Source organism: Haliotis asinina, chromosome 5, assembly GCF_037392515.1.
Source record: "Haliotis asinina isolate JCU_RB_2024 chromosome 5, JCU_Hal_asi_v2, whole genome shotgun sequence".
NCBI lineage: Eukaryota > Metazoa > Mollusca > Gastropoda > Lepetellida > Haliotidae > Haliotis > Haliotis asinina.
The window spans coordinates 59,637,811-59,781,989 of NC_090284.1; the positions used below are offsets into that span (position 1 = coordinate 59,637,811).

The following is a 144,179-nucleotide window of genomic DNA, read 5'->3' on the forward strand; positions in this document are numbered from 1 at the left end:
TTGGCAATAGGACTTTTTCACCTCATAATCTACTAAACTTACCCAGTTTGTGGAAGATCGTGTTTGTGGTAAAATAAAGGTACCGATACTGTTGTGATATTTTAACTCATGTCACCAAAGCTAGTGAGTCTCACCACCCGATCCTGTAAATTACACATGCCGCCTTACTCCTGGAAAAATGCAACGCCACTCCTGGTCCATCCAATCCTCTTTTCCAACATGTTTTTCTTATCCTTGACACAAGGCAATTCAATCTTTATAGGACCATTTCACTCCGCGTTTTTCACAATTCGCTTTACTCCTGGCACAACGAAACCTGACTTCGTACAGCCACTCAACCCCTTTTCGGAGACTACAATTTAGATCCTTGAACAACGCAAACCTACTCTTTGCACAATCATCCAATCCCGTTCTTGTACAACCACTGAAGCACTCTCTTTCACCACGACTCAACCTCGCCTTTAGCACATACCTTGCTCTCCCCTCTTCCATTCTCCGCAGTTTACCGTACAACTCACGCACCTGTCTGATCTTTGCACAGCTCGACCACGGGCCCTGAGCCCCGTTCCACAAAGCGCGCTAAGATTATCCCATACTTTAGCATAGGGGAACGGGGCCCAGAAGTCAACATTCTTGAAGAAGATCGCTCGTTCTTGCCGTCTTTTGATCCGGACCCGTCGTCTCTGCTTTTCGCAGGCCATCCATCTCCTCTAGTCGAGTTCCCTTTCCCAACTCAACGGTTTGGCTAACATATTTTGTCAACGTTAGATATACGGTAGAGAACTTCACATCCGCACATTTTTAGTAGAGTTTTCTCCTTTTCTTTTCTGAGAACACAAAATCGTAGCTGTGCATTACCGGATATGATCCATCCCTGACCGTTTCACAAGCTTGACATTGACAAAAAATGCTCCGCCATTAATTTTATGACACGGAAGCGAGAGTTTGGTCTGGTCTTTCACATAGCAAAATCTTCGCTCTGCGTTGTTTCGTTATATCCTCATATGACTATTGATTTCCAGAGCTAAGAGGTTATTGAGGAATGGCATATGTGACTGGTGTGATTCCAAATCGGTTAGTTAGAAATACTTCAGCCACGAAGCGAGTAAAGAGATCGGGTGGCGAGGCTTACTGCCTTGGTTGACATATGTCAGCATATCACATTTGCGTAGACCGATGCTCATGATGTTGATCAGTGGATTGTCTGGTCCACCCTCGACTTTTTTACAGACCGCCGCCTTATAGCTGGAATATTGGTGTGTGTGACGTTAATCAACAAACCAACCAACCCATGCCAAACATTACGCTGCTCTTCGTAAACAATGATCTAACGATCCAATCCACACAAGAAAAAAATATCTACACGCTACACGTGTCATCATGTTACATAGTTTATTCAAACGTCATTGACGAACTCTTCCTGCCAACCACTCTTGATTGATTACCGCTAAAATGAAAACAAAGAATCTGGACTAGACAACCCAGTGATTAACAGCATGAGCATCGATCTGTGCAATGGGGAACCGATGTCATGTGTCAACCAAGTCAGTGAGCCTGACCACCCGATCCCGTTAGTCGCCTCGTACGACAAGCATAGTCGCCTTTTATGGCAAGCATGGGTTGGTTGCTGAAGGCGTATTTATGTTCCATCCCGGGATCTTCACGGGTCTCGTGACTGTCGAAGACAAAAGTACTCGTTGAATGATATTACAGTATATACGCTGTGTCTCCTTTACAATTTCTTTGACAAAGTCTGAAATATCTGGTTTTCATGTGACATGCTTTAATTTTGTTATCAGTTTTGAGTTTTTTCTGCATATATTGAGACATTAGGTGTTTATAACCTGTAACAAATAAATGATATGTTGTAATCGTTTTCTTTGTGATCTTGTGAAGTCATGCATCGCAGTTTAAACAAGACACAGTGGATCATAGATCATCAAGGAGCTTTAATATTTTGAAACAACTAACAAAACTATCAGTTTTGCATCAACTGATCATTACTGTTGAATCTTTGTCTGTGGAAATGTCGAACGTGAAAATTATATTACTACCATCACCGCGTTACAAAATCTCAATGTCTCTGACATTTGCTAATTACGACAATTACCGGAATATATCCCTGTGCAGCATCTGACAACCTCACGTATATGTAGACCAGCTGATGATTTAAGGGAGGCTTGTTTTCCAAACTCTAATATCATGATATCATATTGTAATTCCTCAAGTAAACTTTGAACCTTTATTATCTGGTTATCTGGTGTAATATGACACAGTCAATAGATGTGTCAATTTTGGTGGCGGTTGTGTATGTGTGTGTGTGTGTGTGTGTGTGTGTGACTGTGTTTCTGTGTGAGAGAGAGAGGGAGGGAGGGAGGGAGGGAGAGAGATGTGATGTGTGACTAGTGTTTTGGGCATATGTATGTGAGAGTCCGTGTTTAGTGTGTTCTGTGTTGTGAGTGTTGTGTCGTGTGGTGTCGTGTGGTGTGAACGCACACAAAACTATTTTAATCATTTATTTAAAACTGACAGTGTCTTAGAAAAACGGGAAATTATTATATTCAATACGCAGGACCAACCTCTTCGTTTGATCTGGAGACTGTTTTTTTCAGTCAGTAGTTAGGTACGCACTACTACCCTGCTTAGTCAATAACTCCGTTGCATCATTGTATGGCATCTTCATTGCATCAGAAGGTGTACCGCCATCTAAGCATTCTCCAGAATATTCCTCATGTCACGTGCACAGAACATTCTCGTCAAGGTGAGGAATCACGGCCTGTCACGCTGATGTCCATATGATCGGTCAAACGAGTGACACACAGGTTCGCTGCAGCATTAACCAGCGGCCATGTCGTGTAGTAGTAGTGATTAAACCATCTCGGCGGAATCGGATAACGAATATGTCCTTTGTCAGCCTTGAGTACACATCAGGATTAGACAGAACGTCGACTTGCACGATAGCTGGAGGTTCACCTGTAAGCCATTTATATATAATTATCTCTTTGTATCATTGCGCATGTGATCCTGCAGGCAATGGGATGGCACTGGGGTACTGTTAATGAAAAGGCAATTAGCTGTCGTGATAGACCCTTCTCCCCCTTATCTCGATACCCAGTCCCCCCTCCCCTCCCCCAATGCTTTCTCCATTACGGCTCTCGGTTTGCTGCTTGACATAATCTGTGAGACAGTTCAACATAATCCACTGACCAGATTGATGCTTGTGTTTCAGTTACTAGTTTCCTGGTTCAAACTCGAACATGGATATGTCGCCGGTTGAACAATGTGTTCACTTTACTCTCTAACAGAAAACATACTTATTTTATATTCCAAATCATTTGTGAGGTCATATACTCAGAATAAAAAGTAAGGCGCCAGGCAGTAGTACATACTACTCTAGACTATTTCAAAATTAAGATGTGATGATGTGGAAATGTTAGGCTAAAATTATTGGGATGACCAATCTATATTTAGAGAAGTTTCATCTCGTAACGTTTTAACGATATCATAAGTGAATTTACAATTAAAGGAAATACTGTGAAACATATGATGGAACTGCTTTTCAAAGCAAAATAATTATTCCTCTCCTACTTATACAAGATTATCAAACTACCCCGGAAAATGCCACTTGCCAAAAATGACAACCATGTGACATAAAATTTCTGATTTCTGTTTTTCACGTTTCGAAAAAGGTATCTTGTCTGAGGAAAACAAAATGAATGTTTTCCAAAATCGGATACATCCTGTTTAAAGTAAAAGATAATTTCAATAATTTTAAATTATTAAATTATTTTTGAACTGAGAAGTACTAAACCAAATTATGATAGTTGTTTTTTTATTGTTTTTATTTATTTTTTATTTTTTAATTTTTTTTTTAAAGAAACAACCTGTAGTGGCAAAAACTTCTGGATGGCGCTTAACGTTTTATTTGAAGCATATACTTTGTTTACTCTCTCTACATTGCAACTTTCAAAGTATGAATCTGGTCATTATAATTACGACTGAATGGAGGGCATGACAGAATGTCCGCATGAATTGTAGAAACACAAACGAGTTTACTGAAAGTGTAGAGCCAGAGAATATATCCAAAAGCATTTGTCAAATGGAGTGGCATGTGTTGCCTTCTTTCGCTCCCTACGAAGACGGAAAAGGGTGACCTGTGACAATCATTGTTAGAATCGGTCTCCAGTAACCCATCCTTGACGTAAGAGGCGACTAACGGGATCGCGTGGTCAAGCTCGCTGACTTGGCTGACGTCGTATCCCAATCGCGTAGATCGATATTCATTTTGTTGATCACTGGATTGTCTGGTCCAGACTCGATTACTTACAGGCCGCCCCCATATAGCTGGAATATTGCTGAGTGCGGCGTAAACTAAACTCACTCATACATTCACTAAAATGCGTAGCCAGACACTGAAATTGTCGATCACGCAGTCAACCACTTTTTACCTAACTCAAGCACGTATATCTACCTTTCCCTGGGTGTAACTGAAATATCCTCACCATGACATTAATAGTGCTGCTCATGATATAAATTCACTGGGTTGCAGAGCACAAATACGAATATTTACCGGTCGCTGGGATAGAGTTGGAATATCGTATACTGTATCATTAAATAGCATTCACCCATCGAAAGTGACCGAAAGAAGCTATAACGATATGCGTGGAACATGGTTGCCCCGGAAGGCAAACGCTGACCTTCACCTGATGCCTGACAGCCATTGTTAGTTGCCTACACTGTCCGGGGCAGATTTCTCTGCCTGATCACATAACGCTCGTAATTTTCCTTGGCGGTTTGGATTCTTTTTCTGGATGGTTGTCTTAAACACACCTGCATACTGCACTTGTATTGGCTTTGATGGATCCGATAGCAGTATAATGAAATAAGTCTCGCTCGACCGCCCAAGACGGGGTTCATTTCTGACGGACAGTCTAAATTTACACATAGCCAGACCTATGGTCTGATCAAAATGCTAGAAAACATGTTCCAGTAATATTCTTTGGATTGTCTGGTCTGGTTAAATCCTTATGTCTGGCTGGGTTTTGGACTTACGTCATACAATGCGATGCTCAGTCACTGGATTGTCAGTTCAGGATGAAATGGATGCTTTCAGTTGACCAAGATATGATGACTTTTTCACGAATACCTGGTATCACCTCTGATTTCCACTGATTCATATATCCACTTTACGTAACTATTTTGTCTTTTACAGCTTGTAGAATCTGCTACGACTGTTCCCATCTGATGAGCTGATGATGATTAAAAAATCCCACAAGTTTAGTGTGAAAAACTAAATTACTATTTCATCTTGTAAACGTGACTAGACGCGTATCCTTCATTAGCCCCAATCAACGAAAGAGTAACAATTAACAATGAAATATTTATTTTGCTCCAATATATTCTCTCAAAACACGCAGTTTACCATTTCAGACTAACGCTGGGTACACCTGGGCAGGCTGCAATGTTAGCATGACCTTGGGACAGAAAGACAGTTTGCTTCACAATGACTATCTAGGTACGCAGAATATATTGTAGATCCTGTGACACCAACAGCAGGTGTTGCATTGGAGCGTTTTCGTCTGATTATTTTATGATAGTTTGTCTTAATTAATTTCGTTTTTACATATAACACGTGCATTTACTGCACCTTGAGTATGATGTGTCCGTCTTTACAGGCGGTCTTTTGATGTTTGTTGTTTATTGGGCAGATGACGTGTGAAGTGCCTATGTAAGATGAAATAGAGTTCGTGCAAGGCTTTGTTGTTTAACTCCGCGCTCAGCAATATTCCAGCTAAACAGGGGCAATCTGTAAATACTCGACTGTGGACCAGAGAATCCTGTGATCAACAACATGAGTATCGATCTACGCAGTTGTGATAAGATGACGTGTGCCAACCATATCAGTGAGCCTGATCACTCGATCCCACCTAGCTCTTAAGACAGGCAAGGGATTTTAATGGCCAATTCTAACCCGGGTCTTCAGGGCCTGTGTAGTATGTTTTAAGCATTATACATCTACATGATCGTGTTATGTGTCGTGGTTTTAAATCTGCATAATAGGCGTCTGTTTGGTTTGTGCATTTTACACTTGCATGTCCGTAATATTTCTGTGAACCTTACCTGTGCTTGTATTTGTTTTGTGAATCATAGTCCATTGCGACAGTATTATGTAATTACAGTAAGGTATTGTTGTTAATCCCTGGATGTATGTAGCATGTTCTGTGCATGTTGTGTATGCATCATCCTTGATTATTAGAGTATACGTTCCGTTATATCTCCATTATACCCTGGATGCATCTACAGCCCGATGATGTTATTACCTCCCTTGGTTGGCTTTTTTCATCCAATCAGGTGTCTACGCTGGGAAGTTGAACGTACCAGTCACGACTCACTTTCGCTTCTTAAATTATGCAACCGTTTCAACGTTTCAGTTCCAGGCCTGTCAATTTGTCTGTATTATTTCCCCCCAAATTTCAATCGCATTGCGAACCGCTTGGACCGTTATTGATTGTTGTGAAATGGGGATTACGGTCACCTAAGCGCTAAGATCGCACTCCGAGACTCCTTTCACAAAGCACTAAGCTGATTGTAAGTCACTACGGTAAACATGGTGCAATGTTAACGAATGGGAGTCGAGGTTAACCTCAGTAAAGGCTGCATCGTTAAATGAGCATCAGGAAAGGGATAAAACAGTTGGCCCTGGGCCGTGTTTGATAAAGAGTTGCCACCGATGGCCAACGTTTCCATTGGGGCGAAGGGTCTAATGCAAGTAAGATGAAACATGGCTTGTGCAAGGGCTATAACTGTATGCATGGAGTATGATCTGTGTGTGGTGCCTGTATGAGTGAGGGAGTATGTTTTTTCGCCGCTTTTAGCAACATTCGAGCAATATCACGGCGGGGACACCAGAATTGACACACGTGGAGAATCGAACACGGGTCTTCAGCGTGACGAACGAAGGCGTTAACCATTACACTACACAACCGCCCCTCTACATGTATGACTGATGTTTGATTTGTGGTATATCATTAAGTATCTACTAATGTTTCTTTAGTTATGGGTGCATGCATCCTCGATATCTCCAGGGTATACGTTCCAGTAAGTCTCCACTATACCCTGCCAGAGAACCTCTGCCAGAGAACCTCTGCATGGTTTCTGTAGCCAAGTATAATCGGTTAGATAATTCAAAAAACGAAAGTGAGTTGTGATTGGTTCGCTCAACTTCCCAGCGTAGACACCTGACTGGATCAAAACACAGTCGAGGGAGGTAATACATTTATCTGACAGAGCCGTAGATGCGTCCAGGGTATAGTGGAGACTTATCGGAACGTATACCCTGGAGATATCGAGGATAGGGTGCATGTGGATCCCACTGTAACTGGATATATCTTTTGAAACGCCATCACCGGAGTGATTGTTTCATAACGACAAACACATTTATTAAATACGATGGAAACATTCTCTTCTGGGTAACGAGTGTTCAGACGAATGTTCATCGGATAACGTGTGCGGGCGAATGTTGTTTCATTACCACAAAAACATCAATTTTTTCTCATGTCAGTGAAGGCTCTGTGCATGGTGAAGAGGAAAGAGAGCGAACCCTGAAATAGAGTGTCGTGGTTCAGTAACCGTAACATTCAAACCCCGAGACGTTAGAAAAATGACATCTGTTGTATTCCTGTAGTTGGAACTATGGCCGTTGGATGGCTCGGGTTGTGTGTGTTGTGTATCAATACCAGGTTGCGGCCTGGTGTCACTTTGGGTGGGTACGCATTAATTAAAAGCCATGTTATTACTGACAAAATACTTCATACTGTGTTATAACGCATCTATGCGTTCCAAAACGAGCATAGTTTCCGAAATATTTTCTCATCTACAATGAAGTCTTTATGGGTCAGATTCATTTTTGTACTTTCAGATAATGATGTTTCTTTCACAGCTGCGTCTAAATGAAAGTGTCTTCCAGATACATAAAAACTGCAACCACTGTCTCTTCTTTCAGAACACAGACAAAACATACCTGTTTTATCAACACTACAGGTTCCATCGATAAATTCTGTGATAACGCGCAGAGCCCAACATAATTATGGTTTGGTGTATTTGATAAATGCATACTTTACGTTATATGCTCCAGCATCTTTCTGAAGAGTAATTAAGTTGACTGTGCAAAGAGGTCCGTATTCTGTATTAGAAATAGCTGAAGCTTGTAAAGTAATGCTTTCCTCCATGCAAATGTTGGAGGTTGTGTTAGACAGAGAACACTAGAAGTAATTCAGATAATATCTTTTTTGTAATGTTTAAACCCGACCGCTATTTCCACACACCTATCGACTCCGCCAGATGTCGTGAAAAGCTGAGGTGTCTCATACATGCCTCACTTAGGCAGATGATCACCATGGAGTAATTGGAGATTAGAGATGGCATCGACCAGATATTAATGCCGTGAACCATGTTAATACATATGTGGCATTTCCACGTTAGCGGAAGTACATCTGGAGATATCCAGCCTGGCGAATCACGATGGAGAGATGAGAGGAATTAGACAGAACCCACAGTATATAGCGTGACAGTCATCAATAGTCGCGCTGCCAGTTGACCCAGCTTGGAGAGGAAGGTCGCGCAGACGACAGAGGGTGAGCAGACGACACTTGCAAGCAGACGTGAGTAGACAAGTAGCCGCAACAATGGTCACCGGTGAATTCTCCCGCTTTGAGCACTCGGTTGTCGGGATTCTTTACATGGTCTTCGGTAAGTCTTGTGACCAGTCTGTTTGTCTGATGATAATGCATTTGTGTTGTCATGATGTATGTATGTCTCGAAGGCTATATCGTTCGTCGTTTGTGTCTCTTGCGCAAATTGCATCGCGCATTCATAACTGTTTGTATTGATATACACTGACATGATGTGGCTGGTTTAGACCTAATGACAATACTTATTTCGAAGTCGAATTATGATATAGTATCATACATTTATATACTGCGCTTACCAGACCTCTACGCCCAAATTCGGTTTATTTCTACTTCCATGGAGAAACCTATGCTGTCTGCAGATGGTTTTAAAGATGTTTACTTCCACCTCAAATGCATCATTTTAACACCCATCAACATCACATCATGCACGATCGCTGGAGCCATTCCAAGTGTTTTAACGGGTTCTGTCGGTTAGGAGCATTTGGTAATTCAATTTGCGCAACTAAAATTTCCCATGTCAAACGCATGGGTTACACAAACAATGCATACATACTATTCATCCATTTGTCTTACCACCTTTATCATATTCATTTATTCAGGTCAACATGGTGATCTGCTTGTTTATAGCCTTAAAATGAGGAAGAGATTTTTAAAATTTTCATATCACCCTGTTTCGAATTTGGCAGATGTTATGATAATTAACGGGGTCCCTGGGAAGGGAATCCAATTTAACATTAACACATCACTTGGTGTAGTATGGCAGTTCGGCTTTATATTCTGTTGTATATCACTCTGACCGTAAAGACAGACCAGTGTATTTAATGTAAATGGCATATATCTATTTACACATGGATTCAGATTCGACCTTACGGTTACTGATAGTGATTCATGGTTGTGGGCTGAAAAATATTGTACTCATCTAACAGTTGAACTGGACAAAAAAAGAGATTATTAATACGACCAAGGCTCTGCAGTCGCCTAAACACTCACAGATAAGTTCTAAAACACCAACAGGATACCCTTATCTAATTAATATTAGCCACTATTGGACATGGGTGCATGTATTCTTTGTCCAGCAGTATATAAGAACAGCATCGTTCTTAGGTATCTTTAAATCCTTCCAGCTGTAAATGCTTACATATATCTTATACGAATGAGTGAGGAGTGAACCGTGGTTAGCACTGAACAGGATTCCTTGTGTATCAAGTGCTCTCAGTGTCATATAGAATGAATGAGTTTGGTCGTACCTCGCTTTTGGCAATATTCCAGCAATATCGCAGTGGCTACACCAGAAATGGGCTTCACATATTGTACCCAAGTCGGAAATCGAACCGGTGTCTTCAGCTTGATGAGCGAACGCTTTAACCACTAGGCCTACCCAACCGTCCTGTGATGTGGAAGGGACATTTGCAGTGATGTAGGTCCAACACGCTGATCGCGTGGTTGAAACCCTGCTTTGTTCTATAGTGCTGACTACCCAAGAAACGTATGAATCTGGGATTCGAACTCACGATAATAGCTGCATCACGGCTAGGAATGATACATCGAGCTACAGTCCCTTTGGTGACTATCCCACTTTTCTTCCCATGTTCTAACTAAACAGTTCTCCGTCGTGACACTGAAGGACATTATTTAAGTCGACACAAACCTAAACATACTCACACTCTCTAACTATCACCCATGGTTCCAAAGACTGCATACTGCACGCGTTACATATTGTCTCGGATGTAGGTTTATGTAAACACGCCAGGAAATTATTGGTATTCATAAAAGCGTCTTTCTGTAACTCAACTGATCGCTCATTGATACCCCCCAAGGAGAGACCCCATGTGTAAATTAGGCCTATTTTAGGCGTCTCAGCCCATGATAATAGCTTAGTGTTGCTAAAAGCGGCTTAAAACCAGTTTCACTCATACACTCTACGGTTTCATTCTAAACTGAATTCGCAGTCCAAACTGTTTTGCTGCTTGTGGAACGCGGACATTATATATTTTGCATTGTTATATCTATTAACTGTAACACATCATGAGATATGACAATCAACGCTTTAAGGACAGACCGACTGCTTGCCAAGGCGATTCGAAAAGATGCGACATTGGTAGCAGTGATACCCCCTTCAAACGGTCTGACAAAGTCTGTCTCACAGACCCTGAACCATATTACTGCCAGTGCCTCTGCTGAAGTCCTAGATGAAGCAAGTGTAGATTTCCTCGCTCTGGTCACCCTGGGGATCCTTTTTAGTAAATGGACTTGATTGTTACTGTAAAAATTATATAATATTGCTAAGCGTAAGTCTAGTTTTGACACTGCTTTTATAATAATGGGTCAGTAAGTGCTTATCGCATTAGTCTGATGTTCTCAGTTTAGTATATAATAACATGTAGTCTCAATTGCATGCGACATAATACGCCACATGTCTAAATATAGAGTAAACTTGTGTCATTCCTAATACAACTAACGAGGAGGAATATGTCAAGCACAGAACACCGTGTATTTATTTCCGTACCCTCATTTGGTTTTCTTCACGCTGGACAACTGTGAAATGTCACTCGTCAGACCACCAGTCGTTCTTTGTCAATTAGTACGTTGCTTAGACGACACGTTTCAACTGTTGTTAACAAGCTTCCATGTCACAGTTTGTGCTGGTCGCTGACCGAGCATCCGTCATGGACAACCCTGTCGAGGTTAAATTAACTCAGAATGATTCATAGCAATGTATAAACGCAAATCAAGTTCACATTTTCATTCTCAAATGGCTTATTTGGAACCACAGGATCAATACCGGTACTTCAAAACATTGTCACCCTCGGCGAAATCAACTTGCACAGCTATGTAACCTCACAATGATCAGAGTGATACAAAGACTATGACGTCATAGATATTTCAAACACATCTGTCAAACACAAAACAGCTCACATTTATTTCAGTACCTTTATCTGACTTTGTCACATTGACCTACAGTGACACATCACTCGCTACCACCGCAATCCTTCCTTGTCAATTAGTACTTGTCGCTGACGATACATGTGCATTAATAAGTGCACAACGCGGGCATCAGTCACGGACAACCCTTTCCACATTAAATAATTGACTATTACTTGGCTAGATCATGCTTCGTTTGTATTTTACAATGCTAACCTATTTATTTAAAAAGATTATAGAAGTAATTGTGTCGTTTGCCATTCATAAACATCCATTTGATACTATAATGGCTCAATGGTTTATTAGCTTTTACGATTTTAAGGCCTCCTGCTTCCTGCCCCGGCTTCCTAAGCGCAGGTAGTGATTAAAGTGTCAGTGCTGTTCCAAGTTCCATATTAATCTACATGGTTTAACATACACATCTGCTCTTCTTTAGCGCTAAGTTACTTCATGGCTTAACTTCTGCTCCGTTCTGTTCTAATCTCTCTATCTTACATAACATTCCGTTAAGGGGCAGTGGGGTGGTCTTGTGGTTAAAGCGTTTCCTCGTCACGCCGAAGACCCGGGTTCTATTCCCCACACATCCCAATTTGTGGTGTCCCCGCCGTGATATTTATTGCTGGAATATTGCTAAAAGCGACGTAAAACTAAGTTCTCTCTGTCCCATGAACAACCAGATTTCCACTTTCCTACATGTACCCACTCCTCCGACTCACACACAGAAAGACACACATACACACAAGCGCATACAGAGAGTCGCACACGCACTGAAACATACACGTGACCTCATATAACACGCCGTCACACACACACGCAGACAGACACACAATGAGATATTACTACGTTTTGAGCAACGTTAATCCTACTCACCACTGCTTGGTGTATTCCATGGTTTACATTAGATCGCAAAAAATAAAATAATAAAAAATAAAAAAATTTAAATAAAATAAAATAAAATAAAATAAAATAAAATAAAATAAAATAAAATAAAATAAAATAAAATGGACCAAAAGCTTATTCCAACTGGATCAATAAGAATAATCACTGGACAGATTGTGTACTTTCTTTGAAGCAGACTACTTAATGACTATGAGTGTAGTGTTCTCACTCTGTGTTGCCATGGTAATAAATGTCAGAGTTCTTCAACGATGATCAGAGCAAAGATGGTCGTTTCAGTCAACCGTTAATACGATTTTGCTGAACATAATCAGAGATATATGTTCCTGGAAGCTGAAGGATTTAGAGAAAGAACTCATTAGCATTATGTGATCTGTTTTTAATGAATTTTACCACCTGTCATTGTGACTGTTTAAACGCTGAAAATATCATCCTCCGATCCCTCCTTATGGCAATCCAGTACTGGGTGAGTGAGGTAAAACTGAACGTCGAATGTGTTACCGAATCCGTAGCATCAGACGTAGCTACTTGCTTTGAATGTCAGTGTCTGCAGTTCTATATCTGTTCACCCACACAACCCTCACATGACATGACAGAGGAAATTAACAATTCCATTGCCTGTATGCCCAACATTTCCACCTCTTTTAGCTAAATGAAACAAACATAATTTATGATGTGAAATTTAAAATGTGAAAACATACAGCAGAAGTCTACGGTTTACTTACAGACAAATGATTTGTTCTCTGAGCCACGAAAGTTAGTGCTTTTAAATCATCAGAACCCAATAACATTATTGTGAACTGTACCATTATTGTGAACCTGTAGCATTATTGTAGCAATATTGTGAACTGTAACATTATTGTGAACCTGTAGTGTTATCGTAGCAATATTATGAACGGTAACCTTACTGTGAACCTGTGGCATTATTGTAACAGTATTGTGAACCTGTAGCACTATTTTGAACCTGTACCATTATTGTGAGACGAAAGAGTGATCAGGCTTACTGATTTTGTTACATTTCATAGGTGATTATTTTCACGTTGGGATGTTATAACCTAGATGTGAAAAGCATTATGGTGCAAGCTTCGCGGTGTCTGCAGTACGGGGCCAGCTGTGGAAGAGTTCACGCCCTCGACTAGGTTTATGGTTGATTTGAGTTGTAGAACTGCTGTGTGTGTCATTAGGCTTGTGACCTTGTTCCAGGTAACACGAGGCAGACAGAGATTGTAAAATAGATGCAAAAATACGTACGCCAAACAGGAAGCTGACTTAATACACTGATCTGGGAATGGAAACTGACCTTTCACCTTTTTGAAGGGTTTTTTGGGGGGCTTGTGCTTTGATGATGCTTTATAGAGAAATATCACCATCGTTATGATATTAATGGCAGGTTAATACCTAACGTGAAATGAAACAAATGCAGAGCAAATGGCTTCTATATTAGATCGTCGATCTACATCGGCGGTGAATATAGTTAACTATTAAACAGTTCTTCTGTCGACAACGTGATTATCAGGATGTCAGATACCACGGGAACACGCCGATTTGTATTACAGGGAGTAGTCGTTCAAAGTTGTAACAATGCAACATCCTCGCGTTTCAAAACCAATTATCTTTCATTGACAGGCATTGTCGGGGTGATCTCAAACTTGATGGTCATTTTGACGTTCCTTAGAGAGAAAGCGTTACTGAAATCGTCGAGAGCATGGCTACACATCAGTCTTGCTCTTTCTAACATCGGCGTCGTTGGTCCCTCGCCTTTTCCGGCATCATCAGCGTTCAGTGGCAAGTAAGTCATACCAACATGTTTGTTCTTTACATTAGCAGCTTACAGTGACAAGTAGGTCATACCACAATATCTGTGGCTTACATTAGCAGAGACAAGTAGGCTATACCAGCTGGTATGTGACCGACATATCAGAAACTTACATTGACAGATAAATAATACCAGTATGTCTGTGTTTTACATTAGTAACTTACAGTTGCAAGTACAAATGTAAGTCATACATGTGTTTTCTGTAGCTACTTATGATTGCAAATAAATCATACTTACAGGTCTGTGGCCGATATATTTAGAACTTTAGTGGCAAGTAAGTGAAACCAGCATGTAGGTTGCTACATTAGCAAATTACAGTAGCAGGTAAATCATACCTACAAGTATGTGGTTTACATTAGCAACTTCCACTTAACGTTGTTTCGTTGAATTAAAGTGGAATACATCGGTTGCCAGACAAAATATCCTTGATATTGAAGTAATGGGTTAATATGTTGACATGTCATCAGGTTGACGTATAAAATATTCGTTTGCATAGGTATCTGACCGGCTTCGATGAAATAATTCTTCATAGGAAAATGCAACAACAGCGCTATATTAGACGATATTTAAACGTCTGTTTGGGCAGAAACGTGTTTATTTGTATAAGGGAAATTATATTTGTGAAATGCTGTATGATGTTTATAGCTATATACATTACATTTTAAGTATATTAGAGTAAATGAATATGTTTCACTTTTATTAGTGTGGTTTTGCGTTTAACGTCACATTTAATTCTTTGATGCTTTTATAGCAACATGCTTTAACATTTGAAACAAGAGTATATTTGCAACACTAGTAGATGAATCTTTGGGAAAACTCACGGCTGAGTATTGATTTTAGGCTTCATGTCTGGCTAACCACTGTCTCCATACTTTATGTTAACAATCAAAAACATTAATGATTTTGAATTTAGTCTGGCTGCGCAGAGTTAAGCACGGTATGTTGGAAATCTCGTGGTTGTGGATTAGATTTTGTCACCACTGTCACCTTACTTCTGATAAAAGGCTTCCCAGCAACATTTGCCGATCTCACATAATATGCATGATTGGAATACTGCTGAAAGCAACATTAAACCACATCCCGTCCCTTCCTCCAATCGATAATTGTGTAAAATATGTATTCTTAGTAATGTCTTGTCAACGTACAGGAATTATATCACTAAGCTCATAGTTTAGTGTGTCAGAAAATCTTTATGATTGTCGTAGACGCTCTATCCTTCCTAGATATTAATATACACTTACTTCATAATATGGTTTCAACAAATGTTTGCATCCCAAAATAGCCACTGCATGTATTATCACTGCGAAATATGCATTCTTAGGATTTAAATTACGACCACGTTTTATACATTCACACGTACAATATATATTTCAGGCGCTTTATTATGATGTACGCTGTATCTTTCATTTGCAAAATGGACCAGTGACCCGCTATGTTAGCAATAAACTCATTTCAACTAAGCTCATAATTTGTTTCAATCTCAAAACGAAACCGTTAAGATGTTATGTGTCATATGTGTCAGTGCGTCCTTTCTGTGTAGCAGCACTCTCTCTGTTACGTGTTAAGCGCTAATCTTATGTCCTAAAGATTGGTGGTGATTGACACTGGATTTATCCTTAACGTATCATGTTTCTTCTGGGCACTAAACCGTTCTGTGGCAAGATCAAATTTGCTTCACAAACAAATTTCACGTTGTTTGCTGTATGTTTTAGCTGACATCAAGAAGCAATATATGCACTTTTAACGTCATCCAAACCTAGATAATAATGGGACATGGGGTCCACTTGGATATTTGAGTAAGGTTCCATCTTTCAGATCATACTTTAAATATGTTTCAGACATGCATATACATTTAACACAAAATCTCAGAATTGAAAAAAAGATACCTTATATTTAAAAGATCATAGACTTTTAGGATCAATACGAAAGACAGACGTTTTAGAAATAAGAGATTCTGCGATGTCAGACAACGCATAAAATATGGCTGACATATAAAGGATGCTTGACTGGGTACACCTGATGTGGCGGTAAATGTCTAGACAGTCACCATGCATGCTATTGACGATTAATGTCGCGTATAAGAGAGATCACTGGTGCACGTATGTTCAAGTATCTTTTCGTCAATATCATATACATGTACGTGTAGATCACTGCTGAGGGCATTTTGTTGGAGTGTTGATTCTCTGTGTTTTGGAACCTCCCAGAGCAAACTGATCATGATTAAAAGTACCATCGTATTGAAAATGACGATAAGGGTGATGACGGCGACGTGGTGACTTGAAGACTCCCGCTCATTGCTAATGAAATGTAACGCTTGCATTCCAAGTTCCAAGTTGTTTGTCCACGTTGTACTGTTTGCGTTTGGTTTCGTACTTCCTAATACCGATATTGAGGGAACACCCGAGTTAGCTGCCAGGAATTCAGTCCTTCTCTGGGTTCCACGGGAAGGGAGCAAGGGAGCAAGAGCCCTGATGGTGGGTCTCAGGAACTTTCAGTGATGCATTCATTTACCTAAATCTCTAAACAGTAATGACAAAAGATAATTTTCAACAGAACTGACTCAGTGTCAGCGCAAACACGTAAGATTATCCTGTGACACTCGTTACAAAACCGTAAAGGATAATCTGAACCCTCTTTCCAGTTTTCACTTATTTTAATCAGTTCTGTAATAAAAATTATAATAATACTGATAACTAGGAGAAGTCTCATTTGCTGTCTGGGGTGCGAAGGGGCAAGGACTGATGAGCATTACCAGCCTGACTGTGCCAGGATCACCCGAACCCTCTCTGCAGCATCCTTATCAGTAAAAAAACAATCTGTAAAACATAATGATAAGTCACAGCTCATAGTGCTACAGTATTGTTCCGGGTGTGGTCTCACATAAAAATGTTAGCTAAACAAATGCGACGTAAAGTTCTACTCATTCACTCACGTAACCGTTAATCTGGAAAGGTGAAAGTGTTACTGTGTGCCTGCGTATCTCGTGCTCGGTATTAGGAGACATCACGCCGAATTACTCATCTCGTGCTTAGTAAGAATATTTTACTGATTGATTGACCTGCAAGATGAGGCACGTTCCCGGAACATGTGATTTGTGCTTCCGGCGCTGATTAAATCTGTGTACATGACAAGTCACTGTGGCGTATGAATGTATAGTGTGAATTTGTAGATGTTTTCATTGGATTATTATTTCCATAACCAATACATTCTTCTCGTTGCTATACCCCGCACAATGACTAGAACCAAAAGGTCTTTAAATGGCTGGTTTGTTGTTCATATGATAATGGAGTAGATGGTATATTTCAGACTTCCTATACTCCGAATTCCAGAATGAAGAAGTTGATGTCAAGAAAACTCTTTTCCTTATGTATCCCGTCATTCAAGTGTTATCACATAACATGGGTGCCAGATCTACCCTTACAGCAAGTACCCGTGAAGATGCAAGTTAAAATTGATCTACAGAATCCTATGCATATCGTAAGAGGCGATCAACGGGATCGGGTGGTCAGGGTTATTGACTTGGTTATTGATCAAGAAGTTGATGTCAAGAAAACTCTTTTCCTTATGTATCCCGTCATTCAAGTGTTATCACATAACATGGGTGCCAGATCTACCCTTACAGCAAGTACCCGTGAAGATGCAAGTTAAAATTGATCTACAGAATCCTATGCATATCGTAAGAGGCGATCAACGGGATCGGGTGGTCAGGGTTATTGACTTGGTTGAAACACACGTCATCGTATCCCAATTTCGTAGAGAGATTCCCGTGGTGTTGATAAATGAATTGTCTGTTCAGACTACATACTGCCGCAGTGTACAGACATATTGCTGAATGCGGAGTTACACAAGAACCAAACCAAACATAAAGCAACTGTGAAACGTTTATCATCTCATGCTCCTTTTTCTCCCCAGATGGCTGTACGGGGAGACTGGATGTCAGCTCTACGCCTTCGAGGGGATGATGATGGGCATTGCTGCCATTGGCAATGTCATCGCTCTGTGCGTGGAACGCTACCTCGTCTCTACTCGGAAAGAAGCCAGTGAGTTGACATTATTGATTGGAATGTAAACAAAACCTCTCGTCCTTGAACATGTATTGAATTTCACTCGCCCACACGAGTTATCTGAAGGACTTGCGTGCTTACATTGAATACTAAGAGGCGCAAATTAGGAAGATATTTCAGTCGTAATGAAACACCTCAGTGCGATGATGGCTTCACTGCAGCTGTATCAGCTAACTGTGGATTTTATATCTAACTACGACAATGACGAGTGGAAAAGGTAAACTCTTGCTTGCCATTTGAATCTGAAAAAGCAACGGCTGAAATAGTTTCAGTGACTCTTATTAACTTTTTTGAAGGAAAGTTCAGCTTCGTCTTGTGTGGGAAATCAATAAAATTGTAAACTAAAAATAGCCTCTCTCATTCTGGCAACCCGGATTTATTTGTGATAAGTTGCAACTCTTATCTGTGGCAGGATCCGTTGATTGTAGTATCAAAAACATGGAAGGTAAGCTTCATGGCGGTATTCATGAGTATCACCCAGCTTAGTGATGCATCACTTACGGTTTGTGTTGTATGTGTGTCTGTGTGTGTTTGAAAGTAATACTCAGCATTACTACAGCTGTATAAAGGCCTTCTTTTGATGTCAGAACAAAATAACTTAATGACTGATACAATGAGCAACTATCCACGTCGGCGGGGTACGACAAACACAACCACTCAATCAACTAAGTAAGCTGTCTCGACATAGGATGCCTTGCGCCATTTTAACATGGAAGCACCGGAAGGTTTAAACATATGTCTTATTTTGCAGTGGAGACAAACCCTAGTGGGTTCTACTGGCTGTCGATAGCTGCTGTGTGGCTCAACGCTTTCTTCTGGGCCATCATGCCAGTCCTTGGTTGGAGCAAGTATGTAACAGTTACCCGCTTGAACCCCCTTAATCAGGACACGGCTAATCCAAACGCCCTCATCACAGACTCTTTACCACCACAAGGAACAAGACTCCATTATCTAGTTTTCATGTTTGCTTGAAATGTCTGAACAGGGTCAATTTAATGTCAGGATTATTTGGGTTTCTCGCTTGATGCATGGTGGTTCCGTCCATTGTATTGTTATACTGTTAATTTGATGACCAAACCAGAAAACAACACACATTCTAAAGACATGTACTTTAATCGTTCGATTATCAGACTGTAGACACGGGCACGAATCCCTGATCTCGTCTAGTATGTGCTATTTCAATTTCAAGCGTTCTTCGCTTTGTTGGAATAATGCAATGAGCTGTTTACACAATCTTCATTAAATCCATGCATTATTACACGGATTTAATGGCTTGATTACATGCCGGGGACTTGTCACGACGTTTAATGCTAATAATCGGAGGAGGGTTGTAAATTGTAAATTGTCCAGTAGCGATACATCCTACGGATTACTTGCATAATAATGCTTTGCTCACTGTAATGCCCATGTCATTTACGCTTCAACGGATTTCGCGGCTGAAGTGTTATTGAATGATATTTTGAATCAATGCTAAAATATGATTTTATTCAACATTTATAGATCCCAATAACATATGCATTTCCTATTACCCAATTCCGATGAAATAGATTGCTTTCCCGGGTTGTGATTCCAGATCAGTGCTGAGTCCGAGTTCAACATGTGACTCTACCACTCACACTTGTTTTATTTTAAAAAAATAGGAAAAAAGACATGACGTTTTAATCACTTCGTCTAAACGGGAATATACATTTTTATAAGCAGCTTAAATGACCTCTCTACAAATACTCCCCACTGATTAAGAACTTGATTACGTCCATCGAAACACATCGTGATAGTCAAAACGCCATCAGTGAAAACATTGAAGCTTTCGTAAAATCTTATGAACCCGTCCACTGACATGCCATACTGAATTTCTGTCCCAGGGTAACGTATAAGCCATGTCCTTGTATTGGATAACTGAATATCATTATTGTTGTGTCCAATATGTACTTCAGTAATGATTAATATAGGTGTCCTTGTTTCTGTCATGGCGTATTTCACTTATTGCTCAGTCATTTCAGCATCTTCAGTCCCGTTGTATCCCTAAGTCTTACTACGATCGTGGGTTCAAACCCGATCATGATCCCGAATAAGTCTGTCCCTTGGTCATGTTCGTGGATTTCCCCGTCATTAGATAAAACTGTGACATTCCATACCAATGGATTTCTTTACTCGTATGAGTGAAACTGAAAATAGTGTTCAAAGCTGCCCTAAGTCTTAAAGTAATTCCTTCGCTCATACCCTGTGCCAAACGCTGTAGTTCCTTCTGTCGTCATCACAGGTTATACTGTTCACGTACCGTGCATGACCGGTGATGATCTGGATTTGGAATTGATCTTTAGCAACCCATGCATGTCGTAAGAGTCGACTAACGGGATTGGGTGGTCAGACTCACTGACTTGGTTGACATGTCCCCGTACCCCTGCATCGCGGATCGATGCACTTGCTGTTTATCTATGGTCCAAACTCGATTATTACAGACAACCGTCATAAAGCCGGAATAGTGTAGCGTTAACAAACAAATTTTTAAATATAAATACACTGCTTTGATTGCAGGTACGTCCACGAGCCTACTGGCTCGTCCTGTGCCATCAACTGGAGGGATGCTGACGAGGGCTATCCATCCTACATGATAATGCTGTGCATATTCAGTTTCGGACTGCCCCTGTTCATGGCCCTCTCCAGTCTGTGGGCCACCGGGGATAGTAGTACGAATATTCAGGTCTCCTCTGCATCTGCATCGTCCAGCCAGGTTGACGCGTTCACTGGATTCAGGGAGGACCAGTTGAAATGGGTAAGTGGTTACGTGAATGGCATTCTGGTGATATACATGTATATATTTGTTCATCACTAATTGGTGAGGTTGTGTGCACAGAGGGTGTAAGGTGGGTCACGAGAGTGTCAGTGGTCATTTAATAAACGTTCAGGACAAAAGGTGGTCACACTTGCAAAATACGGCTGATATCTTGTTTTTGATGGAGCAATTCCATAACGTATGTGACTGTATATAGGTAGCCTTTGTATACAATTATTGTTTTGGTTCCAGCTGTGCTACTCGCACCTGCTCTTCACCGTCATTGGCTGGGGACCATTTGCCTTCCTATGTCTGTGGGCGTTGTTCAGCGCCCCAGTCCAAGTCTCCATGATCGCTGCTTGTATTCCTCCCCTCGCCTGCAAGTCCATGGTACTTATGTATCCTTTCTCCTACATCGTGGCCAACGAACGTTTCCGCAACTCCTTCTTCAGCATCTTCTCTCTCGCCAGCTCCACTGCTCCGAAGAAGGATTAGCCTTTGGTACATCAACAACTTCCCCATGGAGCGACCAAAGATAACTCTAAGACCCTTTGCGCGAACGCTTGGTGTTATCACTGATTTCAGTGATCAGTTCATTAAATTTCTTCACTGTTTTGCCTTATACGCCAAATGGAATCTGACAGAAAGTCGGGACTGGTTGCCCTCTGGGGGGAAAGTGTTGGACTTGAAGAGCTAGAGAGGAATATTTAGAGAGAGGGAAAGTGTACCATTACCAGGCGATCCTGAAATATGGCATTGCGGAGCCAAAGGTTACCGATCGAGATTACATATTTGGTTAATGCAGGGTGTGTGGGCATTTGATGCCATTGAGATCGAATATAAGGAAACGTGTCACGTGATGGGCATTGTAATGTTTCATCCACATAGGAGAACACAGAGTTTATTACCATGAAAATGCGAGTGGTACAATATTGCACTGTTCAAACATCATTCAGTTCATATATGTATCAATACATCGATGCGTCAAATATGAAAGGTGCTTCCTTTACCATCTGAGAAGAGATTTATGTATCATTACATCGATGTGTCCAAGATGATTTTCAGAGGTGCTTCGTTTAAAATCTGAGAAGAGATCGTTTTTACCCTCACATTGTCATCTGGTCAGGTCGGCCAGTGTGTTTCAAAACATCATGTTGAAGATCTGTTTTGGGTATTAGAGGTTATACATATAAAGAGATATCTCTGGTCGAGCTCACCGATGTCATACGTTTGTCTGTGAAAGCTGTACTCCTATGTTTAACGTTAGGGCTTTGCATGTTTTACAGTACTAGCTATGTTTTCACGATGTCTTCGTAATGCATGCGTTTGTTCACTATAATGTATCAATGATCCAGTGGGAAATTCAGCACTGGGATACGTCTGTCAGTTTCTCTCAGGTGGTCTTTCAAAGTAAACACGCATTTAGTGAAGGCGTTTATGTATAGCGCTGATATATCTCCTTGTGCAATACAGCTGCTTGACATAGCTGTATATAGTGGCAGCACCATTTTCTCATTCTGTACGTTCCTATCCGTAATACTTATAAAAGTAGGACTGCTTGTGTTTTAATGAAGAAGATGGATATATAAATATCCAATGTACCTGATGTTTTATGGATGTTTGTCGATTGACCGGCTCTGTATCAAATATTAAGCTGTGATTTGTGTTGTATAATTATGTGTTTGTGGTGTGTGATGGATGTGGGAGTGTTGTCGTGGCTTTTGTTGACAGTTCTGCAATAAAAAATATGAGAATAAGACGTATTGTTGTGTTTAGGCATTTTGATGAATTTGTTTATGAAAAGCGGAGAGTCGTGTGGAAAATAAACCAGTCGACAAAAACTAATTATGGATACTATGATTATATTGATAAAGAAGTATGGTTAATCACGGTGACAATAGCTATTTTCCATTTACTGGCAGTGCAAATAATTCACTACCATAACGTCTTTCAAAGGCATTTTTAAAGTTGTATAGAAGAAGGAAAACCAAGTTCTATGGATAGTCAACTTCTTTATTGCAATGGGTGCGGCGTTTCGGTGTACGTACTAACACCCTTATCAAGCACCGTTATCCAGAAACGTCTCATCCATTGCAATAAAGGACTTGGTTTTCCTTCAATTCACTACCACACGCATATCCCAATCACAGCGTGAGAGGATTGTAATAAAGTCATGACACAAGAATATATCGGTTCATTGAAGGTATGCATGTAATTGTAGCATATATGTTCGTATGTGTTAAGACGTGTAAATGTTCAGTAAAACTACCAGTGGCGTTCATTAGTCACGGAAACCAGTGAAACTAGAAAGCCAATGTGGATCCCCCAAATGGTGGATGGCAGGACTAATATCGACAGGAACGACTTTTTATGGATAGGCAACCTACTTATTGCCATTGATTTGACGTTACCGTGTGGATGCTCACACTTGCTTGCTAACTGTTAGCATGAGCACCGAAATGTCGCAAAAACGTCGTTTCTCTACATCGTAACAGCTTCTAAATGCCACTCAAAGAGGGACTCGACAAGATCGAGAAGATATCTCTTCTGTGATATTTAGTAAATTCCATGTATTCACGCCTTACACAAACTGTCAGCTTTTTCATTCAGTTTTACTTTTAAACATACTGTTAACCACGAAACAGCAATGGGTAATTCATAATTTGAATCTTTGAGAAGAAGAAACAATACTTTCTGCTTTTATGACTTTCAACGCAGAAGAAATGATATCTTCATATGTTAATATGGTATGTCATCATATCATTAGTTTAGTTAATTTTCCCCCACAGTCAGAGGGAAAATATCCTGGAGTGAGTGAGTGAATTTAGTTTTACGCCACACTCAACAATATTCCAGCTGTATGACGTCGGTCTGTAAATAGTCGAGTGTGGACCAGACAATCCAGTGATGAACAGCATGATACATTTGGGATACGATAAAATGACCATCCGTCCCCTTTAGTTGGCTTTTGTGACAAGCATACGTGACTCAAGGTCAATTCTTCACCGGTCTGGAATATAAAGGCTTACTTTTGATATTCAAGTGGAGTTTAGTCAAACAAAGAGCCAGCAGTATGATGGAATTTGCATTCCGTCTTTGTACGATGACATGGATCAATATGAGTAGCACTGACCACCCAGTAGTTACTGCAATCCATTCTGACGTCACACATGAAGATACATATTCGCACCCTGAATCAAACCTACAACATAGTCAAATCTACAATATAGTGAACTTATTCTATTTAATCTATAACACAAATGTATTATCAGTAATATAAAGTACACGTTGCGAAATGCGTGGCGTCAGACACCTGACTCGTAGATTCTGTTATCGGCCAATGAGTAAACAGCTCTGTCAGTTGCACTTGCGGCCTATTCTATTAAGGTTGTCGAAATGTCGAAAATGGTTTGGTTTACCAATAATTAAACTACAGAATTCTGTCCATTCATTCATTCATTCATTCATTCATTCATTCATTCATTCATTCACAGTCCAACCAGTGGTTAAATTTCTCTACCATTCTTTCAAACTAATCGGTCGTGCAGAGTGACTGACCTGCACATTCCTTACGTGTAAGTTTTGCTTGTAAACGAGTGACTATTGACTACAGGAGCAATGATGACATCTGTAAGAGCCTTACACTTAACGTTGTGAGACGAGTAAGCTGTTTATCGTCCCAGCGATACTTATGTTATACAATACGTCGTAATCCTGCCATAACTCAGTCTTGCGTTCGACCGCAAACGGAACCATTTGACCTTCATTGGTGCCACGTGGTAGAATGATGAGAGAGCGTGAGCAGATTGTGTAAGGATGCAAGGACAAGCGATACAATTAATACTGACCGTTGAAGGTCTCCAGGGACATATAATAAATAAAATTAACATTAGAACAGTGAGGAGTGGGCGGATATTTATGAACGCCGTAGCAAATCGTCTGAAGCATGGAATGGCGCTATATCGCACAAAACTCGTCTTTATCAGTTACCATGAAATAGTGACGATACAGGTGTTCCCGCTCCATCGGCGTGCATCATGTTTCAGTGTCTATTTTCTGAAAATAATTCAAGTCATTGAAAATGTTGTAAATCTAGTGAAAATTTACTAATAAACTATGACATTATAATAAAAGTTTCTTCCTGCGACACCCGAATACTATCAGCAGAACACTGAAAATGTTGTGTCATGATAAAATTAGGAAAGAACTAAAATAATACTTCATCATAATTTATCTCATTATCAAAACACAAAAGAACATTACATGGGGGCAATTGTAACACAGTCTTACTATTGCCCCCGATGGTAGGAGCCATGTTTCGTGCCATGTTGACAGCTTTGGGCTTCTCAAATATTTCTACTTCAAATTATGTCGTAATGCCTCAGTTTTGCTCTTGTAAAGTTAATTTCATGCCATGGAACATTTGCTGCCATAAGAGCGTTTTATTACGTTTTGGAAATTTACTTACCTTGGTGAAAAGAGATTTTTCGTCAACTGCATCTCGCCATGAGCGAGCAGCTGAAAAACGCCTTGAAATGTATCGTAGGAAAGCAAAGGGAAATAACTCTACTCACCTACACTGTGTACACTGAAACTGTTTGAGTAATCGCCCCTGTTGCAATTGATCCCGGTCTTCCCTACATTGAGACGCATTCTTAAATATTAGTACTGTATGTTTTAACTTGGAGATGTCTATAGATATACGTGACCGGACGTAAATGAAACGGTGCAGAATTGTGTTGTTGAGTTCTTTCAATACGCGGTGGAATGTAGGTCAAATGGTTCCGTTTGCAGTAGAAAGAATGATTTTGTGGCAGGAGTCAATCATATAACACTAGTAGCTCTGGGGCGATAACCAGCCCACTCATCTTACAACATGAAGTGTAAGGCTCTTACAGCTGCCATCACTGTTCCTTTACTCAAACAGTCCAGTACCAGTTTCACAAAAGCCAAAATGTGTGTTTTCATTGCAGCAGCTGTTCCAGTGCAAGTGTGCAAATATGTACATGTAATTGGCCGCCTAATTCTTAATGAAAACGTATAGCGTAAACATAGTAGCCTGTGGAAAACAGATTGATTTGTGTAACTTATAGTGCTACATACATGCTTTAGCGTGTAGAAATTATTTTTGGATAAAAATCAATGTTTTCAACACCTTCGAGTAAGTGGACGTGTGTAAGATCCGTTGCTGGAAAATACATTATGGGTCTTCACAGTGAAAGATCAAACAAAGAGCAACCTTGGCTATGATGCCAATAAATATTTAACGTATGTATGTACCTATTTCGCCAAACAAACCCACCACCTTAGGTCACCGATGAATAGGTCTTTTGGTGGCGCTGCTGCAAAGTGATCAGAAGAGCCACATTTCACACAAAAGAGTTATGTACCTTGAATGAACGAGAATCCTAGAAATTATGTCCTAAGGGTTCATGGAGAGTGATCATCGCTATTCTCATTGAGCTACAGCGACTAAAGCAGAAATGCTATTCAAACTAACTTACGGAATAAAAAAACTTCTTACCCTGTTTCAAAGGCACCGTTTGTGGTCTGTGAGCTTTAACATGTCTCAGTGGATTAGCCACTCCAATTGTGCCTGGTCTCGGATGTCAAGAAATGAGTATATTTGCAGTAATTTGCGTGCAACCCTTTTGATTATGACAGGTTTGGCTGTTGCGAGTATAAAAGGTGTTTACATGTCTGTCATGTTATTACGGGTTAAATTCAGGGAATGCAGAAATCTGCCAAATGCCTAAAAACATGCAGTTAGACTCGAGAGCTAACTATAGAAAGTCGTGTCTATATGAAGTCGACAAGGATCACGCTGTTCCAAGTTATCCGATTTAGCTACTTCCAAGTAATGTCACAGAGTTGATGAAATTTAAGATTTTGGAAAAAAATATGCATTTTTACTCGAAAATAACCAGACTATACGCAGACTGACATTCGGAACAAGGATATTAAATGGTATGTATAATCAGTTTTCGTTGTCAACTTGAGATCGTTGATCCAAGAATTGCTGTAGGTTTGGGGTGGTGTGATGCCGCCATTTATAGAAGTGGCAGTAAAAGGGTTAAATTTGAGTCACTTAGGACACAACTTGTGTGGAAAGTCAGTCACCTGCTGCTTCTGGTAGTTTGACTTCAAACACATCGTCAACCAGCTGCCTCTCGGTGAGTAAATGAGTTTTATTTTATGCCGCTAAATTAGCAACATTGCAGCAATATCACGGTAGGGACGCAAGAAAGTGGCGTCACAAATTGTACTCATGTGGGGAATCGGACCCAGGTGTTCGCCGTGAGCGAACTCTTTAACCATAAGGTGACCCACAGGCAAACTGTAGCACAAATAGGATTAGGCAGCAGAGAGAAAATTACCAATCTTCTTGTATGTAGGAGAAGCTCTCCCACTGAACAAGTGTGGGACGATTAAACCCATATCTTGATGTCATATAGTGTAATAATGGTGAGTGAGTAAATTAACATCATATTTTAACATCCAACGCCTACTACTACAACCCTCAACCGACGCGGAACGAACTGGTGACTGAACGCATGAGCAACGGCCTATGTCGTCAACCCACGCCATTGTATGTTTGGTATCTGAGTTCCCACACTCAACAACCTTCCAGCTATGTTGAGGCGGTATGTAAATATTCGAGTCTGGACCAGAAACTTCTGTGATCAACAGCATGAGCATCGATCTATACAACTGGGATACGATGAGTGTGACCAACCGATCCCGTTAGAGGCCTCTTACGACAGGTACAGGTTACTGAATTTGTGCCATGATGGCATTTCGCCACAGGAATGGCAGTAACCAGCGTATTGCCCATCTTGTTTTCCGTTGACGACACTCAGATCATGGATAACTTCACCCAGACCCCCAGAGTCAGAGTGAGTCAGGATGGAGTCATGTGTGAAGTATGTTAAATGCTGGATGTCTAGAAACATGCTTCAACTATATAGAGCAGAAAATGAACTTATTGTTGTCCCCGCAAACCCAGACTTCAGACATGAGGTATCGATCGTCTCCAGTTTGAGTACGTGGTAATTCGTGTTTCGAATAGTGTTAAAAATCAAGGCGTGTTTTCAAACGGATCATTGGTTCTATCCGTCTGTACCTCCTCGCTGGAAACTTCACCGGTACACCAGTGGGATCCGTTGTGTTCTCGCGGCAAACTGATGCAGTCTCTTGACTGGGATTACCAACGACCAATCTCACAAACTGCAGACGCTGCAGAACAACAGGAATATCAACACCACAAACAAAGCAAGTCATATCCAGCCTGCTTTGAAGTCCCTCCATTGGTTGAGAATAAGAGAAAGCATAGAATTCAATATTGTAACTGTAACGTACCCAGCACTAAATGAAACTGCTCCACTCTAGGCCCTTGTCTCACCCAACGTCCCACAGAGGAATCTCAGATCTGCCGACCAGACAACTGAAGCATTTTGAGCTGAAGGTGTTTACAATCATAATAGACGACATTGTTGAAAGAAAGAGTGACATATCACTTATGCGGTTCTTTTTTGAGAGTATATAACATGGAATCCTACACTTTATTATTGATTCGTCATGATTATTTGTTATGCATTTGTTGCGTATATAGCCAATAAACATACTGAAACTGCTGGCCGACACAGATCCTTGAGCATACATTGATTGAAAGTAACAGTCTATCCAGCAACCATCCATCTAAATATGTTTGAAAAGCCTTTGTTCCATGGGATGACATGAGTCTAACATGATGCCATGGAACGTTGCCATAAAGTGTTTTCGTCTCAGCAAACACACTTCAATGCGCAGATTCGAAGTCAAACTTGTTTCAATATAAACAGGAGCAATTAAAATGCAAAACATCAGTCTGTTCGATAACGATTTTTTTTGAAAGAACAGTTTTTGAGTTGTGCTCCAGAAACGAAAATCGACCCCAACATGTGACGAAATTGCAAATTGCTTCAAAGGATACCGAGAAAAAGAAAGACTCCCGAAATCCATAACGGCGCCTCTTCAGGAACTGTTTGATATTTCTGCCAATTGAAAAATTGGTAAACGAAAAGATTACAGACGGAAAGACGGACGGACGATCGAGAGACAAGGCGTCGACTATATACCGTCGAATAAAAGCGGGCCGTACGTTCATTTATGTAGGTCACGTACGAACAGTTATATATCTGATGTCAATTACTTCATGGCTGAAGTGACTGATATTCTAATACGAGAACCGAGGAAGGGAACAGAACAATTTATGAAGACAAAACTTTACAGGTCCGTACTCAGAATGACGTATTCTTCCTGCTCAAAAAAAAAGAGAAAATGGTTAAGTAAGGGGTTCAGAATGTCACTTGCATCACTTTACTGACGTGGCACATTCCACAGACACCAGTGATGCGAATTTGGTCTCATATAGGCCCTGACATTTACGAGAAACGTCTTGCTGTGGAGGAAATATCCTCGTAACTCTTCATTTCCTTTACATTAATGGAACTGGGTTGTCAACAGAGCCGAGACCTATTATTTTGTTTCAGGAATGGAGATTTACGAGGACATTCCCCTACTGAAAATGCATTCCTATTTTCACACTTTGACAATGCATTGAGAAATACATCAGAACACACGGCCTCCTGTGTCTACTTGTCGACCTTGCTGGATGCACGGGGAACACGATCACTTCCGCTATTGCATGTGCACCAACCATCGTCGCAAGCTAATACTGACAGCGGATGGTGTACTGCTCTTCATAATTTCGTAGGATAGTGAAACCGAAGGTATATCATTCCCTGCCACTTAGTAAATGCATGAAAGGAATCAATACTGAGCACTGAGCAAGGATGTATGGGTTTGTCTGGATGTTCTTGTCAAAGGTTTCTTTGAGCGAGTTCGAACCTCCATCTTCACACATGGTTTCTGGCACAATGTGCAATCATTTTTATAAATAATTTAATACGTTCTTTCATCTACTCGAAATGTAAAGTTATCGAAATATTGCTCCAGGATGTGTACAACTGACAAACAACCAACACTCTTCTGATATAATAGAACGGCGTCACAGAAAGCGACAAATGGGCATACGGCAGATGATTTCGTGCCACAAGCTAATTTCTTTCTCGAGTAATCGGAGGATGACGCCATTCTCTAAGCGGGGAAAGTCTGTGTCCTCGCGCGAGCTGTGCCATAACAGACAGGAAGTGAAATGCCGGAAAAGACATTAGCAAAGCATACAAGTTGTGGACATGAAGGCAGCAGGAGCTGTCCTTGATCACTGTAGACTCTTTCAAGGATAATAACAACTGCTGACGGTGACTTAAGTCAGTCTCACTTAGAGCATTTAGTTTCTAAAAGATGGGTATGAGGTGAACAAGTTCGTTGCAGATATATTTAGGTTCGTGAGATGTCACCGCCGAAAACGAAAAGCGTCGTGTTGTAAGGCGTCATAATATTAGAGAGCCATTACAGAGTCCCAACCTCTATTTTCTCACGATTCCTTGCTTCCCACTTTGCAATTAGACCACAGACAAGTTAGTATTAGCGGTTGCTGTTCTGGTTAATTTGAGACCTATCTGCTGGTTTGAAAGCGATGCGCTGCATTTATGTCTGATTACTACTTGTGCATCAGAACTGAAGCCGGAGATGGTCTTGTCTTAAAGCGTTTTGAAGGATATGATGTTCTTGTATCATCAAGAACCGCTTGAAGAAAAATCAGTGTCGTGTCAAATTTAAATGTGGTCTGACCTGTCAGTTTTGCTTCTTCATGAGCTCCGACGACGACGTCTGTCGCTGTAGCGGGGAAGCCTATTGGTTAAAGCGTTGCCAGACGGGCTGAAAACCCGAGTTCGATACCCAACCATAGGTACAATATGTGAAGCCATTTATGGTGTCACCCATCGTCTACCCTAAGTGCAGGGTAGACCATACTCACTTACTCAACCCAACGCATGCGAGTGACCAACGCTGTGATAGGTATAATTTCGGATCAGGGGTTTGGAACAGGACTCCATCTGATTGTGTGAAACTGACGAACCCAAACCACGTATGAAATTTTAACGTACTTCAAATGAAGATCTCAGATTGATGGTTCCATTATGTTGGAGAATCATTACTTCCCGGTGCTGTGTCAAGATTTTATGCGTCACCAGCTTTATCCATCACTAACTTGAAAATACTATCGGATGCCTTACCCTGTTTTAGGACCACTTGTAACTAGAATTAACTGAAACCTGCTAAATAAGATACGTCGGTTGGTTGATAATCAGTTGTTTAACACCGCACTCAGCAATATTCTAGTTATGTGGACGCGGTCTGTACGTAATCAAGTCTGAACCAGACAATCCAGTGATTAGCAGAATGAGTCATCGATGTAGGCAATTAGGAACCGATGACATGTGTCAACCACGTCAGCGAACCTGACCTCCCGATCCCGTTATTTGCCTCTTACGGCAAAGGCACCAAAAATTAGGTTTCACACTTTGTATCCATGTGGAGATTCAAACTCGAGTGTTTTGTCTACCGAGCTTTAATCATTAGGCATCGCACACATGATTTGGTCTGTTTGAATCTATCTTATTCGATGACGTCATGATACACGATACTGGTTTTCGATACACATCTGTGTTTCATAGGTTACATTCTCTTGCTTGTCGCATCAAGCATTCGTGATTGCAAAGATGTTCATTGAAATGTCAATGTATGGAAATATGTAACTTTACAGTTTGTGGTTGATTTGGCGAGCTAAGTTACAGAATTATTACAGAAACATATTACAACTTACGCTATTTGATTGTTGTCAGATTGGAACTGATATGTTCTCTGAGTTATCTGATCCGCCGGAAAGTGGATTTATGATAAAAACAATTTCATAATTAATCCATACATTTGATGGACAGTGCTTAGGTCTGATTTGTGCGGAAAAGTATTATTTTTTATTTTCGGAAGCAACAAAGCCAGTTATAAATCGAGATTTCAATGGACCAGTTATAATCAACGATAAATCTTGTCATGTAAAAGATTTTCAAGAAGGTATCAATAATAGATCTGATAGGTTTCTGTGTGCATGATTTGAGGTTTGTATGCAGACTGACAACAAAATCCTTCAGAACATGGATTCAGGGATGCGCTTCGTACCGTGCTTAACGGAGTGATTGTGGGTCTGTGATGTACATCAAACCATATTTCACTGTCACTGGCAAGCAGGAAGTTGACTAGACATGTTACATGTTTAAGGACTAGAAATGTTCGTTCTGAAATGCATATACTTGTTACAGGAGCAGCTTTGTTCCAAAACATCAATAATATCAGCGGATGTTTGGTGTCCGAAGGCTTGTATCCTGTTACGGGGCTTAAATGTACAGATCTCAAATGCTGCTAAGTGCATCTCTAGTTATCAAGAACAAGCTTATGGTCACAATGAGCTTACACAATTGATCGTGTGGTATTTAAACACTATCTTAGATAGTAGTATTTTATCAGCGTATATCACGCTGTGTGAATAGAAGTAGAAACCATATGTGACCGTTTTTTAATTGTGAAAGAGCCGCACTTACCAATGTTCCAGCTATGTGGCGTTTGTTTTAGTGGTGATGTAACCGGCGATACGCACAACTAAACATGTATCGTTTGTTGACGAACATGTCCATGAAATAGATCAACTGAGTTAAATGGTTTGGGTATGGCCTTCATGATGGCTTATCAAGCAGTGTCATCCCCGTTTGGAAAGTGGAAACGGGAGCAGAACATTTTCCATTGTGAAAACTAATATGGGATTCGATAAACATGGATTGACAACAACCACATTTTGTGGAGACAAGTTCTTGGAAATGTCGACTAAGCAGACAGACGTGTTACAGAAACACATTTATTCAAAATTACTTGACTGGATTTTCCAGACTATCGATCACCTTATTGTCTTTTTATAGAAACGTCCCGTGGCAGGATTGCGGCGTCAGACAAAAATGCGTCCATTTCTATACAGACGTGGTGAATGTCTGTACTATCCTATGGAAGTATTTCAGAATACGTCTAGGAAGCTGTCTATAATCGGCTGGGTCAACTGCATCTGACAGGACGTCAATGGACAGTAGTCATTGCAAGATCCAAATATGAGCCACAATTGACAATTTTTTTCAAAAGGGTCGTCGCCTCAGGGTCGGCGTTAACGAGAGATTGTCTCTTGTAATGTAATTGTGAAAGTAGAGGCCAAGCTGACACTCCACTTACTGTGCCCCCACGGAATTTCGATATAGAGTAGGGTTCCCAGTGGTCATATGTTTGTGTAAAGCCTACCCAGAGGGAACGGATGGCCATGGTTTGTGACAGGGCTAAGTGCATGCCTCATTCAATGGCCTGTGATAAATGGTAGGCTAGTGATATATTGCGATGGGTGTTGCAATATATTACAGGAAGCTTTTTTTTCAAATAATAACGATCTTTAACAGCTTGGCCATGAGGTCTCTGAGGACTTTCCTTTTCTTACCTTTTGAGCAGATTCCAGAACAGAAATCCAGAAGAACAATTGAACCCAGCTCTAAATTATGATGAAGTGCCATTTTCATTTTATGAAGCCTCACCTGCATACATAAGTCAATACAAAACCATGAATAATTTAGTGCGGAGACCCAAACAGACAGATGTTTTAACACACACCCCGCACAAAGAATCGATCAAACATAACCATAGTGTAGCTCTACACCTGCAACATAACGTTTCATGCTTGTCACATAGTCTTCAAATTGGAAAAGGTAGTCATGGCCACCTCGTATACTGAACAGAATTAGAGACGTGTTGCCTCCATTATTGGTAATCATTATAAGGGAGGGTGTAGGTAATCCGTTTTCTAAACTCCTGTGTCATGGACATGATGAAGGTCTTGGCGCCCGACGTCAAAAATGAAGTGTTAATAAAGCGGGGAACAGAACAATCACGCATAACAATCACATTTGGCATGATGTGGGAAGTCGAGGGCGATAGTAGATGAATCTCCTCAGACACTGCAAGAACCTAGGTGGCGAGGACGTCGAGCTTCAGTGTTCCCACGGGTGTTTCTGGCCATGTCGAGACGCTGTGTTGTCATCAAGCGTGAAATCACCCTTGAAGGTCGTTCTTGACGTCTTCAGTTTTGTCGGTGTGAAGTTTATTTATTGAGGTCATGGAGCGTCAGGTGCTATACCATAATTCCCCAGTCCACCCCTTGTCGTTATTAGTTGCCTAGATGAAGGCTGTATGATAAACATCAACATTCTTAATAATGCAAACGCAACTTCCATAGTCGAGTTCAAATAAAGTTTTTAATTACTTAACTATATATTTTTTTCATGAGGACTTTCTGAAATTGTACATTACAGTATTATTAAACTTAGTGAGTGCTGGTTGCAGCATCATGACTTTAATCACTTAAATGGCATGTAAGACTTGAGTGGATGGACAGCTGCAAGAAAGGCATTCTGCTCCATGTTTGTAAGCTTGTTTTCTTTTTAGGACAGACTTTGTCTCTTGAGTTCTAGAGACTTTTCAAGAATGAGAAAGATTTTTACAATTCTAGATCTGACACACCTTCGTTTTCATTTAAGCTCGGAATAACAAGTTTAGCAGAACATCTCCCGTCATAACGGTAAACTTATAATTCGTCAGCTATATGGCTTGGAAGTTTATTCTGTCGGATATATGACTGAGTATGAAGTACTACGACTATGAATACTCCTGTCACTATATTCTATTATGAACGAAGACAAAAACGACTTAAATGGCACATATTACTCTCCATCTTCACATGTACGTTCTTCATTAAACCATTGTTTAATCCTGGAATTTCATAATCATAAGAAATATCAGCATTTACATCATGTCCAACATCAGGTACAAAAGCAGCAAGCGTATGAAAGGTTTTAAATCCTTTGAGAGAACTCAGCTGACAATTTGAGTTAAATGCTTCTAGTGAAATGCAGGCAACGTTGATGCAACCCACTAACAACATCATCCCTCGACAATATCTTCCCATTACCAACTGGAGATTATCAGCAAATACTAGTATAGCCAAATTTAAAATAACAAGAATTCTGGGGATTCTAGCGACGATAAACACACTCTTAATGATGAGGTTTTACGCATCCTTACAATGCAAAATGGAGGATTCTCGCCTTTCAATAAATATTCGTGAGAATATCTTACATCGCAATGCGACATCGTCGTAGAATTTCCTTTTCAAATCTGGACTTACATCCCAAGTAAGTACAACCGATAGTTGGTTAATTTCGCGTCGATTATTGATTCCTCTTCTTTTGTATTAAATCCCGAATGTAATATCTAATAACAGTTTTGTAACAGCGGTATTGCATCACAAGGGATGTCACAGATCTGTTGAGCGCTTGTTCACCGTCACCCACTGTGTTCCCAGTAACTGCGATATGATAGGGTAACCAACATAAGGCGGAGTCATGATGAGCAATAGGCAACTTTATCACCGTCTTTGGATCCATCCGTAAAATATATATGTACGTATCAGATGTGTTTCCTAAGTGATAATACTCTTATTGATTTTGACTTTGGTAAAGTATGATTCACCTCTGGATGTTCTCACTAACAAGGTGGAAAAGAAAGAGCTATATTTTCTAGATCTGCGTAAAAAGCAGAAATGTCAGAATGTTTACCGAGTGGTGGTATAAGAGAAGAACTATGAGAGTAGAGCTCTTTATGCGAAAATGATAAATCATTTGCTGGATGAACTGGGGATGTTATTGAATGGTTTTAACAAGCTCCACCATAAATGATTGGACCGTAGTCAATTACTAAACGGATCGGTGTTTAATTAGCTGGATGAGGATCCTTAGTTTTTGGCAACTTTCAATATGTCCACTGCCTTCAAGCATTCATTTTTTTTAATATTTTGAATTAGGCAGAAAGGTCAATTTAGTGATAAAAAAGAATGAAAGAATTTGACGTCCCTGAAAACTTTAAGGGGCACCGTCCGACATTAGGTCTGGTTAATATGTTTTACAAGTGTGTTCCCAATCTGATTTAGATTTTAAAGAATTGGAATGCGTTTGTAAAGATTGTTTTTCGATTTTAAACATAACTGATGTTGCCTTCCGATAGTATTCGGACAGTGGTCGACAATGTTACTTGAAAAGTCTCTGGTAAATGTTTGGAACTAGCTCATGTTACTGCCCAAAAAAAAACTGATGAATAAAGGATACTAAACGATCCATATTGGTTAAACGTATTAACGATTTGGATCAAACGAACAATGACATGTTTGGTAATGTTTAAAAAAAACTTGTTCCAGAGCAGTGCTGAACTCAGACATAGAACATGACAGCTTTCTTTTCTTGACCTTTTAACACACTCATACACATAATTGCAAGAGTTTCACCACGTTCTGTATCGTTTAACAATTTAGCTCCATTATTAAGGTGGTGATGATAGAATTATACCCTTACCTTTTAATTTTCAGTATTATGTTCCATACGTTGGTCATGAACGTGTTTTGGAAACATAATATTGCCAAGACTGGAACATATTTTGTTTAAATGTGCTTTGACATTTAAAATTTTAGGTTTTATTCAAATTATGCAATTTGTGGGGGCGTCAGAAATAGTGATTGTCCTTTTCTCCAAACTTTCCTTGCATGTTTGCAGTCATTAGTAGTGGAATGGTTGAAAAATGATCATTGACACACAGACCGCTGTGGACTGACCATTCGAACCCATTTAACAGATGTGTGCGAGTGAGTTATAAACCTGGAAAAAATATGACCCCGTACCAGGATGTAAGTATGTTCTCGAATTATCATTTAATGTGCACAGATCGTTCTTTGAAATACAGTCGTCTAGTATTTCCCATTTCTGTTTGCATGAGAACGAACCCAAAGAGCATTATGGCCTTTAAACGCATCCATAATAATACACGTATCAAACAGCTGGCCGTAAAGAACCTGAAGATCAGCTGGTTGAGGATGAAGAGGATTTCCAAAGTCAAGGTTTCACAGCAAGGTTTGAAGTGATATATTCAGGGAAACGAGGCTACATGTAAGTATAACACCCTGTCTCACCCAAATCGGAAACCTGCAGTATCTCTAAAGTAGCGCATGCATTGTTGTATGTTAAGAAAAGCTTGTCCTTTAAACGAAAATATTCCATTTATCATTCCAAGATACATATGCGTTATATCCTTTCACGACAGAGCTTTCACAGCTTGTCATTTTTCTTTAGTCATATCTGATCTGCATTATCTCACCATGTTTTCTAATAGACATCGTGACAGCAAGCTGTTATTTATTGCTGAATGATCACATTTGTTCCATTTAAGTACTCTATTGTGTTATGAGGTGTTTTTTTCGGCTTGCTCTAAAATTATTAGACATGAAGTTTAATGTTGATGTCAGTAGAAACGTGTAGTAACACATCGACCTTGTTCAAAAACAGGGCTGGACGATTGTAGTGGATCTAAGATGACATAAGGAGAAAAAGTTCTTACCCGACGTCACGAGCATTGCATTTGTATTTTGACATGCTTGTATTCACCTGTTTGTATGGGTAAGAAGTTTTGCCGGGATTTTAGTCCTGTCCCGTTCAGACACCATGCTACAGTATTTACCTGTCCTATTTTGATAAGAGATGACTGTCCTATTCATGCACAGTGAACACCGAGTCAACCATTCCTTGCTGGTTCTCTGACAGATATTTTAAAACTTACGTACCGTTGTTTTAGTGCCCTTGGGTCGAGTCCTCGAACTTTAACTGTTCATGCTGACACGTTATCTACTCGGCAGCGGGGTCCGTTGCAGTGGGTGAGTAATATTACTCCGTTGCAGTGGGTGAGAACACAAAATCATCAACAACACAAAACAAATGAAAAAAAAAAATCAAGCACACAAAACACGTTTCATGTGGAACAGTCCCATACCGTGTTATGCGCATACTAATACCGAGATATATTTCAAGCAGAAATTTTCAAGTTTTTCCTGTTTCCGTAATTGTGTAAATATCCCTACACATGTAAACTCGAATTTCTATGTATATATACGAGTTGAACATCACCACGCATATGAGACAAATCTTAATCCCGTTGTGATGTAACACTACACTCTATATACTTTGGCCGCTGTAATCATGAATTATCCGTGTTTCCTTTTGTCTGTGACATTTTATGATGATTGATGATCTCTGAAATACATACTGTATAAATAACTTGCTGTAGTGTCCAATTGCGTGATCAGTGAAAATGCACAAAAGCCTCGCGATGCAATATTCCAGTTATTTGACGGCGATCTCTACAGATATTTCAGTCTCGAGCAGTCAGTTCAGTGATTGACACCATAAGCATCGATTGGGATGTGAAGGGATGATATCAAACATTTACACGTTATTACTAGATTGGCACTTCGTAATCGGTCTATTTCAGACAATCAGATATAAGTATGTACACTCATGGATCCTTTGCATGGATCCTTCAAGCTGCAGTGCCTGGAAAACATTGCGGGTGTTTCTCATCCATTGGTTGCATTTTGATCCGTGTATAATGTTCTTATGAGTTGTGAAAAGTTTACTTTGCTTTATGAAATTATATTTCTTTTGTGTTTACTTTTTCTATCCAATTATTTAAATTTGCCTTCAATCAACAAATAATTTGATTATAATTGCTCTTGTGAGATATGTAATTTGGACCTTGTACCTTTTGTCATTGATTGCCGCAAGGATCACAAGTTCAAGCAAAAATGTTATTTTCTGTTTTCCTTCAGCTAGTCTAAACACGTTTCTCTGACCATTTTTCAATTGTTTGGTCTCTGTCTTTTGAACTGTATAGAGTCCACTTTAAGAATGGTAGTAAGGACATGCCACCTATTTTATGCATTATATTATATTACACCTTGCCTCTGTTTCGCCATGGGGGCATAATATATTTGATTATACAATCCGATTCCGTGTCTGGGGCAGTAGAGACGAATGTTGCCTGCCAGCTGGCCTGGTAAAATACAAATATAGCTGACAACGGATGCACTGCATACAGGACCCTGCTTTTTTGACACACTCACGAAGTGAAGACTTCAGCTGTATCTCCCACTGAGACCCCAATCCCAGTTTGCACAGCATTTGTGTACAGGAATGAGGCTGACAGGACAACGAAGTAAGGGGAAAGATAGTGTTTGCTGTGTGTCTGCAACACGGTATTGAACCATTTTCAGTGGGTTAGCTTTAACTGGGTGATGTATGTTTAAGTCTGTAAATAACTCATCCCTATCTCAACCCACCACGCTGACCTCTGTTTTTATGGCCAGTACTCTTAGTCCTTTAAGGGGTTATCTGGTTTGGTATTAGGATACACGTCATATACATTCTGGAGTTTCTTTGCATTCCACTTTTCACCTTGATTTAAAGATTGCACTCAAACGTCCCATGACTATTATTCATTCAATCTGTCCTCTTTATATCGTTCTGGAAAGACCACACTGATCTATTTTTCCGTGATAGAGTATTTCTCTGAAACATTGTGTCTAAAACGTAGCTCACCAATAATGCCATTTCATTAAGAGGTTCGAATCCAAATTTGCAATTGGCCGTCGAACAACTCATTTGAAACATATATTTATAGCCTTCTAGAGTGAACAGAATTCTATATATTTTCGTAAAATGATTTTGTAAGTAAGCTTCTTTTTGCGTGTAAATGGTAGGAGCCTATTTCTGCTGAAATATTTGACGTTCACAAATGAATCATGTATGTATTATGCCTTCCATTGTGGATACTGTGTTGTGGTCTGCCACATTCATTAAACCCTTTGAAACCTGTCCACGCTATGCCTCAAGAAGGGGCGGTGGGGTAGTCCAGTGGTTAAAAATCAATGTTCGTCGTCACGCTAGAAACCAGGGTTTGATTCCCAACGTGGGTTCAATTTTGGAAGCCCATTTGTAGTGTCCTAGGCTTGATATAGCTTGAATAGTGTCAACGGCGGCGGAAAACTCACTCAGTATGCTTCAGTAAAGTAAGTCATAATAAAGTATGTAGAAATGTATGCAGAGTTCAACCATATTCTCCAAGGCATAGTGAGTACATGTATGTAGCATGTATATATCATTCACATTGTGCAATCATTATGACGTGTTTACTCTTCCATGTTATCCCTCAGCGGTATTCGCATAAACATGTGCTTGTTTACCAACCCAGTTCCTTTCATTGGAAAATAAATATGTTCAAATCATATTGAGCTATGTACACTGAAGGGCAAACCTCCAAACCTCAAACGACTACCTGTTTGTGAATACACTAGCCATTGTGCATTGCATCGCTATAAAAGGTATGTATAATTCATGAGATGCATCAGGGGTCTTGCGTATTTACAAGTCGCCGGGTTGTCCAATCCTACGTTATGTGCCATCAATGCCAAGCCTCCTGTCATTACATCCGCATGGGAAATGGTCTGATGTCCCTCAGATAAGGTAAATGTCTGACATCAGAATTTCCGTTTTCATAAAAATGTCCGATTCCTAATTCGGTGATTGTTATCAATCTGGACCGTTTAGAGAAGAGCTATTGTACCCCAGGTCATTTGTGGTATTTATGTCTGAGGACGCACATTCCGATGAGACCCACCGACTGAAGCCATCACGGTGATTGTTTTCTGATTTGGTTTTGAGAACATGGCCACATGAACTACTTAGTGATGTTGCATGACTCACATTCACTTGCCCACAGATCAGATTAAAGTCACATATTTTTTGGTATGTGGGATGTGTTCTCAAAGGTATCGATGTTTTGGTACATTCATCTTGATTATGTAAACGTTTTCCTCTGAACAAGACAGTCTTGATGAATTTTCTCCTTTGTCGCCCCATGCGATGTCATTCCGCGCCATGTGGCTTACTTCTTACAGGATCGTGCTCAATTAGGTTCAGAGCTGATCATCTACGATGCGTGCGCCGAGCAAAATTAAACACGAAAATATGACTGTAAGTGTTACAGCCGTTATGCCTAACGTAATTAAGATATCGCTTTTTAGAAGACAATACCATTAATCATTTTAACAAAATAGACGAATTGTCAATTTGAAGCGAGGGACAAGAAAGATATCGAGATGGATAATTACATCGGAAATGTTTTTGATCACTAATGACCTGTCAACTCAAAAGCATATCACTAAGGACACTCACGTCACACTGAAACTTTAGCACCTTCACATAACTATGCAAATACACAACACAAGGCAATCGCCAATCACGACTATCGAGGAACATGGGTTCCTTAAAAGGAAAGTTTGCATTGAAAGTTCGTGAAATTAAAATTATTTGAAGTCAGCGAGAACACCCGGTGTTCACGGAAAGGGCAGGCATGTGTACTGAAGACACCTGACATACTGCATACTCATTGAGTGAGTGAGTAGTGTTTTACGGCCCTTTTAGTAATAGTCCAGCAACAACACCTCGCTGGACGAGAGAAATGGACTCGACACATGTGGGAATTCGAACCCGGGTCTTCGGGGTGAAGAGTCAATGCTTTAACCACTTGGCTATCCCAACTGTATATAGACAACAGACGAATATGTCACTTTAGTTTTGAAAATATTTTAAATATTTTCTGTTCGCTGCATTCGTCGTGTGACTGAAATATTACAGGTAGAATTCACTCAATCGTCCACACTTTGCACCCTGACGCGTAAGCGAGTACTTTATCTTTGTAAAAAGGAGTGTGTGAGTCATCGCTTGAGAAATATCGTTTGTCCCAATGCCCTACATTTTCTTGGCAACCAATAGCACACATTTTTCTTAATTAATCTTAGCTGGTGTAATATTTTCCAAACAAAAAGGTATTTAGGTGACGTTGGTTTCTGTGACACAGTCCCCTCTATCGCCTTGGCATTTTAATTAAGGACGCAAGGATCCCACATCTCCTTCTCGAAACCTTGAACACTGTCAACAAAACCAGATGCCCTTATTCCAGGGCAGATGACCCATTTCAAGACTAGGTCAGACGTCATGGGTCCTGACAGTGAGTACAAGCACGATAGTTGGCCTCTTGTCCTCTCATAAGGCTTCTCTGATGGTGCACATGTAGAGCACGTGAGCGCGAGCACCTTGAGAGGCGTTCCTGCTTCTCGGCGGCCGAAAGTAGTTCAAACACGTGTCTCAACTCGTGCTTCGAGTATAGTGACAGACTTTTCATATTGATAATCAATACCTCACTTACAAGGCTTCATGTTGAAACTGTGCAAGAGCAGCATGTTATAAATGAGTTAAGGGGAGCTCTGTTTTGATGCAAGGAAAAGTCCATTGGCATAAAAACGCTTCAATAATGGTGGATTAACTAGAAAAGATTGCTGATAGAGAGCTTCAAATAATCACATGCCATCACCGTATTATCAAAGCAGTTTGGTACACAATCATTTGTTTCAGATCCTAGTTTTTGTGTATGCTTGAAGGATAAGATGATAATAGGTAATTCTTCCAACTTTCCTACTTCAGTTTCCAATTCACACAAAAACTGCATATAAGAGTCAAGGATTTGTTATAGTTTCTTTGAATGTATGCAAATGAAACTAGCCAATTATCCCCTAAATCAGGACTGGTTCATTTCATAAACAAGGTAACCGCAAATAGCCCAACTCGTCAGTCAACGGAGACCAAGCTTTTTGTTGCATTCATACGGCTTACCATCATCTAATCAAGGCCAATCAAGATTAAGCTGCCGCAACCCACCCCCTACCCCCACTACATTTTGTTCATATGGCTTCATAGCCGTTATCTGTTATGACAACTGTTAGCAGTGTCATCAAACTGTACATCAACCTCGTTAATTGTCTATCCGTCATGGATACATTCTTCTTGTCTATACTGTAGAAAATCACTTTCGTGATACTGGCGCAAGCATCTATCTCGAAACGCCGTATCCACACCAATGAAGAAGTTGTCTATCCTTAACAAATCGTAGCTGTTCATCATGCCACTCACAGATGTTAGATGCCACTACTTAAAGAAGGTCAAGTCCATGCATAAATACTGAGATGAAAGGAGACTTAATGTTTCAATTATATCATGTGCGTGCATTCATGAAAAAGGCTTGTGCGTGAGTGCGTGCGTGGTGTGGATGGATGTGTATGTTGGCGGGTGTGTCCGGACCTATAACCTTAAGAACTGATATGGCCCGTGAAAATCCGTATTAGAATTAGTCTCCAACAACCCATGCTTGTCGTAAGAGGCGTCTAACGGGATATCTGATCACGTCCCAGTAGCGCAGATCGATGATCATTGTGTCAGTCAGTGAACTATCTGGTAAAGCCTCAATTAGTCCGGACCGCTATCGTACAGCTCGAATAAAGTGGCGTTAAACAAACAAACAAGAACACAAACAAACAGCCACTGAGATGCAACAATTTAACGCCCCACACTCACTGTATGCATAGTTTACAGACTATTGTGCGGACCACTCCTTATTTCATCGCCTAAGACAAGCAACAGGCGCGATAGCACCAAGTAGCTTGGTATGGCATACCTTCGGTTTGATAGAATACAGGAATGCCGTTTCTAAAGTGAGATCAATTTTTATCTTATTACGTGTTTCGTACGATATGGACGGAGACAGAGTCCTGTACATTGTCTCTCCGTAGATACTAACACATGCATTATTATTATTGTCTTAGACAAGTTCGGCTTCCCTTAACAATTAGCACAAATTTGTTCAAGTTCAAAGGGATCAAGGGCCGTTTCACATAGTATTTCATATAGTTGTAATATACGTACATGTACGATTTAAGATCAATAGCGCTATAAGTACCAGGACCTAGTTTTCGAACTTCTCTTAGTGCTAAGATAGGCGTAACTTAACATTAATGTACAGCAGTCGCGACCACTTAACGCTAAGAGTGTTTCGCAAATTTAGGCCCAGGGCCTAGATTTTGGAAGTTCTCTTAACGCTAAGATCGTCGTAAGTTAATGTTAATGTATGGCGCTTACGACTATCTTACCGCTGAGAGAGCTTAAAAAATCTAGGCCCTGGTTTGTTTCTTGGCGAAATGATCATTGTGAAGCCATCCTATCGTCGTACAGTCTAGCCACATTTAGTTATAACATGCTATAAGATCTAGAAAAGAATAACATGCTATAGATCTAAAGTTTCTTTTCGACAAATTATGGGATAACTCCGATTTTCACTTTCAGATCAGGTGGTCTGGAAGCCATGGGGCTGTTGACGTAAATAGTCCTAGTTAGTGTCAACGGTTGTTTGTTTATTTTTAGAAACAAAGGAACCACATAAGTTAGTTCGTCCATTAGTAACAGTTTCTACATCTTATCGTAATCTCTCGTCAGGTTTTCCAGAAATGTGGTAACGACTCATGACTACCGTGCGGAGTGATTAGGTATCTCCGTTGCTCAGATGTACTAGCGCGAGTGAGTATTGTTTTACCTCGCTCTAAGTAATATTTCAATAATATCACCAGAAAGTGGCTTTGTAGATTGTGCCTCTGCAGAGAATCGAGAGACTTCGTCGTGGCGAGCGAACGCTTTATCCACTATGCTGGCCCACTGGCCCACTTGTACATTCATGAGTACAGTGTACGTTAGTCACTGTGACACAGTGTGCACAATAACCGGAAGGAAGCAGTTATGATAGGAATAGGGATACGTGATACGGTTCATACGGTATGTAACCAACTGCAGTAAGCCTGAGGGCTTTGCTAGATTTTTCAGGCGCCTTTGGAAGTGATAACGCAACAGTTGCATTCTGTTGTTACTCAAGAAAAATGTAACCGTGCTGCAACTTGCATATCATAAACGTTTAGGTAAACGGTCACTTGGTTGAGCTGTAAGACGCATCAGGCATAACATTGCACAGGACGAAACACCGAGATGGTAACTGCCAAACAGAGGTTGTGGTTAGCATATTCTGCGTTTTCAACGAATATTGACATTTGATCCTTAGGACTTGAAACAGACTTACGATATAGCCGCCTGCTGGTAGATTTGAGGTGGCATCACATTCTATTTAAGACTGAAAATGGACATAGCATTAATTGTCAAGTTAATCAGAATGGTAGACTGGCCACTGAGTCCAATCAGCAAAAGGGGACAACATGTTGTCTTATTGTATGACCTCAAAATAAGGGGTAATTAACACTCCTTTTCTTGTCGGCTCCGTAGTATTAGAAGCAGTGCAGGAACCCACGAGCCATCACGTGCACAACATGCCTTGACGTCGTCAACAAAGGACGCCAGCGCTAGTTATCACTTTAGTTTGTACATTATTTGTTGGGTTTAGTTAGATCTGTTTAATTAATTTAGTGAGATATCATCATGCCATCTGATACGATATGTTGTTATAAACTAATTGACCGCCATTACTAACTTATTACTCAGGTGTTGATTTTCACACACATGCACTCAAATTGCGTTCAGTAATTCCATGGGAACTATGACACCAATGCTGCCTACAGTCCTTTTTTCATGAAAGAGCACGTTTATACTGCAAAAACGTCGTGTTCCCGAGATGTAGGAATTCGAATACATAAATTCTTTTCCGTATGTGTGTCACTTCTACATGCCATTCAACGACCTTCCACACGTCTGTTTTCATCAGATGAAACTACGCAGAATAAGCATGTCAAAAGTACCATCGTATATTAATCTGCTACACACAATACTGGCGACCCGTCCATGGATCCGCGATTATCGCAATAACGGTCGAGAGAGCACACGCACATACATGTGTTTTCATGGGTAGGTATGCATATGTGTATATTATACACCGAATCAACTAGAACAGAGCTGGTGGACATCTCCTTTATTCCTCATATCTACTCCAGTTGATACCCTAACCTGAACAGTCAGTATCGCTCAATAATCTACAGCACTAATGCAAATGAACCATGTCTTCACATTTCTAAGAACAGATTCTGTGCACATACTTATTGTGGAAAGGGGAAATAGTTGATATGAATACAGCAGGAAGCTGTTACAGATCTTTGGTTCTTCGCAGATCCTAAGAACAATTTTAGGGGAGAATGTAAGTGTGACTTTGCAATTTGACATTTTACAGTTTGAATTGTACACGTTGATTAGGGAACATCATCTTCAGCAGCTCGTTTCAATTACTGTCAACGGAGCACATAATCAACTGTCTGTGCATTATTTATATTCCATGTTTTTTCTGCAGGATGTGTTTACCGACTGATGATAACATTGCTCATAGAACATCTACATTTCATTACTGAAATAACAGAAAAGATATTAGCAGTGAACGAAACATGAACGAATTCATGGCGCAGTTAGAGCCATGTAAAGGTCGGGGCTCAAACCAACCATTATGCCAAGAATAACTGAAAACACGTACACATAGTACACATGCGCACAAACAATTACCCCCGGTCAACAAGAAACGTCACTGTATTACTATATGTCAATATATCCACATGTCCTCTGATTCTGTCCTTGGAAATGTATATGTTTGTTACTACAGGTTCATGCCGTGGACGTATGAAACGTACACTCTGCATACTCTCCCCAATATGGATATGTGTTCTTTTTACCTTAATTAAGACATGATTTTTCCTTATCATCCCAGTTCATTCAATACTTTTCAGGTCACCCATAATACATCTTCGTTGTAATTGTAAGATATTGAACCTTTCTGAAGCGATGGTCATTATGCTAGACACAACAACATACCGAGGCTTAATTACGGTCCTGTGTGTCTGGAAAATAACACGGCAAAATGATATCTTCGGGAAAACTGCTATGCCGTAGTAACAATTCATGAAAAATTACTTTAAGTGGCCAAAATCTGTCTACCATATAGTTATGCTTATGAACGAAATGTCTTTTGTCCATCTGCCCCTTTATCTCCGGCTTGATTATATATGCATGGTCGAAGTCTATTTTCATTAGTGTCAATAGGCGCGATAGTATTATAGAGTGGGTATTGTTCAAGAGAACTGCTAATAGTGGTACTTGTGGTAAAAAATGAGCGTCATCCCATTTACACGCTTATTGACAAGTTATAAATATAGGAGATAGTTATTATTAAAATCATTGACGGCTGCACGTTGGATAACGTCGCAATGATATACAGTACATCTTACACGGACTTGTAGCCGTTGATATATGACTAACACAACGTTAGTGTCAGATGGTATTATATCCATCTTGTATCTTAACAAGAAATAAAGAAAGAGAATTAATTCAGTGCTGTGAACTTTACATTGTCAGTGATAATATCAAGTGTTCGCAATTGGTGCTATCAGCAGCCGCCACTATAGCCCGTTTGGCTCAAAGGCGGACCGATACATTACAATCTAATTCGAAAACTTACAAATATAAAATACTCAATAAAACGCTCTTCATAACTGGAACATGGTACCGACGCAGTGAGGTTTTTTGCATATATTTATCATCAAAATAAAAAAGTTGTGCAACGAACTATCTAAAAATATTGACAGCTGACTGTTACGAGGGAGGAGTGCAGAGAAAGGCACAGCCAGGTGTTGGAGAAGCACGTGCACAAGTGTCGACAAAGGTTTTCATTAATCTATGATGTGCTGTCTCCATGCTTGTGTGCCAAACTAACTATAGTAACTGTTTGACTAACTCAGTAGTTGTTTGCCTGAGACAGCACATCAGTACATTTGACTTCAGTTTTACGACGATGGTTTTGCTACAAGATTCAGATCCTAGGCTTGGACCAAGGAGGTGAACAAACGTAATCGATCCTAAAAACCCTAACCACATCAGTCGATTCTTATAATCATAAATATCTTTGGACTAATTCCCCCAAAAGGCATTACGCCGGGATAGAGGCCAGCCGTACCTTGAATTGAGGTAATCATAAATGTTTTAGATATCTGAGGTTTTCACAGAATATCAGATGTCCCTTTGACTTTTTGGCAGTTTTAAAACACTAGACTTTTAGAGTTGTGCCTCCAAGAATGCTATTTAACCCTGGCAATGAGTTAGATGTATCAGTTTTACTTATATTATCACGTCTAATTAGGAAAATGTCATCCTTTAGCAATCGAATGTATGACAGTTTACATTACAAAAGGTGATTTATTGTCTCTCTTATGCTGTAACATTTACAAAATGAAAAGTATAATTTGATCCCGTGTTCACAGACTAAACGCCTCTTTGGACCTACAGAGGATGTCAAGGACAGGGACGTGTGACATGAACATTGCACGACTAATAATCACACACATAAATTTGGGATCAGGTGTTGGGGGTATTATATTATTGCCAGCACCACTGTTTCTGTGACAGCTATGACTGATGGTGGACCATTGTTTAGCGCCGCACTCAGCAGAATCCCAGCAATAGGAGGTCTGTAAATAATCGAGTCTGGATCAGACAATCCAGTGATCAACAGCATGCGCTTAGCAGTTGGGACATGCGGAAATATGTCAACCCGGTCAGGGAGCCCGACGACCCGATTTGATCTGTGCTACAGAATATGCAAACTCAAGCAATGGGCGCACCAAAATCAAAATCCCCCCAAATGCCGCCTTCAATACGACAACTTCAATATATACTTGCAGCTTTTTGTTTCTTTCATATTTCATTTCACAGTTCGTTAAACTGAACTATGACAGAGATGTATGAAAACATTAAACACTTTAGAAACAAATATTTATTTGTAAACCTAAGACTCTATTGTATGAAACCTCTGATTCACTTCAAAGGGAACTAAAGGAATAGTTTATCCCAAACGCATAGTGAATAAGGAAATACCAAACCACACCAGCAACTTTGCATGTTATCAAATTGTGTGTGTATATATATATATATATAACACATGCAAAGTTGCTGGCGTGGTTTGGTATTTCCTCATTCACTATGCGTTTGGGATAAACTATATATATGCATGTATGTATGTATTGTACGATTCCGACAAAAGGTATGTGTCAGTAGATGTTAAGTATCACCTCCTATGGTTTGATATGATCCACGTACACACACCGTTAAGGAACAAACACGTGGCTAATTCTCGTCCTCTGATTTGACCCCCTGAACTTGACCAATACATGAGCAATCACACCGAATCATTTGTGTCCTACTTAGGGTTTTTGCATAAAACAGTGGACAGTGGACTCCTAGGTACACTTGGGGTAACTGTTCTTTCTTTCTTTACATGATGTTAAGGATGATTCATTTGTCAAACCTCTGTTAACGCCGATGCCGCTAAGCGACTCTTGTGATATCTTAAACACGTGTTTGATCTTCGGATTTTAAAACACGCTGTGGATATAAGCTCAAGCCAAAACCGTACAATCGATTCTGCCCTTGGCGGAGATTTCTTGAAAAATGTTTTGTCGCTTTTATGTTTAGATCACTATCAAACAGAAATGATGCCAGGTACTGTCAAGGGGCAGGTAAACAGGCGAAAAGGCATTTGCTATATACAGATAACCCTGACTCAATAGCAATAACAGCAATGTATATTATATGTCATGAATAAGTGATAATTGTGTTTTCATTTTGTTTCATTTTTTGGTTGCATGTAACCTTTAAATGAGATATAATTAGGACATTTACTATATAAAGGAAGGTACGTCGCAACAACGATTTGCCAAAAACTTAAAATTCACTAAAGTTCTACATTTAATTGTCGTTGAGGAGGAGGGCATTCGGTTTTGTATTCATGCGCGCTGTCATACCGAGGATGTAACTGACATAATTCTTGTGATAATGAATCAGCTTTAGTCTCGGAAACGGAAAAAAACACAAGTCGTTCCCATTTGTTTTCGAAAAAACCAAATTTACTTTACTCACAATAACACATAATACAAGAGTTTGTATGTTTTTTATGGTGATTTTTATGATAAATGTGATAATGAAGGAAACGAATGAAAAGAAACTTGAATAAATACAAAAGCATATTTTGTAACGATGGTAAAGTTGCTTTTTCCGGATAAATACTTGGCCAGAACTTTCGAAGGTCGTTGTCCTGTGTATTTTGCAAAACCATCTCCAGCAAATACTTATCAGCATTTTCTTAGACTCCTGAAATTCATACTCGCAAGCTCGGTCAATATAGATGCGACATTAATGTACAGGGCATCAGTGTTTTCAATCTTCTTGTCAATTTACTGAGCCTCATGAATATATCCTTTTATATTAACGTGTGAAATGAGACGACGTGTATATTCATGTATGTGTTTACAGAGGGACTGTGACACCTAACAGAATCTCATCAACGAGCGTGGTGGTGTTACTTCTAATCATTATTAACGAAATCCATTACTCTTGTGGACCTTGATGTCAAAAACAACTGTTTGTGCGTCATTTACAAATGTGAAGGCCGACCTTATGTAAAAGTAGAAATCCTTAGCCCCGATACAATGTTCGTAACAACCATTCTTAATGTACTAGCTTTTGAGTTCGGAATCGAACTACAAATAATGAGTGAGTTTGGTTTTACGCCGTATTCAACAATATTCCAGAAAGAACCCATCGGGGGATGTGAGCTTCACACATTTTACCCATGTGGAAATCCAAACTGGGTCCTAGTCGTGACGAGCAAACGGTTTACCCATTGGGCTACTCCATCGCCATGAACTACAAAATAACAAACTAAAAGAAATAATATTTACAATGTTTATTGAATCTGTTCCGTTTCGTCACTCGTAAGTGCTCATACTGTTATCGAATGCCATATTCATCAAGGTGAACGGGAATCAGAATTAAAATGCATATAATGTAATACGCTTTGCATGTTTGGAACATATGAACTCAGGATGAGCAAAGACGGTATCGGCAGAACATGAAAATGATGTCCCGTCACATGGAGAGAAATTGAAAGAAAATATTGTATTCCTGTTCGTTACCACATGTTTTGAACCTGTTAGCATGGCAAACAGTGGTTAGTATTACGAGAATTAAAGGCACAAAGCATATGCATAAGATTGGAAATCTAGAAATAAACCACTTGACAGTGCCAAAAGAGTAATGTTGACAGCTATTGTCAGTCGAGATACCTACATGCCACATGACAGTATTAGAGCATACATCTGAAGGACAAATATCAATCATAACACCCACAAGTCATAGTAACACATAGTTTATATATAGAGCGGTCATTTAAATTCAGGTGTCTTCAGCTCTGGTACCCTGGTCAATTTCGACACATACATGTCATAGTACCAATCGCGCTATTTACAGGTCATACGTTGTTTTCGTATATGTACTAGGTCATACGCAGTGTAAATCGACTGTATGTTTATTCAAGAACTGAATGGTCAGATCCTATGAGTCAATCGATCTACTTACAGCTCAAATACCATCATGAATTTTGTATGTCAATGTCGAGATCTACATGTCCTAGTGCCAACTGCGTTGTCATACGCCGTTGCTGTTTTGGGATATCTACTCAGCCACATGTGCGGTAATTCGAGCTCAATAATGCGCATATACCATTGTTTATTCCAGAACTTGATCATTAGTTCTTATGACAGATTCAGTCGGTCTACTTACATGTTACATACCATCATGAATTCTGCATGTCGTAGGACAGGCCCAGTGGAGCTATTTACAGATCACAGATGCAGACTTATGCAGGCGATATTTATAACAGCGCCATTCAATTTATCTACAGCAAACATAGTATTACTCTTAACGTGTAGGTGTCAACAGATTATACGAATTGTCAAATCAAATATCTTACAGTAAATTCTAACTCACTCTTACAGTTCAATTAGCATTCTTAATCAAACAGCTTTAGGTCACCTCTTTCAGGTCATTCCTACCATTCTCAAGCCTGCTATCTTCGCAAGAGAAACGTAGCGCCAAAAGGGTTGCGCAACAAAGACAAAAATACCTGCCTCCCTACTTGCAAGCAAAGCCGGCGAAAGTTGTCCTCGTTCCGGTTCTAAAAATATTTTTAATGTCAAACTAAAATATCACCAACACCAAAGGTAGACATCCATTTGCTCACAGGGTGGTGCTCTGGGATTTTCAACCTCATATTTCATAATTACACATGTAAAGTATACTTTATTCAACATTTTAAGCGCCACTCGTGGCATACAGAGTCGTTCTTCATCACCATTACCGCTGCCAGCTTCCGGTTCAAAGGGTTGAATGGATAAGAATAAGCAGAACTTTAACAAAAACGAATATGATATTGCCTAGTTTTACCACTAAAATATTGAAGATTATATTTCTAATCTGCCCTCGTTACTGTTACTATTTTTTAACATTTATTCTCACACCCCTAAACAACAACAACAACAGCAAACAAAAACAAAACACTTCTGCCGTAGTGGGTGAATGAAGCAAGGGAGGGAACTCCGCAAATGTTCCATATGTGTACACATGATTCAACAACTATATTTAGATTAAACTCCCCTGGTCCTTCAATCTGTTGAACCGGAAGCTGAAAGGGATGAAAGAGGCGAAGAACGATTTTGCTTTGCCTGTGATCTACGATATCCAGACTACAGATCATTTACATATGTCAGCCAAGTTATTTACGTATAATATACTGCTGTCAGTGGAGATATCTGATCATTTCAATCCGCATGTATAAACGATACTTTACCAGTGTTAACTGGTTAAAGCGTTCGCTCGTCACGCCGCGGCCGCACACCCGGGTTCAATTCCCCCATGGATTCAATGTGTGAAGCTTAATGTTGGTAATTGCTAAATTTGCTAAAAGCCGCGTAAGCTAGACTCCCTTACCACTGTAAATCAGATATCTACTCATCGAAATGTATCATCGATCCAGATATCTCAAACAACTGCAATATGTTATCGAAACTACGCATATCGAGAGACTTCGCACATGACATTGTCAGTCAACATATCTCACAGATCATTATGCATTGTCAATGCAGATAACGACTTCACAAAGTCCAATGACAATCACGATTTCAGATTTCAGCAGATAGCACTTGTGGTCCTTTCTGCTCTGAGCCCCTTGTAGATACAGCGGAAATTGGTATAATCGTTGGTATAGCCTGGTTTCCATTTGTACAAATCCCACTTTCCATATCTAATTAGCAAAACATGAAACCGTGTTGTTTTGGGGCAACTGACACATAATTTATTCAAGGACCAACGTATGTGTCATTGAGACTTTGCGGTCCGTGTCGGCGTCTGGGAGTAAACAAGGTACCTGAGAGAAGCATCGTGTCCGCTGCTATAGATCGCATATTCACCAGAAACTACTCTTCCTTTCACTGATAGAGCTTTCAGTTAGTTAATGCGTCGGCAGTAATGTAATGTAATTTACCAGGCAATGCAGTGAGGATCAAATGTCCTAATATAATAAGAGTACTTATATGGCGCCTCATCCACATCACTAAGGGACATAACATACTGAACATCAGTATTGTTACCCCGGATGACCGAAGCTGCCTGTTAGGCGCTAGAAGGTTATAGTCACATGCTTTTATCTCACCGGGTACCCATTTCCTGCTGGGTGACGAGAGGCAATTTTGAACAAACTCACTTGTCTAAGGTGAGACCACATGTTTCATATGTGCTTCGTTCTGGGGCAGGACCAATGTCCTACAAACACGGCCACCTATCCAAAGACTGTCCGAGCTCGACGGTGCTTAACTTCTACTGATTTGTGACCTGAGCACTACGCACAGGACCACTCGCATTGCCAGTAACTTGAGTTGCCAGTGCTTTTCACAGGGAAAAAATTGAATAAGAGTATCTGTCACACATTATGACCTTTACATCAGAGCATTAGTTTGAATACATAGTTTTCTATTTCTTTGAAATCTTGATACAAACCAAGATCTAAATAATGCACAGGCTCTATATATAGAAAGCTAATAAACGCATTTTATTGAGAACAAACATACAAGGTATAACAATCGAAACTTTAGACGGAGTTGAGACATTGTTTAAGGAAGAGAACAGCATTTTAGCAGTGTTATCGCGAAGAGATAACAGGAAGAAGACTTAAGACATTGTTCACATTTTGGTAAATGTTGCATGTCTGGCCTTATTGTTCATTTAAGTCAGCTTCTGAAGTTTGACTGTATATTAAATACTCTATTTACAACATAAGATATCATAAATGATCTTCTCAACCAAATGATCCGAAATGAGCCGTCTGCTTTATGCAAATTACACAATTACAAATTGACTTTCACTTTGTGGCAGTTCATTGCATCATGGACATTCAAAGAGTGAGATTCTGATCCTCATACAGATACACGTCACCACTGTGTACATAGAAAGAGGCGCAACCCAATAAAGCCCTTTCCATATTTCACACCAAGGTCAACAACAGTGTCACTGATGGTACTATTCTCAATGCATGGTTGACATCACCACAAACACCAGGCGTCATTGTGATCCTAGAGTCCGCAAACATTCTTCACATGTCCGCAATACCACAACTTTAAAGTCTAAAGCCGAGACGTTTGATACTGGAAAGCTTTGAAGAAACGTAAAATACTGTTTTCACTGATGCGTGAATTACTTGATGGAAATTGGATATTTGGCCATTATATAAAGATATGATACACCTTGTATTCTAGTTAAATATTTGGGCCATATTCACTTCTCTTCTTTTGATATAGCCAACCTGAGCCGAAATTCAAAATACCTGTAGAAAGGAAACATATGGAAAGAAATTAACTTGCTTCTTTTGTGATTCTGCAAATAATAGAGCAAGTACGTTGTGCCTTTGACGATTTATATGGTGTTAGTGTGATGGTTGATAAATCGGAGGCATGCGAAGACATCTTTTTGTAGTTTTGTTCACACAAAAATATTCGAGGCACATTTTCGCATATGGACAGTATCTGTTGTCAGTCAATGTGGCAGTGAGCATTAATTAATTTACTTCATTTTCGTTCAGTACAGGTCGTCAAAATGGCACGATGCGATCTCGAGGTACCTTTAAGTATGAGTTGAGAATAGGCATTTGCCATCTTTACTGTTTTAGCTCATTATGTAAACGCAGATAGACTGAATGCTTGAATAGCGTTGAAGCCGCTTAATAGATTGTTCAATAGTGTGCTAACACTGTCAATGTTAATACCATGTAATCTATAGCTGTTTTCTTCATATGCTCGTTTTGATCATGGGTGAGTTCAAAAGAGGATATTCAAGCACACCTATGAAGTCTAACGTCAATGATCTGTATCACTGGTACTGATTCGTTATTGGGACGTACTATCAGTAATTTCATTAGCTTTGAACGATTGCCATTTCTAGGTTAAAACTTGTGTGATCATTTGATAAAGTTGTCTGTCTGCAAAATGTGGTCAATCACTTAAAGTCCAGTGTAACAAACATTTTAATCATTCTTTGAAATAGTCATTCATAGCAAACATTATTCCAGTAGAACATGATGGGCAGATTTCCTATATTTGACATATCTAAACACCTATCAGCCTTACATGTGAGTGATCTAGCAGTATTCCAGCACAATCACCAGACATCAGAAATTGTCCACTGAGGGGAACTGAACCCAATATTTTGGCGTGACGAGCGAACGTGTGAACCACAAGGCTACTTCAACGCCCGTTGCTTTCATGTACAAACATGTCCAAGCAATGTGCATACGACAGAACATGTATTGAGAGCAAGTAACAGGTATCATCGTGATAATATGGTGAATATATAACAATGAATATACAATATGTCCAGGGTTTTCAGATCACGTCAGGTTGTGTATCTGAATAGCTTCATGGTCCCTGTAGGTGAACACGCACTTGAACATCTTCTTGAGGGCAAGCATATAGCGTCTGTTCATGGTGATGTACACAACAGGGTTGTACACCGTGGACGTCTTTGCACAAAGGGCGGTAATTGTCGTTAGCAGAGGAGTCACGTTGTATGGGGAGTCAAATAAGGCATACAAGTGAAGGCACGCGTAGGGAGACCACCCGACCACGAACAGCATCACAACAATAACCCCCATCTGAAACAAAGGAAACTGCATGAAATACGTGGGGTTTTTGTAGATTTTTTATTACAGGATATTTATATAGCCCACATATCCATGCATCTAGTGCTTGCTCAAGGCGCTGGTATATGATTCCCTCGATCATTGGATGTCAGTTTCAACGTCACATCGTATATCAATCTCTAACTCTTGCTGCTACTAGGCGCACCGAGTTTTGTTGTGGCACTCTCATCCTAACGAAGTACCCAATTCACAGCTGGGTGGACTCAATGAATCAAACAGTCTTTATTCACTTAACTTTACCGCCAACGTAAGTTAGATTAAACAAACAAAATATTTACAACAAGATAGCACATAATTTCTTGAAAGAATGTTACATGAAATAAACATACAATGCTGTTTAAACATCCCCAACATCACGACTTTGCTCCAAGGGGTGTATATACATCTCAGAATATCCTGAGAAAATGTAATGAGGCTTTGTTTTCCTGGAACTACATGTGAATGACCTTGGAGACGCGAAGGTGGTACTTCCATTACACCAATGACCGTCAATTCGTCAAGGTGAAATGTCCAATGGGATGCATACTGCAAATGTGTAACCTTTGACAACTGCCAAATAGATACCAAGGCGGAGCATTGCAGAACCTGGTTAATAACAGACGGACAGTGTCGGCACAATTTTGTGGTCGCCATAAAGTCTTACCGTCCGATACATCAAAATCATCCGAGGTATACTTTCTGGCTACCAATTATAGCCTGTCGTACCCGTGGGGAACAACTAAATGATACTGTTCTATTCATGTTATTCGCATTACGCACCCACCACATCAATTCTTATCAAAACAGCACACTCCCTTTCCTCCTATTCATCTGCACACGCCATCCTTAAATGTCACATGAACAAAACAAAACACCAAGGAAGATTACAGTGATCCAGTGAGCACCGTCGCGGGTCTTTTTCAAGAAGTAATAGACCGATCTCCATGACAACCGTAAGTGGTGATGGGTGGTACCTCGACAATTACATGGCGTCTTTACGGGGAAGAGCATGGCCATCAAGTGACATTCCGGTTGTCGAGAGGAAAATGATTTCTTACTATGCCGTATTAAAAGGTTAGTTATATATTTATCATTTTAAAGAATGTCCTGTTTTGTGGAGATGTGAATCATTAGATCAAGTAGGCATGATATATTCAAAGATAACGAATTCGATACAGTGTAGAAAATGACTGATGGTAAGGAATTTTATCTTAAATTAGTTTGTCTCAGGTATTGTATCGGTTCATGAGGCACCTTGCAAATGTTTATAACCAAATAGCTGACCCTATGGAAGGCCCTTCCCTGTTAGTCTTATTTACAGATCAAAATAGATGAATGCAGTCGAGTAGGTCCGGGTGATCATAGAACAGTCACGGGTTAATCAGGCTCATTATTAGGTATATGCCCTTGCTATATTTCCAAACATCCCAGAGAGTCAGTGGGACGTCTCCTGGAAGATCTGCCTTATCTAACACACAGAGAACTGAAGTTGTTTAATGAAATTGCCGTTTTCCATGACGTCCGTTTCATATTCACAGGCAGCAGCATTGGTGGACCTCCACGTCAAAACCATAAGCATGGCGTTTGTTATAAGATAATGAGGCACAGATGGATACGGTGCTTAACGGTCTCACTAAATTCATTAAAAAATTACATTTCACATTTTATATTTGATACAAAATCACACTTTATTTCAAGTGGAACGTGATATTCCTTGTTCGGAATGCCCTCCTTTATTATTCACAGAACTAACTAACTGACTTACTAACTAACTAACAATATACAAATAAATAAATAAATAAATAAATAAATAAATAAATAAATAAATACAGCAAAGATGGTTATGGTGATAATGGGACAGTGGTTATTATGATCATCAGCCGACGGTTCCTGAACCTTGGAAGAGCGGGGTGGTCGGATGCACCAAGCTCTGCAAACGTCTTCGTTACCAAGAGTGTCAGGAGGGAGGTGTGCCAGGTACCTGGGTTCGATCCCATGTTCTGTCAACAAATTGGAATCAAGAACAATGATGGGGTCAGACAACTCAGTAGTAAGGATGCAAGCGAGACATTTCGTAAGTGTTGATTTCATCGAATTATAGGACGAACAAATTCACCGGTTTGCATAAGACAAAACCATGAGACTGTATACAGGCCTTTTCCACTGATTTACAATTCTGTGATTTTAGCTGACGTCCTCATATTCTTTGCTGTACCTTGAATGTTCAGTCGAATCCACAAGCACGATGAGATCGAAAGGGATCGAGCCATCACTTAAGACACTGTGTTTGTGCCAGTCCACCGACAAGGGATTATTACTATCATTCAACCATTGTTCTGTGAAGGACCAATCACCATTTGCTCTCAAAATTATCGAGGTTCCAAGATAAGTCAAGACTCTAAACATAAGGCACATTGGCAGGCAATTCAGGTCGACTTCAGGTCGGAACTACCTAAACTAATCGTCCAAATGTGGCAAGCAGTGACTCGGAACCCATCAATTTCTGCCTTACGTCGAGGAATAGCACCATTTGGGAGCAAGAAAAGATTGGAGGCGGCATTGTATATCATCACCTGTTTCACACTAATTTCTCCTCTCAGATTATAACAGCTAAGAAACAGAGACTTCGTCACAGCAAAAGATGGTGTAACAACCTTTATCTTTGGTAACTATTTTCTTCTCGAACAACTTACGAAGTTTCGACAGCTCTACCCTCAGCAGTTCTCCGATGTCTTGTGTCTTCGCGTGCTGAACACCCATATTCTAGGTCAGAAATACCGTTTGAAACGACTATAATTGTAACACCAGGCGTGACTGCATAAACATTATGATCACCAACTGTTGAACGCTAATTGTGGAATCATAGTTCTAACGACTAGGGACAGGCGCTTTATACCATCGTTCATGCGTTAAACCATCTTTCAATGCTGTGTTCCTGTTGAGATGTTCCAATACAAATCAGAGGTGACTTGATGATGCTTGTCTACTAAAATTCATGGATACATCCTGTGCGTACGTTCCAAATATCATACGTAAAGTAAACTGATCTGACTTTTTTAACAAAAAATCTTTTAAAACATTGAAAGTTTGGTATTAACCAGCCGTGTAATAACACACGAAGATAACGCCTTTTCAATGTTGTTGGTTAGAAATGATTGTGATATTTAATATATCTCAAGCAGTAATGTGGAGGAGCAGCATATAAAATAACATTCACCTCCATGAAACAATCACCAACGACCCTGGTCACACGCGGTTAGGCAACGATGCCATTTTAGATATGGCAAAATATTGCAGATCAAGAGCATACAAGAACGTTTCCTATAGTTGCACTGTTGACTTCATTCCATATTCATGTCGATCGTGTAGTTCACGCAGAACAACAGATGCAAAGAGAATTTCCAACAGGGTACAAATAGCTCTCAGCTACGTCTTTTGTCTTGTCTTTGAAACATGCAATGTCTTTCCTCTGCTCTAAAAATACCCACAAGACACACAACGCTCTGAAGGACCACTTTCTTGTGTTTCTGGGAGGCTGTATGTTCTTCTGAACCATGCAATCAAACTTTCTACTTTCCGAGTTCCCGGAATACTATGTCGCTGCTGGCAGCTCTAATATCCTTTCTGTGCAAATATCCAATTAATTGTGTTGTTTCCTGTTGCAGTTCATATTCAGTGCATACACTCAAATTTAATTCCTTTTCTTGGTGTCATATTCCATCCCCTTTCCGAAACATGATCCGCTTACATCTGACTCGTCTTGATTATAATCAGCTTTGCTTCATCAGCTTTGCAGGTAGATCTCGCCGAAGATATCGCCAACATCATATGGAACATTCTAAAGTAATCTCACATGCCATAAACATAACTAAAATCATGTTATGTGGCTTAACCCCGAATACTCAGGTAACATTTCCCAGAATCTGATTGTTCCACGACTCAAATGACATAGACAAAGTTCGCGGGACTGCATCTCCACTGCACCTATGTTTATGAAAAGGGCGTTATAATGTTGAAACCATTTAATCTGTTATGTGAACATAATATGTCAAAGGCAAAACCGGATATTATATTTACAGAACTGGTGCTGCCTTGATGTAATCACGAACGTTACTGCTGTAGTTCTTACTGTACAGCCTAGTTAGGGTCAAAGCAGAAACCAAATGTCCCAATGGTCCCTAGTTTGGTGATCTACAATGACTGTCTATGGCCTGTTTTTATATTGAATTGCCATTTATAGCTAAATCATTTTAGATTTAATTACTAGTTCATAATTCATATATGTGCTAATCTATTGTCCGTCGTTGATAGGATTTTAATATTTGCTTTGAAATAACTAATAATCTGTTATTGTATTTAGTCACGATAATGCCAGTGTGACTTCAAATGTTAAACCACTCTTACTGCACAGAGGTACAGTATTCGCCCATCATGTGGACACAGTGTGGAGTGATCATGATTTATGGATAAAACTTTCTCATGTGACGGCAAATGTCAAGCTTCGATTCTTATTTTGGTCACGTCTGCGCACAGACCCGTGCCAGTTATATTCGGATACTTGACGTAATTTCCAAAGAAGTACGTGTTATGTCAGTGAAGAATACATATTTTTCATTAATAAAATTTTCGTAAGATCACATTTGTGCGAAATCATCTTACCTGTGATCACATAACTTTTATTTAACTTTCTGTTGCTTATTTATCGAATGGAAAACAGTTTCATCAACACAGGTACAGTACCGTGTACTCCTTTAGTCGGACATTTGAACTGAAATTACGTCCGCAGAGCAGAGATGATTTCACATTTGTCTATCGCATTTTACAAAAATTCTCCTTCATGAAAAGTGTTTATGCTACACTGAAATAACATATTATTCCAGGAAAATTTGATCAAGTGTCAGAATGTAGCTGGCAAGAGTCTGTAGCTAATATCTAGTGCCCATCTGTGTTGATGTTTCGGGAATGCTGCTAAAAGCGGCGTAACACTAAACTCATGCTCTTCTCTTCTCTCATACTTGGTTTCCCTACTGTTATAATATTGTTATCACCCAAAGCGACGGACAAACGTACTCAAGCACTCTCATTAAAACGGGATCCTTTTCGTTACCTTTGTTGTCTGTTTTTCATTTGTCCATTCGACATTCTCCTGTGCCCCACCCTCCCCGATGGCACGCATGACTCTGAGGGTGTGGACGTAAGCAAGGCCGATGACCACAAGGGGTAAAGCAAAGCAGACCAAGAAGATCATGATGACGTAGGAGATGAAACCAGCATCTCGTTCCCGAAGATCAAGCAGACATGCAATGTTCGACGGTTCTAAGGCATATCTGAAACATGGAGTATTTCGTCAGACATGAGATGTCACTGAAGTAACCTCAGCATAATACTTCAGGCAGAAAGGTGTGTCTAGTTCCATGACTACATCCAGCTTTTACCACCAAAACCTCTTACAAAGACACGCTTGACTCACCTGTTCTAGGTATGAATGTTACGCATGCTATTTTTGACATATTGTCTGTTCAACTGTCAGGCACATAGTCATCGTTTCTTCTTCGATATTAAGCAGAGCATCCAAGTTAACAGAGTATTTTGGGGCTTCCCCATCTTTTGGTACTTGTGTGTCAGATAATTGAATATGAAACCGTTGTCGCAATTTCTACATTTGATATTAAGTAGTTCTCATATTCCAAGAACTATGCTGTATAATGCCTACTCCACCAATATGTCCAGGTCAGTTGGAACACTGTGACATCCTTAGGAATCATTATTTTATACATGAACTATTTGGACAATATCCTCTACAGGTAACTGTATTGACTTGCGCATCATTTGGCATTCATTGTTGCTGCTACTGCTATTGTTTTGTTTTCTTTTGTTTTTTACTTTTTCCATGATGTGTTATTCATTCCTGGATTGAGTACATTTGCTGACTGGTATCAAATAAACAAAAGAGAAGAAATGGAGTGAAAAACATCACCTATACTCATCCATACACATCCATACCAACTATAAGCTTTTAACATCATGTTATATACTGTAGAAGAGATTATTCAGCCATGTTGTGGAGGTACTAGTTTAAAGTAGTGCATATGCACTCATACATGCATTGACACATGCACACACGCACGCACGCACGCACGCACGCACACATACATACACATGCATAAAGTACAGCATATTAGAAAAAGGTTTTCGTAAGAAGCCCACTGCCTATAAAATTCAGTACATTTGGATTTATTCAAGTTGTCTATTTTTTTTAACCGGTTGTTGTTATTGCACATGAGATGACTTGTGGGGTTAATGATATTCTGGAAGTACTCAGTCTGACATGGAGGGTGAGATGAGGTAAAATGGGGTTTAACGTCGCGATTATGATTATTTCGCTCATATGGCGACGTGCATGCTTGTGTCTATGGGGTTTTGTGTACTAGCACAGATTTAAGCAAGCTTTGTAGTGTTAGCTCAAAGCCAACCAGTCCTTGTTGCACCCATCAATGCCAAACGCCAGACAGATAACACCAAGTTCCACACTTTAACGTCTTTTGGTATAACGCGGTCAGGGATCTAACCGGTGACTTTCCCCGGCTCTCTCCAGCACACGGTGATCGTGATTGTGTATTATGTAGTTGATACATACACACCTACCTGTGATTGTTTTCTAATCCAAGGAGATAATATATGGGTACTCGGGTTACATTAGACATGAACCATTAAATACAGAAGCATATAACGTGGGGTGATACAACTCGTGATTCTAAACATAAACTAATTAGAATCGGACCATACAACTAATTAATCCCTGTCATAAAATACGGCAATCTTCGCAGATATCATCGTTGTGTTTGAGTATCTTCACACAAACCTAATGGAATTCCTCCCTTGATGTACAATCTCATCTCATATCCAACCAATACCATACAAAGGTCAAGTTAGAATTGGTATACATACCGACTCCAGCCAAGTAAAGGCATTGCTGCCCAGAAGAGAGCATTAACCCACACCGCCACTGTAAGCCATATGTAATGTCGACGTGTGATCTCCAGATCTGAAACAAAGTAACAGAATCACATTACATTTGGAAAGTATGGGTCTCAGTTTGCTGCTTTTAAGAATCTTATTGGGTTCGTAAACCTATACAATCGTGTCCAAATACCTCACATGGTTCAGATATAGGGTGCTTACAAATGGAGTTTTATTGTTGCCATTTTAGTCCAATAAACTAGAGACTTTAAAAAGGATGAAAGGTCTTGTATGTACAAAGGTGGATATTACGAAACAATCGACGTAATAATTCGCCTACGTTTGGCAATTCAGATGATATTGCGTTGTAACGATTGGTTGACGGTCCTCTGTCTGATGTTGAACTACCTTGATGTACTTGCAAACTTTGCCAATCGACAGATGTGAGACGAAGCACGTGTCATGTAAAATCAGACTACTCGTATGTATACCCCAGTATACTTCAAGGACCTGTTGCTTTCAAACTAGTTGATCCATTTGAGTAAACTAGCTGGAAATGCTGGTGAAGAACACTGTCCAACAACTCTTCTAAGATTAGTTGGTGTCACCAGTCTAGAAGTTATGTAGACTTAGAACATTTTGACCAGCGCTCGTACATGATATAGGTCGACCAAACTCACTGAACGTGGCGTTGCTCTGCACGAAGCATGGGATGGAATGAACCAAACTGACATTGGACACTTGATCACATGTCGAATCAATGAGTTGAATATAGAACGGGATGTTAAAGAGCTTGACTACTCATGGTATTTGATGAGAATGAAAGTAGAGCGCTTTGACCAGTCACCAGACGATATGGATGTATCTTACGTTCAGCGACTAATGCAAATCTTAGACACCCCTGCTACACTCCCAAGCTATCTCCTACTATAGTAATATGCTCTTGTTACAGTGATAACGATGACATAGTGCACGATGATTAACAGTTCAGAAGTGTCAAGTTCACGACCCCTGTAACATATTATAGATTGCTTATTGTACAGGATGAATGCCTTCTGGCAATGAATGGTGGCTATAAGGAAATCTCCAGTGGATCTAGGGGAGGTAGTTTAAGGTATTTCATGCGAACCTTCCGTTATTATGGAAAATTACTGCTAGAAAGGCAGGGTAAAATCGTTGACCTTATACCTGACCCTACGCTAATGGCGTAATTGGAACCTACTGATATGGGTTTGATCATCCCAGGTTTTATCTTTGTTCTCACTGGAAATAATATGCGTGATGCTGGTTATCAGAAGGTAGACTGTATTGCCTTCACCTAAAGGAAGACATTCGATGTGACAGTAGGATGAGTGATTGAGTGACTTTAGTTGTACGCCTCGTTTTGCAGTTTTTCAGTGTTATCACGGAATCGACACAACACAAGAAATGGGCAGCACACATTGTAGCCATGAAGGCAATCTAACCCGGTTATTCCGCGTGACAAGCGAACGCTTTACCCACTAGACCTCACCGCCCCTTGTGACATTAGAAGCAGACGACATTGAAACAAACAATTGTACAAAGTACATCTAAAACATCACTTAGCCGGACAGAGACTATTCCTAATTCAGAATAACATTGAAATTAATGATGCAATTTAGAGGTAGGCAATTCATAGTCGTATGGTTCTACGTTTCGCAGTACACAACATTGACAACACATCGTTTTTAAGAAACGAGGTGATTTCAAGTTGGAGCGCAAGGCTTAAAACCGAATAGAAGAAAAGGATAAGGAACTGGTTCAAATGAGTAGCAACCCAAGGTGAGGATTCGAACCCTCTTTGTAATGTTAGTTGACATCAGTCAAGCATTTTGTCACTGTCTGGAAATACGTATTGTGTCTAGAATACCGATAGAAGCTGGCAAGATACCCTTGCTTACAAATTTACACAGTGATGACCAAGTAGGTTTGTCGTTTAACGCCGCACTCCACCATATGGTGGCGGTCTGTGAATAATCGAGTCTGGACTAGACAATCCTGTGATCAGCATCATGCGGATCAATCTATGCAATGGGGATACGATGATATGTGTCAACCAAATCAGCGAGTCTGAAATTCGCCTCTTACGATAAGAATTGGTTGTTGACCGATTCTTACCCGGATGTTCACTGGTCTAAGTTAGTGGGACACAGATCAGATCGAAAGCCCCAATCGCCGCTTTTCCAAGTTGTCTATATAATAGGTAACTCGACCCTTAGAGACTAAGCTTAAGGTCCTTTCTGCAATACTCAATCATACAATGCAACAACTCTAACTCATACAAAACTACTCTGCAAGTCATCTGTGTCATTCAAAATTACTCCACAACTAACGATTTCTGGACATTTATGTTCCAAGACCAACACTCTAATAAGAAATTACTGGGACAGTCTGAACAGAAAACTGCTATGTTAGCAGCGTCAACGATTAAACGTCTATAGACTGTGTCTTCAAAAGGTCAACAAACCTGGACAAACATGTTGACGATGACGAACGAATGCGTCGAGATGAAGATGAAGCAATATGTTGAGTTTAAACTTCTTTAGCTGCTTACACAAAACATGACAACAAGGACACATGAATGAGGTGAGCGGACTTCCAGCTCAACCTCAGGGCATTTCTGCGAGCGGCATAATCCTGCCCATGGCCGTCCCTACACACATTCGGAATACCGGACTCCCCACCCAATATGGATGTGAGGGTCAATCAAGAACCTGGACGATGTTCTGGGCAAGGAAATCCCTGGTTATTCTTGTTGTATGCGGCCAAGCGTTATCAAAAATGTTCTGGCTGTTCATGAAAGGAAGGACATGAGGCGTCTTCCGTCGTGACGTCGCAGCATGTAACGCGACTCATCACTGAAGATAACAGTTCTTCACCTTTGCAATGGCCATGGTAGCTGTTGGCGACGCCACTGTCTGCGCTGTTACCGATGTTGACGTGTAAGGACAGGTCCTCGCAAAGGTCTTCTGGAACGAATACCAGCCTCACGTAAGCGGTTCCTCATAGTCTGAACAGAAACTGTTCTTAGTCCTGGCCCTGCCGATGTTGTGGAGGATGCTGGGGTGAACGTGTTCCGCAAATGTCGAAGTCGAATAAACTTGTCCTGAGCGGGCGTGGTCATACGGGGTCGACCTGACCTGGGGCGATCACTTGTTGACCCTTGCCGCTAGTAACGAGGCCAAAGTCTTGCTCCGGTACTCTGTGACACATTCAGTTGGCTTGCAATCGCAGACTCCCAAGCCTCCAAATGACCAATCGCATTGTAGCGTTGAGCTTTGGTAAGTCTAGGCATGACTTTAACACCAAATTTGTCATTGTCAACTGTCACAAGAGCATTGAGACTCCCCGACTGAATGTGCACGCAAAAGGAAAGGCATGGATTTCTCCTTGTTCACAATTTATTGCATTTATAGAGCAAAACACATTTGGGTGCGAGTCCTCAATATATTCAAACTCGGAAATGTTTGCAGAGAGCGTTCACCATAGATATACTGATTACATAGACACCAATGATTCAAATTCGAAAAGTTACATCGGAAAATACTACCTATGCGTTTCTTGTTTTTGAGTAGTTTATATACATCAATGGACAGGCAAAAATTCAACAATGGACAGATAGTGAAACAACAGCACTTCTTAGTACAGTTGATGTAATGACATAAACAGAAGGACCAATAGAGGCCATAAATGTCATATACAGTAATTAATGGAAGTGACAAAGATGAACGGGGTGGCTGACAAGCTAATGAACACTGTTGTGGAGATAAAAATTAAGAATGCAGATTAAATAATAAAACAAATAAGTCTCATATGACTTTTCGGTTTTTATACACATTTGGACGATGGATGTCCTGAATTAGACACTATAACAATATGAGTGATTTTCCCCGAGGAATAGTTTAACTGCAAGTTTGATTAATTGTCTTACGGAAAACCGACTACGTCAAGCCCGTGAAATCATATTACTGGGTGTCAGCTTGTTGTTGGAAGAATGCTGAAGGTGACACAAGATGCAGGCACTTACTGTTTTGAAGAAACACATGACACATGGCCAGGGGCCATTGTCAAAACGCGTCTGGGATTCCGTCACAGGATGTGGCCATAACAACGCCTAGTGACTGTAGCATCTTAAATCACAGAGCAATCCCATTAATGCCCCCGTGATCGTCACTATCGTTCGAAGTTCTTTTTCTAACTGATTTCCCTAAATACATTTTCTGTCCGTGGTGTCACTGGCTGGAGCCGAAATGGTGGGCACATGTTTAACCTTAACCAAATAAAGCCATCCTGTACTCACGCCAGTCGTAAACTGTCTGGACCATAAGTAATGAAAGGCTAATGCTATCACACTATCTTCCCATCAGTCCATCCTAGAACCATTGTAGAAATATATTTGTTCCAAACGGTTTATGTCGCTATCTTCTCCTGCAAAGGTCAGCATACACGATTTATGCCACTGTACTACTTTGAGCCAGATTGTATCGTAACCTTTCAACTATTCAAGCATTATGTTAGGAATTACGATGCCATTCCAGGTAAATGCGAGAAATTACAATCCCAGTCTAGATTAATGTTAGGCATTATAATGGTAGAGAATGTTAATCCAGTGTCCAAGTAAGGTGAGATCATTTCACGTTAGTACTAAAGATCATGTTACTGCAGTTTAATTGTTTCATGAGACACAAGACCATGACGGAACTGCCAATGGTTGCCGTTGGCACTTGAATCAGTGTATCTTCGCTATCTCGCTCGAGGTGTTTTGAGGTGTTATAAAAATTGAGCTCTCGAAACCTTCATTATTCCAACAGAAACGTTAATCAATTGGATTCTCAAAAGTCTTCCTGTGAATGATGAGAGAAGTGTCCACGTCGAGTTATTGTTATTGTATTGAACTGAACGTTTGCTTATTTTAATTGCTTTATTTTGACGTTTAATTTGTATCTACACACCCAAGTACAAGCTCATGCACCTTGAATGATGTTGATGGCTTAGATGTTGTATGCATCTTCACCGGTCAGTATTGAATTAAATGTAATGCATACGTGTTTAAATACATGTGAACTATTTCATTTCGTAATCGCCCACTGCAACAAAAAACTGAGCAAAATATTTGAAGTGTTAGTGATTGTCGGTGTCTCTTGTGGGAACAACATTGTAAAATATGTAACAGCGAACCCATTAAGATTGCCGTAAGACGTCATCTGAATTCCACTGTGATGTCAGTTCTAGTGTGCGTCCTTCCAACCTTTAACTGTTGAATGATGTATTGTTTTCTTCATCCAGTTTGTTTGTGTCTGGCATTAATCACTGACCAGGGACAAGGAAGAAATTAAGAAATGATAGCTGGAAATATCACGCTCCCAGTAACAAACGTAAACCCCATGCCTAGCAATATGGACGTCAAAGTAAACAGTGTTTATAACTTGATCTCTCGATGAAATATATAGCTACACGGCAACTTATGTCAGCCCAAACGGTCCTCTATTGCCTGATTCTTAGGATCAGTCTGTTTGCATGCGCTTCAGCGATGTGAAATAACTATAAGAGATGGAAATCCAGATGTCCCCTCTTTGCAAACTTGTACCTAACAGATATAAAGAGGTACATAGATATTGCTTTCAGGACCACAACCAACAACTCTTTCTCTGTTAGGGTGAGAACACATGGTGCCCCAAATCCCAATGACATGTTTGCAGTAGTAGTGGGAGGATAAACTTTCCATACACGTCGTGGATGAAACATAGTGTTACACAGTTGGCATTAAAGAATACACGGTACCAGGAAAGTATGGTATACTTATTTTACGCATGGAGGTTTATGCTTGGAGGTTACATGGAGAAGTGGTTCTGACTGACTTAATGATAGTCGGTACACTGGTAAAGTGATACAGTAACATCTGCGCCATTCATTAGTGACATGTAGCGGCCTATCTATTTACAGAGATTTAGAATACATATAATCGGATATACCAGTCACAAAGATCCTCTGGTAACTGACTTTGAAAACCAATTTCATATAAATGAATAACATTTTTAGCTTTATTGTGGGAATGTTGAGTTTGTTTCTATTTTCATTATAACAGTGTTAAAACTAATCTTAATCCAGTTTTGTAGTTCCTTCCCCTTTGTAAATAAAAGTAATTACGCTGTGTTGGCAGAGTTCATGACTCACAAACTTTCGCTGCATATTGTATCTCAGGTCCATAATCAGTCATCCTCAAATCACTTTTGTTTACTATGCATTTATTGGTGTCTTGTTACACGTACATATATTTGACACTGAAGTACGTAACTGGCAGTGTAAACATTCAACAAAATGACTTGAAACTAACCTGTAACATCAGTCGAGTCCTTTATTACATCCATATGCTAAATTGATCAATGTGATCAAATCATGATCCATAGATATGGAAGTAATTGTGACAATTTGTTCGCATATAAATCTGAAATTAATGTAACTATTTCGAAAGAAACGAATTTACAAACAAATCTGTCAAAAGATTCCTGTTTGATTTCCCCACATGATCTGAAGCCCATTTCTTGTGTCCCTTGCCGTTGCGGTAATATTGCTAAAAGCTCCGTCAAACTAAACCCAATCAGTCACTGTTTGACTTACTGCTGGACACATATGTTATGTATAAATGCATTTGTCACGCGTACTTCTTAACACCGCGGGCACTCATGACGCTAATAATACTCGATGATGGCGATAGTAAATGGGATAACATTGTTACAGTGTTACATGAATCAAGATAAATGTGTTTTCATCAGATCACGAATGTGCCATGTGTAATCGCGTGCGTAGAGACACCTTTAGCAGGGTTGGCACTATTAAACAGGAACTCTGGAAACTGATGTGTAAGTGAGGATCGTGTTAACTAAAAGCATGTCCTCCTATCGTGGATGGTGGATCGCTGCTGATCTATTTACATGGTGGTGTGAATGGATCAGACTTGAAAAGCCGCCGGAAAAACTCACTCAATGAAGAAAAGCGTCAAAAGGCAGTATGAACATAATGTAGTTTAACAGATAATATCTGACACCCAGACACACCAGCATAACCATAGCTGGACATTTATGGCAGATAAGTGATCCAAATTGTTAACCTGAGCACTGCCACAGAATACAACTGGCACTTGGACTGATGAAATACCAAATTGCGAATGACTACAGTTCTTGTGATAAAAGAACTTAATCCTATTATATCAAAACTACAGTGCAAGTCTGATTTATTCTTCTGCTTGACGTCAAGACTTATTTCTGCTGAAAAGAAACAACTAATTAATAATTGCTGCGTCACACGTGCCGTCTGCGTCTACAACTACTGATGTCAGTTTCTTTTCTTCTTTTTAAGTTTACCGCTCTCAGCTGTAAATAATCAGTGCTGAGCCAGACAATCTAATGATCAACAGCTTGAACATGGATCTACGGAGCTAGTATACGATAACATGTGTCAACCAAGTCAGCGAGTCTGACCACCAGAATCCATTAGTTGATAAATACCGATTCTAACCCCGATTTTCAATTGTCACGACACACCTGACCTTGGCGACATTACGTATCTAAGTAAAAAGTTCAGTTTTGCAAATATATGTGACCTGAGCAGGTGTGTGAGTGAGTGCGTTAGTGAGTGAGTTTACCATCTTTTACTTAGTGAGATCCTTGCAACAGATGTGCAGAAGATTTGGCTTCATTGTTTTTGTACCAAGGTCCATAAGTATGTATGTTACAGCTATTTCATGTTTATCGCTACTTATATATTCATGAGATTCTGAATGGTTTCACTGACCTTTTCGCCAATGTCTCCAAGTACGTATATATAATCGAGCAGTCTTTCATAACTCCTGGCTTTTTTTGTCACAACGTTGATAACATATTCATAACATTCAGTACTTAGATTATTTTAATGGCATTGCCCTCACGTATATACATTTATATTGCGTAGCATTACGCCCTGCTCGGTGGCTCTTATTGCAACATATTCATAACATTCAATGGTCAAATGCTTTAAGAATCTGAACATGCTTCACACACGACCGAGGTCATGGCAGAATGGGTAGAAATGAGGAGGATGGCGTCTACTGGAAAGACTACCTGTTGATAGATAAAAAGGTGTTGTCATTGTATGGGATTAAAACAATTTCGAAATACTTCCAAGGAAGTCAATACTCAGCTGATGACCTACACATTTGGATGGGCAAATTTAATGGATAAAAATATTTGCACCAACCCCTGACGATCCGGGTAAGAATTGGCCTTTAGCAACCCGTGCTTGTCGAACGAGACGACTATTGGGATCGGGTGGTCGGTCAGACTCTCTGACTTGGGGGATTTGGTCATCGTATCCCAGTTACGTAGATCGATGCTCATGCTGCTGATCATTTACGATTATTTACAGACTGCTACAATATGGCTGCTTGGAATGCAAGTTCGAGACAAGCTCCAGAATGCCCAGATTCAGGATAAACTTCGGGCCGAGTATAAATCTCGTTTAAAGAAAATCTGGAGCTCCGAGCTAAATGTTCGAAACAAGGTCAAAGCCACCAATACTTTTGCTGTGCCAGTCCTCTCCTATTCCTTTGGAGTAGTTGATTGGACAAAACAAGACATCCAGGGTCTTGACCGCCTGACCAGAAGGATCCTGTCAGATAACAGAGCACACCACCCTCGTTCCTCTCTTAATCGTTTTGTTGATGGCGATGTACTGCTGGACGGTACAGTGATGGGAGTAAACCAGGTGAAGTCCTTCAGCAAGTCTGCTGTGGAGAAGCTGTCTGAGAAGCCATTGCATCGTGTGTACATGGAGTGTATGGAACAGAACAGCAATCCAACCGACTCCTTCGCTGGATGAAGTCGGCTGGTCTCAAATGTTAAACTCAGGGCTTCCTTTTTTGCAGGTCAGGACCAGTCACTTCCCACTCGCAATCGCCAGAATGTTATTCTTAAAGAAAATATCAATATAAAATGTCGTCTTTACAATGAATTTACAGAGACTGTCCAACATCTTGTCAGTGGATGTCCTTCCTTGGCACAAACAGCATATCTTAAATGACATGATGGCATGGCTCGCTGCTTTTATTATCGTCTCCGCCATGCCTGTGGCTTTGACTCCGAAGTCCATCCATGGTACGACCCTGAACATGTCCAGGGCGTCCTGGAAAATGATGCTTTTAAGCTTCTCTGGAATAGGCCAATATACAGCCTGAGACGAATTCCAGCCAACAAACCTGATCTTGTCCTTTTTGATAAAACCAATGAAATTATTTATATCATTGAATTTTCTGTCCCTTTTGACAGCAATGTGATTGGCAAGATTCAGGAAAAGCATGATAAATATGCGGAGCTCGCCTTTGAAATGTCTCGTTTGCATCCCAAGTACACTGTCGTCAGGCTCCCGATTGTTCTCGGTGCCCTTGGTTTGGTACCTCCTGATCTCTTGGCGCAGATCAGGAGAGTGCCCGGGTTCTCCACCGGGAGCACAGCCCTTCTGACAATCTGGGTACTGCAGAAGGCTGCAGTGTTGGGGAGCCTCCATATTCTCCGAAAAGTTCTTGGTGGGTTCGACTAGGCAGTTTCCTGGGAGAAGTCCCATTCGCTGTCTGGGCTGCGTGTAGAGGGGGCCAGGGCCCTGAGCTGGTGATGAGCTTTACCAGCCTGACTGTGCCAGGATCATCCGAACCCTCTCTGCTGCATTTTAATTCTAATCTGTAAAACATAATAATAATAATGGTATTTATAGCGCGCTAGTTCCACATCACTGAGGGACATGCTCAAGTATGCATATACACATGACGGAAAGCAGTAGGTACATTTAGTGGTAGCGTTGGAAGAGATACGCTTTTAGTCCACATTTTAACACAGATAGCGTAGGTGCACTTGACTTTGGAGCTGGGGAGATGTGAGAATGGAGCTTAGTCCTAGTTGTGATTGTTGCTAAATACAGTGCGAACAAACAGCGAAACAAAACAGTATAGTTATTTAATGTGCTTTATTTGTTTTCTTGTACTCAAATGAGCATAATTACAACACACACTCATATATACCTATATACGAACTCTTACATTGAACTTAATGAGAACAAGCCACTTGGATTAGTGGATTCTATTGTGAAATCATTCAACGTTCTATGAAACGTTTGTTGCGGGTTGTCAGCACAATTCCAGCACAACACGTTGTTTACAACACGGTGTATACATACAACTTGTAAAAAACCCAATCATATCGATATGGCTTTTGCTATGAGAATTGTATGGAATTACAACAATTTCGAAATACTTCCAAGGAAATTGATGGATGGGCAAATTTAATTGATAAAAAATGTTTGCACCAACCGCTGTATATATACAACGTGTATGTTCATACAACGTGAATGATACTTTAGTGGTATGCAAGGAAGACACTCGCAGTAAATGGAATGACATTGTTAGATTACTGCATGAATCAAAACATGCAACCTAATTTTCGGATGCACTGTATGCGACCTCGTCTTAACAATGCTTTGGGCATGCTTGCATTGAACGTACGCTCAAATGGAACAGTAAAAGGCCTGGTTGTACTATTAGTGTGTACCATTACCAAATTACATGGATACAGCCCAGAACAGAAACTAAAAGCCATACATTTTACGGACGAACGGATCGATACGTTTCTTCCTTCAATATGTAATTAGGGCAATTACAATGCCCCGTGTACAGCTGTCAACCTAGGGTTGTGAACTGTCAACCTAAGGTTGTGAACGATCCGGCCTTCATAAGGATCATTGAGGAGTGCATGCTTATGCATGCAAATATTTATCAGAGAGTTATCTAATTATTCACCATTTATAGGATCTCCGTATGTTAAAGCGTTCTAACTACATTATGTCGCATCTAATGCGCTTGGAGCGGAACAACCTAAAGTCAGGTCTTTAATGTCCAGGAAACGCATCATACGTCAGACGAAACACGAATATTTTCTTTTCATATTGCTGACGACAAAGGCGAATACCACGTTCTCATCGCAAAAGCCATATCGATATGATTGTTTTAATCAGTAGCGTACCTGACATTAGGCACTTTTGCAGGTGCCTTGACGCATTCTTTTCAGTAGATTTATAACATACACGTAGTGTGTTATGGATTCAATTTTTAAAGAGTAGTCTCCCTTTATATGAAGGTGGATAACTCTCATGGTACTTTGATACAAACATGGTGTCTAGCACTTCAGGAATTATCAGAATAGCGACTGTATTTTCGTATTCATCTATTTTGTTTATTTGTCAAGATATGCTTAGATATAAAGAATTCCGGAACCCGCGTCTCACTACACTAGATGCAACAATTGTCTTCAACAAGCACTAGTCTACATATTTTTCTATATGCATATAAATTGTATACTGACTTCCTATACACCTCCACAAAAAGCGCATGGATGTTATTATTTTGTGAATGTGGGGTTTGGGGGTTTTGTTATAATTGTAAATCAGTTGGTCTATCACTTTTTATTACGGCCAAATAGAATAATCACTTTTGCTGAAATAACTATTTTGCCATTGCATAAATGTGGCATAATATGTGTTAGAATATCATTTATCAGTACAATTTCAGTAACTTCTCTATATCACTGAAATATATTTTTTATGAAATATGCATTTTCAGGAAAACATAGATGAAATGACCTCGACCCCGACCTAGAAGTCATGTACTTACATTTTATTTCTTATACCCCTTTTAAACATGAATAATGAGCTATTTGAAAGCAATATTATAGATTATTGCTAACACGGGGAGTGATTTCCTCTTATGGTATATACCTCTAAAGTCAAGGGTAAATTTGGAGAGCTATTTAAGCGTGGCTAAGTCATAAACATCATCTAAAGGAGTTTATAAGCATAGGAATTATATATCTTTAATCCAGGTCCGCCAACACTCTGAAATCCAATATTCCTAATGAAAAGACGAAGTTGGCAGTGATAACTCGAATCAGACATTCCATCGAGTGCTGACTAAAACGGTCGACAAACATTGTCCAGGTTGACATATATTGCAGCGTTCGGCATATTAGAAACAAACATGTGTCATATGCCTACATGTACACATACACCGTACATAGATATTGATGTTTTCACCACAAATAGAATCCGAGATTTTGTATTACAGTAGAACAATTTTATTCTAAAACACTTCTTTCTTTCTGACGATACCGGCATGTAATGCAAACGGTTACTACTCTTCCAACACCCTCAGTAGGAATTCGAACAGCAGTCTACGAATTCACTGAACTTCAACGCCAGTGCCAATTGGTGACCTCTTTTTTACGCCTCTTTACATGTAAGTACGTAAGTCCCAGAACTTTTACAGTAAAATTTTCACGTACCAAGTTTTTAATCGTAGTATTTTCGTTATTTTAAATTTTGGCTAAATTGTTTAAGACTTACAATCGCCAATGGCTGAGGGGATGGTGTAAATCCAGCTGGGCTCCATGCAGGTAGCAAAAGTACTTTAAGTCCCCATGGTCCCTAGTATGGTGATCTACCTACAGTTGTTGGCGATGTCTAGCCCGTGTTTTATTTTGTATTGTCTTCTCTCATTACAGTGTTTTAGTTTTCCATGCTAGTTTTATGTTCATATCTGTGATAGTCAAGTAATTTTACTGTCCATTGTCGACAGGTTTTACTCTTCCAGATGTTTTCATTTTATTACGTGAATTGTTCTCATCATAAGGGATTTGTTCTGGCTGCAATATTGCCGATGTGACTGTAAGTATTGACTCACTGACTCATTCTTTACATGTAACGAAAACCGCAATTACCTCCTATAAAGTAGAGAGTGAACACAATCATTATATTATAGCCTCTGCATCAAACATGCTTGTTTCCGGTTTGAAAGGGAACTTTGAAGCAAACATCAGATAAAAGAGGGATAGCATTGGAAGTAGGATATTAGTTTCTGGTGCAGTAATGTAATCCTACTCACTCGTTTGATATACAAAGGGTGCACTGGCTGCATTTGAAGAAGAATCGATACCTATTTATTTGAGAGCAGGTTCAAAAGGCTAGAAATTCTTTCGTCTTCGGATCATCCCTGAAAATCTGTTACCTAAAATATATCCTGTCTCCTCATCTTGAATCTTTCCCATTTCTTGTTCCTTATTGTAACCACCTCTTGCACACTTATTCTAGTCCAACTACACCAAAATCTGACAAATATGTTGCCAACTTTGATGGGTGAAACAGAAAGAAAACAACATCACCATCTTTATATTGATGAGAAATCACTGTTGAAAGCAGAATCTATTGAACAATTCATATATAATAAGTATGTGCTTATGAGTCATTATCGAATCGTGCTTCACCGGTGGTTCTTGCCATAAACACATAGAGTATGGGAACTTGAGGTAGAAATAAAAAGAAACTCATACTCACATTGATGATATCGACATGTGAGGAAATATCGGTCTATACTGATAGCTGCCAGGCTCCCTATGCTTGCTATACCAAAGAACATTCCATTGAAAGCATACCACTGACATCCAACATAACCGAGCATCCATCTGAAATCATGTAAAGTGAAGCTCGGGATGATCATTAACAACATCAGCTGCTGATTATTCTGATATTCGTGTTAAAAATATGTTATGCTATTAAATACATTCAACATTTACTTAAAATTATCACGCTTTTTAATGGCATGATATTATACTCCTTATGCATAATTGCTTGGTTATATTGATCATTATTATGTGGAAATATTGCTCATCTGTAAAATTCTTCGAGAAGCATTTAGAAGTTGGAGCAGTAACAGGCTAACAGTTATACATGGATGAAAAACTTTTTGGCTATATGGTTTCAGTGTATGTGACCGATGTCGGAGTAGGTTATAACACTGTTATAGTTCTTCAAAAGCTTGCTTCTATCATGTGCTTGAAAACGGTGTTAGAATCTACAGAGCAATAAAGAAGTTGTTCATCCAAAGATTGTTATCCTTCGTTACTGTCCAGACTCCTAAATGCCTCTGAAAGTTGGAGCAGTAAAACAGGTTAACAATTATACATAGAAAAACAGCTTTTTTTGCTATACGGATTCGGTGTATGCGAGCGATGTTTCGGAGAAGGTTATAACATCGTTATCATGCGGTGGTGAATAGTTCTTTAAACGCTTGCTTCTATCATGTGTTTTATAACGGTGTTAGGACCTACAGAGCAATAAAGAAGTTGTTCATCCGTATATTGTTATCCTTCCTTACTGCCCAGACTTCTAAATGCCTCTCAAAAAGGTTGCCATGAATTAGTCATGATATTCAGCACATCATGAATCACAACACTCCAATATATGATATACTCTATTCACATGTAAAGGGTGAAGGCACCTTTATCTGGAACATCCAACTTTTATGGTCTTAGCTGTGTTATGTGGGCACTGTGCATATGTACATTTAAAAATAACCACAGAATACACTAACCTCCCCCCCCCCCACTCCCCAAACGGTCACTTCGAATGGAAACATGCCTAATTATTTATTCAGACATCGATTTTAAGAAAGCATCCCATCGACTACTTTTCTTATCAGAAGGATTTAAAGACTCACCGTTCTCTGAGGATAGACCATACCATAAAGGGAAATCCAAACACATTTATTCCAAGATCAGCTATAGCTAGATTCAACAAAAGGGCATTCACTCTTGTCCGTAGAGCCTTAAATCTTATGAAGAGCGCCAAGATGATAGTATTCCCTATGGTACCACCTGTTCCTGAAAATCAAGAAGAAAGCCTGTTAAACACCTTAAAGAAACTTAGTTTAAGCAATCTGTGAAGCAAAGTGTGAGCAACGTATGGAATTATTAGCAGCAGTGGGCCAACGAGTTGTCTTTCATCTGAATAGCTATTTAAACTGTATGCTTTGTAGACTAGAAAATGTTTATTTATATATTGACAGGGCGAGTATTGTTTTCAGCAATATTCCAGCTGTATCACGGGAGTAGACACAAGAAATAGCTTCACACGTTGTACCAACGTGGGGAATCGAACCCGGGTCTTTGACGTCAGTGACGTGACGAGTGAACGCTTTAACCAGTCTTCAGTTACTGAATATAATAAAAATATACCAATTTTTAGTATAAAGGTACTGCTGCACAAATCTTCGATGTGGTTGGTCTTGAATGAGAAGAACGTGCTTCCATTCCATGGACAGAAGGTTATGCCACTGTTGTTGTTATTGTATGTGTGTGTGCGCGAGTGCGTTTGAAGCTTAAATATGGGTAGATAAATGCCCACGTACTAACAAGTCGCTGTAAACTCCCTTTGATTTTTTCACAATGAGATATGAACAAGTTTGGGGATCCATGGCTCCGTAATATGCAAGCCTTGTAGGATATACATTTAAAATAGGCAAATTACGCTTAGATCCCCTTTACACAATACATCGACCACTTTGCCTTCACCCTGCGTTCTAACAATTTCCAGGACGCCACTGAACGCTCGTCAGAACGCAGAGAGAAGGCACACCTATCGCCATGAAGACATAAAGAATGCAGATCAGCAGCAAGAATGCCTCTGCAATGCCGTACTGTGAAGGCAAAAAGGTCGGCGAAAGGCCGCAGCAGAAAAAGTGAACTGCGGTTTGCCCATACCTTCTCTCTCACTTCATGTTCCGTTGCACAGGCATCCATTGGTGTTCGTTTAGCATTCAGTCTGTCACGGCAACCACGACGTTCGCTGTGCCCTTCTCTGCCTCACCTCTGCCTTTCCCGATTACACATAAATAGGTCGTGTTCTCTTTGGTGATTTTGGAGCCAGCCTGTTGGAGGGGTTCGTCAAAATGCTTGTTGACCAATTAAAAAAACACTGCTTGTGACCTTGCAGAAAAGCTATTTGTAAATGCAGTTCATTGCTCATGCTTACTGAAGTCGTTATACGATGATTTCACTTAGCTCACCTGCTTGTATGAAACTAATGATAAAACATCGTAGCAGGGTACTATACCTAGAGTATGTAGGTTGCCGAACAGTCGCCACAGAACGCAGGGAGAAGGCAGAGCGAACGCGAGTGAATGCACAAAGATGGCATAACGAGAATGCAGAAGCAAACGCTTAACGGACGCCGCTTTTTGCATATGATGATAGAGAGAAGGAAGAGGAGAGGCGCAGAGGAAGCCAAGGACGCTAAAAAGGACGCCTCTGAAATGTCAAAATTCTGCAGCTTACGTCTCACGAGGACGGTACAAGGGACGCCGGAACAGTTAAACAGAAACATAGGTTTGGCGACCGTTATGCATTTTTGGGGCAACGTGGGGCCGTACAATTTAGCGCCCATGCCTGAGAGATCAATCGATATGTCCAATTAGTTCATGGGGAATAATGTACATGTATTGGCGCATTTGCATTATCGATCACTCTTCACTTCCTTCCACTGATTTTATGTTTTCACCGTAAAAGTGCCACATAACGCGCCACAATTTTGCTTTATGGAACAGTACACCGAACATAAATTGAAAATGTGCATCGCAGATGGTGTTACAAAGCTGAAGCAATAAAGGAAACATTGAAATGTGAGTTGTAACATGAGATAATAAGGGAAAGATAATAACTTAATAGCTTTCGCAACTTCCTCCAAATGAAGGAATATAGGGATATTTCAGAAAAAGCCTATACTACAGTCTTGTCGCCGTGTCTAAATTAGTTACCAGCTCACAGCTGCACTCTTCTGCATCTTACCAGATGAAATACGATACAAATTATTACAACAAATGTTCTACAGTGTTTATAAACACTGATGTACATGTATATTGCATAGGTTTGTGACGTTGTACATGAAGCAAGGACTTTTTTGATTTAACATCTAACTGAAACGAATCCTACAATTCTTCATATCAAAGAGAATTTGAAGTTGACTGTAATGGTGGTCTCGAGTTGGTGTTTAGTGTCGTGTTTTGTTGATGAAAATATCGTTGACTGTAAACCATTGTTTGGAATTGGTATGAACGTATCTTGTTTATATCACATCATGTCAGTTGGAATTCCTACATGTAATGAAACCCAGGTAAATCAGTACGAACATGAAATCAAACACTTACTAGTAATCAATGGTACCTAGCGTGTCTAAGAGTGCAGCTCTATAAACCGAATTGCGGCTCACAAAGCGTCCATTGAGATATTGGAGGAAACTTTACTCTGGGGAACGTTGTGGACTCTCAGCCAGATCCATTATTCCCCGACTCTTACACCTGTTTACATATGAACTATATTAGTCCGAGTTCACTAATTTGACGAGTAGCCAACTAACATTCTTGCGCAGTTGACATCAGTTTGGAGCCCTCAGGGTTTTCGATTGTTACATGCGCACAGCGGTAGCACCCACTATTTAAAGGCTGGTTTCAGTGACATAGCGCATCAGTAAGTCAGAAATAAAGGTGACCGCGCTCCACTGGTTTTTGGCCTAATTACAGGGAAAGTATTCGCCATTTTGCAAATATAGCTTACAGTGTATGAGTTTTTCCACTTGAGTTAGAATACAAAAGTATATTTAATTAGTATAGTGAACGAACTGAATCGCAAGAAGAGTGTTTTACTTACACCTCATTATCGACGTCCGTCTGCCTTCATAGAGAATAAGACACTTTTACAATGCAGCCTCTGTTTGGTGTTAGACATTCCGCGGAGAGATCATAGCGTGCAGAGACTTAAAACATCTACTCAGTCAAGACACATAATCAATACACTCAACAAAAACCTTTCCACACCAGCTCGGCAATGTATATTATTGACATGTGTTCGTGAATAACTGTCATAAAGCTTAAAAACAAAAAAACAAACACTCGAGCATTTCCTTCCCCACCGATGGCACCGTCACAAACAAAAGCAGAGGCTTGTCAGGTATTCACCTAAAAGTAAAACAAAGCACAGGAACGTCTGATCAAGTGTCATTCGACGCTCATCGAAATCTTGAAGAAAACGACATGCTAGACGTGAAATGTGAAATTTGTGAAATGTAAACGGAAAAGGCTGGAGGTGGATATGTCTTCACATAAATGAAAAACTGACAGTCGGACGGTTGAAGTCATATGGCATACATCCTTGTAGAGATTTGTTTGAACTGAAATTTTTACTTTGAGTGAGTGAGTTTTGTTTTACGCCGCTTTTAGCACTTTTCCAGTAATATCACGGCAAGGTTCACCTGACATGGGCTTTACACAATGTGCCCCATAATCGAACCCCGGTCTTCGGCACGACAATCGAACGCTGTAACCACTAGGCTACCCACTGCCCTAATTTCACTTTGATTCGCTATATTATTACACAGATCGAAATATGAAACACATGAAGTTGTTTCACTACTCTCCTCTATGTCAAGTGTCGGTGAGTAAACTAGTCAGTGCAACGGGATAGGTTATGACAGCATTTGATTGCTATTCAAAGATAACAGATCATCGATTTTCCTCGCTTTAATATCGACCGGCATAATCGCCGCATCAGCCGTGATTCTGTCATTCTAACAGCCTACGGTGTCGCTGACCATCACCTCGTCCTGTCCTCCAACCACGGCATCGACAAGCACGACTTCAGTGGGCACGGGGTCATCAAAACTGGTGTCAAAGTGAATGGAGACGTGTCACATTCTCTGATAAGAGTCGGTTTTGTGTGAACAAAGGAATGTAAGCTGATGGAAGGGTCAGAATTTGGCGACGTCAAGGATATCGTTTTGCTGACAGAAATGTTTTGGAAAGGGATGTATGGCGTGGACCTAGTGCAGTGATTTGGACTTAATGCGATACTTGGACCAATGTGCTTGTCAATGTCGAGGACATGGGGCCATGGGTCAGCGTTACATTGATCAAGTCATCAGACCCCATCTTGTCCCAACATAGTAACCATCTTTCCCAGCAGGATAACACTCGTCGACATGTCGCAAGAGCTATCATGGATTTCTTCAACAATACAACATCCGTGTCCTACAGTGGCCTGCTCTCAGCCCTGACCTGAATCCCATGGAGCACCTCTGAGTCAAAGGCGCCTGAATGAAGTGCGACCAGTCCTACAACCGCTGATGAACTTCGTACAGTTGTTCTGGATATGTGCAGGAGGATGCCCAGGGCATTTGTCCGATCCATCCCATGTACAGATGTTTAGCAGTGATCAATGCTAGTGGTACCCACACCAGGTATTGAATGGCGTCATGGCAATCGACTAGAATCTGTGCAAGTCTTTTACTGTCACAAAATGTAATGACGTCATCTGTTTTTGTTGCCAATGAACTGTTCTTGCTCAATTGTCTGTATATCTGACGCTGTTGGTATTTATATACTGTACAAATAAACAATAAGTACAAAAATAAGTACATATATATACTTTATGCTAGACTTGCGTTTTTTGCGTGTGATGTAAGTGTTTACAACCCCGATTTGACCAAGATGGTATCAATGAGGAAACACATCCACAGAATGAGAATGTAGAGTCGGACTGTTCAGTGTATGTTTCAGTGGACATGGTATACCTGTCACGCTTATAGGGAAGCCCTACTTCCAGTACTAATTAAGCTCTATTTGCTCCAACTGCCAATATGCGAGAAGGGGCCAGTTGTCTTCCTGTACAAGAAGGTCTGTGGCAAGCGTATATTCAAGAAACAGTTCTGCTGTTAAATTGCGCGAACGGATAGTATGACTTTACTAGATCGAACCAAGGGTACAATCATGCTTGGTTGTCATTATTCGAGAAGGCATGAAACGTTGTTCGTCACCGGAAGTATTACGGTGTCGTGAAGTGCGGTGACCTACCTGCTGCTCTGTACCTAGCTTGTGGAAATGACGCTAAAAGGCATGCAACTCAAAGTCACACTCGCCCGTCGGATGCTGCTGCCAAGTACACTTTGAAAATTCATCTAAGACAAAGCGTTGAATTTTACGGTAAAGGTGCCTTTGTGTCATAAGTTCCGGTCATGCACATGGGAGATCATGCAATGGAGTGGAAATATTTTGTTAAGGAAATAGATTGCATACTCATTTGATGCGAAAGTAAAGCACAGTTCAGTTGTTTTGTTTTGTTTAAGTATTTGTGAATTATGGTATTTTGTAGCATTGCTTTTTTTTTACATTTCTCTTTGAAACAATTACAAAGTACTGAAATATGAACAAAGAGATACTGTTGCAGGTGTGTCGTATATGTCAGGGGTTACAATAAACCCATGAAATCGTCGAATGTCCGACATGCGATAGGTACACATTGTTTGAACTTATGGAAATGACCAGTAAATGTTTTTTTTTATTAAAACATGATAAAGAAGATTAAGGGTGTACTACAACCAACATCTAAACAATAGCCTGGAGGACACAGCCGTGCCGTTGTCACACTGCACATTTCACAATGTACCTTCGACATTCGTTAAAGAGCTTGAAATCACATAAAATATTCACTTACATTTATATGAATACCTAGCTCCTTTAGAACGTTTTAATGTCTTCAAGCATAGAAGGTGTTGTCCTGAGTAATTAACAACATAATATAATAGCATATTTGTAACGTGTATATGTCCATGCTTAAGCATGCTCAGAAAAACTGCTCACAAACTAGAGATGAGACTAAAGGAAAGAGCTGTAGTTCAAAGGCTATCTTGAAACTAGTGTGTTTTTAGGTTGGATTTGAAGATACAAAGGTCACAAGAGTCTGTGCGGTTCTGTGGGAGACTGTTTCAGTCTGTTGATCCTGCATGGACAAAAGACCTTGGGAACAACAAGTAAGCAAGTTCTTATCCAGTGAGCGGAGAGATCAAGAAGGCGTGTACACTGTTAGAGGACTGGATAAAGAAGTTGCAGTTCCAGTGAGACAGCAGAAAACAAGGCAGACGAGTTTAAACTGGATCGGGAGTCAAGATGCGGGCTGCAACGTTCTGCACTCTCTCCACCCTGGATATGTGGGTCTTTGATGCACCGGACAGTAAACAATTACAGTATTCAAGTTTACTCATGACAAGTGATAATACATGAGTCTTGGCAGATTCAACTGTATGATATTTGCAAATATTTCCTATGTGTGTGGAGTGACATGAAACAGGTTTTGACAAGATGAGATACATGGGAGTCAAGTGACAAGGCTGAATCTAGAAACACGCCCAGGTCTTTGATTTGATCAGCAAAGTAGATACATGAATTCAAAATCCAACGAGTCAACTCTACACTTGGACTTCCGTTTCTCAGGACCAATGAGAATGCACTCCGCCTTGTTGCTGTTGAATTTGTTTTTGTTCATCGAGGATTTAACGTCATCACTGCATTGACTCATGTCTGTTATTGTTCTGCAGACTGATCTTTGTCTGCATGAAAACACTTGTATAACTGCGCATCATCTGCGTATTGATGACGATTTATGCTGTGTTGTGACAACACTTCCAAAGTGAAAAAGACCGGGGCAAGACCCGATCCGTGTGATACCCTGTACCCCGCCCCCTCCACACGACGTCTACTGCGTTTAGCCTCTAGCACATCTGACGTCATAGTCCATGGTGGCACAGGCCTGTTCGTTACTCGCTTGTTTTTCAGAGGTGCGTGTTTGTCCAATACACCCAGTAGTGTAGAGTTAAACAGTTCATTTAGGTCCGCGGGAGAACTTTGCACAATAATTCTGAGTGATAAGTCAACACTAGATGCAGTTTTATCGATAGCCTTTAAGTTCCGACACTGCTTGACCTTCTTCGGGTGTAGGGTTCTATCTGCATCCAGAGAGAAAGTGATCAGATAATGGTCTGATATTTGAAGGTCTGTCAAACTGAGATCATAAACACCGCGTGCATCTTTTCTTGTTACAACCCAGTCAAGGCTATGTCAACTCTTGTGGGTAGCACCAAGAACTAGCTGGACACAGTGCATGGACTTGAGGAGACCTTTTAAATTATCACACTGAGTTCTTGATATGCTATTGAAATCAGCATTAAAATCTTCAAGTGTGATGGATCGGGAACGTGTTGTGCATTTCAATTCAACGAATGTTGAGATTTCGTCATAAAATTGTTTGAAAGAAAGTTTGTTACGCGTTGATGGGGACGATCTGTATAAAGCAACAATGTTTGCTGTTGTTTTGCCAGCTGTCAATAGAAAATCTAAACTTTCAAAAGAGGAGATTTTAATCACCATCCAATACCTTCCTGTTGAGATGAGATTTAAGGACTGTGGCCACAGCTCCACCCAGAGATGGCCGAGGCTTATGTTTAAACACATACCCTGGCAGTGTCTCTGATGCAATCTTCGGTTTCTCCCCTGGGGTTGAAGCACGTCTTAGTTGAAATCAAAACACCAATGTCTCTGTCATTCAACAGGTCCAATATTTCATCGCATTTATAACAGGCTGAGCGAACGTTCAGTAAACACATTGTGATTTTAAAAGATACCTTGGAGGGTTGGATAGGGATGAGGTTGTCTTTATATGCTGACTTTTGATTGGTTTGTTTCACACGGGGAATGACAGTTATCACCCTGATTGATCTCTGTTTGAATGTGCCTGCGACGTCTGCGACTCTGATTGACAGGTTTGTTGAAATCGTTTGCAATGAGTATATCACTCCCTTAGGGTTGATTGATGGAATTTTGCAAACGTGCACAGAGAGCAGACAGTGATAAAGAATAGTTTCATATTAGCGACTGGTTCATGTTTCAGTTTTGCTGATTCATGGATTTTGTGATTCGAAGAAATTCTAGTTTTGGTCTCGTCTTCAAAAAGAAACAATTCCACATCGTTTGTACGTAATAACCTCTGGACTATCTTGATCATAATCACACGTTTCGCCCTTCTATACAATTTCTGGATAGTCAGGTAATACTGATATGTCTAATAATGTTTTGCAAGAAGCCAGTATTTGCACGAATTCAAATGCATGAATACTCACTGAGCATCTCTATGATATTTCGCGTTATATCTGGGCTTGTAGACCATCCTAAAAAGATCACACAGATGCTACATGGTACAATGAATCAGTGAATAAAGATATTTCAAGCGCACCGACTGATACACCTAAGTGTGTATAATGTTTCATTGCTTCGACTCATGGAACACAAGCCACTATTAAATGTACCGTGTGATACTAATCAAGTATCCCTCTAAAAAGTAATGCACAATCTGTTTACGCAGCAAATCATTATATGACACTATGTGCCAGGTGGAAGTTGTGTACATGAAAATTGCATACAAGCTTCCTTTGTCGTTGTTACGCTGTCCACACCAAGATAATCTGATTCTGGCTTTGAGGATGATACTGATACATAAGGCACGTAGTCTCTTTTTTAGTTTTTTATATCCAATAAAACGACAGAACTTACGTAATTCCACCACAAATAGACATCTAATAGACACAGACACCATATTTCATTGGACGTTTACTTTGTTGGGGTCTTTTGTTCATCTTCACTTAACGCTCAGAACCTACGTTTAATTAGCGTCGGCTTTCGTAAGTGTCAGAGAAAACAGTATTTTTGAACAGTTGTTTCCTAGAATAGTTTAATTAAAACAGAACGCGACACTATACGATGATCACTTGGAGAAAGGTCACTTGCCAATGACGTCCCTACAGTTGCCTGATATTGACTTATCATGAAACGATCACATACAAGTGTCTGGAAGTGAATGTCAAAGAACATCGTCTGCTCTTTGATAAGCACACATCAGCCCCTACGTCAGGTAATACCGTGTAAACCATAGATGTGACATATTCGAAAGAAATAAAATAATATTCTTGTACGCTCTTCTCAGTTCCGACTCCAGTTCCGAAGCATTTCTTTAAAGGGCATTTTAGAAGCCGTATAGTTGTATAGAAGTTGACTCTTCATAGAACTTGGTTTTCCTTTACGAAAAGCATGCACAACTGCGCCAAAGGACCTTCTTTTTGAGGCAAGACTTGAGATATCTACATTCTAAACTGTATATAAAGTCAATGTGTTTGTTGTAGTTAACTGTTGGTGGAAAAATGTCGATGTCACGGAAGTCTGACATCCATACACACAAAGGATCTCATTGAAAGCAAAACATGTTAAGAATTGACTTAACTGGAGTATGAACCTTCAACGAGTGATTGCCAAACTGTATAAGTGAGGAAGTGAGTACGTTGTTTGTAGCGATATTCCAGCAATATCAAATCAGGAATGGGTCACACATCGTATACAATCGAACGCTGGTCTTCTCCGTGCCGAGCGAACGCTTAAACCACTAGGCTATTTCTTATCATTTTTCATGCCACTTTGTACACCTTTAGAAGGGTATTTTGTCATTTCCTTTGGCACGTGTGACTTCGTGTTTAGAGTAACAGCCATACTTACAACGTAATGCCACGCGGAATGAAATAGTTCGTCAAAAGGTGATGTTACATGGGCACAACTTGCTCTGCAGGAACAAGAAATGCTACTTGCATGGACTGTTAGTCACAGATATTAGGTAGCAAGTAAAGGACGTATGTAGAAATGGCGGACGTGATAGACCCGATGGAAGAGCCTGCCAGAGATGCTCGTACACGTGTGGCGATTAAAAGGGTGAGTCATCGTTGGTCAGTGGACCGACTATTGAATAGTCACTACACAAACATGTCAAAGAAATACTAGGGTAGATTTATACATTACCGAGGACTGAATCGAGTCAGTTCAGCGCCGATCGCGTCTATAGTGTGGACAGACATTTCTTCGTTAGGTCGGTCGTAACTCCCTGGTTTATCCAAATTTGTCTGTAAACGTTTAAGTTAATACAAAGGGGCTTTAGTTATCTGTACTTCTGCTTCTGTGTCTAGTCGTTCCTGGGAAATCCCAAGGGAATGTGGAAGTCAGTGTGTCCTGGAAAACAAAAACGTCTATATGCTCATGACCCTCAGTTTGTCGATCATCTCGCTGGATGGAAAAGCCGTACATAGTTAAAACAGGCTCATAAACTATAACGGTATTCCATGAAAAATCAACAAAACCCATTCCGGCGCCATGTCGAGCGTGTGTATTCTTACTTCACTTACGACCGCATTGTCATATGGTGATTACTTTGTTTAAGGCGTCTCATCGTGCAATACAGGTTCACTAGTTTTACTAATATGTGACGTCAATATGGAGTCTTCTGTTTAATTTACACGGTGACGTACAACTGAAATGCAGTAACTTAAACGCGACGACGCATCCTACCATTTCGTATATTGAAAAGATTAACGCTATTTCTGATATGTATGTTTTGATATTCTGACAGACAGTTCGGTCAATCATATTCGTTTCATAATATTTATTTATTATGTACTACGAAAAAACGATCAATGTAACTCCACACTCCTGTGGGGTATTGCAACGTATTGTATTACGTCTGACTGAAAATCAAGACAGTAGATATTCGATAACAATTTGTGTTCTTAAATCACAAATGGCACTAATCACAGTACTGGCGACAGAGAATGTGTGTAGGCACATAAATATTATTACTAATAGTATCTGTATCTAGCACAATTTGTGTTGGAGAAGCTAGTAAATATAACGTAGATGTTCAGCAATATTTTACATACATCTAAATATTGAAGTTGAGATTGCTCAGTGAGAATGTATTGCCCATTGTAAACCAAAAGTTACTGTGTTCTGTAATCTGATTGGTTGAAAAACATGATCAAATGGTATTAGATTCCCGGAAACTGCAAGACTATTCACTGCGTATTGACACGTATACAGCTGTTTTGTTTTGTCCTCAACAGTGGTGACGTCATTCAAATCATATTGTGACGTAAAGTTAGAATGACGTCACAAATGAGCAACTCCAGATGCTACCATAGGAACCAGCTGAAACGGCCAGCTGATGACACTTCACTGCTGTACCCCTACTCGATGTAAACGAGGGCAGACTGTAAAACCCCTTTGGTTTATTTTTTTGCTTGCAATGTCAATAAAGATCATGTGTTGGCCATTTTCGGGGTGCTTCAAATACATCAATAACACTCGGAAATTGGCCAACACATGATGTTTATCTCCTAAATAAATAACCTTATCACGGGCTTCATATTTACAGGTCAGCTACAACCGTTACAACCGGCTACACAACCACGTGAATATACTTCCAGCTCCGCCCATCAGATTTCTCTTTTGGAAACTACAAAACAAGTCCTGGAACACAAAACTGCAATATTAGTGCCAGTAATTTGCATGCTAGTGACTATCCAACATAATCTTTTCTGTCTTAAGCTCCGGTGCATCAAGCAATATGGAAAGAGCTTTGCACAATGTTATTGTACACGACGTTTAATGTATACACGACAAGCTCGACGTTTAAAGCCACGCTCGTGTCTAACTAAGCAGGAACTCTTCTGATACACGACGGAATGTGTTTGAGAAGGTACTGTAAGGGGATGGATGTAGGCTTCAAGGATGGTGTGTGCGTACCTTTCACACAAATGAGAACTTGGCCGCATGACGATCACACAAAACCTGAATGGACAACGGTTCACGGCTGACATTCTAGAAAATGTTGTTTCACCATATGTCTGAGACCAGCAAAAGGCACGCTTTTGTTACGTCGTGCAGGAGCCGTTGGCGATTTCTCTCGTCAGAAGGCTGTAGCAGTTTTACCTTCTCCGACCAGAGGTCAAAAACTCAGTCCAGTAGAGCAGGTTTGGGACATCATGGCGCTCCGTTTACGCACGCCTGAGAGACTGCCCAGTACAAATTCTTGATGTATCGGCACAAGTCCTCCATAACAAATGAAACATATACCCCGACGTGAAATTTGACGTCCGATACAGACAATGAGGTTGAGGGTGAGTGATGGTATACGAGTCTAGGCCAGATATTGATACTGCGCCCGAGTACTGATGCTAAGGGGCATCTTCAGGGCTGAAAATGGCCACATCTGTTGACGTGATACGATCATCAGCACTGGGAAATGTGTAATTTTGCCGCGTGTGTCTGAACAAACTAAAATGTTCGTTCAGATTTGCCAGTTAATTATTTACGTAAGAGGTCAGCCTGTTAAGATAGTAAGTTTGATCGAGGCTTGAGTAAGTTCCGTTTCTATGGCAAATGATAACAAACTGATACTATGAAAAATATGGAACGTTGCAAGTTGTATTTCACTTGGTTACAAATTATAAATTATGATCAAAGGGACAGATTTAGATTCTAGGAATTTCTATGAGGTTTAAGTCAATGAATACGGATCACTGGTCAAGAGGCCTCTTATTTCCTTCATTTCCTCATGCTGAAACCCAGCCACGACCTTGGGACCTACCAGAAGAGTGGGAAGAGATCTTCCAGCCTGGGGAAGATGAAATCGCACCACTTAAACTATTACACATCTGTGCTTCCAGATCAGAACCACTTACATATACTTTGAGACCAAGTGATAATCGATAGGGAGCTGAGTTATCAAATAGAGATAATTGTGTTGAAGGCAAGCAGTCCTGGACTGTGACCAGCAGAGCTTTTATGTCCTGAACTCTGCACATGATACTTCTGACCATTTACAATGGCACAATCAGTAAACCGTATTATGCGATTAATATTTGGTATTACGTTGTCGTCTTATGACTTATGACGGTTACGACTCTGAGTCGTGGGCGTTTTAATTTATGGCTTGTGGTCGTCTTGACATTTTGAGGCTGTTGTGACAGGAGGTCAAATTGACTAGCTCCCATCCACGCCAATACCGTTACACGTTTTGAAAGCTTTATTACACGGGTCTTAGATGTTGAAACATTGATCAGTGATGACTTTCAACTCTCCTTGTAATCGTGTTACAAATAGCAAGCAAATAGAGTTCAAATGACAACACCAAAGTTTGGTGATCCGGTGAGCCGTTCATGAAATATTGACCGTTGTTTTATCCTTCAGCGCCTTCGGGAACCTGTTTCAGTTGCTTGTTGAGACTGACACGTTATTATCTGTCATATTACATTGACGCCCCCTAGCTTGACTGAGGATTGGTGTGTCTGTAGCATATTATATTCTGAGCAGGTACCCGCGTAATTATTACATTTCACATTCGCTCGACGAACACCTGGCGTCAGCAGTGCTACTCTGGTAATTTCGTGTTAATTCATGACTTTCACACCGTCTAGGAAAGTCTAAATGTTGAACGTTACCTTCAACCTGTCGACATGGAAAACAAACAAGCCGAGTGAGAAAAAACTCGTTCCAAGCAATTTTATTTCAGTTTGTCTGATGATTGCCGCATAGTACACGTGTGTTTTGTGTGTGTATGAAACGTAATATATGCTTGCTCCACCACCTCACGTGTAGAGCACTCTGTGCTGGAAAAGAACAACACATTCGTGTGTGATTACACAATGCCATTTAGAAAGTGGCCAAACGCAACATATGTCATATTTGGGATTTCAATTTCTTAGTAAAGTACAAATTCCAGATTCGAACCCGCACCCTCAGAGTAAGACACCTATGACCGCCACCACACAAAGTCAGCCACGCATACTTCTTTTTGAAAGTGTGTGTGTCCGTGCGCGCGCGCGCGCGTGTGTGTGTGTGTGCCCATCCATTAAGTTGTGCCTTTTGAAAAGAAGTATGGTGGAACATATATTGTTGCTCAATATCACTGGTGTGTCGAACTTTTCAATAGTAGATTATAACAATTAATGTCTTTGGAGTAGTTCGCCGAAAGTTACCCCGCCATTTGTCATACAACTTGTTATCTTGAAGATTGGCAAAGCAGTTTGCTTTGCAGCTACTTAATCTGTATATAAGACGCCGTGCACGACTGATCGTGGCATTGACATTGGCATTTGCACAGACTATTTCTGTGTGCCCATATGCGATGAGTGGTCTATTTTCAGTCTTCAGCCACGCCAACGAGCTCTTCCATTCTATTAATATCAAAGCTTATTGCATCTGCCTTAATTAGATATTTGCTGGAAAATAAGCCAGATGAGTCAGATCGTGGTTTCGTTGGCATTTCGCTTTTTAGGTGTTTGTTTCCTCATCTAAGGCGTCGAGGTCCATATTATTGAGCTGTTAGTCACCCACCTTGAATAACGTTGGTATTTGTTGTGAAAAGCTGTATTCCAGCACATTTATTTCCTAAAATAGTTTAGGTAACCGAGAAAGAGACAAGTCATTATTGCTTCTGTTCCTAATGACTTCTTTGAAGTTGTGTCATGCTGTCTTCTTATGGAAGCAGCCGATTCCATAGTTTGGGTGCCTGAAAAAGCTAAACATCGTTGTATATACTCCTTCCAGTAGCTGATTTTCAAAACCATACATGGTCGCGTCTAATGCTTGTCCAAAGGGACAAATAGCTTCAAACTTAGAAAACGACAGGAAATACTTGTACTGCTCTTATAAGAGCAAACCTGTGACATTTTTACATTGTATACAATGTTTCAGTATGTACCAACGATATCTCGGGATATTAACATGAGGATTGATACCATTCCGGTGCGAAAGAAATACATAAATTATAATGATAAAAGGTGGTCACTGTGGTATTCTGCACGTCAAAGTGGTTTCAAATAAAGTCACTGGACGCATTAATCTGAAATTCACAAATGAGTAATATTTACCACGTCAGCATGCTCCATTGTCATTTTGAAAGAACACCATTAAGAGGTTTGATTATCACACATTTCAAGGTCTTTAGGGCGTTTCGAGATTGTGTTTGCTGTAATTTGCATTATCATTGATTATTGATAGTTATCATTGCGTCACAATGTTTAGAGTTTTGTGTGTGAATTGTGAGTCACTTTTCATATCATCTGTCCAAAGGCAATGGTGTTTTTTTGCTGCAGACATTCTTGACAGCGCCCCAGTTGCCTGTCCTTGGCAATATATTGTTTACTTCCTGTTCGAGAAAGTGAATGGCAGAATAGAAGTGCTGGTTGTCGTGTTGACGGACACACACACAGACTTACAATTTGACTTTTCATCTAAAGTTCTGCCTCTGCCAATCACCGTCTGTTTGTCAACAACACACTCTGTATTCAAGATTGTCGTTTCGTGCCGGACCACTGACTTTGTAAACTACCTTTAGTAGATACATCTAATATCACTGTAAAATGCCAAGATACTGGTGAGTTGATACTTTATATTTGTGACCCGTTACTTGGACTTGTAAATCAACTGCATTGTACTGAAATCTGCATTGTGATTCCTTGTAACCCTTTCACTGTCTGCTTAATATGTTGATGAATATTTGAGACTTGTCTGTGTTATATTTTGCTGGTTCAAAGCTTCCTCCCTCTGCTCTGGTGTCACGGCAATTTATCACCCGTAACAAAGGTTACACGAGTATGTACGCATTTTGTAAACGCCTTTGTCTGGGTAACGGCCTTGTGAAAACATCTCATGTAACGATGGCTATTCTAAAGTGATCACTCGCTGGAATAGTGTTTTGATTCATGGCATTTATGCACTAATCTGCTTGGAATATTTGCATGTTTGTGTATCATAATTTTGAGAAATCTCCGCCAAAGGCGATAGTTGCCTATATAACGCGACTGACTAGATAATACGCATGTCTTTATGTTACGTATTATATATGACGTTTTGCATTCTATTCCATCTCTGGTAAAAAAAAATACGGAAACAATTCATTGCATAGATCTTTGACGCATATATATTCATGCAGTGACAATTGCTGTATATCTTATAGGTCTGGGTCATTGTCCTTTTATCGAATAATGTGTGTTTGCTCTAAACAGTACGCATTCTTATATGTACATTCAGCTAGGTATTCTGGAAGTTGGAAGACTTAAAGAAATACACAGGTGAAATACATATTATGTATATTGTTTACTGTGGGCCAAAACGACCAAAAGTAAGAATATCGAAGATTCGCCCACACGTTACGAAATAACAAAGGAGCCTCAAACCCTGGCGCCCTGGACTAGACAGTGTAATTAGTGGGAAGTGTTAACATGAAACAAATCATCAGCAATTAAGGTCAATCAATAACGGCTAGACTGTTGTGCATCATAAATTTTGGTCAGCGGACATAAAAAGTGGAGTTTGAACGATAACTAATGCGTCTACCACTTTCCCCCAGGCTGGTCGCTGTATAAGGCAGAGAGTAGCACCACACAGAATGACTATATCACCCAAATTTACTAACGTTAGCAAATATACGTGTCATCCCGCCGCCATATGAACAACTTTTGAAGTCTACATATCATCTAGCTATCAGATTTACACTCAACTCAGCATTGCTTCAACGCTAAAACTGAATACTGGGAATCTGTGCAATTATAAAAGAAGAAGAAAGTGTTTGCCATATCTGTACCAACGGTGTGCTGTGAGTGACATTTATCTTGGCCACTTTATAATGACACATTCTGTTATCTTTCCGAATAATCTCTCTGGATATCAGATTGAGGGTACTTTTTAAACATGACCAGTTTTTCTATTATTGTATTCATACAGTAACATTCTTCGACAGTTCTCCGTATACCTCATATACATCGCGCACTATCCCTCTGTCTCTTGATTTTCCCAACCGATTAGTCAATGCAGAGACGTCTTCCATTTCCTACAATTCTGCAACATACACATTGCACTCCAAATGAACAGAGCAGAGGGGAAAAATAAGAAGGATACCAAATGTGGATATCAAACTTTAAAGTTTGTGTACGCTGTTATCACAACAAAGGCTGAGAAATAACATGGCTCAAGTACTGTGAGACTATTAAGGAAGGTCACATGCAGTGTAATGATATTCCAATTATGCACTGTCAAAAAACGTTACAGTATTGATGCGCGAGCTGAACAGACTTAAGGCATTGCGAGACATTGGTACATATTGCTATGCTCCAAAAGGTAGATAAAGTGATATTCTATTGGGACATCTAGGGACACATTCGAGGACAAAGGGTGAAGCATCGCTCGTTGTTCACCACTGAATCTTTTAATTACTGGAAACATGCACCACAAAAGATTTGCAGACATCAAAGGCAAGGCGTAACTGATATTGGCGGCAAGAGAGAGTGCTGCTTAACAAGGTCGTTAGCTTGCTTAGTACTGCTATTTTGGTCAGGCTCCTTCAGTGATAAGAATATAAGGTCACGCGAACGTTGATTTCAAATGTTTGTGTGAAAATGAAATTATCTGAACCAAGTAATTCCCATGATGGAAACATATGAGTATCTTGCTGGCGTACAAGTAACATGAACATTTGTAAGAACCAAATCGGAAATTTCAGCACCTATTGAGATTCATGTTTCTGCCAGGGTGTCATGCAGTTCATGTTTTGAAAATCCGGTCATGGCATACATGAACTGCGTATTTGTGCAAACGAAAATGCACGATGAGCATATGTTTCAAAGGATTAGATTTGTATGAAATATATGCCCGAAGTATGTATGTATATTTGCCCAAAATATTCGCAAACGATCGTAAATCCGGTCATCCGTGTATTTCTTAGTGTATTTAGTTTCTTTCAAGGGTGTATTATCCGGTTTTTGGTCCTGCCTAGACTGCCTTCTAGCCTCTTAAATGAACATACATATCAGAGTGAATGGTTCGTAAGTACCAATCATAGAATATGATGAAGGGGAACCCCGACGCTTCCTTCAATTACTGAAACTATGGCAGGCGCTCCATGGATTAAGAGGAAAGGATTAAGAGTTGATGAATTTCAATTGACTTCTTGCTGATGTGTCTGCCCAACAACATAGAAATAAACTAGCGTCCAAAAGAAAAGCCACCAAATATTTTTCTGGTCTCAAACAAAACTTCAACTAAAATACGGTAACATTACATGTTCTGTTCTAAAAATCAATCATTCCGCAAAAGTATTTCATGGATAACAAGAGGAGAAACGACGCTACTCGTGATCTAAGATCACATGAATGACACTGGGTCCATTATCAAGTATTCGATCACCAAAGCAGAATCGACAGGGAGCTTTTCAAACCTTTTGGGCAGCACATACTGTTCAATGGCGGTTATGAGCACCTGTAGCACTGATGCAGGAGAGAATCCGTTGTCGAGCTGAGTAGCGGAGTCTTCTGACGTCTTGTTCCGACGCTGTTCCTTCAGCAGAGCAGCTGCCAAAGCGTTCCTCGTCAATGGCCGATTTTGACGTTTCCGAATACGGCGTCTCAGTCATTCCCCAAGATGCTCAACTGAAGAGGCGAAGAGCTTGCCTTCGTCACCAAAGTTCACTATTCGCCAGTTTCGATGTTATCGGTGTGGCACATTCCTGATTCATCGCAGTCTGGCATGTCGGTGTTGGCACGTCAACACCAGACAGAGCATGAATGCTGAGTCGTCTGGTCACCCCGTCAAATGAGTGAATGCCCAATACTGTTGGCGCTTGATGACGTCACAGTGGTTTGGTTCCTCGAGCGCAACACCCGTAAATGCCGCTCTTCGTCTTGGGTAGAGACTTCCAATATATCACTCTTTGGCCTGTCTGTAGTACTGCCAGTCTGTCGTAGACGTGTGACAAGTCCGATGGTGAATCTGCAGCACCCCTTGGTCCTAGTCACATGCTCTTGTGTCTGTTCTATCTGTAACATACCGTTTGCTCTCTCCCTCTGCTCTTGTGTTAAACCAGGCGTGATGCTGGTTGTCAATCGATTAAAATGGTGTAATGTAAGAAAATAAACCTGGGAAGTTTTGGGCAGTGTCCGTTTTATTCATGTAAATTCCTTGTTTTTACTCAAAATACGAAACGGAACTGCAAATGCTCACTGGGAATTGACATGTTGTGATGGAGATAGTTTTGCAAACAGACTGACAATTATTTTGACAACTGCTTTGATATGACAGAATAACTATAGACAGATGGTCCTCAACTTATTTCTAGTAATGTATAACATTCATCAAACATTTCATGGTAGAATCGGATAAATGCCGCATCAATATGAAACTTATAAGCTGTGTGGTAACTTAACATTGTGAAATATATGTTCAGATAAAACTCACAATGTCATTTTTGTATCAATTTCCGCAGAGCCTGACCGAAAATACGCACAATGACCTTGGTTGGTACGAACGTTGCCACTGAATGACAGTGATATGTCCCCCAAGATCGATAAATCAATTGAAACATAATCAACAAGCATACTTACTTTGTGAGTTTGGTCAAAACAATGTATTTTCGTTCTTTCCTTTATTGTGTAATCAGCTGCCTGTTTTAGCAACCTCTAATCTCCGTGCTGTATACCTAACTGATGCAACATTTACGCGTCAAGCGTCACATTTGCATCTGTCGTAGAAGTTGTTTTTAAGAAAGAACCTTTCAAAGAAGCCCCAGGTGATTTCCTCAACAAGTGATTTATCCCCTCTGTTCACGCCAAACACATCTGGTCTTGACATTGACATTGACATCGACAACATTTCCTAAAGATACTTATATGAGATTAGAGGCTTGTTTATGGGATGCAGCCAAACCAAAGTGCTTAGGTGTTCTATAAATATACCAAAGCTTCCAAACAGCCGCCACAATTAGATATTTTCTTGACAAGTGAGTCACGTTTGTATTGGCTTAAGGCTACTTTTAGGGTTTTACTTGAATGCTAATCTATGACGCTTACACGCACATATGTCTTAAGCCCTTTCATCCTACGCATAGCTTGCGAGAACTTTTCAGAGACAAGATATTTGTTTGTATCGCTGTTTCCAGACATATGTTATTGTGAATACTGACCATTTTATTTGGCCGTATTTTCATTTTCCCCGAGACCGACTGTTCAGTCCTTTTCTTTGATGATGAACTCTTGGCGTCTAGTTCACGAATCATATATGGTTTTGAAAAATGTAGAATGTATATACACACACATACAAATATGCAAATTTGATTTCAGTCAATATTGTGTGTATCAATATTAGGAGCTGTAACAATTTTTTTCAAACTAAGGGGGCAAATAGAGATATCTTGTCGTGTCAGTGGTATTAGACAGACGCTAACTATAGACAGTTTCCACCCCATGTCCTCAAGACTTTGTATGTCTTGAAGAGGGGAACCAAACAATATGAAATTCGATGAGTTGGGGCAACAAACGTGTTTGTTCGTGAACAAAATTTATGATACAGTGGCACAAATGGCAGCAGATTTTGGTACCTATGCCCGTTCCACGAGCATTCATACCAGGTCTGAATACAGATGTTCAATATGCGTGTTAACTTTTAGGTTGGAGATATGTATTCATAAATAACTACTGTGTGACATTATATGTACTAGGTGTGATAAGTCCCTCTTTAACAAGCATGTTAATGGCAAACTATTAAGTTACCCGACTGAAATATGTTTTATGAAAGTTAAATGACCAAGTGCCGACAAAACGGACGAAGACGGATTTAAACGAAAGTGAACAGAGTAAGTTCGAATAATCAGTACTTACAGGTGAATATTTCACCTTATAGTTATCCTGCCTTTAAAGATAATTGTCTCAGGAGAATTTCAGGTATGATCAAACACCTACTCAAAATAGCAATATACACTGCACCTTGAGTCAGCCTTTATGGTCAGTGTTTTGATCTAAATGTAAAAGATACAAGTGCTGAAATTATTGTTTTGATACAAAATGAATTTTGTTGTGCAGAAAGATAAGTGCCATGAATAAGAAACAGCATTTATCTTGCAAAGATAACTTAAAGGTCTAAAACTAGTAGCTCTAGATGCAGTTTTGGGTGAAATATTAAACAATCCAGTGTATTTACAATATATTATATTACAATTTCGCAATGTCTTTTCTTCTTTAAGACAGGTATTAAGCTAAATATACACTTGATGAAAGAGAAACTCTCTTTTGGTATTTTTTCTATGATTTTAAATTGGAAACAGCTTTAATTATGGTTATTCTATGAGCAACTGTCTAGTGATTTTAGCTGTGTAAACATCACTCATAACATGCCTGTACACGGTGTTATCCTTTAAAATATGATTAGAATACACAATTGTAAATATGAAATAATAAATGATTCGTAAAGCAGAATAATGTTGCTTACTTATAATAACTATCGTTGAATCTTTGAATATTTATATATTTGTCATTTTGAGTCACATTTCGACCCGTGAAGGTCCGGGGTGGAATAGGTCTTTAGCAACCCATGCTTGCTACAAGAGGCGACTATGCTTGGCGTAAGAGGCAATCGGGTAGTCAGGCTCGCTGACTTGGTTGACACATATCATCGGTTCCCAAATGCGCAGATTGATTGTCATGCTGTTGATCTCTAGATTGTCTGGTCCCGACTCAATTAATTACAGACCGCCACCATGTAGCTGGGATATTGCAGCGTAAAACTAAACTCACTCACATTCACATTTCAAACATTGTACGGATGATTGCAAATAGACTAAGTAACCCATACTTCACTGCATGGCTATTTTTGTACTATATTCACCAAGGTGAATGTTACTTTTTTACATCTACATGAGAATTAAATACACATACCTCTAGTTCTTACAATGTTCGATTACACAAATAGTAAAATGGGATACTTCCATTTGCCCCTCGGTTTACTACTGAATAGCTGTACTTCGTCTAGTAGGAAAGATGCGACTGGGGAATATTCGTGAGGTCAAAATCGTACATTTAATTTAGTTCTCCTCAGGAACAATCAATCCATCGATTGGTCTTGTTACCAATTGGGGCGTCCATTAATTCTCATCTATGACCTTCCAATGCACGCTGGGAATCATCCGGACCTTCTGTGGATGTTACACATTCAAATGTGTTATAGTAGCATATGTTTGAAAAAGGGAACCAGAATACATACACCTCCAGATACAGACTGATTACCAATATACGTGAATTACACATGCCAAATGACTTACGGTATGGGCTGTAAGCTATACGTTGGAGGACGGAAGCTTATACACATCGACCCTCTCTGTCATGTCCTACAGAGTTTCAGTTTCCGTAACACACCAGTCAGTATTACATCATAGTGGTGCATTACAAAGGTGCAATTGGATTTTACTTAGTTGTCGATGCCACCATTCATGTCATCCTTGCAGTTACGGTCGTGCTTTCTCTGACGTGAATAGAGAGGTTAAGACCCTGTCCATCATTATAAGAAGTCTGAACAATGGACAGTGACCCTTACCAAAGGGATATCGTTAGACCTAAACAACTCTTGATTAGGGATGAAACGATCAATAATCTCGGATAAATTGACCTTGGTATTGGGATGAAACAACCCAGATGAGACGGCCCAGATGAGACGACGGGATGAAACGACTTGGGTTGAAACAACCCCGGACTCTTGCACGACCTTGAGAGCTGTCCAGAACGAAACATTTGTTTTGTCCGTAAGCAGCACACTATCCAAGCCATGCATTGAGTATCTCAGATGCCGTCTGTCTACACCCTTCAGTGCAAACTTATAGCCGGACTGGTTTCTGTCAGCTAGCTCCATTCGCGTCTGCCAATAGTTGGTGTCAAACAACGAATTGTTTCATCTGACAATGAGGTTTTTTCTTCACACACACACACACGCACGCACACACACACACACACACACACACACACACACACACACACACACACACACACACACACACATCACCAAGTGTTTGCCAAAAATTGAGCAAAGGTATCCTGACCACAGCTGCATCTATATGCATTAAACTTCAATTTTGTGACCGATGCCTCAAATTTGCAACTGACCTCTGCATCTCTACTGCACCATTTGTTTAGGAAGCGGAGTGGTAGCGGAGATAATAACCAAGAACCGTGGGTTCCAATGATTTAATCCTTAAAAGTTTTGTCACCTGATACTGAGAATAAAAAGAATACAATATGGAAATATAACGACATGCGTTACGTTTTGCTACTACCTGAATTCCCATTATTTTACACCAACAGAATTTCCGTTGCTGACATCCATGGCAATGCCTCTTAACACAAAGTGTAATTCCGAACATTTGTCATACGCGGCTGTCAGGTAGTTTAAAGGAATCGCTTAGTCTTTTAGGCTGGAATTCTCTTCCGCAACCATCGAAATTGTGCACATAATATGGAGTGGTTTTGTAGTTATTGTTCCTCTGATATGATAAGAGAGCCTAATGACAATATTGTACACAGGTTCGGCTATAACAATAAGTCTTCAATAGCTAGCCCACTGGAAAGTGTAATTATTAAAAACATCGTTCATACGTGTCAGACTTGTATTTCAAGCAGTCATTTTCCTTTCCTAAAATATTATTTCCTGATCAATATTCATTAGATTTCGCCACTACCGACTTGATCAATCATATAGCGGTAAAAACGTTGGTGCCACTCCAGCGCTCCTTGGTTTACCTATTACATTCGCATTCTGTTTTGTGTCTTACGTCTTGGTTACGTCAAGGTTATTACAAATATACACCAGAAAAGTACATTTATGAATACTTTCAATTACTAAAATCTAACGTTAGCTGAATCTATGTTTCCTAAAGTTGGATTTGTTCCCTCTGCAGTCGATATTTGAGTCCAGTTGACTTTTGCAGCCTTTCTTCTTCATTACAGAACGTGGACAAATTATAAATAGACGGTTCCAATTCTGGCCTTGCAGCTATAAAGTGATTCTAACAGGCATTAACCGATGATAATGGCAAAGGTGCTACGGAAGGCTTCACATTTCAAGTTAACTTTGCTCTTATGCAACTCGTCCTACACACTTACTGATCGTGACGTCAGTGGCTCCAGCATTGACATTGACAATGACACCGTTCAGAGTACAGACAGGAATAGATGAGATTAGGGATTAATGTGCGCATTGAAAGCCATTACACCTTTGTATGTGACGTAGTATGGTGTTGCTGTGAGCTATTTTGGTCCCTCTGCACGTCATAGGAGACTTGTATAAGCTGTATTCTTTGTGGTAAACACTGTCGGGGGATGTTCATTCAGATAACTTGACACAACTACTGACTGTCACACGAGAGAAAGGATTAGGCTCCTACGTTTAAGAATACATGCTTCAACATCGTCAAAAGAGCATTAATTGTAAATCCACATCATTGAGAATATCTCAATATCCTGTTAGTTCTTCTTCAAACGCATATATAACGTACAGAGATATACACCTGATGAAAGAGACCAGTTCATTCTTTTTCTTAATCTGGCTTGCTATTTTTATCATGTTATGAAACCATCCATTAATATTGCTTTGGAGGGAAACAGACGAGTGTCTTCATGAGACAGTCCTTTAACGCACCTCTCTCATTTAATAAGGCAACGTATCAGGCGACTTCTGATATTGTAATTTCGTTCTCCTAACGAAAGCACAAACCATCTCTTGTTCCTGGGTGTGTCATTTCGAACCATGTGTCATGTTCTATGTTTTGAGGACAATCTGTTTGTCCAACGTTAAGATTTAATATGTGAAAGTAAAGGTGTGACGGAATGCTAGGTGATGCAATGAAATAAGTAATTTAAAATCTCGTCAATCATCTTATATACTGAAAACCATTAAAAACGCAATTTGACATTCATACTTTCAATGACATCAAACAAAGGAGGGGTCACTTGCAGTCAATATCGCGTGTGTCCACCGTGCACTGCCAAAAAGTCTCCGGAGGCATTGGAAGACACAGATTTCTCAGAAACAGCTATGGGATGGTCTGCCAGTGATGTTGAAGGGTCGGTGACAATTCAGCACTTGTCCTTGGTCATGGTACCACCCCTAACAAAACGACCAATTTCTAAAACACAGTTTTTCTCGACGTCGATAAATTCGTCGCAAAGGGTGCGTTAAACCTGCGTTAAACCTTCGCAGACATGACGTTGTTTTGTCCCAATTGTCTTCTTTGCAGTATTAGCAGCTGTTTTAAACCGATTTGCAAGACTCGGATATTGCGAGTCGAACTGTAGTCATAGGCGGTGCGCCAGGTGGCCCGAAATCGTTGTCTGAGTTGACCAACGGTGTATGGATGGCCTGACAATCATCACATTTGAAGAAACACCGCTAACCATAGCGAGAACCTGATTCTTGTCGTCTTGTGTCAAGCGTGGCATTTTCTCAACGTGATTCAGTTTCCCAATTCCTTGTGCTTTTATAGGGTGCAGGTAATGCATGTGCACAACGTTTTTCACGAATGTGTTTGTTTTTACGAGAAATGGTTTCAGGTTCAGTTTTAGGCATGGAAGTTCATAAAAGAGTAAGTCTCTAGGACTCAAGCTCGAAATGGGCAAGCATAACAGCCTCTTATCCCTATATCCTCTGTATCGCAGATAAACAAATCTTCGATGGAAGTTTTGTAAGTTCCTGGACAAAAAATACCAATTGCATTTTTATTGGCTTTCAGTATATATGATGTGTTTATGCATGTGCAAGATAAACCTCTACACAGGTGTTGGCATTTGAAACTGTGACATACCAAACATAAGCAGTGAGTGTATGAGTGATGGTTCTTTGAGTGAGTTGAGTGAGGGAGTTTTACGCCGCTTTTAGCAATATACCTGCAATATCATGGCGGGGGCTTCACACAGAGGGGTTGTTAAACAATGATGAAACGTGATATTATATTCGCAATAAAAGTAAGTACTACTCTTCCATGCGTAAAGAATGGTGATTTTTTGAAAATGAGCATTTCAATGACCTTTAATAGCTGTTTCACAGCGCCAACATACAGGTATTGGTTTCGTTCTTTCCGGTTTCATTGCATGAACAAAGTGATAAAGTATATTGTAAAGACAAAATTGGTTCCATAATCATTATAAGGCATGTCATTTCGTTTGCAATATATCATCGAAGGTAAATGCCATCTCATGATTCACATGATGTGAAATTGGAGTTTCGTTAAATTACTTTATACATCATAGAATACTTCATCTAACGCGTGTCTGTAGACACCAGGCTGACATATTGTATTCATGCAAATGGCATTACCCTACTTTGGAGTTCAATGCTCTTAACACAAAGTTTCCCATTCACGGTGATCTTAATCAATCTTAAATTATTTACTTTCAGTTACATCTACCACTAGACATATTTTACACGCAGAACGCAAGAGACGTTCTGTCCCAGACGCTGGGCATCAATTATAGATGCTATTATAGACACTAAGCCTCAACCATCTTTGTGATTGTAACACCATCTCCTCCAACGTAATGTGTCCAGCAGTACATGGTTTAGGGGGAAAGTAAATGAGGACGTGGTCCAATTTTTCAGTTGGGAAGGGGGTGACGTGGGGAGGCGGCATTGCGAGATAGTCTTATTTTCCCGACAGTATATTTCAGTAATATAGGGAAGTTACTGAACATATGTAAGCAATTACAAAAAAATATTTCAGTATAAGTCATTATTCTGTTTGGCAATAAAATGTTATGTACCGACTGATTCACTTTCTATCATATTTTATTTTGTATAAATCTATGCTAGCGCCTGATGATTTTGTATATGTACATGATTCGAACAAATGACAACATAGAAGTAATAACGCTTATCGTCTGTACGGGTGCCAAGAAGATTATCATGTGTTTAGGATGATAGTGATGACATCCGGGTTTATCCAAAAGTCGAGTTCATGCACCCAAGAAGTGCCACGAACACAATTCAAAACAGTGAAATGTACTGGATATCATTTTGCCACTGAGGCGTAAAATTCCATATTCTCCACAACTCTTTACTAACAAAGTGCTTGAATGTTTAAAAATGAATAACTACCTCTCCATATATGTGAAATATAGACCCCCAAGACTCTCGCACATTGTGTTTAGCACGAGACAAGCCTACAGCTTACTAGTACAAATAAAGTTTTCAAAAAAAACGTTGAACACTATTCTGAAAGAATACTTCATTTCTTTGTCTATGATGGTGGTAGACATTTGAGTAAGTCTATTATATATAGTCCCATACCGGAACAGATATACTCATATACATTACAATGGAACAAGTAGGACGGGGAGGCAACATCTGTATTAGCTTCTCTGAGTTAGGTGATCAGATGAACGCAATATTCAAAATAAACATCCCGAGAAGATGACAAAGTTGTTACTCTTATGAAATATTTATAATGTTAACTTTACATTCACGACACATAATTGATTGATGTGATGCACTGATTGGACAGTTGATAATGGTTTTGGTCCGACGATATGAGTGAATCAATACCGAGATCGTATCCAAGACAGAAGGGTTTGTGCTCTCCCAGGAGATTGGTAATAATCCTATGAAGATGTAGTAAGGTCTTTCATCACTTAAGCCAGTTCATTGGTATCTAATGACGATTGTTCATTATCAGGATCGCAAAGACAAAGTTGAGCTATTCCGACTAGACTTCTGAAAAACAGGCTTTCATAATCTGCTTCCATATTGTATAATCAGGGGATCTGCAAATACTCTTTGGAAAAAGAGAGTTAAGAGTCACGTTTCGGTGGCATTTTCGTATTAATACTATAACGGTTCCTCACAACAGCTGGTTAGTGTTAAACGCCGCACCCAGAAATATTCAAGGTATATGGAGGCGGTAAATAAACGAGTCTGGTCCAGAAAATCAAGTGATCAGCAGCATGAGCATCGATCTGCATAACTGGGACCACCCGATCCCGTTGGTTGCTTCTTACGACCAGCATGGGTTACTGAAGATCTTCACGGGTCTCGTATGAATACGTGATAACTTTGCACAGCTTAAAATATTTGTTCATTCCAGTGTAAAATGCCTACTATACGATCACCATTAAAGGTGGTGCACGTATGTCTCCGTTTGGCATAAAGAACTCCTCTCATTTCTCTATAACTTATAATGTAATCGATTCTATGTGGTTCTGTGGGTATGGTTTTAAGACTTTGGCAAAAACATGACGGGAGTCGAACACCGTGAAAACGTAATCTTCCGTAAACGTCAACACATCCACCTCTACCGCCTGTTACATCCACCTCTACCGCCTGTTACATCCACCTCTACCGCCTGTTACATCCACCTCTACCGCCTGTTACATCCACCTCTACCGCCTGTTACATCCACGATCAACAGTGTAACATCAGAACATAGCTCAGGTTAAAGATTTTGAATCTATTACTGGCTGCTTTCTCCAGTGTTATTGACACAGGTCGGGTGGGTTGCTTATGTTTGTAGATTCAATGAACACTATACGTATGTCAGCCGTACGTATACAACAAGGCTCATGCCGTCACGTGGTATGGTACCAACGTACTTTCCAACAAACACTAGCGTCAATGGTACCTACACAAAACCTTTGACTTCGAATATAATAACCAGCTGTGAAGAGTGACAATATAATATCTACCTTGTGTCCAGCCTTACAGCTTATAAGTCTGTGTACCGCCTATCTCTGGTGCAGTAACTAGCCCAAAGCCCACCAATGCTAATAAATCTAGGTGTCCATTGATTGTTACTATTCAGAGGTTGTTAACGTGCACCAATTTACGGTTTGCTTATGAACCAATCCGTGCTAATTAACTATTGGGCTTTCTCGTTCGTTTCAACCACTGTATTTTTATGTTCTTCCCCTGTAGTTATTTTAGCGTGCATCATTTATCTTGGATTCGATTCATATGATGAGGAGAAATTACATGTACTTGTAAGCGATGGGTTCTTCAGAGTAATACGTTAACATCTACTAACTCTCTACATTGTCCAGATAGCTTGTAAAAGGCCATTCAACGACTTGGTGACACCAGGTGTTCACGGAAATGGTAAGCGCTGTTTTAGTGATGCTACCCGCCACTCACACAATCTGTATGGTTAAATGTTTGGCATTTGACAGCTTCACAATAGCAATCCTGTCATAACATCCTATCATGATTGGGTCTTTCCTAATGAAACATCCGACCACGGCCACTCATCGTAACTGATGAGGCCGTTTCACCTCGTAGGCCGAAAACAATTGCATCATATTATTGATCTATATTGCATCTATACTATACGACCTTATTCTTGAAACATGAACTGCTCGGCCACAAATTACCTACGACAACACATGGCATGTTCTAGTAAATAAGTGCGAGTGAGGATAGTGATATTGTTAACAATATTCCAGCAATATCACGACGGAGGACACCAGAAATGGCCTTCAAACATTTTCACTTAGCTGGAATAATACTGGAGTCCAGCGTAAACGAACAACAGAACCAAATGAACTGAGAGAAAATTTAGCCGAAAATTAAAATAACAAACAAATGCTACAGTTAAAAATTTGGGACGTCGAAATTTTACTTTCAAAGTTTTAGGTCTTACGTACCCCAAATGAACTGAATTATAACATACCACGTAATATAATTGTACCTAGATAGGAGGGTATCAGTTTGTGGCGTTGATGTAAGACTGACAAAATGATGCATATGTATTGCTACAATTATCCATAGGCGTACGACATCGACATTTTTTCATTTTTGATGTCATTTTAATGCTTTTCTGTATTTTTGGTACTGACATTTGTCTCTCGGGTTTTTTTTGTTTTGTTTTTTTTTGTTTTGTTTTTGTTGTTTTTTTGTTTTGTTTTGTTTTTTGTTTTTGTTGTTTTTTTTGTTTTTTTGGGGGGGGGGGGTTTAGATATTGTTCGCAAATGAACTTTTAATCTCAAGTGGTGTTTTATGGATGTTTATGGATGTACTGTGCTGTAAACTGTAAACATGTATATGTTGAAAATATTTCATTTGAGATCACTGACATGGTTATACCTCAACGCTTGCCGCTTGTCTATCACAGATTGATGATTCAGACTTTGTGGTAATCACGATCAAAGGTTTTCATCAGTCATATGCATTTCAGAGAAATGCAGCCATGATGTCCCTTCATGTGTTTCAGTAATTAGAATAATCTATTGACGAATACCCCTGAAGCTATTATTGAAGAGTAATGACGGTCATGTCTTTTTCTTTATATATGATAACACGTCCACGTTTTGACATGACACCATTTGAAAGAACTTGGAATGATAACACAGCCAATTAGTAAGCATAACATAACTAATAACTCACTGAACAACCGCACTTTTAATGTAATGCCTCTTTCCTAAAGACCTCACGAGGCTTCTTTAAGACAAAATCTGATTTTTGATTCGGTGTAACTTAAAGACTTCCTTTCATTTTTCTTGTGGATTCCTTTGTGACCTCTGTGCTTGATGTTCAAATTCCAATGCACCGGCGATACGTAATAGCGAGCAGAGGTGTTGTTTTAATGCACGTCAGCGTTTTACTTAGAAATGCATCCGCAGAGGCTTATTTCATAAGTCAGTGACTGAGAGTTTGAGCAGTGCTCCAATTTTGTATATGGAACCCACTGGCTTATATACATGATAGTTACATAAATACGTTCAAAATACATGGCCTCATAACCCTGCACTTGCCATTTCGTGTCTCACAGAATAGCTTTGAGGCACGACTTTTATGTGGATTTAGTGACACAGGAAATGATCAAACCGATACAAAATACAGACTAAATATCGTACCGGAGAATGACAACAGAAGTGCGTAGGAAAGACAGATTCATCTTCCTCTTAATAGAGTTAGCGATACGATACGACAGGAGCCGCGTGATACACCTGGTACAATTAATTACTTATTGATTCTCAACCGTAAACACATTTTGTGAAAGAGTTCCTTTCGGACATTAGATTCTGCTTTCAGCAGAGATTTTATATGAGTATGGCAATGGGTATTGTTGATTTCATAATGCGTTGCTCTACCTCAAGGACCAACCCAACCAACACACCTTCCGATTCTTCTTATGAGTATGGCAATGGGTATTGTTGATTTCATAATGCGTTGCTCTACCTCAAGGACCAACCCAACCAACACACCTTCCGATTCTTCTTATGAGTATGGCAATGGATATTGTTGATTTCATGATGCATTGCTCTACCTCAAGGACCAACCCAACCAACACACCTTCCGATTCTTCTTATGAGTATGGCAATGGGTATTGTTGATTTCATGATGCATTGCCCTACCTCAAGGACCAACCCAACCAACACACCTTCAGATTCTTCTTATGAGTATGGCAATGGGTATTGTTGATTTCATGATGCATTGCTCTACCTCAAGGACCAACCCAACCAACACACCTTCAGATTCTTCTTATGAGTATGGCAATGGGTATTGTTGATTTCATGATGCATTGCTCTACCTCAAGGACCAACCCAACCAACACACCTTCAGATTCTTCTTATGAGTATGGCAATGGATATTGTTGATTTCATGATGCATTGCTCTACCTCAAGGACCAACCCAACCAACACACCTTCCGATTCTTCTTATGAGTATGGCAATGGGTATTGTTGATTTCATGATGCATTGCCCTACCTCAAGGACCAACCCAACCAACACACCTTCAGATTCTTCTTATGAGTATGGCAATGGGTATTGTTGATTTCATGATGCATTGCCCTACCTCAAGGACCAACCCAACCAACACACCTTCCGATTCTTCTTATGAGTATGGCAATGGGTATTGTTGATTTCATGATGCATTGCCCTACCTCAAGGACCAACCCAACCAACACACCTTCAGATTCTTCTTATGAGTATGGCAATGGATATTGTTGATTTCATGATGCATTGCTCTACCTCAAGGACCAACCCAACCAACACACCTTCCGATTCTTCTTATGAGTATGGGAATAGGCATTCTTGAAGTAAAGTACGTTTATAAAGTAAAGTACGTTTATAAAGTAAAGTACGTTTATATTCGTTTTGTGATTCTATTATTGTCCATGTATCAAATTCTAGTAATCTGCAGTAGAAATATCACACTCGTCCCGACCAAGGTTCTGGATTGTCTAAGAATCCCACATTTTCTCGTAGGTTTCAAAAACACGGCGGACAGTGTAAGCCCCTTTCTCCAACATTAAGGTAGCGAAAGGCATCACTAAAACAATGCCACATAACATACATTAACCTCATCTAAATCTCTCAAACCTGCTCGTTGTCCTCCTGGGAGGAAATCCGTCGTTCTATGCTGTCTAATAATGACAAAATACCTGCCACACGCAATGAAAGACCAGATGTTTTGGAATGAGAAAATGTTTCTAATCTGTATGCGGTATTAGTCATGCAGATCGATTCAAAATCGAATGCCCATGTGTAGCCATGTGTCAACGAGTGTAAAGCCTGCAGTGTATACCATTAACTAATAATTTTGTGCGTACGGATGACTTGAGACAAATTGTTTTCGAAGCAAGTATATTTATACTTGATACGAAAAGGTTTACATTTTGCTGTACACTTCATGCTCTGGATGATAAATTCAATCTGAACGGAGCAATATAACATGAGTATAATGATGGCGATAATCGTTTTAAGAACTTGCTGTACTAAAAGTATTTGTCAATCGACATCACAATCAGTTAGACAAATGGGAATGTGTCGCATGTTATCAGTACATGTGAAATACCTAACAATAAGTGAATGGATGAAATTATTTAATGCACCAATTACCAATGGTCAAGGTGTTTCACAGTGGACAGTATGTTAGCCAAATTGTCCACAAACTAGTGACCGTTGCTACCAAGGTTGACAGCCAATTTACAGGCTAGCTGCCTTTCAGTCGGCTCTCACATCACGCACGGGTGTAAGGCTTGTATCCGATTAAGAGGATGGGTGCGTGAGTGATCAATTTAGTGAGTTGAGGTTACCTCTTTTTCAGCAACATTTTTGCAATATCGAGACATCATAAGTAAGTTCACACATTCAACATATACGTGGAACTGGACTTTCACAGCCCCATTTCTACATACGTCTTTCATAATGTGATTGCTGTGTGTATGTATATAATCAGTGAACTTACTAACATTTCATGAATTCACAGTGAATGACATGAACGTGTTTACAATGTTTGACATAAAGCGTCATGCCGAAGACCCACATTTCTAGTGTTTCTAGAATATTGTTAAAAGCGGCGTACTCACTCCGTCACTGTGGAAAACGTATATATTGTCTTCTGGATATTGTTTTCACTGCTACTTTCCGATATTGTCACATATGTCATACGAATGGTAGATTATAAGTCTAAAATATTGTTGATACTGTCAAGACGATAGCTCATTTTCACTTTCGTTAATGTGTGATCTGTATTGTTTTATGGACACAAATACAACGATAATGAATCAGAGTCTTGGATGAGAGCTGACATTACACGAACATGTGTATATGTGATGGGGAACTCTACCCACGGGTTCATTTATCTCGTGTCAACAAATGTCAACAACGAGATACAAACCAGTAAGTTAAAACGAATATACACTGTTGTCGGCACTTTATGCAATGAATGATAATTGTTTGTTCAAATAATACATTAAAAGCAGTTTAAAGAGAGGGATTAATTTTATGCAATGCTAAATCGTATCCTACCTTACGACATAAAGGCACGAATGTACATACTCAAATAAACAAGTATTTTGTACACATGAATGTAGGTAATACAGTCTACCTTATGAAACAGAAACAATGCGGAGTTATCTAAGAAATGCATTTGTCTTACCTATGAATATTAGGTATCCACTGACAACGGTTCTTTCAGGCGAAGTCAATAAACTTGAAACTGGGTTCTCCACTATTTTGGTCGAGGCGTTGAAAGCAACTGAGTGTGGACCGCCTTCGGTGTACGTTGTATCTCCCATGTCTAAGTCCTCCACAACATAAAGTGTCTATGACTCCTTCTGTGTCGTATGGTGAAGGCATCTATGTCTAGGTCTAATTCTCCTCAACTGACAAACCGATTTGCATATGCATGAGTGAGATGTAAGCATCCCTGCATGGATGGCAGAAATCGAACATTTTTCCAATACACTAATTCTATTAATTACACAATTAGAGCTGGCTAGTATTCCGTCTTCGAAATCGGCTTAGCTACCTCTTAACGAGCTAGGTGTTTTCCTGGGACAGATCTACCAGTCAACTCATGTTTAAGTCAAGGCTACGCAGGCAGCCAACCAAACCATTGGTTCCACAGTTCGACCTTCCAACAACAGCTACGAATGGGATTGTGATCCACCCTCAAAGGATTCCTTCCAGGATTCGTGACATTAATATCGCTGTGTGATGATACCTATTACGAACGTATGCAGTGTATCCTCTCCTTCAAACAAGTTTGTTACGATGAGAAGAAATAAATTGATTTTGTACGTGCACTCAACACAGGCTGAAATAGGTGTTCCTCGTGCGAGGAGGGATGATTTAAAGACCCGCCCTGTCCATACGAGGCACTGTACATACATACATACATAAATGTATCTATTTTTTAGTGTGTGTATATCCGTGTATGTCCGTGTGGGTGATATAAACATCTGAAGAATATCCCAACCTTCCGTGGTAAACAGGGTCCCCTCTGATCGATCTAAGATTGATATCCAGCCTGCTGGCAATTAGAGTCTCTGTGAGAAACTGGCATAAAGTGCACGGCTGTTTCCGGGAGCGTTTACCGGTAGGTTGTCAGTGAGGAAAGTGCAATCATTAGTATTAGCAAAATATGTCTTTTCGAGACTTCGTTGTATGAAACGAATGTTGGTGGCAAATTGAATATTGTCCTCTGATAACAAAGGTCAATATTCTTTGGGATAATACGAAGCTGTACCATAAGAAATTAACAAGGCCACACTGAAAAGGCAAGTAATCAGAAATATCAGCTATTATTTGAGAATATAGATAATATAGTCCTGTCTCGACTTCCTCTTGCCTCGGCGAAGAGTGGCCGGAGAAGAGTATTGATTAATAAATGAAAGTGTGATGGTGTTATTTACTGTCTGAGTGACTGATTACATGTGGTAATGGCTCTAAACTAAGTTACTTTCACAACATTTGGAAACCTCGATTTCGCAGTAACCACTGTGAACACTGATCGAAGTGAAAATATGTAAAACAGGAAAAGTGTGCCACAAATTGCAATATTTTTAATGTTGTATTTAACACTTTTCAAGTTTCTCTAAAACGATTGTCTAAAAGACAAATCATGGGTAGATAGAGTCAATACTGCTTGCAAATTGTAGTGAAAGAATAATTAGCAGCAAACCGTGGTGTTCTTATGTTGTATTTAGTATTTTATCTTAAGTATCTGTGAAATGATTGACACAGACTGAACAGACTGAATTATCCAGTTCACTTCCGGATCATTGTAAGACAGCTGAAAATTGAAGCTGAACCTTCACTCAAGGGTTAATCATTGTGGGGAAACGCCCCTTAGTGGTATAATACAACGTGCTGTGAAGGAAATGCTTTGTATTGGCGAGTAGCGTCCATTTTCTCCCACTTTGGGCTTGATCTTTCAGAAGATTCTTTTTTTTCGCATATATCGTAAATCGTTTGAACAGAGGCGCAGACCCCTAAACATCTTATGTTACAGGCGGTGTACCGGCTACCCTTGTTGAAGTGCCCCTGGTAACAACGTTAACGCGAAACTGCGTACTACAAACATGCTCGTGAGATCGGATTTTTCCCAATACGACGGAAGCTGGCTATAATAATGGTGCGGCTAAGCATATAAAATGTTCATTTCATAACAAAAACAATAACGTTTATAGTTTGATGCACAGTGAGCATTTTAAGATATGGACACACTGTAACTAATTTCATTTTGCGCATGCGCAAATATTTGCCTATTCTGGCCTCTTTGTCGCTTTCAGTCTTACTGCCATCATTACCCTAATGTATTTGTCACAACAATACTGATCTGAAATTCTGGTTAATCATCTTAAAAATATAGCAAGGTCTCTGTTGTAAACACTGGCCCTAGCACCAACAGAGTCCAGTGTATTTAAATGAAGAATGTTTGAGGACTTGCATCGGTGGTTACATTCCTTCCTACAACCACACGAGACCAGCTGCAGACAAGTTTGTGATGCTTAGCGTAGTGTTGTCCAGTAGGGTCCTACTTCCTTCTGCATCCAGTCCCACTTAGTTTATGATACAAGTTTACACTGTGGAATCAGTGACTGGTCGTATATGGGATCTGCCTGGTAAGCTGGCCTTTTGTTGAATAAGAACTGCAAGTGCTGGTGATAGGCATGAATTGTGTTTTTCTTCGGAAATAGTCTCTTTCTGGCTTGATCAACATTTGTGTCAAGGCTATTCCTGTCATGCATCAACATGATGAACATTTGAATCATTTTCAAAACACCATACGCAATGTTTCTTGGAGCACTAGACAGAGGAATTACACCTTTCGGCACCTCAGGGCAGATTTCCCATGAAGTCCAGGCTGCCTAATATGACACGACCTACCTTTTTCAGAAACAAACCACGTTCAATTTCCTTGGTGACACACTGTCAATTTTCTGCTTGTAAGGCGATCAACTTGAACACACCAGCTACTGATTAATGATTATTCAGCAAATGTGCAAACTCGGACGGTTGCCTAACCATTCCTTAAACTGATTAAGTGTTAATCATTTGGACTTGCCTTGCTGGTAATTTTTGTTACGAATGGTCGGCATGACTCGGAGAGATAGACGACACTCGTTGTTCTCTACAATTTGACTGTTCATGGCACATGTCATAAAGAATCATCCACGGCTAGCAAAAGAAAGCCCAAGCGTGGAAAATTTTCATCCACACACTCCATGTCATCAGAGGATGCCAGACATCGTTTCCACTGTATTGAAAGAAGAAACCTCATCAACGTCCACTGAGTGAATAAATGATGAGCATGTTAAGTTGTTTCCTATTTACATGTGCTAATGAATGTCGTTCCTTTGATGGTCCAGCATGACGTTTCTGGTTGTATGTCCTTCTAGGAACAATGACGTATTTAAGACTGTACATTATTTAACTTACCTCAGTGCGGACATGTCACTGGATGTAGTTACGCTGGGTGTATAAGAATAATTACAATTGAAGTTTCCTGAACTAATCTGTGGCCGTCATGATTGATTAGAAAGAACGACTGAAATGGAAATGAAGGTCGGTTTTCGACATACGATTGTGTGGAGCGCAAAGACGTAAACTCGTGTTGATTGCTTGTTGTTAACCTGCCGGAATTAAGGGAATAAACAAAGACGCAGAGTCAAGACTAAGTATCTGAGTAGGTTATACATATCCACAGATATACACAGAGATTCTACCTCATTCCCATTTTGAGCCACTGAGAAGCCCCGTTACTGAGGTCGACGATTCCATGTGGACAACAGCAGCAGATCCTACTGCGCATTTCCACCTTATTGGTCAAAGTATATAAACTAGGGAGCAAAAGAAAGTAAACACCATTACTAATGGTAGATAAAATCAAAGCTAGACATACAATCATTATGGAACATTGTGAATCGATTTTTGACTGTAAACGCTGTGAATGTCGTACCAGGCAGCGACATACAGTCTATGCCCACTGTAACCTACGTCGACGATGCTCCTGGTTTCCAAGTACTCTGATACCAGCTGCACGTAGATGTCCTAGCACGGTACGTCGACTGGTGACATATCCTGATGACGTTTCTGTTACCGTGTTGGCCTGGTTGAGCAGATGAAGAGTACGCAGATGATGGTCTTCCTATGGGGTCGTTCAACGTGGTCTGCCTGATTGTGGCCTGTGTTCGGTCTGCCTGTATACTTGTAACAGTCTGATGATGATATCACGTGTATGGCTCAGGACATTTGCAATATGGCTGTTGTTGGCGCCCATCTGCCTCATACCTGTGGTCCTCTCTCACTTAAGGTACCGGTATTTGCCGTGGCATAATTTCGGTGGTTTTATGTCAGCTGGGATGTATGGCCACCGATTCGGTGCCTTTTTACACCGGTTCACGACAAGCATTTGCAAACTCCCCGAGTTGCACGTTTTGCCATTTTTCGCAAATTCACTGGCTTCTACACAACCAACAAGGAGGTGCGTCAACTTTACACAAAGGTTACAACATCTGATAGCATCGTGTCACATACCGGCAGAGGCAGAATGACATGCATGAATTCAGCTGACAATGGCTGGGAACGTGTTATTGAAATGGTTAGGATGTATTGTAGAAAAGCGTAAACTGAGGCATGTAGATTAATGTCTACATCGAAGGAAGACACCTTATCTACATAACGTTGATGAATTTGCTTTTGGTTGCACTTAGTATCTGAAAAGACACAAGGGACGAAAAGCATCACACTGTGATTACAACTGTACGACTGTACATTTCCGACTGCCACGAGGATGTTTTTATAAATGACTATCAGCGAGTGATGATAGCAGTCTCCCACGAACAGTAAGCGTATCTTGACCCTAATTCTAGCCAACTATTTTTTTGCAATGTAACCGGAATATATAAATCAAAGTCGGACACCAGTTTTTTGATCGATGGGGTTAATTTAGAAATGTCCTCTGTATGTCTGCAATGAAATTTCCGTTACAATTCTATTGAGGGCAATGATATTATAGCCTACATTAAACAGTTTATGTAAGGGTGAAGAGGAGAGCTCCCGAAAGGTCTGGAAGACAACTCCAGTGGCTGGAGCTCCGGGAGACTGCTCGACATAAATATAAGGTTCGTCATAGGAAAGGGGAAGACATTAAGTCATACACTGTGTGAAGGGTTGTTCTTGTCACAGAGAGCATATACATATAAATGTGATACGGGCGATGCAGTCTCACTGGTGTGTTTCTTCTAGCACACATGTGTAAATCAGTTAAAGGAAAACAGGTGTTTGGTGCCTATTTCAGATAACGGGTCAGCGATGAAGTCGATCGATCGATCGAGAGAGAGAGAGAGAGAGAGAGAGAGAGAGAGCAAGACCAACTGCTGAAGTGAGGACCTCATTAATTTCACTTTATTGTGTCTCTTTGATGGGCTTGTGAATGTTACCTTTTTGGGTAATTGATACAAAGTAAGAGGTGAGTTACTTTGACTCTTCAGTATATAAAAATATAATTAGATAACAAACACATGTAAACTTACAGGGGAAATATAAAAATAGCATGTACTCTTATGTGCACGACCAGCAGAAAGCAATGACACAAGGGCGACCCACACAGACAAGAGAAATACAAACAAAATATCTATAGATTCTGGTATGTGATGAAAGGATTTCCTGCAGTGTACGCTGTCAAAGGCTAGGAACCTTAAGTTGAACCTGAGAAGAAACTCTGATGGTGTGTGCAAAGACAACATGTTGACGAACCGCTAATTACTTTTACGTGTATCTGGAATGGACATAAGAACTCGTTCTTGCCATACATTTATATCTTTTTATGATCATATTTTGCAACAAGCAGTTCCCGTGGAAGAAAAAAGATTTCGTCAGGAAATAAAACATGACAAGCCGTAAGAAAAACAGAAGTGCAGTGTACAGGACAGTCGGAAGTAAAAACAAGTGTAAATATGTGTCTAATCTTACTAAGAGATGAAAACTTTGAAAAAAGTAACTTTGGGTTCGCACTTAAACGTCCTACTGATGCGGAATTGTTTCATTGCTTTTTCTTACGTCTTTATTATTATAGTCCATTATAGATTTTATAAAACTCAAACCTACGAAAATTCCATTGCTGCCGACTTCCCTTTGTAGGCTCATTTGAACGTCTATCTTTCCTTTTAATATGCGCCTGAATGAAATCTGTCTGGAAATAAAACACGAGTCCCTCAGGGAAAATGTGCCAATGTCTATCAGGCTATAAAGCTATACTGTGTTCTCTGATGAGGTACTTTCTCGCTTCGAGATGTGTATGCATGCCTGTGATCCACTGCAGATAATGGCCGGAAATGTGTCCATAGATAGCAAAGGTTTTGCTTACTGTCTGAGCAGCGTCGGTCTCAATACGGCACCGATAACCCTATCCATTTCCTAGTGAAACTCCTACACACGCATGTCCATAGCTCCAAGAAACTGGCTATTAGTCACTAAGCAAAACCCAACGCCGTAGCTAATTAATCTTTAAAGTGATTTGGGTTCTGTCACCTTTTTAAAAATGTGAATTTACTGTTATCAACGCAAGAAAGCCGATTACAGTCAGTATATGGACCAACAAGTTACATCCCCAGATCCTCTGTTCCGGTGCATGCTGTGGATAATGTACTGGGAAAACCTGTTCAATATCCGCATCATTCTAGTGTATACAATAAGAGTATACAAACGGTAACATCTCGATGAAGTCGTTTCCATGGCCATGTCAAGGATAAAACATTGCACATTGGGCCTGTCTCCATGGCCTTATAACTGCACAATAGACCCAAAACCTTGGAACTGTTCCTGCTATTTAACACCTGACACAACAGACCGAACACCTTCGAGACGTCGTTTGTACGGCCTTATAACAGACACAACAGACCGAGAGACTTAGAGACGTCTGTGCTGACTTATAATTGAGACAACAGATGCAACATCATAGACAGGTTTGTACGGCCTTATAACTGACACAACAGATACCACACCTTGGAGACATTTTACGGGTTTATAACTAAGTCAACAGAAAAAAGAAAACCTTGTAGCTATTCCTACGACCTTATAACTGACACAATGGACCCAACACCTTTGAGCTGTTTCTACTGCCATATGAATAACACAGCAGACCCAATATCTTGTGGCCGTTTCCACAGCTTCATAACTGACACAACATACCGAACACATTGTAGCTGTTTTGACGGCTTCATACAACAGACCGGAAAACACTGGAGCCCTTTCTACGGCCTTATAACTGACATAACAAACAGCAAAACACACGTTCATGATCCTCATATATAATACAAGGCGTAAATCGAAGTGGAATAATTTGATTGCAATGTGCAGTTCCTAAAAGGTTATGGTTTGAAGGCGACGCCAAAATGTCCTAAAATTGTTCCACGTGTGTACCGCCTCAGACACATTTAGATGAAAACTAGGTTATATCATGTCCACATGATAGAACATGCCAGTGGCCAAGATACAGCGCAACATGCTATCGAGAGCAGCTTTAATGTCAGTAATGTGTCGGCAAACGACGCCAAGTTAAAAGGGCGATGCACTTGTTACTCCTAAGAGATATTCAATTGTCCTTCAGAATGATACGCTACAGATGTTGCCATTGTTGTTTGTTATCTGAAACTCAGCTTTGGCCAAGCATCTGCACATATTTAAACATTACAAAGTGTACAGTTCAGGTAATACCTGTGTAATCAGGCCTTTGTGTATTGCCTATGCATTTTATGTTAAATATCTAGTGTGTGCACGTTCTGAAACTTACCTAAGTGCATATTGTACTCATTTGAACTCTAATGGCAGATTTGATAAGGGTTTTCAATAAGGTTTGCTCATTTTCTAAATTGTCCTGTAAATTATCCGGAACAAACTTATGCTCATTATACCTTTGAAGTAACGAACATTAAAACAACCGCTATTTAAAACCTAATCCAAATGCGTATGGGGAGGTATTACGGTGCTTGTGTGGTGAGGAAGAATAACAAGCTATTTAACTGAGCCGGACACGCCAGTCTGCTATCAGGTGTGTGTCGTCGTCAAGTTAGTTAACACATGAACTATGCCAAGCTTACACGAAACTCGAGGGCTTTAGCCGAGTAAAAGAGCGTCATGTTTATTAGCGTCCAAGAATGGTAGACACACTGAGGTCGGAAATGTAAAAAAAACAACAGAAAATATGCTCAGCTTCAACAACCTGAAACTAAAACATGTGGCGAAATGAATGTTTTGCCAAACATATACCACCCAACATTTCACAATTGTAATAATATTCATCAGAAAACAAATATGACTAATTTTTATTTTTCACAAGTCGATTCAGGAGATGAACGGGTATGTAATGTCCACCAGCACAGAGTGAGTGAATTAGTTACAATGTAAAGTCACATCGACAATATTACGGCCATATCGTCACTAAAACAAGTTGTAAATTCACCATAAATATTTACAATCTATAAAACATGTCAACGAAGGACAGTAAAACCAACTAGAACATCACAGTAATTTAAAGTAAAACTAGTGTCTATCTCTAAAAATGAGGACAAGACAGAATAATAATGGGCTGTGGATCGCCAACAACTGAAGGTAGATCCTAGCTGGATTTACACCATTTATGAAGCCGTTGGCAATTTAGACATATCTAACGAAACATTTAAATACACATATGCTACGATTAAAAACAGTGGAAAGTTTTAATGAACTTTAAATGTTTTAGGTCTTACGTACAATAAATCTTTCAAGGGACTGCTGAAAACCTATTTCTTTCTGAAAAACTTTCTCCTACTAAGCGCCACTGAGTAGGCGGTTGTAAGATCTGATGACAGCTTTATAACCACAGTATTTTCACTTTCACCTTTTTACGTTTTAAATTATGACATTCTTGTTTATATCGTAATTCATGTGTTTCTCATTTAATAGATGTTGTCAGTGTGAGGTCACCCTCTGGTCTAACAAATTGCCAAGGAGGAGAAGAAGGAAGATGAGAAGGCCACATAATTTTCAGCTCCGCATCTGTATCATAAAGCAAAGCTTTGATTCTTATTGTTTAAAAGGTCCTCATAAAGAGCTTGGAACACGCAGCTATAAGTACGGTTGGACAATCTGCAAAGATGAATACGGCGATGTTTTAGGGATGGTTCATCTGCCTCGACATAAAGACTGTCAACAGGAGAAGAACGGAAAGATCCAAGATATAGTCTCAGACCTTGATGGTGAATAGAATTAAGTAGTTCGAGGTTGCTTTTGCAGACTCCACAATATATAACGGTGCCATAATCTGGTGTGGAACGGATTAGTGTTCTGCATACTTGAAGGAGGGTTTTCTGATCCCCTAGAATTGGCAAGCACTTTCAGTCAGTTAAGGGCCTTTAGGCATTTGTTTTTGTTCAAATACCTTATGTGAGGTAAAAAAGGTCAAGTGGTCATACAAAATTATACCGAGGAATTTAGCTTCCTTTACAACTTTTAAAGAGTGCCACCTGAAACTAATTCTGTGTCTCTGTGAGGTTTGTACTTTCTACAGAAGTGGATACAATTTGTTTTTAACTTGAAATAGTAAAGTCGTCCACAAAAAAGAGCGATGACAGAAAAAATATTGCCTTGTTTGACACCCCCATTTAGATTAAAGTGATCAGACAGAATCTAAAATCATGTAAATGTTTTAAAATCGCATGCTTCCATATAGTGCCGTATGCCTTTTCTAAGTAAAAAAATGATAGACACTGTATGCTGGTTATTGATATTGGTAATTAAATTATTAGAGGCAATGTACCATGATAGTTTATCTCAGACCATGAGTTACAAAATGAGCGGGTTAAGGATATGTGTCTGTATGGGTCTTAGTATGATCCCAACCATATATAGGGTTGGGTATAGGAACAACAATTGCTTCTCGCCACGATGGTGGAAAGTGTCAAGATTCCCAGATTTCATGAAATATGTATAGACGTGTTTCCAAACAGAGTTCTGGTAAGTGGTTGACCTTTCCCACCTTCTGAACTGAAACTGATAGCTTTTTGTTCTTGGTTTTGATATTTTGTGAAATTGAGGTACATAATTTGAAGAGGAACAACGTTTAGAAAGGTTCGCCAAGTTTGTTAGCAATATCCATTAATTCGTTGTTGTCTTTACGATGGTGAATGCTTTCTTTATAACCTTGGCTTTTGATTTTCTGGATCATGTTCCATAGCTTGATCAGATTGGTGTTTACTGTGCTTTAAGGTACGCCGCGCTTTCGCATTTTGAAATTTGAAATTTCTTGAGATTATGGACCATAGGATTGCGATAGAAATAATGTTGTTTGCACTCGTTGTTAAACCATGGTTTACATATATGTGGAACCACAGAGGAGTTCGGAATACTCCCATCAGCTATAGTGGTCAGTTCATCTGAAAACATTTTATAGGATGGGGAACACAAACAAAAAGTTGAAGTGTAAATTTGTGCCTGCATAATGTTTCTTATGAAGACCAATTTACCTTTGTAAAGTTCCATCGTGATGATGGAGGAATATCAGATGGAGTTACAGGTTGTAGAATGGTAGGGAAATTCATTAAGCAGAGTTGGGCCTGCAGTTGACAAATCAAGTGAACAGTATGTGACGGTACCTGGATGTAGATATGTTTTAGAAGTATCATTCAAAATACATATATCACTGGCGGATTAAAATCCTTCAAGAATTTTTCCTCTACTGCTCGCGATCGCCCATTATGCTGCAAGGATTTTTAGTTGGTCGTAGAGTGTCTGAGGCTTATTTTGCTGAAGAGAATTGGATGGAGAGAGCACAAAGTGAAAACAATGTACATGGTTATACGGACACCCACAGCTAGAAGAGGGCTATTGAGTGTGACATGACAGTGAATTACGCCTTGTTTCACCAATACTGAAGGGACTCCAGTGGCCGTAGCCCCTAGTGGTGAAAAGAGATGATAAGAATCATATTGTCTGATTGTATTTGATCTGTCTTTTTTATGTATGCTTCAGATCTTGTGATAATAATTGCAAATCACTGAAAATGTTGTGAAGTCCTCTGCAGTGCCAATGAATTATGTGATTACAACCGTTCAGATGGTGAGAAGCATGGTAATGAACGCCTACACTGAATGGGAACTAGAGGACTGACCTCCATGTCTTAATGTTCAAATCGATTTTGAACCGTAGCAGTGGTCGAGGGAGAAGAAGGCACCTCCAAATGTTAGAGAGACCTGACCCTTCTTCTCATCTGTTGCTTATCTGTTCTTGTTGCACTTTCATGGTCCCGCGTATTGTGTCAGTGGAAAGTCCGTGTTTCGGATATTGATAAATCCGGTGCAGATGAAACTTATTCCAGAATGATCTCATTACCAATGACCCAACTGACGTTTGGCAATGAGTAGAAACTAGGTAGGTTTAAAGACAACAGATAGAAGAGAAGAGGACACTGCAGCACAAACTGACGTGTTTGCTTCATGATATGAAACATATTTAGCATAGTTAATTGTCACTATTATTGATTTCCGTTAAAAAAGGTATGATTTGGAAAAGGTGGCACACTCTTCGCAGTTGACACATCTAAGTGATTCACTTGCACACACGGAACTCACATGAGTGTCACCACAACGGTAACACACAGTACCCTTTGCATGACAAGACTTAGCAACATGTCCAGATCTTTGACATTTGTAATATCTGAGGCGATTAGGTACGTATAAGTCCACTGCAATGTTGATATAGCCATCTTTAATAGACTTTGGTACTGCTGGACCATTAACAGTAAGGTATTTGTTTGAGCATAGTTTTCTTGCTGCTTGGTGAAACGCGTGTCAGCCGTAACACCTTCACTTCACGGTTCAACTATAATGTCCTCCTCTTTCATGAATGAAAGACACTTTGCCCTATCCCTAACAATTCCTCTACTTGAGTTCAGTGTTCTGGGCACTGAGAAAACAACCAGTGTATTAACAAACTGCTCAAGGCCGAGCAGATTGACAGATCTTTGCCTCCGAGCACATTCCATTTCGGAGGCAGGTAACAATTTTTACTTCTCCTCAATGCCCTTCGAGATGGCAAAGGACTGAATTTCAAAGGAGTACCGTCAGCAAAAGCAACAACGATACACCTAAGTTAAGAATAAGAGTTTTCAGTTCATAAGTTATCATCAGAATCAACGTGGCGACGTATGTCAGCTTTTGAGGAATAGAATTCAGGGGTCGATATTACCAGATTGGACCATGAGCCGCCGTCTTCTGGCAACTATTCTGGACTGGACTCTAGGTAACTATTACAGTGACAATAGAATAGCACAACGTTCAATCCCAATATTCTGTTTAGAAAAATAATGTCAACCTGAACAGTTCCATGCTCGGGGCTTGGCGTGACTAGCCGACTGATCGAAATGGGCCCATTCAACCACCCGCCCATGCCAATTTGGTATGTTGAGCAAAAGGAACACGGCTCCAGGACGATAGCACCCCGTCCTCCACCGAAACAGGAGCGCAACCCAAGTCTAACAGGTTGGTGGATCAAACATACACCCGGGTCCACAACGAGGGTGGGTGTGTGTGTGTGTGTGTGGGGGGGGGGGGGGGGGGGGGGATGTGGTTTGAGGGGTTGACGAGCACTTAGCGTTACTCAGCAATCACCAAGAGGTGACTCGTCACTGTTTTCAAAGTTACGATTTTCAACTATTTTCTGTCTCTATATTAACGCAAATATTGCGGGAATATTGCTAACCTAAACTCACGACCTACGACTCATTACTCACCTTAAATAGGGTGTTTGTTGAAGAATTTTACTTTGAAATATGAAATAGAATGTGCAGGTTGACATGTTCCCAATTTTTAATTAATGGCCCAAAAATATCTCGAAAAAATACTTTCTAAAATTAACTGTGATAATTTGGTGATAATTTCCAATCTTAGGCATGCAAGAAGTCAAGACTGTATTTTGGGATAGATTTGTCCTGACAATATTTGTTTGGTTGTTGGTGAACGCCGCACTCCAATATTCCAGCGATGTGGAGGCGGTCTGTAAATAATCGAGTCAATCCAGTGATATGCTATCATGATATGATGACCTGTGCCGGGCCTTACAGACCCATCCTGCTGGTGGCCTCTTACAAGCATGGGTCGCTGAAGACCAATACCATCCCTGTTTGTCACGGATCTGTTTGTTCGTCATCACAACCCTCGTGCTTTTAACTGTAACTGCCTAAGATTTGAAGGCTTTTTAGCATCATCACTTGAACACGCTGTGATATAACTGCAATACTTTCTTTCCGGTTATAATATTCAAGGTCTTGAGGGAATACATGTAATGATATTGATGTTACATAGTCTTCCATTTTGCCACGACCTTTTTGGTCTGGGAGCATGTTTACAGTGACCAATGCCCTTGAAAGACCACTTCTTAACGGGTCGAACATACACCAAACAGACAGAGTAATGATATTAGCACTAAACCTTATTGATCGTCAGGTAAGGATCGCCATTAAGTGAATCTTATTATCTAACTAACATTCATCAATTAAGATTCGATCGTTAAGCTCTGTATAGCAAAGACAATCAGTGTCCTGGTGTTGGAGTTGCCGATACTGTAGTTGTAAAATACCGCAAATACTCGTTTCTTGATCATTGGTATTAACCTGTTGAGACATCCATCATACGACTACAATCGGATTATTTCTAATCGCGTGCCAGAACGACCACCTCCCATCCTGACCGTGTATCGTGCACAATCGATACTGTGACTTTCAGGGTGGTAAAATGGCTGTAAATTATTAGTTTACAGTTGACTTACACCACCTGTTCAGTCTTGTAACAGCGTTAATTATTTTAAAGTATCATTGATCGGTTTGTTCAAAGGTTATTTCTGAAAAGAAGTACTGAAATATACATCTCATTAGAAAATACAAACTTCTTTGAGCAAGAGCCATTTAGCCTTCATAAACCCCGGTTTGCTACGAGGGTTAGAGTGAGTGAGGTCATGAGGTCACAATGTTCACGCATTGTCTTAGAGAGGGGCACTGAAAATGAGCTTCATACATTTTGCTTGGGCGGTTCTTTCTTGATGTAAGAGGCCGCAAGCGGAATATGTTGGCTTAGGCATATTTACGTAATAGCAATACGTCATATTTACAATAGTTCGGTGCTCATAATATCAATCACTACAATGTCTGGTTCGAACGCTTCTGATCTCCGTCGTGTAAATGGAATATTGTTCAGTGCTGCGCTACTTGAATAGGACCTGATTCATTTATTATGAAATGAAGAGGGTTTTGATACCGTACTTCTTAAAAGCTCTGACTTACATTTCTAATTCCAATTGTAAATGATGCGGGTGACATGGTTATTGTTTTCACGAGCACCTCCTGTCTTGACTGATTATAGTGCATCACTTACCTTCCTTCGCTGTTCTGCAGTTTAGTCCCATTTAGTTTGAATCTGCGTCTTTGAGGATGTTCGAGACTGGCTATTGTTTGAATCTGCGTCCTTGAGGATATTCGAGACCGCTTATTCTCCGGTCTTTGAATTCATCCGCCGGATCGGTACCGTCAATATTAACGACATCCGCTAAGTATTGTCGTTAACGACGTGTGCGACCATCACTCTTTCTTCACTTGGGTGTTCATCCCAGTCCATGTGAACATTGCTCGGTGTGTCAATTCACAACATTCCAATCTTGTACTCCTTGGTAACGTGAATTACGAGCGTAGGTGCAGCAGAATTCCTGTTCCTTGTTGCATTACATGAAAAACACCCTGTTCATGAAGCATGAAAAGAACATACTTTATTTAGGGGGGTTTAGGAACACTTCGATGTCTTCTACTGACAAACATAGTAGTTTCATAATCTCAACGGTTCGGGGATTATACCCCGCAACAGCCGGATCCTGGTATGGTTACGAATGGCGCCAATCTACGCGTTTTTTGCATCAACTATCTCGTGAACAAGTCTCAATTTAACTTATGTGTATAAATGTACACACGTGAATATTCTTGTCACTCGTAACGTTTACAACATTCCTATTGACTCACGATCGTTCTTCAAAATTAACCTCTTCCTTGAAAGACCGGTTGTGAAAGACCAAAGTATATGACCGGTAACGTAACGTCTTTCATTTTCTCCATTGGACCGACAGCAACATTTCCGTGCCGTTAACACACGGTTGTGTTCCCTAGACTTTTTCATACTTCATTATTACATCTTCGTCCAGTTCCACATAGGTGTAGTGTATATTTACATGTTCACAGTCAATGTATAGTTACATTATGTGCAATATTGTTTTAATGTAATGCACATGGGTACTACTGTATTATAAGAACTGGCCCACCAGTACTGTTGTAAAGTCGTAAGTCATTGCTGAACATTAATGGTCCCTGGGCAAAGTGACGTTATGAGACTTCACGGGAAAATGACGGTGTTATTGAGGTCACTGATGAAGTTTTGGCACGGTCTCGATTTGGCTTCCTAATGCCTGTTTTTGAAAACTTTATTGAGGCCTTGTATAAACCTGCAAAACAACTGAATGATTCGTAGTGGTATCCGTTAACCATTGTAGAAAGTGTAAGTTCTATTGTATCATAAAAAGTGTCTTTATACTGGAGACAGGAGCGGCCGGAATAGTGCTCAACATAAAATAAAGTTGACTGCAAAATTCAAATCATCATTCAGTATTACCAACAGTATTTGATCAATATGAACTATCCAATAGATCGAAATATGAAACACAGTTGTTGTCACGGGTCTGTTTTATGTCTTGAGCATGTTAGTAAATGCTATCAGGTCGAACATATACATGACGCCGAAGCTTAAGTGAAACTTCTTGGACAAATTTGGCAACATTACCATATACCATCTACACATGTATACAGAATGTACATTTCTTTAGATATACAGTTACAGGTGCATACAACCCATTATAGAAGCTTCGTATTTTCAATACAATGCATCGATAACACCGATGTTTCCAGAAGAATAGAAATCGTGACTTGTTTTCTGAAGTGTTTTCACTTCCAGCTAGTCCCGATGTTGAATGCCAATGCCATGCGCAACTGTGTCAATCGTGATAATTTGTGGAGACTGTGTACTTTGAAGTACATCTTTTACGCACGTTGAATCTCCACCGAGGGCTCTCTTACTGGCTTGCTTGATCAGTATGTGTCTGGGGAGTTAATGCACTGACAGGTGAAATCCGCAAATCCTTAGCATTTAGTTTGGACACTTAGCTGCCTCCATTTATTTTCTCTCGACGCGTATCCTTTCTCTTTATACACGCCATTGTACACTGATGAGGCGTTTGAAAGAGATTTGTCAACGAAAGTTTAAATATCTCGTGTGACTTTTCATTGTACACAAGTATAGCGAGATACTGTGCGGTTCTTAAGTCATCAACTGACAAAAAATCCCAAACCTTGGACAATGACTTTGAAAAATAGATATGGCAACATATCCCTCCATGTTATTCCAAGGGGAGATGTGACCAGGATCACCTGAAACGTTCAGAATTTACTTGACGTTGATATCTTCAAATGTAGGATTAACTTTTGCTTCTTTGATTTTAAACGTTAAGTTGAAATCGAGAGGGAAATACATTTTTTTCTGAAGATGGAAAAAGTGATATTTAGGTTAACCATAAATATATTCCGATTGTTGAAAAGTTCCGTGGGTGTTAAGACTCATCACTAGCTTCCATGCTACTGTTAAGCGCTAAGTATTGCATCTGTTTTCTTAATACATGATCTTACACACAGTGATAAATTTTCCACGGAAACCAAATGTAACGCTACCGCTGAAATGAGAATCCCAAATATTGAAGGAAATTCAAAATAGGGCCCGGTTCCTGAAAGCAATCGTAGAGTTATAAGACAGTCTCAGGTCTAAGTTAAAGACTAAACGTTTGAATGAGTGAGTGAGTGAGTTTAGTTTTACGCCGCACTCCAGCTAATATTCCAGCTATATGGCAGCGGTCTGTGAACAACAACAATCCAGTGAACAACAACATGAGCATCGATCCCGTTAGTCGCCTCTTACGACAAGCTTAGTCACCTTTTATGGCAAGCATGGGTTGCTAAAGGCCTATTCTACCCCGGGGCCTTCACGGGTCCTAAACGTTTGGGAGTTACTGTCACCTTAGCGCTACGAACTATTTGCGGAACGGTGCAAAGGTAGTGAACACCAATGTGGGCGGTTTGGAATGTTCTGTCACATGGACGAAGGGTCATTGGCAATGCAGAAATTGTAGGAAAAGGTAGACTATCCAGAAGAAAGGTATTGTATCCGGATGTAAGAGTGGTCATACCACAGATAATAGCACGGATGTAGGCAAGGAATAAGTAAATGTGAAGCTGTTGTAACAGCGCATACAGAAAATATAGTACAAGCGTACAAAAAGAGTATACATACCTCTGGAATAGAGAGAATATTGTATGCCATTATAAGCTGTCATTGACATTTTAGAAGTTGGTGAATAATCGGAAAAGTATAATACTTTATGGATAATAACTTATTTAACTGACTCTTGCTTAACAACTCTATAAGAATATCTACCGAACTCTTGCTTAACAACTGTATAAGAATATCTACCGAACTCTTGCTTAACAACTGTATAAGAATATCTACCGAACTGTTGCTTAACAACTGTATGAGAATATCTACCGAACTGTTGCTTCATAATATAACAAAAAACGTTCTTGTCCATAAAGTATTATACATGGTGCATTATACACTGCGCTCAAAAATCTGTGAGTTATTTAAGAACATTATTCCAGTGTGACGCCCTTTAGTCCATACGATGGACACGTGAGACAAACTGAGAGAGCCAATGTTACGGTAATAGACAGGATATACGTAGGCTTGGCGCTCAGTATGTCAGCTTACGAACAAAGATAAAAGAGATCTGCCTTCCTAAAACTGATATCATGAAACATTCATTTTCATCTTGGAGTGAGGTAAACTGCCCCATATGTATCTCTGCAAATAGAAAACCTTAATTTCTTTGTGTCTGTTCTTTAAAACCAATTCATCATGTGTTGAATCAGGTTACTTCTGACAGTGAACGAATGTTGTTTGGATTATATCCAAATTATCCTCCTATTAGATTATCCAGCGACAACAGAGAAACTGTGAGAGTGAATGAATATTGTTTTACGTTTTAGCTATAAAATATACAGAGGGAAAAACATAAGGGGGCACGTGTTCTTTAATTTTTTTCCAAGGCTTGTCACAAACTTTCTAACTCATAGCTTTGGAGAAACCTGGAAATATAGGGAACACTCATGTGCATTCATGTGATCCTTTATTTCTTTCCCTCACTATATCAGCTCAAATTCGCCCTTGTGTGTCCAGCCCAATTGTGGCGTCCCCCGCCGTGTGTACTGCTAAAATATTGCTAAAATATTGCGAAAAACGGCGTGAAGCGAAAGTCACTCACTCACTTAAACTATTTCACATATATCGATTGGAAGCTTTTGTCTGTGCTTGAGTGCCTCTGTGTTTGCATTACTATCTGTGTCACATCTACTAATCCTGATTATCTTCTTTCAAAATAAGACAGGGCACAGCCAAAAGAATGACAACCTCCGGAAATCACAAAATGAGCAAATTTCAAGCCCGAGAGACGGGGAATTTTGTCACGAAGTAATATCAGAAATAGATTTCACACGTTGCACCCAAGTGAAGAATCAAACCCATGACTTAAACAGGACTGATGCTCTCATAGCCACGAGGCATCTTTCAGGACAGCGTTTGGTACAAATGAGCCCAAATGAACCATACCTTGTAGCCATGACTGATATTGGACTTTTGAATGTCAATATACTGAAATTCAGATTCGTTGCATTTCTGTGTATGACACTGCGTGAGATATGTATTTTGAGATGTGGCTGTATGACCTTATGATTAAATAGCGCTGAAGAACGTCTACGTTCTTCCTGAGTAGTGTAGCCCCGAAACTGTTTGATCTATTCGGATCAATTCCACCAGTGTTTCTAGTCCGATGTTGAATGTGTAGTAGATCACACATCACACATCATATCCATTTTGCTGGGGTTGATATAACGGTAAAGAATGCTGGTTAATGATACTCCGTCGTAGCCTTAGTGTTTCGGAAAGCCGCTGTTTCACTATATTGATGATGTAATGTGAAATTTTCTTCGTTCTTGGAATCTTTTGTCTGGTTATGTGCTCCTATGTCTGCCATAGTTAATATTGATTCCTACAGAATCCATACCGGGCGGCGACAGCTTTCTATACTGAGGAACACGGTAAAACGAAATCAGGTCACAGGAGATAGAATACGCCCTGATTTGCTTACCATTTTCGCGGACAACTTATGTGTCCACTGATTTTCAGTAATCCATTCCATCAATTTTCACAAAATTTCCGCTCAAAGGAATCTGTGCGATAATCAAGATTAGATGTTCACTGACCATGATGTTTCATGTGTACTTGAACTCGATCGATGTTTCTGCTGGCGGACGGAACCTTCCGTTTACATCACAAGTAGGATTTGTTAATAATGCCTAGAAGTCCGAAGTAAGGACTGTGAGAATAAAACTGCCCAACACTATGCTGGAAGGCTAAACATTGAACCGTCTCTTTGTACCAAGACGCAGCAGAATGACATCACTTGTAAATGGAAGAGGTACATGTAAAACTATGGGAGCATCTCAGAGGCACCCTGCGTGTGTGATCCAGAATACCAGCTGAATGACTTTATTCTTGCAATGGGGCCATCGACCCATTTTACGTTTTTCAATGTTTCCATTTTCGCATGTACACATGAGCGCCAATTTACAGTGTACATGAGATACAAATGATGAAATACTGAACATATTGTTATTAGAGATAGCATCATTATCAATTTAGTATTTAAATATAAGAAATGACTGTCCCATCTTTGTGCTAAGAAGATAAATTTAGCTAAACATTTTATATCTAATGGATTAGATGAAGAAGACAATTGCAAACATTTTTTGTCTTTTAGTGAGGTAAAATGTTCTGCCTACGCTCATTATGAAAAGGACGTATATAACTTAAAGCAGAAATGTAATTTAGTGTCCACTTCTGGAATAATACAAAACATTACAAACTCTCCCTTTTAGGAATGTTAAGCTTTCTACCATTTGATGTCATAACATTATGACCCGAGCAACTAAATTGCGATATTGAAATCCTATAAACTTGAATATGTATCTCAATTACATATGTTTCAACAGCATAATAAGTTGCGATATTTCTATAAAATGGCCAACTAGACTATATACCAAGTACATCATAATACACATGCTTGCCAATACCTTTGCCTACATGCTAATGTAAACGTATTTACTTTCCCATACATTTTCAAAACCATAACTAAATAACATCTTTTTCTGTTGTAATGCCGAGCAATCAACTCCTCTTTCAGCAAAATTATTATGATACAAGAAGATCTGCCCAAGAATATAATTATCACACTTGGATGACAAACTTGCCTGTTATTTCATAATTTTGACCTACTGATGGAGTTTAAGTGAGAATCTTTCCAGTTCGCCTCTAGCAACAGTATTAGGAAGACTTCTTTTTAACTGTAGGATCATTAAAGATGTATCATGAATATTCATTATGTTAGGAGAGGGATGGAAACCCCATATATCAGACCCATGAAGTGGTAATTGTCACACATGCAGTGGAAGTTCCGGTGACTGAGTGGTTCAGATCTCTGACGTTGTGTACCATCTTAACATTTGTTACATTTGTTCAACGTGTCGTTTCAGGATATTTAAATTCATCGAGTGGCCGGTGCTTGCCGTGTGAGTGAGTGAGTATAATTTTACGTTGCACTCAGCAACATTATATGGCGGCGGTCGTGTCAACAAAGTCAACGAGCCTGACCACCCGATCCCGTTAGTCGTCTCTTACAAGCAAAGTCGTCTTGCCGTAGGACAGAACATGTTAACCCTTTGGTGAACATCAGGTGTCACCGTTGATTTTCAGCGACCCGCCCGTGCATTTGTCACTTTTGTCTGCTTTTTACAATTGTTGTGATCTATCGGATACTTCGGATAGATGAGAATGGCAGTAACGTTAAATATTTCTTGGGATCCTTTCAGCCAGATGTATACAAAAATTGCTTCGTGAAAATAAAGACATACCATTTTACTTTCTTCATAGCGAGAATGTTTTGCTGTTGAAAGTTAACCAGATGTAGTGTTTTGTTTCCATTAACGTTTACACAAAGATTGCCACTGATCGAATTAATGCTTCAAACATTATTATATTTTACTGAGACACATGACAGTTGAACATCGGCTAACAGTCAGGTATGGATCATCACTACAAGAGTCACATGTATTGTTCCGTTATCTAGCTGTTATGTCTTATACATAAGGTGAGGTGAGGTGAGGTGAGGTGGGTTAACGCGTTCGCTTGTCACACCGAAGATCCGGGTTCGATTCCCCACATGGGTGCAATGTGTGAAGCCCATTTTCAGGTGTCCTTCGCAGTGATATTGCTGGAATATTGCTGAAAGCGGCGTAAAACTAAACTCACTCACTCACTCACTCACTTAAGCATGGATGCCCTATCAGACACATACTAACTCCGAGCCGACCAGTCTTGTTAATGTACTTGTTAGTACCTGTTAGTACCAATAAGCTTTGGCATGACGCGGCCGGGGATCGAACCAACTACACCACGGAGGCGGTCGTTTGGGCGAGTGAGTGATATGACAAAAAGAAACGTTTCACCCGACCAGGACGAGGCCTTCAACAGATGGCTTTAAATCGTTGGCAGAAATTAGTGGACGACTTATCGCTCGCATTATGGAAATTATGATGATGTCATTTCTACAATGGAAAACGTTTTACCCACAAGCCTTGAGTTTAGTTGCCTTCAGCTACTCATGAGCCGTTGGAAGAAATGAGGGGATTATTTTGAGAAGACGGACGGTTCCTAAATCAAACGTTGCTCCTTATGTAGTGTACGATATCACGCTACATGATAACGTCAATGCCTGTCCTCGGTGTCAGTGAATATGAACAGAATTCGTATTCGAAATACTGATCATGAGCGCGCCTTGGTGACAGATTTAATTCACGTCTTTCCAGAACTGTTGATCCTGGTCGATGGAACCGTACCGCTTTAACACATGGGGCTTAATCTTGCTCCTGAACCACGATACGCATTATCTTGTGTTGATGGAGAGTTAATGGTGTGTTAATGGTGTGTTAATGATGTGTTAATATCGTATTGTACCAGATAAATGTATATTCACAAATACTGTGAAATGCACTTAACTGCAGAGATAGTTCTGCAGAAAAACGGTTTGGTTTCACAAGATACTTTTGCCATACATATATCGCATTTTCAGCAATCCTTTTAAACAAATTAGCATCTTAACATTCTTTTCTGTGTAGCTTGTGGAAAATTCTCTTAACCGAGAATGTGCTTCAACAAAGTACAACGTTCAAGATGCGCTGCCCACGGGGACACTTTAGCTGGATATTTCAGGAAGAGGGATAAGAGAGAGAGATGCGTGTAACATGAACAGTGTTACTATCCCCTGTGCAACTCAGTTTTACTGGGGCGGTGGGGCAGCCTCGTGGTTAAACCGTTAGCTCTTCACGCTGAAGGCCCGTGTTCCCCACATGGACACAGTGTGGGGAACCAATTTCTGATGACTCCCGCCATTAGCATATGTATAAAAATGAATTCTTTCAAAAGTATATGGTCAATGTACTTAGTAATACTTAAGGCATTCATGAACACTTAGTTTACAATGTTGCCACGCTTAAGAACAACCACATTTGAAACATACCTCGCGAGAGCATGACGTGCTGAACTGCTCTTGTGAAGTCTAACGCTTTTACGTGAATAAAACATCTCCAATATTTCCATATTTCATCTGTGACATACGGATTCAATAGAAGGCTACCTTCGTCGCGTCGTTTAATCACTTGCGAGATACAAACACGTATGAGATCCTTCTCCCCATCTATTCAAATAATAACGTTTTAGTGCCCTACTATTCTGTCCCGTCTCTTTATTCCGTGGGATATGAATTAGGTATGCCAACACTTGTCACATTCATTAAAAACAAACAGCTTATTACCACGTGAGTAAGGTGAGTCGTGACCGCTCGATTCGGAAAGCAGCAAAATACTACAAATCAAGACTAGGTCACGTGACCATATGAATTTTGAAAGCAGAAACAGTCGTGTGATCACAAGAGTGAAGGACAAGGTGTGCGTGCGTGCGTGCGTGCGTGCGTGCGTGCGTGCGTGTGGTGATGTTGGGTGGCACGTCCTGAAACTGTACAAGTGATAACTGATACATTAAACGTATGAAAACCTAAACCGATGGCCAGGAGACACGAAGGACAACGTCGTCCACGGTGCAGCACTTAGCTGCTAAAAGTTGTGTCCCCGAAGCGTGCCACAATTCGCTCGCCCCGATTTTAGTCTTAGTTACTCACAATGTGGCATCAGTCACAGCGGGCCTTCTGAATCGATTTTATCAATACTCCCAATTATAAGTGAAATACTGGGCAAATACTACACAAAACTCATCCACTCACATGTCTGACAGCCCTTACTCAACAGTCGGGCGTCTGATCAATAGGCAGCAACTCGTCAAAGGAGTTATTTCACTTCCTGTTTGTCTATTGATGATCAACGATTGTCACCTACTGACATCCGAATGGGTGGATCAGTTTTTACAGTAAGACGATGACTTAACACAGATGACTACTAACATATATTTTCCGTTTGGGATATACTAACAAAAGATTATACGTATGGACACTTTACATCCTCGTAACATCTAAGTATAATTCGTGGCTTATAAATAATGAGCAAAATATTCTCGGTATAACGAGGTAATGATATACACCATCTATTACCTGAGATTATGATAATAATATATGACATATGGTTACTGTGGCACTGACTTATGAATAACATGTTTTCTTTTAACTCGAGTAGTGCCTTCTGTGGAATTTGGTAATTCTGAATCAATATGCACGCTCTGACCAGACACATCTTATATTGTATGTTGCCACGACAAAGGCGAGTGGACACTAGAACTGATATTTATACCCATCAATACCCATGTGATGACAATCTCATCAAGAACTATTGTTGATGGTGTTGTTGTGTATATTTCAGTTGTATGTATCTGTTGTTAATGGTGGTATTTGTTAAAGGGGTGACAGTATCGTGGTGTGAATTTGGGCTATTTATATGGGATTGGGAGGAAACAGAATTCAATACAAATACTGAGTACCCTCATGGGTTGCCACGCAACCAGTCTGCGACACACATGCAGACACATGTTTACCTCTAAGACGGATGAACTCCTCTTAACCCTAGAGGTGTGCCATTATGGGACTGAAAAGGTTTTGATCATCAATTATCAAGTATATTTCTTACATTCATGACGCAGCTACTTCTTTTCATCCAAAATTGTATGTAATATGCGTGAAATTGCATGCTTTTGATCATATTTAATTACACGAGACCATATATATCTTACCCGGCGGCTTGTACATGGGCCTAGCTGCCCTTTTCATTCGTCGCCTCTCTATCGACTACCAACTCTGGTATGAGTGAGTTCAGCAATATTCCACCCTTAAAGGGGCGGTCTGTACATATTCGAGTCTGGACTAGACAACCCGGTGACTAACAGCGTGGATTTACACAGCTGAGATAAAATGACATGTAATCATCGAACATGACCAGCTGAACACGTTAGTCGCCTCGTACGACAAGCATGGACTACTGAAACCAATTCTAACCCGATCTCCACGTTAGTCGCCTCGTACGACAAACATGGACTACTGAAACCAATTCTAACCCGATCTCCACGTTAGTCGCCTCGTACGACAAGCATGGACTACTGAAACCAATTCTAACCCGATCTCCACGTTAGTCGCCTCGTACGACAAGCATGGACTACTGAAACCAATTCTAACCCGATCTCCACGTTAGTCGCCTCGTACGACAAACATCGACTACTGAGACCAATTCTAACCCGATCCCCACGTTAGTCGCCTCTTACGACAAACATGGACTACTGAAACCAGTTCTAACCCGGTCTCCACGTTAGTCGCCTCGTACGACAAACATGGACTACTGAAACCAGTTCTAACCCGGATCTTCACGGTAACCTCTGATGTAATTACAAGACACGGGTTAATGCATATGCGGTTTGTGTAGAAGGACTTCTGTTGTCGCTTGTATCTATATTATATGCATTTACACACTGGCAAATTGTAACGCCAGTGGGTTACGCAGCATAGAGAAATGGCCAGATTTCTTACAAGCGAGCGAAACGAGCAAAGGTTGGCAACATACTTTCCTCGTTTCGGTTGAAAACATATTTTTCATGTCAAAATAAAATATCGCCATCATCAAAGGTATACACCAAGTTCTACACTGGCTTGTGCTCTCACATTTCCAATCCCATGTTGAACAATTACTCACGATAAATATGGTTTCTTCAACATTTTAAGCGCAACACGTGGTATATCAGACCGTTCTTCGCGTCCATTCCCCCTTCCAGCTTCCGGTTCGACGGAGTGAAGGAACAGAAGGGTATTATTCCATATGGAATACTTACAGTTACCTCCCTTGCTTCATTCGCCGATTACGCCAGAAGTGTCCTTATGTTGAATGAATGTTACGAACAATAGCGACGACAGATAAGACCAATAAACTCCAACAGGTTCCTGATAAAATTAGGCAATATGGTATTTCCTCTTAATTTCTGCTTATTGTTGTTCCGTCACTCCGTTCAACCGGAAGCTAACTGGGGCAATGGAGGCGAAGAACGATCTGAATACCACGAGTGGCGCTTAAGATGTTGAATAAAACATATTTCACGGGAGTAATTATTAAATATGGGGTGGGAAATCTGAGGGTACAACCCTCAGAAATGGGAGTGTACCTTTGGTGGTGATGATATTATATTTTGACATGGAAGTACGTTGTCAAACTTTGCTCGCTTCGCTCGCATATACGTAGACTTGCCATATTTCTATGCTGTGCAACCCCATTTGTGCTACAGTCTGCCGGTGATTCACATCGGACATGCTGGTATGGGTCAACCATTTTATGTGCTCTTCATTGCCTGGTGCTATCGTAAACTTCTTTAAATGTTGAATAACTATTAAATGTTGGTACACTATTTGCCATAACGGGTTTCATGAAGATCCTATTTTAGCCCCTTTTTTGTAACCTGTGTTGTCACTTTCCGACGTTTTCCAAAACATATATCTGTTGCCTAACAAGAAAGACAACTCTTGCATCCCTGTTGTGTTCAAAATATGTGAACGAAGATCAGTTGTCGTGAAGGTAGAGTGATTGAGTGAGCGTCACTATTCAGAGAGAACACTTCGATTAAAGTTTTACTTTGAATCTGAGCAAAAGGCCCGAGAGACAAGCAAACACTACTTCTCATGACTAATGGTCACAACATTTCCCAAAGAAGTTCCCAAACTGTCAGGATGACAGACATTTTCCAAACTTGACCGATCGATGATTAAAATTGTATCCAGAGCTCTTATTCTCGAAACGTTCGTAGCCCTAAGGATTCGTAACTTTGATCGCAGCCAATGTGTTGAGAATGGGCGTCAGAAGGTTCGTAAGGCTGCGAATGTTTCGAGAATAGCTGGGGAGAGAGCGATTTCATACTCTAGTCAGCTCGTTGCCAGTTTACAGTTGCTATCCATCATGTACGATGTTCTTATTTAGCAAGTTCTTGATGATATGCATGCGGTAAGTATCACCAGGTGCATCGGAAGAATACGCTTTACATCGGTGTTACCCATCTACATTGCCGCACCTATACCAAGCTTACTTTCACCATGTTACAGAGAACCAATTATGTTCCGGGACTTTTTAGCACCATTCCCATGATCTCCCAATGCGGGAGATGTTTTAAACCCTCATTACTTCGTGCTTTCCTCTCGTGGGAACATGCCATAGCGTGATTTAACAGGAATACGATGAAGTCCCTCGCCCATGTTAAACCACTTACAGGATTTTTAATCTGTGAGAGTTGAGCTACGACCACTAGGATAAGAGATCAATTGATTTTAATCATTTCTCCATTACAAGGGAAAAAGAATCCACAAGGGACAGACCCTGCTTAAGTAAATTCCAGTGTCACCAACTGCCATGCTCTGGTTGTATTTTTCTCAAAAAAAGTAATCGTGGCAAAACGGTTGGTAGTTTATAGTAATAGCGTAAATTTCATGCATTAGGCCAAAAGACAGCTGATCTAAAACGCCAACAGAGGTGATGTTGCGTGTTACGTCACTGCCAATACCGTGAACATATTGATTGTGATGTAATCCTGTCTAAGAATTAATTAGGTTTTCGTGCGGAATCGTGTTACATGAGACCCCTACTACCACCTGTATGCTCTGGCGATGTGACATGATCATCGTGCGTGTCATCTTGTGGATCGATGTGGCATGGATCGATTCACACAACAGCGACCGACCACTGAATTGTAAGAATAGCCTTATCACAGTTTGCTATATGGCGTCGGTCTGTAAATAATTGTGTCTGGATCAGACATTCCAGCGATCAACAGAGTTAATATGACTAAGTTGTTATAAGGGAAAATGTCGTAAGAAATCTACTCTCTGCAAATACTGTAAATTTAAATGTACTGGAATGTGAGTACCATGCCTTGCCAATTTGTGATTATTATAGAAGCATTAGAAGCAAATATATACCCAGTGATTTTACAAAACATAATTTTATCCAGTTTTTGTCAACTTCAAACAGTCTATCTATTTGCTGTTGAACGTTCTATATACTTGTAATATGGTTCCGTGACCTTCTGTTCTGTATAAAGACTGACTGATTGAAATTGTTTGAACAGCCGGGATATGTATGTGGCGCCAAAAACAAACACGCACATTAACTTACTTCCAGGGAACTTGGAGGCTCAGTGTTCAACGGTGCTGTGCACAAATCACCCCCTTATTCAGAGTCCACCCATTCTGAGTTCATCCCCGTTCATCTCATCTATGATTTCTAGTTTATGTTTGTCTTATTCCTATGCGATATTTCAACAATTATAGAAACTGATTCCACCCCTAGTTGGCCACCTGTCACCTGTCACCTAGTTTCCCCATGTGTTGTGGAAGACGGAACTCACCGTAATAAACTAGTGGGGAAAAGAAAAGGAACGCCCTCATTAACGACAATGATAATGTATAGTACATCTAATGAAGCCAGCATTTAGGACATTGTACCAACAATGTCTATGAAAAACTCATTACAGATGAACAGCATGTGTCATGTAATAGCCAGAGGGGTATGAATAGCACATTCCGATACAACAAGAGTCAGTCATAGAATGTCTGTCATGTCAAGTCTCTGGTCACGCATACACACCCTTAATAAAAGAGTGTGACCACCTCTAGAAGCAATACCCGCCTAGATTCACCGTCTCATTGATGTCGCCAGACGACGAATGACGTCATGCGGAATCCTATTTCATTCGTTCCTCAGTGTGTCTGCAAGTTCTTATCGGTTCGCTGGCGGTTGTGGTCGTCTTCTCACCTAGTTCCACGTATTACGACCTATCGTGTCCATTGATTCCCCACACCGCCTCCTCCAAACGGATGCACTTCTTGGACGCAGTTCGGCGCTAGTCTTTCTCGCACCCGGCCATCATCATAGAACATGGTGAAAAAAACACTCGGCCAATTTTGTACCAAGTCAACGACACACAGTCCTTGTCAACTGTAACCTGCGACGACGATGTTCCTCGGTCAATGCCATTTCACGCGGAGGATGTCGAGCTCTGACACCTGATGGACGTAGACGTCGAACCAAGACACGGCGACTGATGACATGTCCTTGACCCGTTGCCGCCGTTGCCGTCGCCGTGATGACCCTGTTGGCTCAGATGAAGAGTACTCAGAAGGCGGTCTTCCTGTGGGGACGGTCTTCCTGAAAGTGGCCTGTTTTGGGTGCTGCCAGTAAGGCTGGCACAGCCTCATGATCGTACCAGGTGGACCGTTCAGAGCCTTTGCTGTATGTCTGTTGTTGGCGCCCATCTGCCTCATATGGTCTCTGCTCCAGCCCCCACCCCCACTCCTCTCTCTCTCTCTGTCTCTCTCTCTCTCTCTCCAAACTTTGCCAACAGTTAAACATAAAACGTGTTCACTTTCTTTTGCCCATGCGTTTGCATGAAGTGTCTGGAGTCAGGTGGCAGCTCATAGGCCAGCCTGGCGATGTTATCTGTGGTTCTTGAGACTGACGTCATGAGCCGAACAAGCTTACATTTCTTCTTTCGTAGTTTCCGCACCTTTCCATGTATTTATCCCAAGAGTATTTATTCAGGATGCTAGGATGTTGCAGAGTCTCCAGCTTCAGCATCACCCTTCCGGACTCTTAATGGTAGCTGGAGAGCAGGTGTACCGAATTCTTTCTATCACGCCACATGGGGCATGAAAAACAAATGAACGAAGACATGTCGATACAAGTGTGTCTAATAAGGTGGTCGCTCATGTGTCAAAGGTTATAGACCACGAATATAAACATGTAATTAATTCTGCTGAAGGAACAAAGCTATGTCCAACGATGTCAGATGTGTTTGTGGAGGGAGATATGTCAGACAGCTGTGCAGCCAATCTGTTTACACTTTGTTGATATTTAAATGTGTTCAGTATGAGCGAGACGCTGCCATAAAGCAAAAGCGTCGTCGGCTATCTTGTTCGTCGACTGTCTGACATGAAGGAGGAGCAGATTGATACTGACCTGGAACAGTTACTGGTACCAAACGGTTTACAAGAACAACGCATCTTGGAAAGGTTGTTAATACTCAGTCCTTCCTGTTACTTTTCCATAACATGCAAACCAAAATCCTTAAAACGTTGGATATCTCTACAGAACAGTGAAATTTATATAGTGGACTTCATTAACTGCGTTGTGTGTCACAAGTTTTTAAAATGCAACATATGTCATATTTGGGATTTCACTTTCTTAGTAAAGTGCAAATTTCTTTGTAAAGTACAAATTCTAGTACTTTTTTCGGTTGAGTCCCATCCGGGATTCGAACCCGCACCCTCAGAGTCAGGCACCTAATCGCCAGCACACAAAGTCAGCCGCCTAGCCCGCTCAGCCACCGCGACTTCCAAAAATGAAAGTTGGACAACTGGTAGTGTGAAAGTGAAATCCCAAATATGACATATGTTGCATTTGACCACTTTCTAAATGGCATCGTGTAATCATAGCTTTCGGCCGTGGGAGCCGTGTCAATTTACACTCATCAGAGGGGTACACAAAGTACGCAGTCTAGACTACCAGTTGTCCGACTTTCATTTTTGGAAGTCGCGGTGGCTGAGCGGGCTAGGCGGCTGACTTTGTGTGCTGGCGATTAGGTGCCTGACTCTGAGGGTGCGGGTTCGAATCCCGGATAGGACTCAACCGAAAAAAGTACTAGAATTTGTACTTTACTAAGAAAGTGAAATCCCAAATATGACATATGTTGCATTTGACCACTTTCTAAATGGCATCGTGTAATCATAAGTTTTTAAAATGTAGTTAATGTTAGGTCAACTTGTGACCTGACCAAGTGCCAAGGAGAAGAAGAAAGAAACCGGGAAGGAGCTATGTTTTCCAGCCAGCTCAATGCCAGCAGCAGCAATAAATGGTCTAATTACGAGCTCAAGAGGCGGAACGAGATTTTGTTATACAAATCCTCATAAAGAGGATTAAAGACACAGTTAAATGCAGGATTGGACTCATCAGAAGATAATTTTGTAATATATTGTAAAGATAGTTTTATACCGCTTTGGATAAGAGAAGGCTCATCGACCTCAACGTAACGACTGTCAACAGGAGACATTCTAAAAGACCCAAGACAAAGTCGTAAGCCTTGGTGGTGGATAGAATCAAGTAGTTTTAGGCTGCTTTGACAGGCTCCACCATATACGATGGAACCATAATCAAGTTTAGATCGCACCAGTGATCTATATTAGTGAAGGAGGGTAGCTCCATCCCCGCCCCATTTTGAATTGGAAACAAGATTTAACAAATCGAGTGCCTTCAGGCATTTAGTGTTAATGGATTTAATATGTGGCAGAAATGTCAAAACGTAATCCCAAGAACTTCGCCTCTCTCACAACTACAATGGGAGTGTCATCAAGAGTGTTCACGGAAACAATGTGTGCAATTATTTTTAGATTTACAAAATTTAAAGCCGTTTTCAAGACACATGCAGCTGCCGTTCAATACTATGCATATTTTACCACGACTGGAAATCGTCCATAACACGTTACTAAGAAAGTGTAATCCCAAATATTACATTAGGCAAGAAATTTCGGCTACCACCAGGCCACCATCACCAAATTGATAAACAGAAACAGACCAGACCCAACACAGACACAAGCTGAAGACAACCACATCCACAAGATGCACCAAGAACAAATTCGTGACGGCGTCGTCAACGGCGCCGACTGCACTAAAGTATAGTCGGAAATTAAAAATAACGTGAGGTTGTTACTCTGTAACTGCAAATAGGATATGTCAAAATATCCTATCTGGCCTGTCTCGGGATTCCGTGGGATGAGTAAGAGGTTATCCAGAAAAGCATGTTTACTCGTAAAATCAGGCAAAACGTAGAAAAAAGTACGACTAGCTGCTGAAAACAATAGATCAGACTATGCATAACAATTTGGTTGCTCAACCAATATGACGACCGTCGGTTCACATGGCATGAAATGCATGTGTTCCACAAGGGGCCATCTCAAGGATATTTTTTTTCCTTTCCTTTTTCGTGCGTGTTCAGTTGAATATGTCTCCAATATTGATTAACATCTTATCAATGGTTAACGTGTCTCGGGGATAATCTACAACAGTTTAATGTTAGAGTCTTGGATGGCTTGAAGTGGGGAGCCATTACGGTAGCGTGACAAGAACTAAATGGGATGAATTGAAAAGAAATGCTTGTTTATTTAACACAAAAGCTGGAGTGTGTAAAGAAACAAGGAAAATCTTATTGTCAGTCTATTCTGGCAAAATGTCTGAACAATCTTGCGAAGGACCTAGCTTGACTGGGGCGATACCAAGATCGGATCATCACTCTGTCAAACGTAAACGCAAACTTGTGTCAAAGTCTACTGAGGACAAATTCGCTGCTCTTATAGAAATTGAAAATGATTTGGCAAAGTCAGATGTTGCAAGGAAATTCGAGATACCCAATGCTACTTTGTACAAATGGATCAGAAATCCGGACAAAATTAAGGAATGCTACCACCAGTCTGGTTATTCAAATGCTCGAAAACAAGCTCAGTTGTCCAAGTTCGAAATCAGTGAAATGTTGCGCAATAGAACATGTTATATTACTTACAAATCTTGTCTGTTATTCTGTCATTTGCAGATATGGATAAATTTGGATCAGTATGAAATCTGATAAGTAAATAGTGTTGACGACTCCCTTGAAAGTTTACTTATCAGGTTTCCACTGTATTACCTGATATCATTATCCCGGAGCCCGACCCCAAACAGCGTCTGTGCCACACCGCCTTTTTCGCTTTTGAGACGACCCCTCCTACCTGTTTCTCTTTACAGTAACAGTGAGACTCCTGGCAGCTACATCCTTAACAGTTTCAGCATGGAAGTTATAATTTTTTTATGTAGTTCGTTTATAATGAAGCTTAAACGTCTAATTTCCAAATAGGCGTTTAAAAAAAATGTCCTTTGTAATACAATATCAACACACACTAATTTGCATAAAGCCATGGTCTGGTCGAAAGAAGTCGCATTGCTCATTTCTGCCCAAATGTCTCTTCAGTAAAGTGGTTTCATTACGTTTCCTATTTCACTAACACTGGACCTGTAGTTAGGCCGAACTTAGTTTAACGGATATTTCACACTTTCACATATCAACCACATATATTGTAGAAAAAATCTGAAAAAAACCCATGTTTTTCGACAGTACTTTAGGACAAACCGCCATGTTGTATGACGCTTATATGAGAGTCAGGTGATGTGGGTGATAACTTTCGTTTGCCCTGTGATTTA

At 40.1% G+C, this 144,179-nt stretch overlaps 2 protein-coding genes across 2 annotated transcripts; one reads left to right on the plus strand and one right to left on the minus strand.

The window, feature by feature from the left end:
• The first annotated feature begins 8,230 nt into the window (after positions 1-8,230).
• LOC137284951 (visual pigment-like receptor peropsin) lies at positions 8,231-22,919 on the plus strand. The gene is made up of 6 exons (XM_067817035.1): positions 8,231-8,748; positions 14,136-14,298; positions 18,238-18,365; positions 19,141-19,237; positions 20,925-21,162; positions 21,415-22,919. Exons 1-6 carry the CDS (start codon positions 8,685-8,687, stop codon positions 21,655-21,657), a joined length of 933 nt encoding a protein of 310 aa, XP_067673136.1. The 5' UTR covers positions 8,231-8,684; the 3' UTR covers positions 21,658-22,919.
• A 30,990-nt stretch (positions 22,920-53,909) lies between these two features.
• LOC137283696 (visual pigment-like receptor peropsin) lies at positions 53,910-111,527 on the minus strand. The gene is made up of 6 exons (XM_067815352.1): positions 111,300-111,527; positions 77,591-77,753; positions 76,429-76,556; positions 62,992-63,088; positions 61,151-61,370; positions 53,910-56,016 (listed from the first exon to the last, which is right to left on the minus strand). The coding sequence occupies exons 1-6, from the start codon at positions 111,436-111,438 to the stop codon at positions 55,753-55,755; spliced, it is 1,011 nt and encodes a 336-aa protein (XP_067671453.1). The 5' UTR covers positions 111,439-111,527; the 3' UTR covers positions 53,910-55,752.
• Between the last annotated feature and the right edge of the window lie 32,652 nt (positions 111,528-144,179).

Coding starts and splice junctions, on each gene's coding strand:
- LOC137284951 (XM_067817035.1), top strand. CDS start 8,685: ATGGTCACCGGTGAATTCTCCCGCTTTGAGCACTCGGTTGTCGGGATT. Junction 18,366..19,140: donor CTCTACTCGGAAAGAAGCCA/GTGAGTTGACAT, acceptor CTTATTTTGCAG/TGGAGACAAACCCTAGTGGG. Junction 19,238..20,924: donor CCAGTCCTTGGTTGGAGCAA/GTATGTAACAGT, acceptor CTTTGATTGCAG/GTACGTCCACGAGCCTACTG.
- LOC137283696 (XM_067815352.1), bottom strand. CDS start 111,438: ATGGGAGATACAACGTACACCGAAGGCGGTCCACACTCAGTTGCTTTC. Junction 76,557..77,590: donor TGGTCTATCCTCAGAGAACG/GTGAGTCTTTAA, acceptor ACATGATTTCAG/ATGGATGCTCGGTTATGTTG. Junction 63,089..76,428: donor CACATGTCGATATCATCAAT/GTGAGTATGAGT, acceptor ACTTTGTTTCAG/ATCTGGAGATCACACGTCGA.